Source organism: Bos indicus x Bos taurus, chromosome 11 (assembly GCF_003369695.1).
Source record: "Bos indicus x Bos taurus breed Angus x Brahman F1 hybrid chromosome 11, Bos_hybrid_MaternalHap_v2.0, whole genome shotgun sequence".
Classification (NCBI taxonomy): Eukaryota; Metazoa; Chordata; class Mammalia; order Artiodactyla; family Bovidae; genus Bos; species Bos indicus x Bos taurus.
The window spans coordinates 19241057-19376641 of record NC_040086.1 but is presented as its reverse complement, the minus strand read 5'-3'; the positions used below and the strand labels follow the sequence as shown (position 1 = coordinate 19376641).

Below are 135585 nucleotides of genomic sequence, written 5' to 3'. Positions count from 1 at the left end.
CTGTTTAGCACACTTTAAACACCAAGTTTTACCAGATGTGTAATGTAGACTGAACCTTTCTGAACGTTCCAAATACGTACCTTGTCATCACCTACTGCTGCTGCTGCTGCTGCTGCTAAGTCGCGTCAGTCGTGTCCGACTCTGTGCCACCCCATAGACGGCAGCCCACCAGGCTCCCCTGTCCCTGGGAGTCTCCAGGCAAGAACACTGGAGTGGGTTGCCATTTCCTTCTCCAGTGCATGAAAGTGAAAAGTGAAAGTGAAGTCGCTCAGTCGTGTCCGACTCTTCGCGACCCCATGGGCTGCAGCCTACCAGGCTCCTCCATCCATGGGATTTTCTAGGCAAGAGTACTGGAGTGGGGTGCCATCGCCTTCTCCGGTCATCACCTACTACCTCCTACTTATTCTCTCTCAGACCCTCACCAATTGGCAGCTGATGTAGTCTTGCCTTCCTCATGTAGTCTTTAGACCTCAGATAGGTGTGTTCTCTCATTTATTTTCTTACTGACTTTTACTTCTGCAAGGTTTTTTGTTTTTTCATTTTCTACCTGCTTTTTCAAAGCTATTCTGTTTGTTTTTTAGAGGTTTTTTGGTAACACTTTATTGAGATATTATTCACATACCATACAATTCACCCATATTAAATGTGTAATTCAGTAGTTTTTAGTGTGTTCACAGAGTAGTATAACCATCACCACAATGAATTGTCAACATTTTCATTATCCCAAAAAGAAATCTGACACCATTTAGCTATTGCCCCACAAGTTCTCTGCTTTCCCCGAGCTTACTTTCTATCAATTCTCATATTAAATATGAACATTTCATATAAATGAAATCGTACACTGTTTGTGACTGACTTCTTGACTTAACATTTTTAAGGTTCATGCATGTGGTAGCATGCATCAGTACTGCATCCTTTTTAATGGTTGAATACTGTTCCTTTCTGTTTATATTTTATTTATCCATTCATTAGTTGATGGGCGTTTGTGTTGTTTTCATTTTTTGTGTATTACAAATAGTGCTGCTGTAAACAATTGTATACAAGTATTTGTGTTGCTCTTGTTTTTCATTTCGCCTGGAATTGCTGCATTCGTGGAATTGCTGGCTCAGTGGGAACTCTGTGTTTAACTTTCTAAGAAACTGCCAGACTGTTTTCCAGTCTCCTTGTTTTTGTGCACATAACCCTTTCATTCATCTATTTATGAAGTATGTTTATCTCTCCCTTGGCTGTTTTCTGCTGGGCTTTGTACCTCCCAGGCTTTCCCCATCATTTCCTGCTTTGGGGAATATACTACATCATAAAGTAGCAATGATTCTCTCTCTTTTCCTTCTCTCCTTCCATCTTTATTTTTCTCCCTTTCCTCTCCCCAGTACATCTTTATACTTTCTCTCAACTCTTCTGAGCCACTGACAACTTAACCTCTAGTTTTCTATGATCATATCTATAAAAGGAAGATCTGTTTGATGAATTATATTTATTAATTTGTTTCACTGCCCAACTTATTTATTATGATATAAGAAAATATCTCTCATTTGTGAAATAGAAAAGTCCTTTAATCTTGTCTAATGAACATAAAAGCAGTCAGAGATCAAAGGAAAATCAATTTTATACATTATTGTAAGTTAATTTTAATTATAAAATTTGATTTATTAAATTTTGGGGAAAATTACCACAATTCACCACACAGGCCAAATCATTGTTGATATTTTAATCCATTCTCTTAAACATTTGTAATCCCCCGAGCTTACTTTCTATCAATTCTCATATTAAATATGAACATTTCATATAAATGAAATCGTACACTGTTTGTTTATTAAATTTTGGGGAAAATTACCACAATTCACCACACAGGCCAAATCATTGTTGATATTTTAATCCATTCTCTTCCACATTTGTAATCACGTCCTATAGGTAGGCTGTTGTATCCACTTATTTTATGTCATTTTTTTCATAGAATTACTCTAATAATAATATAGGATAGATTTAGTAACCATCTTTTAGATACCTACTAAATAATAAATGTACTGTTACTGACTTGGCCATCCTGTGCTATGGTACTTGGCTTCTAGTGTTTATATTAAAATAAGTAATGCTGCATTTGGCTTTTTAAAAATGAAAGTTTGTAGATTATTTCCTTGGTTTAGATTTCTTAAAGGGGTAAAGATATGACAGTTTTGAATTTTGATATGCATTGCTGAATCTTAGAAAGCTCTGCTTTTTGAAATAAGAGATGTGAAAATAAAACTGGGTTATTGTTTACCAGATTCCAAGAAAATGCCTTGGAGTGCACTTAAATCTCCCCAATATTTTGATATAGCTAAATGTTTTTTAAAATGGCATTTTAGTTAGCTGTAAATCATTACAAAGTGAGTAAGAAAGACCTAATGAAATTGCTGTATAGTAAAAATATACTTCTTAAAACAAAGAAATTGACAGTCCTGCCCTATACACTGTGGGCCTTCTGTGTGTATGCAGGGGGAGGCTGGACTGAGGGGGTTGAAGAATCACCTTCATGCGCCACATGTCAAGAGCAGTGACAGAATGGTGCGTATCCAAGCCAAGTGATACAGAGGAACTGAGGGTAAGAAAGAGCAACATGATCGTTAACCATCAGATAGGAGAGTCAGACCATGGACCACAGCAATAGGACAATGTTTCAAATAAGTGGCTTGGAATAGAACTTAAAAGAATTTTCTGAGAGAAATGATTGCCTGTTGAGAAATGATTGCCTTGTGATAGTGCATCCTTTGACACTGGACACACACGAAGAGGACTTGAATCCCTGTTAAAGATTTTGTAATAAGATTGTGTAATGTCTGTTGTTCATGCATTGCCCCATTCAGTTATTAATGGGATGCTACGATGTGGCAGGCATTGGAAATACAATAAAGAACAGTCAGGCAAAGAATCTACCATATGTTTACATTCTGCCTGGGGAGGGAGAGAAAATAATCTCAGGTTGTGATCATGAGGAAAGAAAGGTATGAAACAAGGTATAATAGAGGATAATAATCAAGGATTCCTTTGTAGGCTTGTCTGGAGCCTAGCCTGGCTTCTACTCTTCAGATTCCATATGTGACTATGTGACATTGGTTCTCAGAAACTCCTCAACTTAAAATTGGACTCTTTACCTCCTTACCTAAAACCTGCTTTTCAACTCATGATCTCCAGCTAACTCTTATACTGGAGTTATACTCCAACACAACTCTTATACTGATAAGTAAGCGGTTCATAAATTTTGGTATCATCTCTGACACGTCCCACGTTCTCCCTCACTATGCACCAAGTTTCCTAAATACCTCCATGTGTCTTTACTGCCATTATCACCATCTTAGTCCAACACCACGGTTGATTGCAATGTAGCAAAATGGGGGCTGTGGATGGTAGGGTCAGTCTGCCTGGATTGGAACCTGACTGTCACCTACAACCTGTGTGAACTTGAGCAAGTCACTTGTTTCTACATTTGTAAAATGAGAAAAATAATAATTATTTTATAGAGTAGCTGTAGGTTAAATGAGTCAGTACTTGCAAAGGGCCTTAAAATAGTGCCTGACCCTTAGAAAACGATTTAGAAATGTCAGCTAATATTGTATTTCTCATGCAGAAACTGAAATGATCTTTATATTTTCGAATCTGATGCCTTTCTGAAAACTCTTCCGCTGATTACTGTACCATAAAGACCAATTCCATAAAGTACTCTTAGGCCCCTTCATAATCTGACCCCTGCCTACTTCACCTCGCCCTTTTATTTCATCTGGTCTTATAACCATATGTGGTATGCCTACATGTCAGATGAAAATAATCTGTGTACTTCCACATAGGGACATTATAAGGATCAAGTTAATGCATATAAAATGCATTATTTTTCTTAAGTGCTTATTAAGTACCAGGTGTAAAAATAACAGTTATTAATTTCTGTTCTTTACATGTCAGCTATATAGGACTTCTTTCAGAATATCAGAGGCACCATAGTATTTTTTCCTCAGGTGTTTGAAATTTGCTGAAAGCTCCATTTCACCTTCTAACTAGTTTGTACTCTTCATGTTTTAATCTGGCTACATTCTCATAGAAATGTTGCAGCATTTATTTAGTTACTGTCATCTACTATACTAAACACTGTATTATTTAAATTGTCCTTTTCTCCTATAATGAAAATGTACGTATCGGCTCTTTAAGCTTGAATATAGTCAGCTCATGGGTAGTAAAGTTACACATTGTGAGTTCGTGTGAAACTGTCTATGAGCTGGTCCAAACCATCCCCTTGTTACTTCATGTCCTGCAGCTGGGGGGAAATCTGGGCCAGGAGATAACATAGATAATGGTAGAATTTTCCATCACAGGGAACAACTGCCAGTGCTAAAATTAACACGTATTGAACAACAGTAGCATATTGAGGGCCTACTAAGTAGAGGGAGAGAAATACAGTACATGCAATGTAAGTTACAGCTTTTTTGAAAACATTTAAGGGCACATAGTCTTGAAAAAACAAAAATACACTGAACCTCTTCAACCTCATTCATTTTTCTTATGTTTCTAGTACAGTGCCCAGATTTGTACCCCACATCATGTTTATAAGAAAACAACATATACTTGAATTCTTTAGAGAACTGACTTTATTGATGTTAATGGAATATCAGATGGGAGTTTGGGGTGGGAGGTGCTGTCCTGAGCAGTTCAAGCCTAAATGAAGATTGGCTTTCTGCTGAGAAAAGGCTCCACCTGGGAGACCAGTATGTTGAATAGCCAGCAGGAATAGCCAGTTTATAAAAATGTTAAAAATGTTCTTCTCTTCCTACCACACCTCGACCTGCTCTGCCACAGCTCTTTTTATAGTAATGAAGCTTACATTAATTGTTTGAAATTCAGTTGCTGCCTTAGAAACGGGGGCACCATAGTTATTTAAAAAGAAAAAGAAAAAAATCTGTTGAGTAGAGCTGTCATTTACTGGAAAATTAAAAAGAAAAAGGGTAGAGAAGAGAGGGATGAGTTGATGAGAAAGAATAGGAATGTGTTTGTTAAAAGTTTATCTTTGCTTAGAGAAATAGAATCTTAAGTTGATCACCATCTATATTCCAAGAGAAGTTTTACTACAGCTTCAGATCTGTAGTATCATTTTATTACCTTCCTGTGTTAAATACTTAGATTTGTTAAAGCAATCCTTATTTTAGATTTTAAGTGTTTATTTCTCTAAACATCAGCCACTTACAAATTTAAAATCAATTTAATTTAAAAATTAAATTTCATTCAATTAAATTATTAGAACTAAATAATATAAAGTTTAAATTTGAAATTGAAATTTAGTAGCTATTTTCAGCCAAAAGAAAATAATAGTGATGATAATAATAGTAAATAATAGAAGATATTTCCCTACCTATCAGAAGACTGGGATTTAGATTTAACTTCTGGAGTCAAGAAAAATCTCAGATAATGAAATTCCTTATGACCCAACTTGTGCAATTGGCTGTTTCCCCAACCCTGTCTTGACTAGACTTTAAATCTAGGGAGTAAAGTTTGGAGTCAGGAAAAGTGGAAGCAGGCATGGGCCACATGAATCAGACAGGAAAAAGAAGTGAGAGAAATTAGAGCAGGCAGATACTAGGAGAAACTGAAGTACAGGGGACTATTGCATGCTCCTCTTTCCCAAAGAACTCTTCATCCTAGCAGAGCCCTCTCTACAGTCAAGGGGTCTACTCTTTTTTTTTTTTTCTGACCAGAATTCAGAAAGAATCACCACCAAGTTCAGTTTGAAAACTTCTTTGAGCAGTTAAAAAGAGATCCGAATAACTGGTTATTTTGGATAGTTTTTTTTAATAGCCACTCATTTAAATAAAAACTTTTTTTAACATGAATTATTTGTCATTTTGCAGAATCATAATCCTTCAGTTCAGACGCTCAGACGTGTCCAACACTTTGTGATCGCATGGAATGCAGTGCACCAGGCCTCCCTGTCCATCACCAACTCCCAGAGTTCTCCCAAACTCATTTCCATTGAGTCGGTGATGCCATCCAACCATCTCATCCTCTGTCGTCCCTTTTTCTTCCTGCCCTCAGTCCTTCACAGCATGAGGGTCTTTTCAAATGAGTCAGCTCTTCACATCAGGTGGCCAAAGTATTGGAGTTTCAGCTTCAACATCAGTCCTTCCAGTGAACACTCAGGACTGATTTCCTTTAGGATGGATTGGTTGGATCTCCTTGCAGCCAAAGGGACTCTCAAGAGTCTTCTCCAACACCACAGTTCAGAAGCATCAATTCTTCAGCGCTCAGCTTTCTTTGTACTCTAACTCTCACATCCCTAATGACCACATGAAAAACCATAGCCTTGACTAGACAGACCTTTGTTGACAAAGTTATGTCTCTGCTTTTTAGTATGCTATCTAGGTTGGTCATAACTTTCCTTCCAAGGAGTAAGCGTCTTTTAATTTCATGGCTGCAGTCACCATCTGTAGTGATTTTGGAGCCCCAAAAAGTAAAGTCAGCCACTGTTTCCAATGTTTCCCCATCTATTTGCCATGAAGTGATGGGACCAGATGCCATGATCTTAGTTTTCTGGATGTTGAGCTTTAAGCCAGCTTTTTCACTTTCCTCTTTCACTCTTATCAAGAGGCTCTTTAGTTCTTCTTAACCTACTGCCATAAGAGTGGTGTCTGCATATCTGAGGTTACTGATATTTCTCCCAGCAATCTTGATTCCAGCTTGTGCTTCTTCCAGTCCAGCGTTTCTCATGATGTACTCTGCATATGAGTTAAATAAGCAGGGTGACAATATACAGCCTTGATGAACTCCTTTTCCTATTTGGAACCAGTCCAGTCTTCCATGTCCAGTTCTAACTGTTGCTTCCTGACCTGCATACAGATTTCTCAAGAGGGAAGTCACGTGGTATGGTATTCCCATCTCTTTCAGAATTTTGCACAGCCTGTTGTGATCTACACAGTCAAAGGCTTTGGCATAGTCAATAAAGCAGAAATTGATGTTTTTCTGGAACTCTCTTGCTTTTTCGATGATCTAGCAGATGTTGGCAATTTGATCTCTTGTTTCTCTGCCTTTTCTAAAACCAGCTTGAACATCTGGAAGTTCATGGTTCACGTATTGCTGAAGCCTGGCTTGGAGAGTTTTGAGCATTACTTTGCTAGCATGTGAGATGAGTGTAATTGTGCGGTAGTTTGAGCATTCTTTGGCATTGCCTTTCTTTGGGACTGGAATGAAAACTGACCTTTTCCAGTCCTGTGGCCACTGCTGAGTTTTCCAAATTGGCTGGCATATTGGGTGCAGCACTTTCACAGCAAATCTTTTAGTATTTGAAATAGCTCAACTGGAATTCCATCACCTCCACTACCTTTGTTCATAGTGATGCTTCCTAAGGCTCACTTGACTTCACATTTCAGGATGTCTGGCTCTAGGTGAGTGATCAAACCAACGTGATTATCTGGGTCATGAAGATCTGTTTTGTACAGTTCTTCTGTGTATTCTTGCGACCTCTTCTTAATATCTTCTGTTAGGTCCATACCATTTTTGTCCTTTATTGAGCCCATCTTTGCATGAAATGTTCCCTTGTTATCTCTAATTTTCTTGAAGAGATCTCTAGTCTTTCCCATTCTGTTGTTTTCCTTTATTTCCTTACATTGATTGCTGAGGAAGGCTTTCTGATATCTCCTTGCTATTCTTTGGAACTCTGCATTCAATTGGGTATATCTTTCCTTTCCTCCTTTGCTTTTTGCTTCTTTTCTTTTCACAGCTATTTGTAAGGCCTCCTCACACAGCCATTTTGCTCTTTTGCATCTCTTTTTCTTGGGGATGGTCTTGATCCCTGTCTCCTGTACAATGTCATGAACCTCCGTCCATAGTTCATCAGGCACTCTATCAGATCTAGTCCCTTAAATCTATTTCTCACTATAATCATATAATCATAAGGGATTTAATTTAGGTCATACTTGAATGCTCTAGTGGTTTTCCCCACTTTCTTCAATTTCAGTCTGAATTTGGCAATAAGGAGTTCATGATCTGAGCCACAGTCAGCTCCTGGTCTTGTTTTTGCTGCCTGTATAGAGCTTCTCCATCTTTGGCTGCAAAGAATATTGTCAGCCTGATTTTGGTGTTGACCATCTGGTGATGTCCATGTGAAGAGTCTTCTCTTGTGTTGCTGGAGGAGGGTGTTTGCTATGACCAGTGTGTTCTCTTGGCAAAACTCTATTAACCTTTGCCCTGCTTCATTCTGTACTCCAAGGCCAAATTTGAAAGTTACTCCAGGTGTTTCTTGACTTTTGCATTCCAGTCCCATATAATGAAAGGGACATCTTTTTTGGGTGTTAATTCTAAATGGTCTTGTAGGTCTTCATAGAACCATTCAGCTTCTTCAGCGTTACTGGTCAGGGCATAGACTTGGATTACTGTGATATTGAATAATTTGCCTTGGAAATGAACAGAGATCATTCTGTCGTTTTTGAGATTGCATCCAAGTACTGCATTTTGGACTCCTTTGTTGACCATGATGGCTACTCCATTTCTTCTATGGGATTCTTGCCCACAGTAGTAGATAAAATGGTCATCTGAATTAAATTCACTCATTCCAGTCCATTCTAGTTCACTGATTCCTAAAATGTCGATGTTCGCTTTTGCCATCTCTTGTTTGACCACTTCCAGTTTGCCTTGATTCATGGACCTAACATTCCAGGTTCCTATGCAATATTGCTCTTTACAGCATTGGACCTTGCTTCGATCACCAGTCACATCTACAACTGGGTATTATTTTTGCTTTGGCTCTGTCTCTTCATTCTTTCTGGAGTTAGTTCTTCACTGATCTCCAGTAGCATATTGGGCACCTATCGACCTGGGGGGTTCATCTTTCAGTGTCCTATCTTTTTGCCTTTTCATACTGTTCATGGGGTTCTCAAGGCAAGAATACTGAGGTGGTTTGCTGTTCCCTTCTCCTGTGGACCACATTTTGTCAGAACTCTCCACCATGACCCATCTGTCTTGAGTGGCCCTACACAGCATGGCTTAGTTTCATTGAGTTAGACAAGACTGTGGTCCATTTGATTAGATTGGTTAGTTTTCTAATAATCCTTACCCACCGTAAAGCACACACATATAAACCCAGGTGGTGTAGTGGTAAAGAACCTGCCTGTCAACACAGGAGACGTAAGAGACATGGGTTCGATCCCTGGGTCAGGGAGACCCCCTGAAGGAGAGCATGGTAGCCCACTCCAGCATTCTTGTCTGAAGAATCCAATGGACAGAGGAGCCTGGAGGGCTACAGTCCATAGGGTTGCAAAAAGTCAGACACGGCTGAAGTAACCTAGCATGTGAGCACATAAACCAAAAAATAACAAACAGTCCAATTATCTAAATAACCTTTTAGTATTTCATAATTTCTCTCTTTAAACTGATTATGCTGCTGCTGCTGCTAAGTCGCTTCAATCATGTCCGACTCTGTGCGACCCCATAGACGGCAGCCTACCAGGCTCCCCCGTCCCTGGGAGTCTCCAGGCAAGAACATTGGAGTGGGTTGCCATTTCCTTCTCCAATGCATGAAAGTGAAAAGTGAAAGTGAAGTCGCTCAGTTGTGTCCGATTCCTAGTGACCCCATGGACTGCAGCCTACCAGGCTCCTCTGCCCATGGGATTTTCCAGGCAAGAGTACTGGAGTGGGGTGCCATTGCCTTCTCCGTAAACTGATTATACTAATATATAAATCAACATCTTGGCAGGTGCTCTCTGTGCTTGGAAGGAAAACCCTATTTTTTTGTGTCACAGGCTTTATTAATCACAAAATGAAATGATTGGAAAACTATCAGCAACAACTTGAGATCTAAAGACCTTATGGTTTAACACAGACATTACTTTTTTAAAAATATTATTTTAACTGCTGAATTAAAGTTCTGAGTAGGGGATGAGAAAAGAGTGATTATTGAGCCCCTATAATCATGATTTTTACATGTATTATTTTAGTTAAGCTTATGAACTCTAATACAGTAAAAAGTATAATTATTCAGTATATATGTCAGGCATTATGGTAAGGGAATTACATTTTTTCTCTCGTTTAATATTCACAATTACCTTATAAGTTAAATACTATTCTCATATTAAAAATGAGAGAACTGCTAAAAAAAGTTAAATCATTTGTCCAAGATTTTCAATTTACAAAATTGTAAAATGAGGAATAAAATTTAGATTCAATTCATTACACATACCTTGTCCTTTCGTTATTAATGTTCTCAGGACATTTTTTTTGAAATTCGAAAACACTTTTTGCTGTCGTGTATGAAATGCACATCAAGAGAGGACTCTGGGATGCCTGCCATTTTCAGTTTCATGATGTTCATGGTAGTTACTAAACATGTAATTGTTCACTTTGTGAAAGTTCCTTTAGGTATTCACTTGGCACTTTTGAGGTTTTCTGTACTTATGTGATAAAACATGTACTTAAACAAATTCATGGAGAACAGAAAATGTGAAAGATACGGAGGAGAACAAATCATGGGTAAGCTCACACTCAAAAATTAACAATTTCAGGATTTGATTCAGTGAAGGATGAGAAGTGATGAGATTCATGGTCCTTATTTTCTTAAAGCAACATAGGACAAAAAAGTCTAAAGGAAGTTCTTTTTAAATTAATGTGTGTGTGTTTTTTTTGTTGTTGTTGTTAAATTAGAAAAGAAATATTACCAGATATTTTTGGGGAAAGAGAAAAGTAAATTTCTTCAGAATTCCACCTTAATATAACCACTCATAATAGTTTGATGTAACATTTTAGATCATAATGTTGTATAACATTGTAGATCATAAATACTATTTTGTGTATAAATAAAGTCCTTTAAAAGCATTATAAGATTAAACTGGGCGTCTCTTGTGGCTCAGCTGGTAAAGAATCCACCTGCAATGTGGGAGACCTGGGTTCGATCCCTGGGTTGGGAAGATCCCCTGGAGAAGGGAAAGGCTACCCACTCCAGTATTCTGACCTGGAGAATTCCATGGGCTGTATAGTCTATGGGGTCGCAAAGAGTCGGACACAACTGAGCGACCTCACTTCACTAAGGTTAAACTAAGAATTAAATCAGTGCTGTTGTATATATATGATAGTTCAAGCGATCTATAAATTCTTTCTTTTTCACCTTTTGACCCTTCTCATCCATTTCTCCTACCACTCACTTGTAGCAACCATGAATCTGTTCTTTGTATCTATGAGATTGTTTTTTTTTTGGCAGAGGTGGTGGGGGGGTGTGTGTGTGTGTGTTTTAAATAGATTCCCTGGAGAAGGAAATGGCAATCCACTCCAGTATTCTTGCCTGGGAAATTTCATGGAAAGAGGAGCCTGGTGTGCTACAGTCCATGAGGTTGCAACAGTTGGACATGACTGAGCAACTAAAGCACTATATATATATATATATATATATATGCATGCATGAATGTATGAGAGATCACATCATCATCTTTCTCTGTCTGACTTACTTCACTTAGTATTATGCCCTTGAGGTCTATTCATGTTGTTGTAAATGGCAAAATTTCATTCTTTTTTTTTTGGCTGAGTCATACTCCATTGCACTACTTATTATTTATCTGTTCATCCATTGATGGACAGTTTAGGTTGTTTCCATGTTGCGGGCATTGTAAGTAATGCTGTAATCAACATGGGAATGCAGATATCTCTTTGAGAAAGTGATTTCATTTCCTTCAGATAAATACCGAGAAGTGGAATTGCCATATTATATAGTAGTTTTAATGTTTTGAGGAAGCTCCATATTGTTTTCCATAGTGACTGCAGCAATTTATATTTCCATCAGTAGTTGCTTTTTCTTCATGTCCTTCCCAAAACTTATTTCTTGTCCTTATGATTATAGCCACAGGTGTGAGGTGATAACTCATTATGGTTTTTATTTACATTTCCCTGATGAGTAAGGATATTGAACATATTTTCACATGTCTGTTGGCCATGTATATGTCTTCTTTGGGAAAATGTCTATTCACATCTTCTTCTCATTTTCAAATCTGATTGTTTTTTACTGTTGAGTTGTATAAGTTCTTTGTATATTTTAGATACTAAGCCCTTATCAGATATAAAATTTGCAAATATTTCCTTCCATTTAGTACCAGACTTTTAATTTTTTTCATAATTTCCTTTAATGTGCAGAAGCTTTTTCCTTTGATATAGTCCCAACTTGTTGATTTTGCTTTACTTGCTTTTACTTTTGCTGGCAGATTTAAAAAATCGTCACCAAGAATTATATCAAGGAACTCATCACCTGTGTTTTCAGGTCTTCTGTCCAAGTCTTTTTGGAGAAGGAAATGGCAACCCACTCCAGTGTTCTTGCCTGGAGAATCCCAGGGACAGGGGAGCCTGGTGGGCTGCCGTCTATGGGGTCGCACAGAGTCGGACATGACTGAAGTGACTTAGCAGCAGCAGCAGCAGTCCAAGTCTTTAATCGACCTTGAGCTAATTTTTGTAATATATGATGTAAATTAGTGGCCCAGTTTCATTCTTCTGCATGTGGCTGTACAGTTTTCCCTGTATTCTCTATTAATCAAAGAGACAATCTTCCCCCGTTATATGTTCTTGACTCCTTTGTTATAAGTTAGTTGATCATGTATGTATGGGTTTATTTCTAGGCTCTCTATTTTATTGATTGATATGTGTATTTATGCCAGTACCATTCTAGTATAATTACTACAGTTTTGTAATAGAGTTTGAAATTGGGGAGCATAATGCTTCTAGCTTTGTTCTTGGGATTCCTTTGGCTATTTAAGTTCCTTTGTGGCGTCATACAAATTTTAGGAAAATTTGTTCTATTTTTGTGAAAAATGACACTAGAATTTTGATAGGGATTGCCTTGAATCTGTAGATTGCTTTGGGTGGTTTTTAACAATATTAGTTCTTCCAGTTCATGAGCATGGAATATCTTTCCATTTATTTGTGTGATCTTCAGTGTCTTTCCTTAATGTCTTATAGTTTTCAATGTACAGGTCTTACACTTCCGTGGTTAAATTTATTCCTATGTATCTTATTCTTTTTGATGCAAGTGTGAATGGGATTCCTAATTTCTCTTTTTGCTAGTTCATTGTTGGCATATAGAAATACAACCAATTTTTGTATATTTATTTTTTTTTAACCTGCAACAATAATGAATTTGTTTATTGTTACTGTACTAACTTTTTTGGTGGAGTCTTTAGGGTTTTCTATATATAGTATTATGGTGAGTGAATAAGCACACAAACTTGCATCTGCAAATAGTGACAGTTTTCCTTCTTCCTTTACAACTTGGATGCATTTTATTTCTTTTTCTCACCAAACTGCTCTGGCTAGCACCTCCAACACTATGTAAAATAAAAGTAGCAACAGTGATCATCCTTGTCTCGTTCCTGATCTTAGAGGAATGCTTTTAACTTTTCACTATTAGTATGATCTTAGCTGTGGGTTTGTCATAAGCGGCTTTTATTATGTTGAGGTACATTCCCTCAATACCTGCTTTGTTGAGAGCTTTTATCATAAATGGATCATATATTTTATCAAGTGCTTTTTCTGCATCTATTGAGATGATCATAGTTTTTATCCTTCATTTTGTCAATGTGATGTACCCACTTGATCACTGTAAATGATGCTTTTTAATGTATTATTGACCTTGATTTGCTAAATTTGTTGAGGAGTATTTGTACCTATGTTCATCAGGGATACTGGCCCATAATTTTCTTTTTTTGTGTGGCATTCTTGTCTGGGTTTGGCATCAGAATAATGCTAGCCTCATAAAATGAGTTTGGAAGAGTTCCTGCCTCTTCAGTTTTTTGGAAGAGTTTGAGAAGGATTGGTATTAATTCTTTTTTGTGTATTTGGTGGAATTCACCAGTGAAGTGCGACTTCCAGTGCAGGGGCTACAGGTTCTATCCCCGGTTGGGGAACTAAGATCCCACATGCTGTGTGGCCTGGCAAAAGAAAAAACCAAAAACCAAACAAAAAACTTCAGGGAAGTTTTCTGGTCCTGGACTTTTATTAGGTTTTTTGATCACTGATTCACTCTCCTTACTATTAAGAGTAATCGCTTGTTTCAAATTTTCTGTTTCATCCTGATTCAGCCTTAATACCTTGTATGTTTTAGGAAAGTGTTCATTTCTTCTAGGTTGTACAACTTGTTGACACATAATTGTTTCATTTCTGATTTTATTGAGTCTTCTCTTCTTGGTGAATCTAGCTAAAGGTGTTATGGATTCTTAAACAGCTAGCATTAAATGTAATCAATACCAATACAATATTGTAAAGTTAAAAAATAAAAATAAAATTTAAAAAAATGTAATCATGTTTTATAGTATGTTATAAATTTATTTAAAGGAATTGTCAGACATGTCTTTTATTAGGGGGAAAAGCTTTTAACATTCAAAACCTGTAAGATTACTTAAATCCTGCAGATGAAAAAATATGCCATTGTTCCATTACTGTCCCCTTGATAACTCTGATAGATCTGAGAAGTAAGAGAAGAGGCGGCCTGTTAATGGAAAGATTAGAGAACTAGCCATCAAGAATTCTGGTTTCTAGTTCTGACTGTGCCACTCACACAAAGCTTCACTGTGAACAAGTTCAACTTCTTTGGACTCAGTTTCCTAAACTGTAAAATGAAAGGATTGGGCAGTATCTCAAAAGACACAGCTAAAACAACTTACGACCCAGGGAATTTGGCCAGGCTTGGATCAAACTTTTATTCCAATAAAGGATGAATTCATAAAACAGAAACATTCTGTAACTGGAAGAAGAGAGCTAGCCATCTATTTGCTACCAGCGCAGATACAATGTGTTTCCTGTCCTTTCCACAAGTAGCAATGGGAAGAGGGGGAGGGGAGCACAGGAACAGGATGCCCTTCCCAGACTTGTCACTCACCAGCCTGTATCTTTACATTTTCTCATGGCCATAAGGTCTGTTATCCCAGAACTCCATCCCACAAAAGAACTACAAATGACTTGCAAAGGGGACAAAATAAGTGCTTAATCTTCATTTGTTAATATTTTTTTCAGGTGCCTTCCTTTCATTATCATTTAGTAGTGTGAATTTATAGTGACATAATTTCAAGGACTTGAGAGAAGGGTAACAGTTAGACACACTTGAAACGACTTCGGTGTGTCTTTCGTAGGGTAACAATAACGCCAGTTTGCAAGTGAACCATGGAAGAAACCGCGAACCGGACAAGTAAGTGAAAAGGGAGAAGCGTCTGAATACCTAAGGTAGCTCTAGGGCGGAGAAAGGGACTTTGTTCTTTCAGGTAGTTTCAGGCACTGTGAGAATTCATTGTACATTTCTCTTTTCTCTCTTTGCCAGTCTCTTTGATGACGGTAATTGTGTCATTTATCTTTATATTCCCAGTGATAGCACTTAAGAGTCAAACACTGAAATGAGTATAAACTGCTCGGGAATGAGGAAAAATGAGATCGAAATGACAGAGCCTTGGATATCCAAAACTTTTCACAGGATTTACTGCAAGATTAACTACCAAGGGTAAAGGACTTCAGCGGAGTAGTGTTTCAAATGAGGTATCAACAAAACAGAATTTGGAAGCAGCAGGAAGTTGCTGTGTAGAGTTCTGTGGAGAGATGATCAGAGTTCCTTCTCCCTGAGAACTGGTCAGGCAACAGGTTTGATTGAACCCTAAGAGAAAAAGAAAGGCAGGAAAGACAGCCGTACGGAAATGGACAGAACCGAGCCGTGTCTAGGGTCAGAGAATCACCGAAGTCTGAGCAGAAGGGGTCTGAGAGTGGTGGCTGGAGAACCCCGGTCCCGGGGTTGGACTGGCGAAGCTTGCTTTGAGCTTGTTTCTTATCAGAACTATCAGGAAGCTCCAAAAGATGTGCAGCTCGGGCTAACATTTCAACGCGCTAACTTCCGTCTGTGTGCGTGTGTGTGTGTGCAACAGCGAGCGCCACCCAAGAACTTCCGCGTGCGAGGGAGACCAGAGCACCGCCCACGGGTGCCCAGCCCCTTCAGTGAGGAAACCCGCGCATTCCGCCAGGGGGCGGCCCCCACCGCCGCGGGAAGGGGCGGGGCTGTAGGCGGGGCCGCGCTCGCGCCCCGTCCGAACGCAGCCCCACAGGCCGCCCGCGCCGCGCTCGTCGGCGCCCCGCCCCGCGACTACATTTCCCAGCAAGCCCCAGGCCTCCCGCGCGCCGCAGTTGACCCATTTCCCGGCCCGTCCCGGGCTCGGCCGGCCCCCGCGCCCAGGCGGCTGCTCCCTGCTGACTGGGGTGTGGGCGGGGAGCGGCGGAGGGAGGAGGAGGCGCTGCTGCCCGCCGCCGTTGCCTCCGCTCCTGGGCGCCTGGGCAGCTTCCCCGGTTCCTGCGGCCGCCATGGACGAGCAAGCGGGTCCCGGTGTCTTCTTCAGCAACAACCACCCGGCCGCCGGTGGTGCCAAGGGTCTCGGGCCTCTGGCGGAGGCTGCCGCGGCCGGCGATGGGGTGGCTGCGGCGGGGGCGGCCCGAGCCCAGTACAGCCTCCCGGGGATCCTGCACTTCCTGCAGCATGAGTGGGCCCGGTTCGAGGTCGAGAGAGCCCAGTGGGAAGTGGAGCGGGCGGAGCTGCAGGTAAAGACCCTCCCGGCCTGGCCCTCTTCATCCCGCCTCTTCGCTCCCTTCCGCCCCGCCCCAGACCCTTCCCCCTCCCCTGCTTAGCCGTCGCTCGTCCCCTCCCCCTTTGCTCCTGCCCATCCCACCCCGAACCTCGTCCCCCTCCTCCCTTCGCCTTTGCCTGTCGCAGACCCCACTTCCTCGACCCGGGTTCTCTCTCTCGCCCCTGATACGTTGTTTACCTTCCTCGCACCTCTTCATCTGCTCCTTTCCACTCTTAACTCTCAGGTTCATTTCAACTCTTTTGCCATTCCACGTCTTAGGTGTTCCCTTCAGTTTACTAATTGGGCTTACAGTAGTTTTGCGAGATAAGCAATCATCCCCTGTCCTGGGGAGTCCCATCCTGAGTCTAGAGATGGTCCCCGTAAAAGGTGTTGACAGTTGGCGCCTCTCTGTAAGGAAGGTGATCAAAGAAGACAACCAGAAATTGTGTCCGTGAGGCCTTGACTTTAAGCAAGAAGCTGCTGTTGGGCCAGAGTGTTACTAGGAGTATGAGCTCGCTTTTTTAAAATGTAAATGTTTCTTCTTTTCCTTCTCCCTCGCCCCCTCCGGCGTTTCTCTCAGGTATTTCAGATTCCTGGATTTTGAATGAAGGACCTAGATGAGCACTGCCAGATGATGGTTCAGAGATGATTTCCTCTTCTCAGAATCTAAAACTTCCCACGGGTTAATTTTCTGTTCAGGGTTTTGTGAGATTGACTTGTACTTTAACAGGAAACTAAAAGGAGCTTTAAAGTTGGTTACATTTCCTTGCATAATTTGCAAGATAAAGTGTATCCAGGGAGGAACTACTGTGGGCTCTTAGAAGGCTGAGAGTGAGACTGGTACTTTGCAGGCAGTTCTGAATTGGTAAGTAGGTTTCAGTGGCTGTTCTTAAAACTTCCAAGGCATTCACCAATTTCACAAAGAACTTAGAAAACTCTGAGTGTCTGTGCCTTTCTGTTTACTGGCTAATCCTGTATGCTTGTGAAATCTGAGTATAGTTTTGGTTGGTGAAATACTTAAAGTTAAAATACTACCCACTGTGCCACTGTTTTTGGTAGCATGTATTTTCTTTGGCACTTAAAAAAAGAAAAGAAATAGAATCGTGTTAAATGGAATCGTGTGATGGACCAGACTGCTTTGGTGGAGTGGAAGTGGTTGTGGAAAGAGCAAGTAGAAAGGGTTATGATACAGACTGTGTTTGCTGCCAGCTCTGTGACCTTGAGGAAATCCTTTAACAAACTCTCTGAACTTCGGTTTCATCCTATATTCAGCATCTTTATTAAGTGGTAACACTGTGCCTGTAGACTTGGGGGTTAACCAAACTGACAAAGCCTCTGTCCTCATAGAGCTTATGTTTTAGTTGGGAGGCAGCAAATGAAGCTATATAGTATGCTGATCCATAGTGGTAACTGCTCTGGGAAAAATACACCAGGATACAAGAGTAAAATGTGATCGTGCTCAGTCGTGTCTGAGTCTTTGCGACCCCATGGACTGTAGCCCACCAGGCTCCTCTCTGTCCATGGGATTTTTCCAGGCAGGAATAATGAAGTGGATTGCCATTTCCTCCTCCAGGGGATCTTCCCCACCCAGGGATCAAACTCCAGTCTCCTGAGCCTGCGTTGGCAGGGAGATGCTTTACCACTTAGCCACCTGGGAAAAGCCCCTTAGAGTATGATGGGGCAGCTGTTTTAGATAGAGTGGTCAGGGAAGGCCTCTGAGAAGTTGAATGAAGTGAGGGTGTGATCTATAGTTTCTGAGATTCTGCTTATTTATACAGTTACATGTTTATATTCTTTGGCAACTTTTTCATTGGTACCGTTTTGTTACCTAGTCTGTTGATATTTGTAATTTTTCTCATAATGAACCAGCAATGCATTCCATAACTGAGTTTGTGGATTTCAGACTTCAAGGAAGTATTAAAGGCAGGCTTTAACTTTAACCATTGTACAGTTGTGGATAATGATTTTTGTATGTAGCTGCTTAAATTTTTGGAGAAGGAAATGGCAACCCACTCCAGTGTTCTTGCCCGGAGAATCCCAGGGACAGGGGAGCCTGGTGGGCTGCTGTCTTTGGGGTCGCACAGAGTCAGACACGATGAAGCGACTTAGCAGCAGCAGCAGCAGCTTAAATTTTAACTTCTTATCCAGTTTAGGGAATGTAAGATAAGTCACACTAATTTGTTCAAAAACAAACAAAACAGTTCTTACCTTTCTACCTGGGAAGTCTGAAAATTTCCAACCTATCTTAACTTCTCTCCCTCCACCCCCATATTTAACTTTTAATTTCTCTGTAGCTGTAGTTACTCTTTAGTTGTGCCCTCTCTCCTCCAGCCCCCCAGAATATATACACACATACACACACTACTTAATTGGGTTATTTATGGCAAATGTTAAACTTTGGGTAGATTTCCTATTGGTGCTCATCATATTAAGAATACTACATGTTCACGCACTCTTTTGGTTTGAGCTCCAGTTAAAATTACGCATCCTTCGAAAATGTGCCGTGACTTTTAAACAGAACAAGTATATTCTGTTGGAAGGAGAGAATTTGTAGGAATCTGTGTTTTTTGATTCTCTTATTAGTGTAATTGAAAATATATTTTAAAAATCCTCTGTTTACATCAGAATCATTAAATTTTATTATATTCTTTTATTTTTCTTTTGCCTTTGGAATTTTTCTAGAAAAACAGTAGGAAATAAGAATTGAATGAATGATGATAATGAAATGTGTATTAGTTGGTATCCTCCTTTTATTTTTATATCTTTGCCTAAGTCAGACTAATACCAGACTCAACAGAAATACCTTTAAGATTAGGTCTAATTGTCCCTTGAGGAACCTGTCAGTCCTGCTCTTTCAAGTTGCCAGGGCCAGCTGTAAAAGGCAATCCAAGTTCTCATCTTCGTGGCCTGCCTACATGACTTCCTCCCTCCTTCAGATCTGGGGAGTAAGGAACTGGCTACCTTGTGCCAAAAATTTACTGGTCCTTTTTTGCCCCTTTGCCCATGTTGATTAGTATAAAATTCTCTTTTTAGTTGTGGAAATCCCCCTCTTGCCTCACCACCACCACCATTCATATGTAATTCATGGGAAAAGAATGGTCAACATTACTACTGAGCTTTGTATTTGTGAAAGAAATTGGAGATAGAATATGAATCTAATATTTGAGAGAATTTTCTGTGTATGACACATTATGTTAGATGATCTCAAAGACACATGCAGTCTAGTTGGAGTGATAGAACAAACAAAATACAGTAGAATCAGAATTTATCATTTTGGGGGTTTAACTTTTCTTAGAATAGTATAAGAGAGGAGAGCTAGCGGTTAATGAGGAGAAGAGCAGGAAGAAAGAACTAATGAGGTAATGAGAATCCAAGACTCAGTATTTGAAAATTACTGATTTCTGGGAAAGAAGCATGTAAGTAAAAAATAGTAATTATTGTGTCTAGATTTTGACCACATAAGATAGGTTGTATCTTATTTTGGCCACATAAGATAGGTTGTATGTGGTAGGGGAGGTTCTGCTGTCTACCTGGAAGTGCTGAATTGCACGAAAAAGGTGATACGATTGAGTATTAGGGCATGTGGTGTGGAGGCTCTGCGTGTGTCCTCAGTTGCTCAGTCATGTCTGACTCTGCGACCTCATGGACTGCAGCCTGCCAGGCCTCCCTGTCCATCACCAACTCCCGGAGCTTGCGCAAACTCATGTCCGTTGAGCCGGTGATGCCATCCAGCCATCTCATCCTCTGTTGTCCCATTCTCCTCCTGCCTTCAATCTTTCCCAGCCATCAGGGTCTTTTCCAGTGAGTCAGTTCTTTCCATCAGGTGGCCAAATAAATAAATGAATACATTGATAAAATGTTTGATGGTAGTAAGTGCCATGATAAAGTAGGATAAGGAGAATATGGAGTGCTTGAGAAGGTAGAGTGAGGAAGAAAGGCTTTACTGTTAAGGTGCTATTTAAGCAAAGACCTGAAAGGGTGAAATCTGAGGAAAGAATATTCTAATCAGGGGAACAGTAAGGGGAAGGGTAAATATGCTCGGAATGTTCGAGGAGTAATTAGGCAAGTGTGGCTGGAGTGCAGGAGGAGAATGGAAGAAATGATGTCAGAGGTATTGGGCCTTTCTCATTGTAAGGACTATAGTTCTATGTCAGCAAGATGGGCAGCTGTGGAAATGTTTGAACAGAATAGTGACACCATCTTTCAGTGGAACCCTTTGCAAGGATCCAGGATAGACTGGGAGGGGAGACAGATCAGAAAGTCTAGTTAGAGGCTATTTTCATCCTCTAAGCCAGAGATGAACTAGAGTGATAGTGACCAGATAACATACTCACATGTGATACATACTTAAAATATAATAGATTCAGAATACATTTTTGAAGGTAGGGCTAGCAAGATGTGTCGAAGGATAGGAAGTGAGATCTGAGGAAAAGGGGATTAAAGTTTGACTCAGCTTCATAGACTATTGTGAAGGTTTACTGAGCATTTAAATGGACAAAATAAACTCTTAAAACCTCACTTTATTTTTTGTTATTATAAGTGTTATTTACAATTACAATGAAAGACAACATGGCACAGACCTGGATTTAAATCTTTGCTTTAAGCTTTCTATTTTCTTTCATGCTAAATATGTTTACCATAATTCTGACCTTTCAGAAACTTAGTGTCCTCATGTGTTAAGGTGAGGCTGATAAACTACCTGATGAGAATTAAATGAGATATTTAAAAATACCTAGTAGAAGTCTAGTACATAACATAAAGTGCTGAGTAAATGAATGGTAGCAAGTGTGTGATGTTAAGTTTGTACTCTTATGTATCTCCTTGTCCCAGAAAAGCAGAATCTTCAGTTGTAACTCTTCTAAGGCTAGAGCAAGTAAGTGCCATCCTGGGACCATGCAGTCTAGTACTTTGGGTCTGATGATGGCGCTTGGACATTTAAGGAAGAGTGAATTATGGCCTTCAGTGTCAGCCTCAAAATACTGATTGCATACTTGAAATGTACTTGCTTTTCTTAGTAATCCAGTGTGTGTCTGTTGTTTTGGAACTTACCTAAATTTTTCTGAATATGTTTGTCTTAACCTTACATGACTTCTTGGATAACAAATTGTATACATTTACCAACCACGCTATAAAACTAATCTTTGATATCATTTGTCCCTTTAACCACTTCCTTTAAACTTGGACCCAGGTGAACCCTATTGTGGTATGGTATAATTTTGTAAACAGGTTCATTTTTCATTCTATTTATATTATTGATAACTTTATAATCTTTATATTTTGGAAAGATTACAGAGGTTTTACTCCTTTGAAACATAGCTTACTATTTGTCACTTTAGTTCAGTGTGTTTCAACTTTAGGTGAAATCTTAGAAACTTTAAAAAATACTCATTTCCTGACCTGTACGCCCCAGACCATTTAAATCAGAATCTTAAGAATCAGGGTCCATGGCTTTAGTACTCTTTTGAGTTTCCTAGTGGTTTCCAAGGTTTGAGAGCCACTGCTTTAGTTGTCCTTTTCTGTTTTTATGTATGTTGTTTTTGTTCAGTCACTAAGTTGTTCAGACTCCATGGACTGCAGCATGCCAGGCCTCCCTGTCCCTTACTATCTCCTGGAGTTTGCCCAAGTTTGTGTTTATGTTTGTAGTTTGGTGATTTCAACACTTGTGTTGATGTTCCAGATACAAATGGCTTTTTATAGAATTTAGGGTATAATTTCTGTTATGTTTCTATTATTCTTTTTGATGACATGTAGCATTTTATTTTTAGGCAGTAGAATATTATAGTTTGAATCACCTCTCTCTGAATAACTGATATAGTAGCTGGCATGGGACTTCCTTCATAGCTCAGTTGGTAAAAAGAATCTGACTGCAATGCAGGAGACCTGGGTTCAATTCCTGGGTCGGGAAGATCCCCTGGAGAAGGGAATGGCAACCCACTCCAGTATTCTTGCCTGGAGAATCCCATGGACAGCGGAATCTGGCAGGCTACAGTGATATAGTAATCTTTCAGCTGGCATGAACTTTGGAAGCTATCACCTACAACCGTCTTTTACAGGTAAAGTGAGGCCCAGAGAGGGGTTACATGACGAAGAATGAAATACATTTCAAACAAGCTCTGTCACTTAAATCTCCAGGTACCTTTATGGTTATTTTTTTTTTTTAACTTTTTAAAAACATCTTTGTTGGTCCTTAGAACCTTCGAAGGTAGAGTCACACTAATGTGACTTACCATTTTCCTTTTTATTTTGAAGCAATAGACATAGCAAATAGATGGGGAAAGAGTGGAAACAGTGGCAGACTTTATTTTTTAGGGCTCCCAAATCACTGCAGATGGTGACTGAAGCCATGAAATTAAAAGACGCTTACTCCTTGGAAGGAAAGTTATGACCAACCTAGACAGCATATTAAAAAGCAGAGACGTTACTTTGCCAACAAAGGTCCATCTAGTCAAGGCTATGGTTTTTCCAGTAGTCATGTATGGATATGAGAGTTGGACTACAAAGAAAGCTGAGTGCTGAAGAATTGATGCTTTTGAACTGTGGTGTTGGAGAAGACTCTTGAGAGTCCCTTGTACTGCAAGGACATACAACTAGTCCATCCTAAAGGAGATCAGTCCTGAGTGTTCATTGGAAGGACTGATGTTGAAGCTGAAACTCCAATAGATTTGGCCACCTGATGCGAAGAGCTGACTCATTTGAAAAGACCCTGATGCTGGGAAAGATTGAAGGCGGGAGGAGAAGGGGACGACAGAGGATGAGATGGTTGGATGGCTATACCGACTCAATGGACATGAATTTGAGTAAATTCCGGGAGTTGGTGATGGACAGGGAGGCCTGGCGTGCTGTGGTCCATGGAGCTGCAAAGTGTCAGACACGACCGAGTGACTGATCTGAACTGAGCTGAATAGACATGGAGATTTTACTATGTTCTATATATCTTCACAACCCAGATAATCACGATGGTGTGATCACTGACCTAGAGCCAGACATCCTGGAATGTGAAGTCAAGTGGGCCTTAGAAAGCATCACTACAAACAAAGCTAGTGGAGGTGATAGAATTCCAGTTGAGCTATTCCAAATCCTGAAAGATGATGCTGTGAAAGTGCTGCAGTCAATATGCCAGCAAATTTGGAAAACTCAGCAGTGGCCACAGGACTGGAAAAGTCCGTTTTCATTCCAATCCCAAAGAAAGGCAATGCCAAAGAATGCTCAAACTACCGCACAATTGCACTCATCTCACACGCTAGTAAAGTCATGCTCAAAATTCTCCAAGCCAGGCTTCAGCAATATGTGAACCGTGAACTTCCTGACGTTCAAGCTGGTTTTAGAAAAGGCAGAGGAACCAGAGATCAAATTGCCAACATCCGCTGGATCATGGAGAAAGCAAGAGAGTTCCAGAAAAACATCTATTTCTGCTGTATTGACTATGCCAAAGCCTTTGCCTGTGTGGATCACAATCAACTGTGGAAAATTCTGAAAGAGATGGGAATACCAGACCACCTGATCTGTCTCTTGAGAAATTTGTATGCAGGTCTGGAAGCAACAGTTAGAACTGGACATGGAACAACAGACTGGTTCCAAATAGGAAAAAGAGTACGTCAAGGCTGTATATTGTCACCCTGTTTATTTAACTTATATGCAGAGGACATCATGAGAAACGCTGGACTGGAAGAAGCACAAGCTGGAATCAAGATTGCTGGGAGAAATATCAATAACCTCAGATATGCAGATGACACCACCCTTATGGCAGAAAGTGAAGAGGAACTAAAAAGCCTCTTGATGAAAGTGAAAGTGGAGAGTGAAAAAGTTGGCTCAAATCTCAACATTCAGAAAATGAAGATCATGGCATCCTGTCCCATCACTTCATGGGAAATAGATGGGGAAACAGTGGAAACAGTGTCAGACTTTATTTTTCTGGGCTCCAAAATCACTACAGGTGGTGATTGCAGCCATGAAATTAAAAGACACTTACTCCTTGGAAGGAAAGTTATGACCAACCTAGATAGCATATTCAAAAGCAGAGACATTACTTTGCCAACAAAGGTCCGTCTAGTCAAGGCTATGGTTTTTCCCATGGTCATGTATGGATGTGAGAGTTGGACTGTGAAGAGAGCTGAGTGCCGAAGAATTGATGCTTTTAAACTGTGGTGTTGGAGAAGACTCTTGAGAGTCCCTTGGACTCCAAGGAGATCCAACCAGTCCATTCTGAAGGAGATCAGCCCTGGGATTTCTTTGGAAGGACTGATGCTAAAGCTGAAACTCCAGTACTCTGGCCACCTCATGTCAAGAGTTGACTCATTGGAAGAGACTCTGATGCTGGGAGGGATTGGGGGCAAGAGGAGAAGGGGACGCCAGAGGATGAGATGGCTGGATGGCATCACTGACTCGATGGACTTGAGTCTGAGTGAACTCTGGGAGTTGGTGATGGACAGGGAGGCCTGGCGTGCTGCGATTCATGGGGTCGCAAAGAGTTGGACACGACTGAGCGACTGATCTGATCTGATCTGATATATTGTTTTTTTTTTTTAATTTTATTTTTGATATATTGTTTTCAAGCTTATTTTATTAGCTACATTTAAGATTTCCTGTTGACTTTGGTGTTCTGAAATTTCATAATGTTGTATCAGAATATAGATTTTATTTTATTTTATTTGGGACTTTGTTAAGCTTGAGTCTCTAATTTGACATCTTATTAGTTCTGCAAAATTCTCAGTCATTATTTTTTTAGATTTCTCCTCTATCTTATCATCTTTTCCATTTGGGTCTCTGATTACATGTCTCTCAGCTTTCTTTATCTGCTTTAGATTTTCCATATTTTTATCACTACATGCATTGTTCTGGATAGTTTATTCTGATTTATTATCCAGTCCATTGTGCATATGTGCTAAGTCACTTCAGTCATGTCTGACTCTGCGACCCTATGTACTGTAGACCAGGCTCCCTCTAAAGTTGAAGCTACTTTTTTAAGGTTATCCAGTGGGTTTGTAATTTTGGTTATTGTTGAAGTTTAGTTTTGGTTCCATTTATAAGTCTTCTGCAAGAATCTGCCTGCATTTCAGGAGACCCAGGTTCAATCCCTGGGTCAAGAAGATCCCCTGGAGAACGGAATGGCTACCCACTCCAGTATTCTTGCTGGAGAATTCCATGGACAGAGGAGCCTCTGGTGGGCTATAGTCCATGAAGTTGCAAAGAGTCAAATACTACTGAGTAACTAACACACAGCTGCTGCGTCTCTTAGTAGTTTCCTGTTCCCTGCAGATCTTTTTGAGGTTGCCCTTTATTCTTTAAACCGAATAAGTACGGTTATTTCAAAGTTGATGTCTCTCTGCTTCGTATATGTGAGATCTGGTCGGGCCCTTTCTGTGGTCAGTTGCTTTTGCCAGTTCCTGCTCATGATGACTTGTTTCTTTGTATGCTTAGATATCTGTGTGCTGCTCACTGTCCTTGAGAAAGTATAAGACTAATCCGGTCTCAGATAAAGGTATCTCCTACAGAAAGTTTTTGCCTTTGTTTCTGCAGGCATTATATAGACTGAACCACTTTGAAATAAATTCCTTGCTTGGAGTTTTAGACCACCCAAGTAGTTGACACATATTTTGGTTGTGAAGTTTTGAGTGCCAATATACTTCTGCCTCAGGCTTCTCTCGTGGCTCAGATGGTAAAGAATCAGCCTGCAGTGCAGGAGATCCAGGTTTGATCCCTGAGTTGGGAATATCCCCTGGAGAAGGGAATGAATGGTAACCCACTCCAGTATTCTTGCCTGGAGAATTCCATGGACAAAGGAGTCTGGCAGTCCACGGGGTTGCAAAGAGTCGGACACAACTGAGCAACTATCACATCTGTCACTTCTGTGTCACCTTTGCCTTGAGAGTATAAACCCTTCAGGGTCTTAGGTAAATATATGTGCCTATTATGAAGCTGTTTACCTCAGACTCGGACTTGAATCCACGTGGCTGGGACTTGAACCCAGCTAAAACCATGGTACCTGGTTTTAGGACCTAATGAAGCTCAGGTTTTTGATGTCTCATTGCAGAAGGAATTCAGTGAGAGACAAAGTGATAGGTAAGAAGTGGATTTATTCAGATTCAGAGAGAAGCACACCCCACAGACAGAGTGTGGACCCTCGCAGAGGGTGAATGGGGCTGTGAGATGTGGCATGGTTAGTTTTTATAGACTGGGTAATTTCATATGCTAATGAGTAGGGGGTTATTCCAGCTACTTTTGGTAGGGGGTGGAGATCTCCAGGAATCGGACCACCACCCACTCCTTGGTCTTTTGACAGTCCTCAGAACTGTCATGGCACCTTTGGATGTGTCATTTAGCTGGTTGAGGATCAGGGTCTAATCAGAGTTGACTTGTTTGCCCCTCTTGGACCCATCTGATTCTAATCGGTTTATGTTGTGTCCCTGGGCTGTGTCATTCTTTCAAAACTTGTGCCCTGCCCCTTTCCCTTTTGCTACAGTTAAGACTTTGTATGCTAGATGGTTCTGGTCTTTACATTTTGTCTTTTGGATTCTGCAGAGCTGTCCAAACTATAGCTCAAATTTGTTCTGATTGGTCAGCACCCAGGGAAAAATGGCTTTTGTTCCCTTACCTCACTGGGTTCCCATTTTCCCTTCAGTTTTGGTCAAATAATTCCTTACGTTCTTACCAGCTTTGCTTATGGTGATTCTGGAAATATTTTATCTAGGAGAGCTGTTCCATGACATCATTACTAGCACTAAATTCTCATATATTACTTTCTAAAACTGACAGATAAAAAATGACCTTAATAATTATTTGTAGAGAAATATCACTGATAGTACTTCTTTATCAGGAGATGTGCCCATTTAGCCCTAAATATTACTTATTAACTAAATCTACTTTTCTTTGTATTTGGGGGGAAGGATACTTACTTCCTCAAACTTTGGTAATTTAAGCAGAATTTAAAGCAAACCCCTTTGCTAATCAGCCTTTGAAAGATGTTTGAAAACCCATGAAATTGGGACTGGTTTCCCTTTGTCAGCCTACTGTGTGCTTGATGTCAGCTACACTTTTTTTATATATACTTTTGATGGAGTTTCTTGGTTTGGTCAACATTTTGATAAAGTAGTCTATTGACCATCATAATTTGGCAGTGGGAAATATGTGCCTTTTAGTCAGACAGCTCCATAACTTCTGGTTTAAATTTTTCCAGACCTTGTTTTTATTCTTTTACTTTTATTTTTAAAATTTTTATTTATTTATTTTTTGGCCACATGGTTTTTGGGATCTTAATTACCCAACCAGGGATTGAACCCTGGTCCTCGGCAATGAAAGTGCAGAGTCTTAACCACTGGACCACCAGAGAATTCTTTGGACCTCATTTTTATTAGTAAATTATAGATAATATACCCACCAAGCAGAGTAGTTGTGTGGTTTTAAAAAGATAAAATATGCAAAGTATATGACCAATAGGTGTCCAATAAGTGGTTTCCTCTTCTTGGTTGAAATTTCTGTGGATAGAATGCATTTGATTGCATTGTTTAAAACATATTTTAGAAGCCAAGAACTAGTTTAAGTGATCCATTTGGCATAGTAACTGCTTACATTCTCTTTGCCCTGTTAGTAAGTGATTTAGGGACAATAAATTGATGGTAGATGAAATACGATGCAGCCAGAGATGGTAGTAGCAGGTGGTAATAACTTATAGGCATTGCAGACTAGAGATACAACAGAGAAAATTGTAGTTTGGGAGAGAAACCTGAGGCAGGAAAGAGAAGTTGGGAAGCTGGTAGAAAAGGATAGATAAAGGCTCAGAGGGGTTGAGGTGGGTATAGGCAGATAGGAGTCACAGACTTGAGCACACACATTCACCTGTTTTTAATTCCTAATGGATGTATTTTCTGTAGTCTTCATTTTAGCACTTAACTATTGTAGAACTTTAAGGCTGACCAGGATAGACAACTAATAATATTTTAACCTGCAAGGGACCTTAGAACGTATATAGTCTCATACTTTGTTCCATCTTTTAGAGCCTGTGAAACTGAAAGTCACTCAGTCGTGTCCGACTCTTTGCGACCCTATGGACTGTACAGTCCATGGAATTCTCCAGGCCAGAATGCTGCAGTGGGTAGCCTTTCCCTTCTCTAGGGGATCTTCCCAACCCAGGGATCGAACCCAGGTCTCTCACATTGCAGGCGGATTCTTTACTAGCTGAGCCAGAAGGGAAGCCCTGTGGAGCCAGAGGGAGGAAGTAAATAGAGCATTCTGTGAGTTCGTGTATATTTAGTTTAGAACTCAGGAGTCCCAGTACTCAAGCTGAGCCATTGTTCTCCATACCTCATTGTCTCCTTTTATTGATCCCTCTCCCTGAATAACTGCTTCTGATCTGAAGTAGACAAATGAATTATAATATTTACCTGATTAAGTATGCTTTGAATAGCTGTCATAATTTAAAGAAAATTATCATTTATTTCAATCTTTTCTTCAGGTAGTATAATGTAATGAAACAATTATATTGTAAGGGGTTCAGGAAAAGTCTTTAACAGTTTGTGTTCCTCGAATATGTTTAATAATGTATCACTGTATTTTCTTTTTAATATTTTTATTTATTTTTGTGTAGCAAATGTTGAAATACTGTGTTTATTTCTCTTTAAAAAATGCAAATTTGGATATTTTGCAGCTTGCTGTGAGAATAGCCTAATTAAGTTCTATGTATATATATTTATTAATGTAGTTTGTGTTTATTGATCATATATCATTTTTTGTGTAGTGCTTTACTTATTAGGTTATTCTTAGCTCATCTACTTTACATATGCTATATTTGAACAGAATAATATGTCAATCATGTATTTGCTCTTGTGCAGTAAAGTATTTGAGGAAATAAAAATCACTTTCTTTGGCAAACTTAAATGCTGATTAACGTTTATTATAAAAACACCCTATCTGAACAAGATGATGGATACTAGAAAATACTGATAGGTACGAGGCAAAATTTGTCATAGTGTTGGTTAGCAGTAGTATGGCAAAAGGCGAAATGAGTAGGTATTTTGTTTTGGAGATAAGATAGGGAGAAAAATAAGGGAGTAGAAGCCCTAGAATTCAGGTGAGCTTTGGGAAATATTGAATAAGGTTGGGTGGAATCGGTATTTTGGGTGTGGTGAATAGATTCTCGCGTAACTCCATTAGGGATCCAAAGAAAGTGCCAGGGGCGGGGGGGGGAGGGGGAAGGATGTTTCATTACCTCACACACATGTTTTATTAGCACTCATTTACATGTGACGGAAGTTGGATCCAATACCAGCATATCTAGTTAGGAGAAATAAACATGATGTCAAATTCCTAAAGGATGATACCAGTTTCACCTGATGGAAAATTACAGCCCAGTCTGGGACTTGTTCTCAATTTTTTTGTTTATACTTTCTAAATGAGAAAGTTAAGCAGTGAGCTAAGGAGCCGGAATTACAGGCACAAATAAAACCTGCTCCTGAGGAATGTGGATTCATACGCTAAAAGGAGGGAGCAGAAGGAGCCTGGGGACCTGGGTCAACTCCCTTACTGAACTGGAAAGAGTAGTCAGTCAGGGAGGAAGGTGCCCTGGTCCCAGTAATAGAACCCAGCACTGTATCTGCTCTTTGCTCTCTTTCTTTTCTTTACTCTCCAAAAATAATAATAGTTTTATTTATTGAGCACTTGCCCTATGCCAGGTACAGTGTTAAACACTTTATGTGTATAATTTTTATTAACCTTTGCAAAACTACCTGTGTAGATATTCATAATCATTCCGTAATTCATAGATGGTGAATTAACAACCCTGGTGGCTCAGTGGTACAGAATCTGCCTGCCAGTGCAGGAGACCCAGGAAACACGGTTTGGATCCCTGGGTTGGGAAGATGCCTTGGAGAAGGAAATGGCAACCCACTCCAGTATTCTTGCCTGGGAAATCCAATGGACAGAGGGAGCCTGGCTGGCTACATTCCTTAGGATTGCGAGAGAGTCATACATGACCTAGTGACTAAAGGACAGCAGTTCACAGATGAGAAGAGAGGTGAAATAAGGAATAACTTTGCCTGGGCATGGTAAGTAGAAAGAAATACAAACATAACGGTCATTTGTCCGTGTAAACAAGCGCACTGACCCTTCACTATTGTGTTTTAAAATGCTGATTGGAGTGCTGTGTTGTCAATCTTGAATAAGCTACAATTATAATGTATTAATGATTTCTGATTTTAGGGTTTTTTTGGCCTTTTGGCATGTGAGATCTTCGTTCCCTGACCAGGGATTGAACCTGTGCCCCCAGCAGGGAAAGTGCAGAGTCTCAATCACTGGACTGCCAGGGAAATCCATGGTTTTCTTTGAGTAAAGCACACTGAGTGCAAAACCATAGATTTTAAATGATTTTTTCCCCAGTCTTTGACAGTTCATCCAAATCTAATTGGACAAAACCTGGTGTTTTTTAGTAGGTTTCCTTTGTCTTGTCTTTCTGAAGCATTCAGTGTAGTCTTTCTCTTCATGCCTATATTTTGTTGGTTTATATGATACTTAATTGAATTACCTGATCAAAGTACCAAGTGGAACCGACATCAGCAGGTTTGGGAGAAAGTCCAGTTGGCTCTTGGTTGACCAACATGTATGAGTAAACTACAGACAACACCATACTTTAGCTTTGAACGTTTAGTATACCTTAGGCTTTGGGCAGTGTTTCACAAAGTTACTGGAGAATACTGCTTAATCCATAGGGTTGGTTGAGAGAGGATTAGTGGTGAAAACTTTGCTCTGTCTTGATTATACCACATATCTCATACTTTGCATATTTGTTTCCTCACTAGATTGTGAGTCACCTTAAGGGTGTTCTTATTTCCCTAAGTTCAGCAGAATGACTTGCACATAGCAGTTGCTTAATATATGGTTCTTAAATGAACGACTCATGTATTAGGTTACATTGTTATTTGAATATGTATTAAATAAATTTATCTATATATATGTGTGTGTGTGTGTATATATATATATATATATATATATATATGTATATGTATATCTTGTCTCCCAACTAAATTGTGTCCTTAAGGGCAAGTCTTGTGTCCTACACTTCTTTGATATGCACAGTGTTTGTCATTGTAATGTACTAAGGTTATCCTTTACTGTCTGTAAAGCACTGGTTCCAGGACCATTCCCCCTGCCTCCTCCCCTCTCCATGGGTACCAAAGTCCGAAGATGCTCATATAATATGGCGTAGTATAGTCAGCCCTCTGTATCCACTGCTTCTGCATCTTTATGTTGGTATATAGAGGAACAGTGTATCTGTCTCTTGCTTCTTGCTATGAGTTCCACTGGAAAGAGCCTTTTAGAGCAAGTTAGGTCTGTACTGGAGAAGGAAATGGCAACCCACTCCAGTGTTCTTGCCTGGAGAATCCCAGGGACGGGGGAGCCTGGTGGGCTGCCGTCTATGGGGTCGCACAGAGTCGGACACGACTGAAGTGACTTAGCAGCAGTAGCAGCAGCAAGTCTGTGTTCAGAGCATTGCCTGAGCCCTGCCATGTAATTCTGACAGAGCTTATTTCAAGGATGTTACTGGCCTCATAATAGCAGCCTGATGATAGCTGCAGCAAATGGTGCTAGAATTTTAGTTGTTTTGCTTATAGGTTTGTTTTCTTTTCTGTTTGTGTGTTAAACTCTGACTGGCATATACCAAGTGTCTTTGGCATCATGTCCTAAGAAGTCTTTACAATCATCAGGGTAATGTAACAATTTTTTTTTTAAGCCCATACCTTAACATTTTATGTACACTTCTTATTCCTTCTAAGTAGATAACAAATCAAGTATTTCTCCTGTGAAGGTAAATCTTATTTTAAGTAAAATATCTAGTCATCTTTGCTTTGCATTCTACTTTTTATTTATAGTTGCATTACCAATGTGTTATGATTGCAGACGTTTTTGAACTCTGCTTCTTTAATAAAATAGAAATGCTTCAGTTATCTAGAATGTAGCACAAAAGGTTTTGATTTCCTTATCACTAAACATGTTTCTTTCCTTCAAAAAATAAACTTCTTAGATTCTTATAGCTAACCAGCTAAGTGAGAATGAGCACAGAAAGACTGAAATATGAAATTACCAAGGTTGCCAATATCTCATAGAAAATTTGTTGTTGTGAATTGAAAAAAAAAAGTGTGCTTTTGCTTTCAAGACTTTGGGTTGAAACCTTAGGTACTTATTGAATACTTGGCATTCCTCCTAGGCACTGTGGAGAACAGGCAGATATGGGTTCAGCTCAGTCGCTCAGTCGTGTCTGACTCTTTGCGACCCCATGGACTGCAGCACGCCAGGCCTCCCTGTCCGTCACCAACTTGTGGAGTTCACTCAAACTAATGTCCATTGAGTCGGTGATGCCATCCGGCCATCTCATCCTCTGTCGTCTCTTTCTCCTCCTGCCCTCCATCTTTCCCAGCATCAGGGACTTTTCAAATGATTCAGTTCTTTGCATCAGGTGGCCAAAGTATTGGAGTTTCAACTTCAGCATCAGTCCTTCCAATGAATATTCAGGACTGATTGCAGCTCACATGGAGCTTATAAGCAATGATTCTTAATTTCAGGTAGACCTAAGTCCATTATACGTATGATAATATTCTTGCTAGCGCCATTTCATGTTTTCCCATTAAAAACCAACCAACCACTAGTAACAAAAGAAACCCCTTTCTCAGCTCTTATTCATTAATATGGTCATCCTATCCCTTATTCACTTTGATGTTTCTGTACAGGCCACATCTACTCTCTTCAGTTTTATACTAATCTCAGCTCTCTCTCTCTCTCTCTCAGCTTCTTTGTTCTCTTTCTCTTTTTGGATTATTCCTTTCTCAATCTCTTGTGATCTTACTTCTGTTCTCTGGTCAGATCATTGTTGCCCAGATTATACTTTTTTTTTTTCCCCGGTAGTTACACATTAAGCCCTCTCACTCCAGTTGATTCCTTTTATTTAATTATATCTCTAGTTAAGCCTGGTACTTTTCACAGTTAAAAGTCTTCATGTCTGCTGCTGCTGCTGCTAAGTCTCTTCAGTCACGTTCGACTCTGTGCGACCCCATAGACAGCAGCCCATTAGGCTCCTCTGTCCCTGGGATTCTCCAGGCAAGAACACTGGAGTGGGTTGCCATTTCCTTCTCCAATGCATGAAAGTAAAAAGTGAAAGTGAAGTCGCTCAGTCGTGTCCAACTCTTAGCGACCCCATGGACTGCAACCCACCAGGCTCCTCCATCCATGGATTTTCCAGGCAAGAGTACTGGAGTGGAGTGCCATTGCCTTCTCCGTCTTCATGTCTAATTTCTTGCTCATCTCTTTACCTGGGTGACCTATCACTCAGTCATCCTTCTCCTCCCAGACTGAGTCAACCTTCTTCTCTGTATCCAAACTCTGCTTTACATTGTCTAAAAATGTAGATTCACCTTTCATTGAATGTTTCACTCTTGTCTTCACTTTCCTAGCACACATCTGATTTCATAAATCCTGTGTAATGTTTTAAATCTATGTAAAATCATTTAATTCCTGATACTGTACTGTTGTTACCCTGGTTCAGACCTCCATCACCTCACCACCTCATGTTTGGGTGACTGCAGTAAGGGACTTTCCTAATAAATATTATACCTCTGGTCTCTCCTTTGACCAAAGCATTCTACATAGTATTGCTTCTGGCTTCTAAAAATATTGATTTGTTGGAGACATTCTCTTTTATTTTTCATTTTTGTGTGTAGTACATTTCAGATCTCTCCATTATCTCTCCATTAGGCTATTTATATTTCCTATCCATTTGATCTTTTTCAACCAAAATAGTGTACTCTTGCTTTGCACATAAGCCATATCTCTTATTTTCTTTGTCTCTCTCTTTTAAAAATCATTACTCAAAAAGGTTTGCATTCTGGAATGTCTTTCCAGCACCTCATGGTTTGTGTTACTCTTTCAGATTTATATGTTCTTTATTCAGATTTAGCTTAAGCCCCATTTCCAATATGAAGAGTGTTTAGAGAATATTTTTAGTACAGCTAATCCTTGAACAACACGAGTTTGAATTGTGCAGGTCTACGTAAACGCAGATTTTTTGCTGTAGTCAATACTACAGTATTTCACCATCCAAAGTTCGCTGAATCCGCTGCTGTGGAACCATGGATATGCAGGAACTACCAGGGTGGAGGGCCAGCTATACAAGGATTTTTGGCCGCCTAAAGGGTAGATGCCCCTAACCTCCTGTTGTTTCAGGGTCAGCTGTAGTTGCTTTATCGTTTGGCACTTAGGCTGTGTTACCTTGTACTCTACTTTTTATGAACCCGTTCACTTAATTGAATAGGTATTTATTGGATATCTGCTATGTGCAAGTGACCATTCTGGACCTTGGGGATATAGAAACCAATAGCGGAGCCAGTCCTTTCCATCTTGGAGCTTCAGCAACTGCCTCTGTACCCTATTAAAAAAAATTTTTTTTTTCCCTAGCACCTTTTCACAGTATATGTTAATAATGATGATGTTAAAATTGAGTTCAAATTTGCAAGGAACCCCTGGCCTAATACTGCAGCTCCCTCTTTCCTTCCTGCTACCTCTGCCTTACTGCTGACCAAGATCCACTGGTAACTTCAGAGGAGAGGATGATTGATCTGTAGGATGAGGATGTCTGTTGGGAGGTGGCTATTGTCATGGATTCAGTAATAAATTTAAAAAATTAGCCAAAGTAATACTGCCTAGGAAGATATTAGCTCAACTGTATACTGTCAGTCTCCCATGAAAAAGAAGACAGTAAATAGAACGCAAGCAAAAAGAAAATCTTTTTTAAAAATACTAGTCTTGGGATCAGTACTTATTCAGTTGTGTTTTTCATACACATCATCTTTGTCTGTAGAATCACAGGATGTTAAACTCTTTCATTTTATAGTTGAGGGTACTGAGGCTCCGAGAAGTTCAATAACTTTAATAAGATCACATAGGTTAGTGAGAGAACCAGGAGTAGGAATTTCCCAAATGACATCAAAGAACACTGAATTTTTGTATAATACAGTTCAGTAATTGATATGTATAGTTATGGCCCTGAGTTATCAAGAAAAATTAAGTGATGTTCACTGACTTTTTTGAAAAGTGAAAGCAGGAATTCATGGATCTTTTTGATTCAATATACTTCAAGGCTTAAATGATTCAATTTATATCCATTATTTTTTATATATGTTTTATGAATCTTTACTGTTTTTCCTACTTTGTGTTCCCTTTGTTTTCCTTTTAGACTGAGTAAAAATTTTTATTTTTGATATTTTGACCTAATTTTTTATATTAGTTTTTTTTTTTAAATCAGGAAGTGAGTGTGTTATGATGATTGAAAGTCAGGTAGTTACTGATAAAAGCTTTTTAAAATAAAACTTGACTTACCTAATTAAGGAATCTGTTAACATTGATTTTTTGACAATGTTTTTGTAAATTTGCCATAACATGAATTAGAGATTTAGAGCATAAAATTACTAGAAACCACTAATTTTTCTACAAAAAGAAACAACTTTAGTCCTTGTTTAGAATTCAGAGTTAAATTTAGAGTTTCTTTTTAGAAACTCTAAATTTCTTTTTAGAAACTCTAAATTTTATATTTATCAGTTTTAAAGAAAACCAGAGCTGGACGGTGGTTAAGATGGTAAAAGCAGATTTTAATCAGGAACCATTACAGTAGAAGGAAAGAGAGCTTTTAATATGAAACTGGGCTCAATCCCAAATACAACAAGGTAAGGTTGTAATAGAACGCCAATGAGGAGGGTATGTGGGTGTGTGGTGGGTGGAGGGGGTTGATGGAGACAAAGCATCAAGGATAAGAGGATGATTGTTATTCAGTTGCTAATTTGTGTCCAACTCCACCATCCCATGGACTGCAGCACTCCAGGCTTCCCTGTCCTTCACTATCTCCCAGAGTTTGCTCAGACTCATGTCCATTGAGTCGATGATGCCATCCAACCATCTCATCCTGTGTCGCCCCCTTCTCCTCCTGGCTTCAATCCTTCTCAGCATCAGGGTCTTTTCCGATGAATTGGCTCTTCATATCAGGTGGCCACAGTATTGGATTTTCAGCATCCGTCCTCCAATGAATATTCAAGGTTGATTTCCTTTAGGATTGACTAGTTGGATTTCCTTGCAGTCCAGGGGATTCTCAAGAGTCTTCTCCAGCACCACAATTCAAAAGCATCAATTCTTTGGTGCTCAGCCTTCTTTATGGTCCAACTCTCACATCCATACATGACTACTGGAAAAACCATATCTTTGACTAGATGGACTTTTGACAGGAAAGCTTTTTTTTTTTTTTTTTTTCCAGAAAAACATCTATTTCTGCTTTATTTTTTTTTTTTTTCTTTTTTCTCCAATTTTATTTTATTTTTAAACTTTACATAATTGTATTAGTTTTGCCAAATATCAACGTGAATCCGCCACAGGTATACATGTGTTCCCCATCCCAAACCCTCCTCCCTCCTCCCTCCCCATACCATCCCCCTGGGCCGTCCCAGTGCACCAGTCCCAAGCATCCAGCATCATGCATCGAACCTGGACTGGCAACTCGTTTCCCACATGATACTTTACATGTTTCATTGCCATTCTCCCAAATCTTCCCACCCTCTCCCTCTCCCACAGAGTCCATAAGACCGTTCTATACATCAGTGTCTCTTTTGCTGTCTCGTACACCGGGTTATTGTTACCATCTTTCTAAATTCCATATATATGCGTTAGTATACTGTATTTATGTTTTTCCTTCTGGCTTACTTCACTCTGTATAATAGGCTCCAGTTTCATCCACCTCATTAGAACTGATTCAAATGTATTCTTTTTAATGGCTGAGTAATACTCCATTGTGTATATGTACCACAGCTTTCTTATCCATTCATCTGCTGATGGACATCTAGGTTGCTTCCATGTCTTGGCTATTATAAACAGTGCTGCGATGAACATTGGGGTACACGTGTCTCTTTCTCTTCTGGTTTTCTCAGTGTGTATGCCCAGCAGTGGGGTTGCTGGATCATAAGGCAGTTCTATTTCCAGTTTTTTAAGGAATCTCCACACTGTTCTCCATAGTGGCTGTACTAGTTTGCATTCCCACCAACAGTGTAAGAGGGTTCCCTTTTCTCCACACCCTCTCCAGCATTTATTATTTGTAGACTTTTGGATCGCAGCCATTCTGACTGGTGTGAAATGGTACCTCATAGTGGTTTTGATTTGCATTTCTCTGATAATGAGTGATGTTGAGCATCTTTTCATGTGTTTGTTAGCCATCTGTATGTCTTTTTTGGAGAAATGTCTATTTAGTTCTTTGGCCCATTTTTTGATTGGGTCGTTTATTTTTCTGGAGTTGAGCTGTAGGAGTTGCTTGTATATTTTTGAGATTAGTTGTTTGTCGGTTGCTTCATTTGCTATTATTTTCTCCCATTCTGAAGGCTGTCTTTTCACCTTGCTAATAGTTTCCTTTGATGTGCAGAAGCTTTTAAGGTTAATTAGGTCCCATTTGTTTATTTTTGCTTTTATTTCCAATATTCTGGGAGGTGGGTCATAGAGGATCCTGCTGTGATGTATGTCGGAGAGTGTTTTGCCTATGTTCTCCTCTAGGAGTTTTATAGTTTCTGGTGTCTCTGCTTTTTAATATGCTGTCTAGGTTTGTCATAGCTTTTCTTCCAAGGAGCAAGTGTCTTTTAATTTCATTGCTACAGTCATTGTCCTCAGTGATTTTGAAGCCCAGGAAAATAAAATCTGTCACTGCTTCCATTTTTTCCCCTTCCATTTTCCATGAAGTAATGGGACCGGATGGCATGATCTTTGTTTTTTGAATGCTGAGTTTTAAGCCAGTTTTTTCACTCTCCTCTTTAGTTCCTCTTCACTTTCTGCCATTAGGGTGATATCATCTGCATATTTGAGATTGTTGATATTTCTCCTGGCAATGTTAATTCCAGCTTGATTCATCCAGCCCAGCATTTCGCATGATGTACTCTACATATGTTAAATAAACAGGGTGACAGCCTTGTTGTACTCCTTTCCCAATTTTGAACCAGTCAGTTGTTCGTGTAAGGTTCTAACTGTTGCTTCTTGACCCAAACATCAAGGATAAGGGATTCTTACTAAATTGACCTGACAGGATTCTTGCTGAGGGCAGGCTAGGGTGATCAGATATCACTCGAGGGATAGTGGGGATGAGGAATTTGATCGATATTGAGGATGATCAGATATTGAAGGTGGCTGGAGAAGGAAATGGCAACCTGCTCCAATATTCTTGCCTGGAAAGTCCATTGGACAGAGGAGCTCGGTGGGCTACAGTCCATGAGGTCTCGAAGAGTTGGAGATGACTGAGTGACTAAGCACGCACACACACACATTTTCAGATATTGAAGGTAGAAGATTCTTGCTAAACTGCCTTAGTAAAATTCTTGCTAAAATTGAATGATACAAAGATGGTCATGGAAATCCAAAGATTGGGTCTTAAAGAAGAAAGAACTCAGAGAAGGCTGACTAAAGTTTTGTCAAGAAGAGAATCTTTGTCAGAAGAAATGATTTATATAGAATAAGAATAATTGTATATACAAACCACAAGATATATACAAAAAATAGATTTGTATTTTTTGTATAACTCGCTCTCCCCAGTTCTTGGCCATAATCTGTTTAGGTGTAAATTCTGGTATCAATTTAGTGTGTATCCTCCCCGAATTTTAGTGTATACACATATAAACATACAGTTTTTTTTTTAATTGAACTTGTATTTGCCTTGACAATAATTGCATCTTTACATTTTAAGTTTTTCCAGTTAAGATTTCTCTCTTTCCTTAAGTAGAGACATCTTATACTTAAATACTTAGGAGTAAATTCAAGAATTTATAGGTTTTATTACTTTTGTGAGTGGGATTTTTCCACATTACTTTCCAACAGGTTATTTCCAGTATTTGGGAAAGCTGTGCTTTTGTGTGCGAAGTCATCTAGTTACCTTGCAGAAATACTTATTCTTTCTAATGTTTAGTTACTTTAGGTAGAAAAGCCAAGTGTAAATATTTCGTGTTTATTCCTTCTTTGTTTAGAATTGGCTATCAATCCCAGAACTTCATATTATGATAGTCATACTTACTGGAGGGTCTCCTTTTGTTCTTAAAAAAAGTTGTATGGAAATTGTGTAACTATTAAGTGTGATATTTGTTAATGGTTTCTAAAAACTACTATCTAGCATGTTAAGGAAGTTTCTTCTAAGTTTTCCAGGAGTTATTAACAGAAATAGATAATGAATTTTGTTAATTTTTTTTGATCTCCTAAAATAATATGTTATTTTTTTCCCTCATTTATCTTGCTAATGGCATAAATGTGGTTGTGGAGCGATTTTCTTTTGATACACTGATGTATTTGATTTGATTATATTTTATTTAGGATTTAGGATTTTTGCTTCAGTATTCTTAAAGTCATTGTTTTTGTTAATCTGAAGTCAGGTGAGAGGATTGAAATCTCCTGTTTTTCAGTCTGTGGCACATTATCATCTTGGTCTGCACACAGCCCCTCTCTTCTTTAATTTACTTATGCATTTTTGTCTTGTTTCCTCTCATATTGTCCTTCCAGATTTTTATATATCTTTGTAAAATATTTTTGTTTTTCCTATGCATGTATTTTTTTATTTACAAAAACTAAATTGTATAATTTTCACTTTTTAACAAGGCTCATCTGTGATATTTTCTGAATATTAAGACCATTACTTTTAGCTATTTGTGAATTTCTTTCACATATTAATGGGTAGAGAAATTGCTGGTTTGTAGGGTATATATAAACTTAAGTAATTTGCTGATTGGTTTCTAGAGTGATTACTCTTGTCTTTATTTCCACTAGCAGTGCATAATTGCACAGTGCTGTTTACACTTGGCATATTCTAGAGTTCTAATTTTTGCTAGTCTGATAAATGTGAAGCTGTATCTCCTATTTAAATTAATTTGAATTTTTCTGGTTATCACTGAGATGAAGCATCTCTTCCTAAATTTGTTAGCCTTTTGGGTTTCCTCTACTCTGATGTGCTTGTTTATATCCTTTGTAAGAGCATGGAGTGTTGGTCTCTGCATTTATTGAGATCATCTTCTATCTATATTCACAAGTAGGATTATTTTTCTTTTCCTATAATTTATTTTTGGCAATTTTTCAGGTTAGTGTTGCAGTTTTAATAGGAAACAGAAAGATAGTTTTATTTATTAAAGCTAAAAAAAATCTAATACTTGTAGAGTAGGTTAAGATGAAGTCATTGGATCTGTATTTATATTAGTAACATCACTTAAAATAATGGATATCATTTTATGTAATGGATTTAATTTTAAAAAGCCATATTTTCCGAATCTTATTTTTAAAAATTAATAAAAGGAAAAAAAATATATAGAAATACACGTGCATACACACACACATTTGTAGCTACTTTAATTGTATTAGAAATGTTAGAGGTTTGTGTGTATATGAAAACCAAGATTGCCAAATGTATTTCTAGTCTGAAAACTCTAGCCTTGTGTTACCTGCCTTGTAGATGGAATGCCCACATTTATAGTAAAATCAGCTACGTATAAACTTATTATTTCAGTCTTATCCTCCCTCCTTACAAGCTCTTTTCGTTATATCCTTATTACCTTTATATATTATTTACACGTAAGGCAGCTTATCTTAATAAAAGTCTGACGGTAGCGTCTTAGTTTTCTTTAGATCTCTGTTAGTGTAAACATCTATGATTTAAATATGATGCTTGTACATAGTTATTTTAACTATTTTATTTTTCTTTTTGTCTGTGTGACAATGATATGAGTTAATAAAACACTTATTCAGAGCGGTGAAACATAGGAGGAGCTCAATAAAAGTTAACTATTAATTTTGTATATTTTCGTTGTGCATGTGTGCTCAGTCATGTCTGACTCTTTGTGGCCCCATGGACTGTAGCCCACCAGGCTCCTCTGTCCATGTAATTTTCTAGCCAAGAATACTGTTGCCATTTCCTACTCCAGGGGATCTTCCAGACCCAGGGATCAAACTTACATTTTATGTGTCTTTGGCATTGGCAGGCAGATTCTTTACCACTGTGCCACCTGGAAAGCTAGGACTTATACATATAAGTCCTTGTACTTATTTTTAGTAATTATGTAACCAAAGCAGATGTTAGTTTTGCCTTTTTTCCTGTCTGTTTCTGGATATAGGAAAGTTCAGAAGGGACTTCTGCAAATTGTTCACATTGGTAACCTCTTAGTAATGGAATGGGGGTAAAGGAGTGGATCTCTTGGTTCTTCCTTTATATCTTTATATAAAGTTTGGATTTTTCCCCATTTTTCAGCATTTCTAGTGAGGAAGAAGAATATTTTTAAAAAGCAGCCAAGATGTAGCTTATTGAACTGATCTCTTTATGAGCATTTGGATGGCTTTGTTATAAGACAATGGTCAACATGTGGCAAAATAGTTCATATTAGTAATTATCATCAAAGAAATGCACATTAACACAATGAGGTGTCCTTTTCTGTCTATGAATTTTTTAAATCAATGAGAACACTTAATGCTAGGGAAGATGATTAACAATACCTATGAGGAAACTGTTATACTTTGACCTAGTAATTCTACTTGTCATAGTCTATCCCAGAGAAATAAACAAAATTGCTAAAAGTGTATATGCATGAAGATCATCATTGGCAGTTTATTTTGTACTAGTGAAAAATTACAGTACAAATGTTAAACTATAGTGAAACTAGTGTCATTTAGGAATGCTTTTGGCTGCAGGTAAACCCTATTAACAGAGACATAACATATAAAGTTCATATTTCTCTTAAGTCTGGTGGTGGGCAGTCTTTTTATCTCACATAACTGGTATAGTTGGTCAGTGAGGACATAAAGAAACTTTCTGTTCTCCTCTACTGTCTTTCACCCCCAGTGTGCTGGCTTATTTTCTTTCTTTTTGTTACATTATGATTCCAAGATTACTATGGTTAGAGACATCAGGACCACACTAAAAAGCAACGAAAAGTTTGTTTGAGGTTTTCTGTTTGTTTTGAAGTGAATCTCCTTTACCAGTGAGTGATAAACTTTCTCCAGAATTATCTTCTCTCCATCTTCAGCACACGTCTCATTGGTTACTTGGTTACATGTAACTGTAAGAGAATCTAACCAGGAAAGCATTTGGCTTTCCAGATTCTATAGTGGGAAGTTTCAGGGTTGGTAAAAGCGGGTTGGGAATGTACCATTTGTAAATAGGGACTAGTGCAATTTCGATGCATGAAGGAGGGCACCCAAAGCCAGTGCTCTGGGATAACGCAGAGGGAGGGAGTTGGTGGGGGTTTTCAGGATGAGGGGGCACACACATATACCTGTGACTGGTTCATGTTGATGTATGGCAAAAACCATCACAATATTGTAAAGTAATTATCCTCCAATTAAATAAAAAAGAAAGTACCGTGATGAAAATACATTTAATACATCTAACCTACTGAACGTGATACCTTTAGCCTGGCCTACCTTAAATGTGTTCAGAACACTTATATTATCCTGCAAGTTGGGCAAAATCATCCAATACAAAGCCTATTTTATCATAAAGGTTGAATACTTCATGTAATTTATTGAGTACTGAAAGGAAAAAACAGTGGTTGTCTTGAGCTTCGAATGGTTGTTAGTGTATTCGTCGTTTCTCCTTGTGATCGCGTGACTTACTGAGAGCTTTGACTGCTGTTGCTGTCCAGTATCATGAGAGTATTGCTAGCCTGGGGAAAGATCAGAATTCAAAATGTGAAGTACGGTTTCTATTAAATACATATTGCTTTCCCACCATTGTAATGCTGAACCTTCATAAGTCAGGGACTGTCTGTAGTACTAATGGGAAAACCAGGTTCCCTAATAAGGCATTCTCTCCCTCCAAATACAACTCTGCAGAATCAACCATTTTAAAAAACTCTTTAACTTTCCTTTTTGTTATTTATTCCTGTTTTAAAACAACATTCTTAAACTACTCTCTCTTTATCTGTTTTAAATAATATCTATAGACTTCATGTATGGTAAATTAAAACTTAGCTATGTCATCCCCTTTCACTTATCCACTCTATTTTCACTTTACTTTCTTCAGTATGTCTCAGTATTTATAGTTAATGTTTATATTATTATGTGAATGTACATATAATATCCACTTCTGAACCAGCCAGATTGTGTACTGTGATTTTTTCTTTTCCTATGAAGGTTTTTGGCTTTCTTGGAGTTAATGATTAACTCGTTTTCCCCCATGGTTTAATTTTTTTGAGTGTTGCTGTATTCACAAACTTCAGTAGCTTTTAGATACAAATTTACATGTGATCACACTTACCAGGTAATTTCTCTGGCCCTCTTCCCCCATTTGTAATATTTTTTTATGTGGTTGTGCTGAGTCTTCGTTGCTGCACAGGCTTTTCTCGAGTTACAGGGAGCAGGAGCTACTCTCTAGTTGCAGTGCACAGGCTTCTCATCGTCACACCTTCTCTTGTTGCAGAGCACAGGCTCTAGAGTGTTCAGGCTTCAGTAGATGCGATTTGTGGGCTCAGCAGTTGTGGCTCTCAGGCTCTAGAGTACAGGCTCAGTAGTTGTGTTGTGCACACGGGCTTAGTTGTCCTGCAGCATTGTGGGATCTTCCCAGACCAAGGATCGAACCTGGTCTTCTGCATTGACAGTTGGATTCTTTATCATTGAGCCACCAGGGGAGCCTCCTGTCCCCCTTGTTTTTAAAAAAAACTCTTGACCTTATACCTGGAGTTTTCTGTCTTGCTCTAATGTGGGCTACTTGCTCTTTAGGCCTGCAAATCAGCTTTTATCCTGGAACTCATTGCTTCCCTCCATTGTTAGAACTCCTCTGTTTTCTGAAGACTTTGTCTTCTTTTTAGTTTATCCTTTCATTTTAATGGTATCATTAGTCTCTTGAGGAAGGATGTATGGGAAAGAACTGTTTAGAAAATTTATATGTCTGAAAATGATTGACTGATGGTTGAAAAGAATGTGAATATATTGTTTCATTTCATTGTAGCCTCAATATTATTCTGATTCTTGTCTGTTTGTATTTGTCCTATTTTTTTGTCTTGGAAGATTATCCCTGGTTGTCTTAAGTTTTATGATAGGTTTTGGTGTAAGTGGTGAATTTGCATTTATTGTGTTGGTAGTAGGTTTGTTTCTGTCCTTCAGTTCTAGAAAAAAAATTTTTTTGAATGATTTGCTTGATATCCTTTTCTGAATTTTCTCTAGTCTCTCATATCAGATCAGATCAGATCAGTTGCTCAGTCGTGTCCAGTCTCTCTTATAGGAACTACTTATTAGAGTGTTAGGCCTTTTGATTGATCTTTTTACTTTCTTATCTTTGTCTATCTGTTTTCCATTTCTTTGCCTTTTTTGTTTTGTGAGAGAATCCTTCACTGTATCTCTTGATATTTTATTTTCCTATTTTGACTTTCATCTTTTCCATTTCAAAGAGTTTTGTTTTCCAAAAGGTACTTCCAGTTATAAGATAAATGAGCACTAGGGATGTAATGTACAACACGTTAAATATAATTTACATGCTATATGTTACATAAAAGAGAGCAAATCTTAAGAGTTCTCATTATAAGGAAAATATTTTCTTCTTTAATTTTATATCTATATGAGATGATAGATATTCACTAGACTTATTGTGAAATCATTTTGTGATGTATATAAGTCAAATCATTATGCCACATACCTTAAACTTATATAGTGCTCAATGTCAATTTTATCTGAATAAAACTGGAAGAAGAAAAAAACCAAACTGTTCAAGTAATCTATTAGGTAAGATTAGGGCCCATATGATGAGACAGCATTACTGAGGATTACTAATTTTAGTCCATCTAACCCCAAAATATTTATCAAAAAATCTAATATAATTTACTACACAAATAAAGTAAAATAGTCTTAACTGCAAAAAAAAAAAGTTCTGATCTCTAAACATTTTGATAGCATCCTTTTATTTTGTGGAGGCAGTATCATCTCTTGTTTCAGCAAAGCATTGTATATTTGTTAAGAAGTTTAGCTCTGGAACCAGGTCTGAATCCTGTTCATGCTTATTAACCCTGGACAAACTAATCTCTATGTGTCATATTGTTCTCTATCAGTTAAACAGGGATGATAATAACATTTCATGGGAGTCCATGAAAATTAAGTGCATTAATTACCTATAATATGAAGTACCCAGTTAGTGTTGGCTATATTTCTCTGAGACCATTGGAGATCTTTTGAAAACTTGTTTTGTGTCTGTATTGTCTTTTTTTCTTTGTGTTCCTTTTAATCCTTATGTTTTTGTCTATATTTTATTGGATAGAGACTTTTCTCAAATGTCCGGATGGCCCATGTTTAGGAATGTAGCCTCATAAACTGCTGCGGAGTCCTCTGTTTCTAGACCAGGTGTCTCACATGGAGCCTTCAGTACAGTATGATCAGGCCTTCACTGAAGGGTAATCTGATTCAGGTGAAATGGCTTTTTTGTTGTTGAAAGACCCCTGAATGCCATACTTAAATGACAGTAATTCTTTTTTTCTTCTGAGTTTTCTTCTGTTTTTTTTTTTTTTTTTAGCAAATGGTAGTCTAATCACCTGCCTTGGATAGAGAGCCTAACTGCAGAGGTAGATGGAACCTGGATAGGAAGTAGATTACAGGTTTTACCTTTAAAGCTTTCACTTAGTCATCTTGGTTGTTTTTTTTTTTTTTCGGTCACTGCCCCATTCTTGCCCTCTCCTGTACCTGGTGTTCTGAGTCAGGACCTCTGTGTTTACATTTCTTCAGAGACTAAATGTCTAGTATCTTGGGTGGTGGGCTAGAAATAGTTGCTTTCTTGCATGGAGTAGGGATGGACTCCAATAGGTTTGACTGCATTTCATATACTTTTAACTTCCACCTTTTTTAAGCCCTGTAACACACCTGTTCATCTGTGTATCTCATACCTCTTAATTTCTGAACTGTTCAAGGTATTTTGGGGGAGATCTACTAGCTTCTCATTGAATTCCCTCTGTAGGTACTTAGGTTTCTGAGCTGCTAAGTAAGTACACTTTCTTCATCTGTTTTCTCTCACCCCTTGATACCTGTGGCTTCTTTATATTATCTTTGATCTTGTGGGTTTATGTCTTTAAAAAATTATTTAATTCTCCTTGGAAAGGAGCTATTCTGTCTTATGTTTTAAAATTTAGTGTGTGTTTGCCTCATGACTATGCTGAAATATATGGAGGTTTTTTCCTTCTAATTTCCTTTATTATTCCTATTTTCACATTCCTGAGAATTTTGCCATATGTCTATCAAGTTCTGTGAATTATCCCAAGGGGGTTTTTAATACTTTGTCTTTAAATCTATACATTTACTTAGATATTAGTGCTATCTTAGTTAAATTATTTCTCCAGTCAGGAACATGAGTAGTGCTTTTATTTATTAATCTTTCTGGAACCTCATTGTATCAGACAGCACGGAGAGAGAAATGTCCATCTCTTCAGAAAGTTCAGGTGGGCAGCTCTGTTCTTGAGTGCTTTACAGTTTTCTGTAAATATTTATTTTTTTCTTTATATATTTATCCTTCTTTAAGTGAACACATTGTATTATTATTCATTTGTTATTGTTACTGTTACTGTCTTTTCAGTGTGTACTGTTAATACATAGTGTTAACATGAAAGAGAGATGCCCTAGAGCAACATGGACAGGGTGCGCATGGGAGAAGGGCAGCCGTTATCCTAACGTTTGGTCTTCTGCTCTATAAGGTTCAAACCCTTTATTATTGCATCGTAAGTACTTCAGATTCTTGGGAAACTGAGACCTAGTAACTAAGTACACAAGAGATGAAATTCTGTTTTAAATTTGAGTGGTTATTGCCCTTCTGGTGACAAGAAGACTTATAACGTCTATCCAGGCACTGCTGTAGAGAACCTGGGGAATCAAATTAGTATTCAAAAAATTGTTTCTGGTGAGCTTGAATTGGAGCAAAGGAAGCAAAGGCTTGAGGCCATGTAGAAAACTTCATATGGAAAAGCCTGGTGAACTATCTTTCGATTTTATTTTTGTTACTTTTGGAGGGTAACTATTTGTTGCCCTTTATTTGTAAAAGGAAATAATGGAGTGCTGCTGGTTTTATGGATTTATTTTATATACTGCCACTTAGCTAAATTCATCTGTGATCTTTTAATTTTTCTAGTTTCCTTGGGTGTTCTAGGTACACATCATTCCCTTTGGGAAAAAAACCAGTACTTTTTCCTTTCCTTTAATTATTTCTTTTTTTCTTCTTGAATAGTTCAAATACACATTTGTCCAAGCAATTTTTTTTTTTATTACTATATTAATGTTATTGGTGGTGGGGCCATTTTGAATCACCTTTGCTTCTTTTTTACATGTAGTTCTCTTTTTTTTAACTTGGTTTTTGTAGGAAATAAATAGGCCCTTTGAAAGGTGCCAAAATGTGCTAGACCCTTTCATAAACATTACGTAGTTTAAACTTTACAGTAACATTCTGAGTTTGGGGATATTATCAGCATTTTTACTAATGAAATGAAAACTTAGGTCAAATGATTTGCCATTATTAAGTGACAAATGAACTTTAGAAACACTAGATATTGAATGCTTTTTTTGGAATCTTTGATTCCTGGATCATATTAAACCTGTGAAGAACTATAATAGGATACATACTAAGATAGGTATGTGAAAGTGCTTTGTAAGCCATAGTGGAAAAGCTGAATATTATCATTGCCTCTCCTTAGCTTATCAGGGATAAGGTATGGGGTATGATGTGTTAGGTATTTGATCTACAAAAGCACCAGGAGGTCCCTAAGTGGCGACAGAAAAGGAATGTGTTCCTGTGTGATACTTACATTATTTAAAAAAAGACAGCAACAGCTCTGGTATACTTAGAAAATAAAAAATTTTGCTGTTTTCTTTTTATTTTAGAAAAATGAAGAATTTTTTTAGTTTAAATTTTTCTTGCAGGAACAAAATAGATTAAATTTAATAGATATTCAGCATTATCTTCTGGAATTAAATTTGAATCAGCAGACATGGAGGTTAATAAACTTGATAAGCAATAGATAAATAAAGATGATATGAAAAAGAGTTAAGGTAGCAATGAGTCCATAAAAACTGATAATAGAGGACACCAAACTTTCTCAAATATATTTTTTATAGTTATCTGTTTTTTACTGGTTTCATCAGCATATTGGAAAATTGCTTATTAATCATTCACAAATGCATAGTTTTCTAAGTCCTATTCAATATGTATAAGTATTTTATGTGTGTGTGTAATATCAATTATTTATAGGATGGTTCTATTAATAGTTAGGCCAAATTGCTAGTTCAATCACTTAGTGACTATTAATGTTTCACCAAATATGTGTTTCATGATCATGAATTTCTTTATTCTCACATAATTTTCTTGCAATTATGTGCTATTTGTCATTATAAAAAAAGATTATATATAATTTATTGTTGTGGTGGGGGGAGAAACAATCCAATCCATAAACTTGGGTTCTGTTATTACTAGAATAATGATAGCATATTTTTACTATCAGAAGACAGTAAAAGATAAAAAACTGTCTTGGACAACTGGTTGCTTATATTCTTTTCAGAGGTAAAATAGTAATGTTAAGTAAACAGGAAGATTTTGCCTACATGTGAAACATAAGAGAAAAGCTTAAACGTGTTCAATCAAGGGATTAGGCATCCTAAGTTTTTTTAAGAAATTGATTCTATTATATTTTCTGTCTGCCTTGGTCATTTTTCTTTTGCCTGAATATTTAATATTTATAATTTTCATATATTAATATCAAAACCTTTTGTTTTAATGATAGAAGTTGCAGTTCACATTTCATAGTGACAGTGTGGTAGATGAAAGAACTAAGAATTGAAAAAGTTATCAAAGCTATGTGGAAAACAATTTGTGGCTTATACTAATTTTTTATACTTCTAGTTTATTATTATCTTTGTCATTTACTATGACTAAACTTTTATCTTTTTAATCAGATAACATTGAATAACTAAGGTACTTGGGGACAGAACAGTTTTTTCTAATTGTTTAGTAGGTACTGTTTTCAGTAGAGTTATAATTTAGTAGAATGCAGGAATCCTGCCTTTACATCCTAATACAAGTCAAGTGGGAGGCACATACATTGAAGGCATTAAGTGAATAATTGTTGAATGCATGAATGGGGGCTTCTGTCTTCAAGGGGATTATAATCTGGTTGGAAATGAGATAAATCATAAACACTTAAAAAATTTAATGATAAAAGAAAATATTTTAATTGTTTGATAGTCCCAGTTAAATGAGATTAGCTACATACTGTGTTTAGCAGAGTGGTGAAAAACAAAAAATCCACCCCATTTTTCTTGAAATGTTAGGTAAATAAAAATAATGGCACAGAAACTTTATGAGGAAAATTTGAAGGAACTCACAGTTTGTTAAAAGATAAAGCTAGCTGTAGAGTTAATATCAGATTAAAATACAGTTTTTGCATTATACATCAGTTTTGTACTTGACTCCAGAATTAATAGGCATCTCACTGTATTTTATTTGTGTTTATTTTTTATATTTACTGCTTTTACTTGTAAGAGTTTCTGATTCTAGTTGCATACAGCACATGCTCTTCAGCATACATGTTTCAGCCACTGAACTGTGAGCTCTGTTTTACTTGTTTCGTCACTACCGTAGCCCTAGTGCCAGTAACTGTCCTGGTACAAATAAAAATGGTTAGATAGCATCACTGACTCAACGAACATTAGTTTGAGCGAACTCCGGGAGATAGTGAAGGACAGGGAAGCCTGGTGTGCTGCAGTTTATGGGGTCACAAAGAGTCAGAGATGTCTTAGCAACTGAACAACAACAACAATAAAGTAAATGCTCAGTTAATATTGTCAGATGAATAAATGTGAATATTTGAGTCAAATCCCCAGTTGTTAGTAGCCTCCAATGTTTCATCTTATGAATATATATGGATATATGTATGTGTATATTATATATATATTTGTTGGTTTATATATGTGTGTACTGGTATTGTACCCACACTGAATTGAAAGTGCACTATGAGTAGCAACTTGGTTTATTTGTCTTTCCTATATTCTCCTTTATGGCAGTTTGAACTTTTATGGGTGGTAGATATTCCGCAAAAATGTTATTAAACTGAATGAAAATTGTTGATTTTATTTTCTGATAAGGAGACTGCTAGAAATACAGTCATACACAAGGAATTTGGAAGAGAATTAAAAAGCTAGTGTGTACCTGTTTGTCAGCCTGAGGACATTTATAAGACTTCATCATTCTCTGTAAAGAGCTGGGGTTCTGGGACAGCTCAGTTATTTGCTCTTTAGCAGCCTATTTGCTTTATTTTTGGCCTTCTAACTATGTCACAGATGGTGTAGGTCAGTGGTTCTCCAAGTATTGTCCCAGAATAGCAGCATCAGCATCACCTGGTAATGTGTGATACTTAATAACAATGCATGTTCTAGGCCCCACTCCAGACCTGTTGAATCAGAAATGAGGAAGGGGCCAGCCCAAGCAATGTGTGTTTCAACACGTCCTCTAGGTGATTCTGAGGCTAAAGTTAGATGCTGCCAAGTGACGGCACTGTCTTTAGGAGAGAGGGCCAGCTAGAGATGATGGTTGTATGCCTAGAGAAAAACACCTAGCAGCCTAGATGCACGAGAATAATGTAGTCCAAAGCGTCTCAGAGGAAATAGGTATAATTTATAGAAGACATGAAGATGTCAGTATAGAGCAGATTGTTGAAATTTCACTATGTGCTCTTCTTTAGCTTAAGTAAACTATTTTATTAACTTTTACTTTTCATGTATTTCCCTTGTTATTTGTGAGTTTGTGCTCTGTTGACAGAAACTTGTATTAGTTGTCTTTTGGCACTTTATTTTAGATTTTTGTAAAAGTGAATATTCTTTCTTTCCCATAGCATATAACAGAAAAACAATTGAAAAATAGCCAACCGAAACTAATATTTTATGTACATTTCTTTTTGAATATACTTTTCATTGATTTCAGTTTTAAATTTTAACCCTGTAGCATTTTAGAGTACAAGATAATTTAAATGGTCTCAAAAACTATTTAAAATAATTTAGTTATTAGGTACTCCCATGTGTGCAGGTAAGCCTACTTAGATATAGCAGATTTATATTCCTTATATGTATCCTTTTGACAAATTAGAATTGAAAATAATAAAAACAAGTTTCCTATTTATCATGTAGACTTAAGTTGTAAAATATCTAGTTACTGTTTTTTTTTGTTGTTGTTTCTAACGGTTAGGAAATGAGAGGCCTGTTTTTAGGTATACAGTATAAAAAACTTATGTAATTTTTAAATATTTATTGTCCTTGAAGATAATTCCAAAATTTTCTCTTGAAAAATAGTGCCATTACTATTAGTTTTACTTGTACTACAAATATTTTATTTGTAACACTTAAAAGCTATATTCATACCTTATCTACTTGTTCAGATTGTCCACAGTAGTGGTGAACCTGATTTAACACTATCACAGTCAACATACAGTTGCATTTTCCAAACATATTATCTAATTATTGAACTTTATTAAGCTGATGAAAAGGAGAAATATGACTATAATTTTAATTGACATTTCTCTTTTGAGACTGAACATCTTTTTAATATGTTTGAGCTTTTGTATTTCCTTTCTATCAACATGTTCTTTTTGTTTTTTCCTGTTGAGTTCTTGATGTTTTTCTTATTAATTTGTAGGTGCTCTTTATATATAAGGAAAAACAAACTCTTGTGATTTGTGGCATTACTACTTCTCTGATTTTGTTTTGACATTTTGTCAAAAAGAAATGGTCTTATTTGTTATAGTTTTTCAGCAACTTTTAAATTACCATATATAAATTTTGTTTTTGAGGTGAAATTTATTAGTTTCTTATGACTTTGGGTTTTGTCTTATTTTCAAAAAGACATTCCATGAGATTATTAGAACAAAACAAACTCTACCTTTTCTTTTAATACTTTTGGGTTCCTTTAAGTTTTTGATCCTTTTGGCAATTTGTTTTGATATGAGAAATAATTTCCAGATGGCTGCCATCAACATTTATTGAATAATTTACATTTTCCCTAATGATGTACAGTGTCACCTTTAATTTATACTAAATTCCTGTATGTATTTGGGTTTGTTTTTGGATTGTCTGTACCATAGGTATGTCTTTTTGTGCATCATTACCACTTTTTAAGTGACTGTAAATGATGATATGTTTTAAAATATTTCAGAGCTTTGGAATTTTTTTTATTCTTGCTTATTTATTTTTCCATATGTACTTTAGGCTCATGTGTGATGTTTTTAAAAACGTTGTATTTGTATTTTAATTGGGCTTGCATAATTTTATAAGATTAATTTAGGAAAAAATAAAATTGTAATACTGAGTCTTCTTGTTTAAGAACACGATTTTGCTTCTCATTTGTTCATGTCATTTTTTTATGCTCTTCAGTAGCATTTAAAGTAATCTTTGTGTACCTCTTATTTTTTTCTTGTAAGATTTATTCTAATCTTATCACTTTGTTATTATAAATGGAATTGTTTTCATTCATTATATCATCTAACAGGTTGTTTTTATAGAAGCCCATGGGTTTCACTTTACTGAAATTCCCATATTTTTATAATAGTTTATAGTCTATTTTTTCTTGGATTTTCCAGGTATCCAGTCAAATCATTTGGAAATGATATGATTTTATTTCCTTTTTTAATTTATAAACTTATTTTTTATTAATTGAAGTATAGTTGATTTACAGTATTATATTATTTTTAGATGCACAACATAGTGGTTCAATATTTTATAGATTTTACTCCATTGACGTTATTACAAGATAATGACTGTAATTCCTGTACTATACAATATAGTCTTGTTTATCTCTGTAAATCCTATTCTCCTGATTTGTCCCTCCCCACTTACCTCTCTCTCCCCTTTGGTAACCACAGGTTTGTTTTCGATATCTGTGAGTCTGTTCTGTTTTGCATATTCATTCATTTGTACTATTTTTTAAATTTCACATACAAGTGATACCATACAGTACTTGTCGTTCTCTGACTTAGTTTCCTAAGCATAATATTTTCCAGGTTCATCTCTATTACTGCAAATGGCAGAATGTCATTCTTATGGCAAGGTAGTATTCCAGTGTATCATACATATATATAGGGAATACTGCTCTGTCTGTACATATATGTATATGTACACCATATCTTCTTTATCCATTTATTTGTTGATGGGCACTGAGTTCTTTCCATGTCTTGACTGTTGTGAGCAGTGTTGTTATGAACATTGGGTTGCATGCATCTTTTTAAATTAATTTTCATTTTTTCCAAACTTACTTCTTTCTGGACTAATGACAGTGGCCACCACCAGAGCAATGTTAAATATTTGTGGTAAGAAATTGTTTTGTTTTGTTCCTGATGGTCGTTACTTCTTAGGTTTCTCTATTACACATGGTACTGGCTTTTGAATTTAATTGTTTGTGTCTTATCATATTAAGGAAGTTGGCATAGTGTTTGTTTCAAAAACAGAAATCTCCTGTTGACAGAAAAGTTGGAAGGGCAGTACAAATAAGTTTTTTTTCTGAACCATTTGAGGGCAAGGTGCCAGGCAACCTGATGACCTATTGCCATCTACCAAATACTTCAGTGTTTGTTTTCTGTAGACAAGTACTATCCTGTGTAACCACACATAGCCATCAAGATGTAGAAATTAACACTGATGTATTACTACCATTTGATTATCCCATTCATATTTTGCCAGTTTTCCTAATAATGTCCTTTTATAGCCAAATCTAGAACAGAATCATGGATTCCATTTGGTTTTCAGGTCTTTTTAATCTCCTTCAATCTGAAACAGTTTTTCTTTGACTTTTATGACCTGACGCTTTTGAAGATTATAAGAATGTTAACATAAAATGCCCCTCAACTTGAGTTTGCTTGATGTTTCCGTATGATTGATTTCAGGTTTTGCATCTGTGGCAGAAATGTCACAGAGATATTCTTTGATCACTAGGAACTATCACAATATTCCTATTATTCTTGTTTGTTTTGCCTTTTCCAGGCACCTCCATCTTCTTTGTAATCTTTCTTTTCAACAATTCTGGGTCTTTTAGTATTAAATATTTAAATAATCCAGTATGTGAATTGATAGGAGGATGGGGAAACAAGTGTCCTGGAAATATAAGAAGTAGTTGGTGGGTTGGGGAATGAGTCACAGTAAAGATTTTTGAGCATTAGAGGCTGCAGTGTCAGAATCACCCAGGACAGAATGGTGGCAGAAATACAGAACTAGTCAAATGGGATAGAAAGGAAGAAATTGGTAATTTTTAAAAATTATTTTGATTATTTGATTATACTGGTTAAATTATTATTATTTTTATTAAAGCCACTTTGAAGACTGTCTTCTAGGCCAAAGCACTATTTGACCAAATAAGTTGGACTGTCATATCCTTTTGAAGGACATTCACTTTTGTCACTTTTTAATGCATATATTATTACTCTGCTTATATAAAATAATCTCATTGTAGAACAAATAATTTCAAAAAGTTTTATAATTGTTTAGTGTAGATATTACAGATATTTGATACATTTTCCTCTTTGTGTACAATTGAATCATCTTTAGCCTATTTTTATGTATTTCAATAAGATAAAAATAATCCTTCTAGTAACTGCAATATAAATTTTAAGAGTTTGTTGAAATGACAACAAAAACATGACAGTACCTACATTCTCAAAGTTGTAAGAAGCTCAGTGAGTTGGATTTCATGTTTATTATGGTACTGAAAAGAGAAAAATGGGTGTCGTTTAGACTAAGAAGTTTGATGTTCATTCACTAAACCTTTAGTTGGATCATCCACAATTTCTTAGGGATATTGTAAGGTCCATCATTAAATGTAATTTCTTGCTTACTTAAATGGAAAGCACTGTGGATATATAAATAACATTATCTGAGTTAATATAATACAAATGAGAGGGGAAAGAATGTGAGAATAGTGAACCTGATAGCTGTCTTTGAGGGCCTTTAAGTAGATAGATCTCCTGCCACTCTCCTAGTGGTGTTATGAGTTACCTTAACAGATTAGTACTTGCAAGATAGTTTTTAATTCCGTAAGTTGAAGGTATTATTTCAGTTCTAAATGTATTTTTTAGTTATTCTGAACGACTGTTCTTTGCTCTCCCCTTTTGTCTGACTGAAGATGAGAGTATTACAACTTATTCATGTTAAAATGTAGGAGTTTTTTTTTCTTTCTTTCTTTAGTAATACTTGGGTGGGGCCAGGAAATTATGGAGGGCCACTGGCTCTGATTTTCCTTTTCCCACCTTTCATTTTCTTTACCCCTGCATATTCGAATCTAAATGGGGGTGGGGTTAAAGGTGGGGATTGAGAAAAGGCAGTTATTCCTTATTTGTAGATGTCCAGGATAGTCTCTGGAGACAAAGAATCCATCATAAAATTTAAGTAGATGGTGAAGCTCTGAGAACTCTTACTTTACAAGGCTTGTTATAAGAACTCATGATTTTGCTTTACCCACTTTCCTCATCTTCACTCTGAAAATAAATTGTGTAAGTTTCAAGTGTACAGCATTATAGTTCAGTATTTGTAAATGCTGCAAAATGATCACTGCCACAAGTCCAGTTACCATCAATTACCACCGTACAGTTCACCCGTTATACTCACGTTGCCTGTCCCCCAACCCTTTTCACCTCTTGTAACCACAGGTCTCTTCTTTGTATTTATGTATTTGTTCTTGTTTTGTTTGTTCACCTTTTATTTTTTGTAAGATTCCACATGTGAGTGAAATCACACAGTTTCTTTCTCTACCTGACTTACTTTGCTTAGCATAATATCCTTGCGGTTCATCTATATTATTGCAAATGACAAGATTTTATTTTTTTATGGCTGAGTAATATTCAGTTGGAGATCAGCCCTGGGATTTCTTTGGAAGGAATGATGCTAAAGCTGAAACTCCAGTACTTGGCCACCTCATGCAAAGAGTTGACTCATTGGAAAAGACTCTGATGCTGGGAGGGATTGGGGGCAGGAGGAGAAGGGGATGACAGAGGATGAGATGGCTGGATGGCATCACTGACTCGATGGACATGAGTCTGAGTGAACTCCGGGAGTTGGTGATGGACAGGGAGGCCTGGCGTGCTGCGATTCATGGGCTCGCAAAGAGTCAGACACGACTGAGCGACTGAACTGAACTGAACTGAAAACATACGTATGCATATCTTCAGTAGCCATCTGTCAGTGGACACTTAGTTTCCATATCTTGGCTATTTATTATAAATAATGCTGCAGTGAACATGGGGATGCTTATTAGTGTTTTGAATTAGTGTTTTTATTTTCTTCAGATAGATACCTAAAAGCGGAATAGTACGACTTGTGGTAGTTCTCTGTCTTCGTTTTTTATAAAGGAGAACACCCTCAGTGCCTTAAAAGACAAACTCTTGAGCAAACTGTACTGTATTTTGCATATGTCTGCACTTATGTTTGGAGAAGGCAGTGGCACCCCACTCCAGTACTCTTGCCTGGAAAATCCCATGGACGGAAGAGTCTGGTAGGCTGCAGTCCATGGGGTTGCTGAGGGTTGGACGCGACTGAGCGACTTCACTTTCACTTTTCACTTTCATGCATTGGGGAAGGAAATGGCAACCCACTCCAGTGTTCTTGCCTGGAGAATCCCAGGGACGGGGGAGCCTGGTGGGCTGCCGTCTATGGGGTCGCACAGAGTCAGACACGACTGAAGCGACTTAGCAGCAGCAGCACTTACGTTGGTTGTCTTAACATCTGTAGTCTGAAGTAAAATGCATATAGGTGTCCTTTAAAAAAAAAAAGTTAAGCTTTCCACCCCTTGCAGTCAGTGCCTTTCTGTTTACTTTGTGACAGATATGTAAAAAGAAATGTTTATATGTTTAATTGTTTTATCTTCCAAAGATTCTTCAGCTGAGTTTTTAAAAGTTTATTTCATCTAAACTGCATTTTGTCTTTCTTTTCCTTACTCAGGCTCAGATTGCCTTTCTTCAGGGGGAAAGGAAAGGTCAAGAAAACTTGAAGAAGGATCTTGTGAGAAGAATCAAAATGCTGGAATATGCTCTTAAACAGGAAAGGTAATTCAGTAAAATGGAAGGTAGTATTCTTTTACTGGAATAATTTTTCTGTTACTCCTAAAACAGGTTCAAATTTTAATGTGTTCTGTTTGAATTCAGGAACTAGTATTTGTAATAAACATTTAGAAATGGTTGCTATATGTTAATTTGGTGATGAATGTTTAGTAATAATATGACCAAAAACTGATGTATATGGTTTTAAAAATTTTAACAACTTTTTTCCCTACTCTGTCCTTTCTGAAGAAATATGTATACTTCCTGAACTGTCAATATCCATTTCTTTATAGAATTAAAGTAGTTTTTGAATTGTAAAGGAAGTTTCTATAATACTTACTCCCTCTTCCTATCATCTGGTATTGTTCAGTTTCATGTATTTTCCATGGAAAAAACCTGCTCTGGCAGACTATGTTGAGAATCTTTCTTTTTGATATTTTTAGCCTTTGCTATCACCTATTCATATCTCTCCAGAAGTGGATCTTACCTTTCTGTTCTGCTAAGTGTCTAAAATACTCAAGACTTAATCTTGGCTTGCAAGTAAAGGACAATAGGTCATGGATGCGAATTTTGGAAGTTTTCATATGAATTAAGTATTTGCTTTAGCAGATGGTCTTTAGAATTTTTGTCAGCAGCATGAGACAGTTCTTTGTTTTAGATTACTGAGTACTTGAAAGGTGATATTGAAATTCTGTATTTTGCTTTGTTTTTGATCACATGGCCTTTTCATTTTTTTTTGAAATTGATGAATGGCTTGTTTGAAAAACTACCATAAAATAACATTTAGCAGATGATATTTATGAATATCAAGAGAGATAAAGCTTTATTAGTTGTGTTTACCTTCATGTGGGATTTTAAATGGCACAAGAGACTGAAAACAGATTGACCTCTTAGTGAAAAATTGGTGGTTCTTTTCATTCCTTGAGAGGTTGATTGGAAGCTGTTTTGGGGAGGTGGGCGGAGAACACTTTTAAAAGTGTGTAATTTGGGAATATCTGAGATTTTAAGCAATCTAAATGATAGGCATAATCAAAGAGAGCATAATAACATTAATAATAACTACTTATTAACTACTATGTATTAGACCTTGAGGCTTAAAAACTAAATAACTTAGAGTTATAGAGTTACAGTAGAGCTATGATTCAGATCCCTCTGGTTTGTCTGCTTCTGAAGCTTGTACTCTACCAGTACATTATACTATCTTATAAGTCAGAAAAAATATACAAATACTAAACTAACCAAGGACATGGATATGGTATGTATGTGTGTGCATGTGTGTGTGTTTCCCTTCTTAATAACATATTCATTAATCTATCCATCCAATTTAAGTACTGTGCTGGAATTGGGAACAAGCAAGTCACAGTTCTTGTCCTTCACAGCTTAGAGTAGCAGGAAGCAGAGTCATAAATCACAAAAGTGCAGTGCAGTAAGTGAGATGCTATGGGAGAAGTCAGCACAGGGTACAGTGGTACCCAGGGTACAAAGAAGGGAGTGGTTATTTGGATCTGCAGTCTGTGGAAGTAGAAAGGAGGGTGTAATTAGAGGAGGTGAGACATGAACAGCATCATAAAAAATAAGCTGTTTGCCAAGGTTCAGGACGTGGAGATGGTATATTTGACATGAGACAAAGCAGTATGATATGTTTAGAAATTTGCGATTACTGTGTATGGAAGGTAGGGGTGTCAGTTGTAATTTATAAGCTGTAATGGTAGAGGTGGGCAAAAGCCCGATCATGAAGAGCCTAACTAAGGAGTTGAAACTCCTGTCTTACATTGGAAATTTTTAAAAAATATTTTATTCTAAAATAACCTCAAACTAATTGAAGTTGAACAAACTGTATACTGTACCCAGATTTCACCAGTTGAGAACATTTTGCTGTATGTACTTGGATCATGTTCTCTCTGTATACTCATGGCCTTCCCCCCACCCCCCCCCGCTCCCCCACCCCTCCCCCAGAGTCGTTTGCTACTTGTTTGTAGACTTATGCCCCTTTGTCCCTAAATACTTAAGAGAGTATCTTCTAAGAACAAGGACTTTCCCTTAAATAAATATAGTTCATTATTAAGGAAATTTAGTGTTAACATAGTTCTGTTATGTAATATAGCCCATATTCATATATTTCAGTGATGACCTTACTTGATCTTAGAGGCCCAGAAGCAATCCAGTGATGATCTTTATAGCATTTTTTTCCTACCAAATGTGCCAGTAATAATCTTTGTAGTATTTTTTTTTTCCTGGTCCAGGGTCTAGTCTAGGAATATATATTGCATTTATTTGTTGTACTGTTGAAAGGTTTAAGCATAGAATAGTGTTAAATAGATTTTAGAAAATCACTCTGACCTTAGTTTGGGGGATGAACTGAAAAGATCTGTTAATAGAGGCTGGAAAATTGTAATAGTTTAGGATGAGAAATGATATATTAACTGCTGGAATAGAGGAGTCACCAACTATGAAACATTTTATTTTTTACTTCTAATATTATATTTTTTGGCTGCAGTATGTGGTTTGCAGAATCTTAGTTCCCTGATCAGGGGTCGAACCTGGGCCCCTGGCAGTAAAAGCCCAATCCTAACCACTAATCACCAAGGAATTCCCTATGAAACCTTCTAACTAGAAAGAATCCATAAAATTTGGAGGTGACTTGGTATTGGGGATGACGAAGAAAGATAATTCAAGAATGATTTCCAGGTTTCTGGCTTGAGAGAGAAGTTTGAAAATTATAAAGTGAGTTAGAAATAAAAAGGGTAGTAAAGCAGATATAGAAGAGGATTCATGAATAGAGATGTGTACTTGGGAATCATCAATACTGTGGGTAAAATTATAAGAACTTTGAAACGAACAGAACTAGCGTGGAACAAGAAGAGGCAGGAGCCAGTTGCAGGAGTGGTTTGAGGAAAAGACAGAGAAAGAAGCTGTAACCAAAGAGTAGTGGGGAAGGAAGGAGAAAGCCGTGACTGGGAAGCAAGCTAGAGAAGGTGGGAGTTTGACAGTTGCAGATGCCAAACAAATCACAAGTTGTATACTGAAAATAGTTCTGGACTTGCCAGTTAGGTGCTTGTTGGTATCCTTGCCAGAACAGCTTTAGTGAAGTAGCAGGAACATAAACCAGATCACAGGGGATTGAGAGGTGAGAAGGATGGATAGAGTGGAGACAGATAGAGTTGTTTATTCTTTCAAGTAGTTTGACTTTGGAGAACATAAAAGATAAACAGCTAGTGGCTGAGTCTAGGGAAGATTGTTCTTTGTTTTTTAATTTAAAGGGATTCTCCTGGAAAAGTATCCCTGATTTCATATCTTTTAAAGTTCATGGAACTTTGTGCCATTACATTGGGAATAATCTCCTAATGTATGGCACCACTGAAGTGTATAATAAATTAAGAAATTAAAAAAATGCTTTGTGAATTAGAGCTCTTAAACATTTAAGTTCTCTTCACTGTGAAATTATTTTTATAATGCCTAGTAATTTTTTTAAAAAATTAGAGCTATAAAGCATTTCAGTTCTTTTCATTTTAAAATTATTTTTTCTAATGCCTTAAGCCAGTTTTTGTTTTTTTTTTTTAACTGCGGAAAATTTGAAACACAGACATACAGAGACTAATATCCTTTATATACACCTCCAAGCCTCAACAGTTAACATTTTTGTCAGTCTTGCCTTATCTCAAATCTATTTTAGAGCAAATTCTAGGCATCTTGTCATTTAACCTGTAAAAACCCAAGTAAGGATCATGGTTTTGAGTTGCTGGTTATAGATTTTCTAACTAGTCCCACTTAAAAAGGTCCACAGTTAAGTAAAACTGAATCTTTAACATTACAGAAAGATTACTCACCTAGTGTGGGTTTAACAGAGCATTCCTGAAAGGGTGATAAAATTTACAAAATGAAAAAATTACATATAATTTTCCAAGAACACACTGGGTATAACCTCAGGTTTTTTCAGGAAGTTCTATACTGAAGAATCTCAAGCACTATATAAAATATAATTCTAAAACATTTCTTCCATTTGCTCCGCATCTCTTGTGTCTGCTCCAATGTAAAAACCCAGCTATCATCCTTGCCTCTAATACATTTTCTTATTCTAATCTTTATTTTCCACATCCACAGGATTCATTTTCTAAATCACAAATGTTATATCCTTGCATAAAAATATCTAGCTAATTTCAGAATTTTGAGTAAAGCCGTTTACATCCAGGCCTCTTTCTAGTCCTGTACATATGCACACACACACGCACACACACTGTGCTTTTCCACACCCCTCCCCCACTCTTAAGATGTTCCTTCTGACCAAAATACCTTCTTCAGCAATCCATTTGTCTGATTGTAAAACTGATTGCAGGTTTTGAGGTTTCTTTTTGATAGCTGTCCTTGACTACTGTCAGGACCTTTGACAGAATTAGACAATCCCTTATCTGAATTTGTGTAACATTTGGTATAACTCATAGTTCTTATCCACAGTGTTATTTATTTACATTTCTGTCTCTTCTTCATCTCCTTACCTCTACCCTTAAGCAACTATAAGCTGCACATTATTCCCAGCAGCCAGTAAGTGCAGTATCTGTCATAATAATTTAATAACAGTTTGTTGGATTTAATCAAATTATTTTTGTCAACATTTGAAGGGTGGTTGGAATGCTGTGTTATATTCCAAGCATATCATATGTAATAATTGACTTTGAAACAAAACCATAATGGGATGTCATTAATATCTTTAATATATTGTAATTATATGATTTTCATGCAGTTTTATCCAGTAAAGGGCAGTTGGGAGGCGTAGCTATGTATCAAATGTAGAGTTCTTAGGCATGAGATTTACTGTTTAACGTGGAGTCAGATATAGATAGAAAAAGATTAGGGAACAAGAAAATTGTTGACAGTGAGATGAAGGGTTAAAACAATGGGAAATGATATAAGTGGAAAGGTATTTTAGCATATTGACTTCAAAAGAAATGTTACTAAATTGAGTTCTGTGAGTAAATTGTTTTTCAGTGAATTGAACAATTCAGTAAGGAGACCCTGATTTATGGGAACATGGCTTGTAGCAAACACAGCAGTTCTTTATTTTGTCTTTATCTAATTTTTTTGGAAATGTTATTCATAGTGTTTTGTTATATACATTGTATAGAATATTTTCTATTCCTTTTTTTGTAAACTCTGTTGTAGTTTTTCCCAAGACCACTAGGATGCACTATAGTGCAGCATTTTGGGTTTGAAATTTTTTTTCATATGTGTTTATATATGTATCTGTGTGTATATAAATATATATATATAGAACAAAAATATGTAAGTTAACTCCATAAAACTTCATTACTGCTTTAATTCTGTCTTCAGGCCAATTACTTTTAATTGCTATTTTGACTAATAGGAGGTATTGTTACTCATCTTATGGTAGATGAAGTACATGTCTGAAAAATCTAAAGATTGACCGTTACATTTAAAAACCATAACACACACATATAAAACACACAGAAATGTATGCACACACATACACACATACAATATTATGTGCCTTATTATTATTTTTTTTTTTTACTTAAGTCTAAAGCTCAATCCCATATTTGTACACAAAGATGTTCTTTTTTCTTTTTAGTGAGTATATATTATCACAAAACTTTTAATATACAAAACATATAAAGATTAATATAAAAAAATACTAATTACCCACCACCTACCTTAAGAAATAGAACATCAGTTATCTGTAATTTTCAGAGATTTTCTTAACATTCCCCTCTGTATAAAATTTTCATTTTTTTCCTGCTATGACTGAAAAATAATTAATTCAAAATAGGATGAAGAATTCCAATATTTTACACATTTGAGCAAATTATTTTCATTTTATTTATCCTTTTCTTGAAATATAAAAATTTTAAACGAACTGCTCAGTTAGTCTTTTTTTTTTTTCAGTTATTTTATAAAGAAAAAAATAACTTACAAATTTGGCTCTTTGGTTGCCCTTACGTGCATGAGTGCATGCTAACTCTATTCCATTGTGTGTGCTAAGTCTCTTCCAACTCTCTGCGACCTTATGGACTGTAGCCTACCAGTCTCCTCTGTCCATAGGATTCTCCAGGCAAGGATACTAGAAATGGGTTGTCATGCCCTCCTTCAGGGGATCTTCTTGACCCAGGGATCAAACCCACGTCTGTTATGTCTCCTGCATTGGCAGGCATATTCTTTACTATTAGCAACACATGGGAAGCCCTTATTCCTTCTTTATTATTTGTTTTTTCAAATTATTATTGTTGTTGCTTTTATCTCAGTCTTATTATATTGAATATTATAATAGCCTCAATATTTGGGGGAAGCAAGCAAGTAAAAATATACAACCTTAAGTATGGTTCATTTTTAGTTTACCTTTTAATTTTGTACCTTATTTGGATTATTTTTCTCATCTTAGATGGTTTAATCTGAGATGGTTAAATCACATGAATCAGAGATGATAACATCTAGTTAACTTTTAAGAGAAAATATTCCTGTTCACAGTTCTTCCTGACTTCATCTTAAAAAGGCAGAAGATACCTTGACTGTTAAAAAATATGTTTATTTCTTCGAGAATGTCTTATTCAACACTGATAATTCAAGCTGATTCCTCCTCCCTCTTTTGGATTGTTCACTCTAATGCATACTTAGCAAAGCATAATTGCCTGACAATGCAGAGTATTATGGGTGACCTTTTTTTTCTTAAAGATAAAAAAGCTCAATTTTGAGAAAGATTAGTCTTTTTCAAGTTTATTTCACAATCCAAACTTATCTATTGCTTTTGATAGAATTGTACTCTGGCAGTCCTCAAGAAAATCTGAATACTGCAGAAACTAGAATGTTACAGGGTTCATTCATAATTATAGAAACAAGATTTATCATTCTCAGTGTTATTACTTTTTTGTTGTAACAGAACTTGATGGTATAACAGCAAAATGATAATGGGAAGCACTTTTACATTAAGACTTTGATACTGTGGAAGGCTTTGAACAGTTAAAAGTTAGTCAGGACTACTGCATACTGATAACTACTCCTATTACATATCTTAAGGTTCATGTAACTGTGTTTTAAGATGGTTTGTATTTTCTTATTTCTTTGTTAGAGCCAAATACCACAAGTTGAAATATGGGACAGAATTGAATCAGGGAGATATGAAGCCTCCAAGCTATGATTCTGGTAAGCTAATTTTCAAGGAAGTTTAAGTAAGTAAAAAGAAATTAATATCCAGTATTTTGTAGCAACAGTATTTATAACTGCAAGTTAGTTTCTAATTATTTGCATATTAGTTATTTTTTCTGACCTGCATATCTTTGGGCACTAATCTCTTAGTGTCATTTAGATCATTTTCCACCACGTTCCTTCCTTTCCCCTCGTCCCCTTTCTTGCAGTTCCCCATTTTCTGCTTATGTTCTGCACTTACTGGAAGGATCAGAATTCATGGGGTAACATGCACCAACATAACTGTGTCTTGCTGGGTCCCCACAATTTTAATGGGAACTTTGAGATGTGTAATACAAAGTACATCATGCCCTTGAAATCCTGAGAGAAAGAGTATAAGCCGTGGAGGTAAGAGATTTCTTCTTTCAGTACAAGAGAATTACTCATCCTTTAAGTCTAATCTCTCAATTTCAGGTGCAAAATTGTTTTGGACTTTTTTACCCACGGGACATTGTGTAACCAGGACAGTGTTTTTAACAGCTGAAGCATTTATTATCTTTTTGTGTTATTTCTTCCTTTTTCTTTCTCCTGTCTTCCTCATCACCCCATCAAATAATAAAACAGTAGTACTTGTAAAGATATTAAGGAATATAATTGACTAATATGTTAGTAGGTGTTAGGGGAAAGCAAGAAAAATTGTTGAAAAGCCATCACCACGTTTCAGATTAGTATGTTTTTGACATGATGTCAGGTTAAATTCCTGGATCAAACATCTGATATAACTATCATATGCTGGGCTTTATATACATTAACTTTAATTCTTAATGTAATTATTCAATAAAAGTAATATTATTTTCATTTTACTTGTATGAAATTTAAACTCAGAGAAGTGCAGAAATTTCCCCAGGGGTTACACGGCTATTAATGGGAATATGGATCTGAATGGGAATATAATCTTCTGACTCCAAAACTCAAATTCTCCCCATTTGACCACACTATTTCTATGTTTGACAGTATCTGAAGGAACAGAATAATTCCTAATGCACTGCCAATTTTGTAGTTCACTTTAATGTAGTAGTGTTATTAACATGTTTCCACAGCTGAATATTGAATCCTTGAGATTTAGAGCAATACCAGTTGATCACTGACATTTTTTTGTTGTTATTTTTTGGTGATCAGATTTTCTCTCAGATCATGCTGTCAGCAGTAAGGAAAGATGGGTTCAGTTAAGTTCAGTCGTGTCCGACTCTTTGCAACCCCATGGACCGCAGCACAAACTCATGTCCATTGCGTTGGTGATGCCATGCAACCATCTCATCTTCTGTCATCCCCTTCTCCTCCTGCCTTCAGTCTTTCCCAGTATCAGGGTCTTTTCCAGTGAGTCAGTTCTTCACATCAGGTGGCCAAAGTGTTGGAGTTTCAGCTTCAGCATCAGTCCTTTCAATGAATATTCAGGACTGATCTCCTTTAGGATGGACTAGTTGGATCTTGCAGTCCAAGGGACTCTCAACAGTCTTCTCCAACACCACAGTTCAAAGGCATCAATTCTTCAGTGCTCAGCCTTCTTTATGGTCCAGCTCTCACATCCGTACATGACTACTGGAAAGATGGGTTAGAGAGGAGAAAAATGGAGATGGGGAGACTGGTTAGAGGACTTTACAACCTCCTGGGCAAATGAGGAAGGTTACCTTGACAAATGTACCAACAATGGAGTTGAAGAGAAGTGATTGTGTTCAGGAAATACTTAGGAAGTAAAATCTGCAGGATATTAGTTCTTGTTTAGATGGAGGGTTTTTTAAAAAAAGGGAGATGCAAAGATGACTTCCACACTTCTAGTATAAAAAACTAGACCAAAACTGTGTTTGGAAGATGCTGGGTGCACGTTTGGATTTATTTGTTAGGCCATCAAATGAAAATAGCTGGTATACAGTTGGACAGGTGAGTCTGGAGCTCCAGCCAAATATAGGGGTTTAATATGTAGATTCGGAGAAGGCAATGGCAACCCACTCCAGTACCCTTGCCTGGAAAATCCTATGGACAGAGGTGCCTGGTAGGCTGCAGTCCATGGGATTGCGAAGAGTCGGACACGACTAAGCGACTTCACTTTCACTTTTCACTTTCATGCATTGGAGAAGGAAATGGCAACCCACTCCAGTGTTCTTGCCTGGAGAATCCCAGGGAAGGCAGAGCCTGGTGGGCTGCCGTCTCTGGGGTCGCACAGAGTCGGACACGACTCACGCGACTTAGCAGCAGCAGCAGCAGCAATATGTAGATTTCAGAGCATAAGCAGTACTAAATTACACTCAACACCAGTGGGGTGGAAGAGCTCAGCCAGGGATCTTAGGCAGAGTAAGAAGAGGACCTGAATGGAGCCTTGAGGAATGGTGGCATTTAGAAAACTGGTAGAACAATAGAAACTTGAAAAGGAAACTGCTGAGGATTATTTTACTAGGATTTGGAAAATCAGGAGAGTGGAAATCAAGAGAAGAGAGGATTTCTGGAAGGAAGGATCCTTCAGTATTATAGATTAATGCCTTGGGGTCTGAAGAGTATCTCTGGGATTTAGTGACACACAGGTCACTGGAAACTTTATTGTGAACAGCTTTGGGAGAGAGTTGAGGGCAGAAATGGAGACTGTGGAAAGTGAAGACTAAGTGTGGTAAACTTTTAGGAAGCTGAGGTTGTGGAGGTGAAGGCAAGGTATAAGCGGAAATGGCTGAAGGGACCAGTGGGGTCAATGAAGAGACAGAGTGTGTGTGTGTGTGTGTGTGTGTGTGTGTGTGTGTGTAAGTGACATGTTTCTTAGAGGAGGAACTAATCAAAGGGAGAGAGAATAGCGATACTTAAAATATGAAAGTATCTGTAGAAATAATAGAAATTCTGATCATAGCTGGAGAATAGCAGGAGAAGCGTGCATGCCTTTTATTGTTACCAAGAGAGAATGTAGGAAGTTAGGTGATGGGTCTACAGGTTTGGGTTTTGGTCTAGTGGTGGGTATTTAACATAATAGCTGTATGTATGAGACAGGATTACCTGCGTGGCTGAGTGGCACTCCGTAGGTCCCCACTACAGGCAGCTTATCCTCCCTGCTCCCTCTTCCTCCTTGCGTTCCTCTTGCCTGTTTAGGCCTCACACAGGTTCCCTGGTAGTGCTCAGGGCTTGGGACTACATGCTCCTGCCCTTCTTTCCCCTCTTCACAGTCTGCCAGGGTCTGCCCCGAGAGGTAGACCAAAGACCCAGGACTTTTCTTAGTAGCCAATCCCACCCTCCTCTAATTGTCTTTTTATCAAGTTGAAGAGAAGATTTCAGCAATCCCCAGCATTTGAGCTACTCAAATGTTAGGGGCCAGAAGGGACAGTGTGTTTAAAACCACCCTTAAAAGGCTCTGGCCTTAGACCTGTGGCTCCCCCAGTTCCAGGGACCCCACATCTTTCTGGCAGAAATGTGGGGAGGGGGCTCCAACCTGAGCACAGGAATCAAAGGGAAAACATGCAAACTGCCCCCAAATCTACCAGCCATCTCCAGGGGCTCTGTGACACAGCCCTGGCCTTCTGAAATGTGACACTTACGAAAAGTGTCTCCAAAGGGAAGAGGAGACCTGGCTGTCCCTGGCGATCCTTTGGAGGCTGGGGGAGGAACTTCCAGAGGAGTCCCTTCTTGCTCAGAGCCATTTTGGGAGGAAGTGGGAACCAACAGCCTTTGGGGGTAAGGCCTGGTGCCACTCAGCACACCCAAGCATCAGGTCAGGTCCTTGTAGTAAAAAAATGTGAAGTTTAGATTCAGCTTTTGGGGGAGCAGGATAAACTACCACCCTACCACGTGTGTGACTTCTCAATTTCCCACTGCAATTTCCATTTTTTTAAATAGGAATTTTCAAACCCCTGTGCTTGTCTAATGTCTGCTCGGAACAATTCGAGACCCTGTTACTGTTTTGAGATGCATACATGTTAGAAGATGAATCTCCAACCCGGGGAAAAAAATAAAACTCAAAAAAACTTTGTGTTAAAAAAAAAAAATGCATTAGAGGTTTAAGAAAAGTAGAGAAGGTTTAAAATAATAATGAACAGGAGGACAAACTTACTAAGGAATAGTAGGATTGAGAAAAGTTAAGGGTTCAATTGAGTTGTATAATCAGAGTTTATATAGAAGTGCTGCTTTGTACAATTGGAGCCTAGGTAAAAGATAATAGAATGAAAATAGTGAACAGCTGGATTCAGGGAGAGATAAAGGGACAAGAAAATTGGAGACATTATCAAAAGAATGATTGAATTGATAGACCCTGAACTAAGACTGGCAAGGAAAGAAAGTGAAGACAGAAGGAAGCTAATGGATCAAAGCAAGTAGATAGGCTACAATCTAGGGCAGGTCAGCAAACTCTTTTGTAAAGGACCAGATAGTAATATGTAGGCCATTTGTTCCCTGTTGCAACTACTCAACTCGGCTGTTGTTAACTTGAAAGCAGCCACAACACATAAATGATTAAGTGTGGCAGGCTGGGTTTGAAAAGTGAAAGTTAAGTAGCTCAGTCGTGTCCAACTCTTTGCAACCCCATGGACTATAGCCTACCAGACTCCTCCGTCCATGCGATTTTCCAGGCAAGAGTACTGGAGTGGGTTGCCATTTCCTTCTCCAGGGGATCTTCCCAACCCAGGGATTGAACCCTGGTCTCCCGCACTGTAGACAGATGCTTTATCATCTGAGCCACCAGGGAAGCCCAAACAGGCTGGGTTTGATCTGCAGGCTAATGTTTGCTGACCCCTGATCTAAGGTTCCACCTAAAGTCAAAGTGCCTAGTGAATTGGAAGTATTGAGCCTGAAGGATATGCTCAGAAAGTGAGTTTGCATCAGTGACAGTTCTTCATAATGACAAGGTCTAAGGCATGACAGCTAAGAGAGGGTGGTGGTTGTGCAGAAGCTGAAGTGAACCACCCACATGAATATTAACTTCACTCAAGATGATGTAAAAGTTTGGTTGCAGAGGAAGCATGTGAGCCTAACTTAGAGCATTACCAAGGGGTTTGTAAATTAAGTGATAAGGACAGTGACTAGGAGAAGGTATAGAAGGTGGGGTATCCAAATTAAAGAAAAGAAGCAGGGATTTTTCCTTCTTCATTATTTTATCCATTTATTGTATTTTCCTAAAATTGACAATCCAGATGTTTTCTGAAATATTCTTCACAAAAATTAGTTTCCTTTCTTTTTTTTTCTATTTTGTTCCACTTGCAAACCCTTACCGTTTCTATTTCATAACTTACGTTATGTTAAAATCTATTTATTTTTCATACGTCAGTTTCTTCTGCTTAATATTAAAAGCCATATACTTATTTAAAATAGAATGTCTTTATCCAAAGTAACAAATTCTGCCTTCTAACTGAGATGTTCAGACCTTTCACTGGCTTCCCAGGTGGCTCAGTGTAAAGAATCCACTTGCCAATGCAGGAGATATGGGTTCAATCCCTGGGTTGACCCAGGTTGACCCTACATTATTATTTTTGTTTCAGTAATTCTCTTTCAAAGAGATTTAAATAACGTAAAAAACATAGATATCCAGTGCCTATCTTTCCTTTGTGTGCATCCGTATCTTCCAATATCATTTTCCTTCGGTCTTGAGGACTTTAACACATGTGCTGCTGATAATGCCTTCTTTCAGCTTTTGTGTGTCTGAAAGTCTTTATGTTGTTGCTTTTATCGTTTCTGACGTGGTATCTTCTGTCATCCATACATTTCTCTGTGTATTTGTTGTTATTCAGTCCCTCAGTCGTGTCTGACTCTTTGCAACCCCATGGACTGCAGCACGCCAGGTTTCCCTGTCCTCACTGTTGCCCAAAGTTTGCTCAAACCCATGTCCATTGAGTTGGTGATGCCGTCCAACCATCCATCCTCTGCCGCCCCCTTCTCCTCTCTATATGTGACCTTTTTCTCTGTCTGCTTTTAAGATTTATCTCTTTCTCATTTGTTTTAAGCGATTTTATCATAATGTGCCTTGGTATAGTTACCTCCTCTCCTCTCCCCAGTATTTCTTGTGCTTGGGATTTGTTGGGTTTCTTGGATCTATGGGTTTATAGTTTTCATGAAATTTGGAACTTCTCAGCCATTATATCTTCATTTTTCTTTTGGTTTCTCCTCCTTATGCTATGATCAGGAAACTGTCAGGGCAATAAACTGGAACAATCATAGGGCTCACCTGTTTGCTTCCTTTTTCTCAGAATTGCTATCCTTCATTGTCTGATGTTCAGTGTCTTAACCATCGTATCTCTATTTTGTTTTATAGTTGCTTCAGGCAGGAGGGTAACTTGGGTCCTTGTTACTCCAACTTGAAATGCCAGTCAAATACTTTTAATATTACCCAGAAATTGAAATCCTACCCACTTTAAAATCCTCACTTTTATATAATGTCACTTTTTTTTACATGATAAGGTAAGAATGAATCTGATAGTTGGTGAGTACTTACTAACCATTGAGAGAACTAAATGTTTAGCCTGGATAAGGAAGTGTTGGGAAAATCAAGTCCACATGTGACCCAGAGAGTCAGGTTTTTTTAAAAAACAGAGAAAGGAAAATTCACTTCTGAGAAATTTATTCAAAATCAGTATTTCTGTCTTTATAATTATTTGCAGGTGTTGAAACTTACTGCTCTATAGACAGCTATACCATTGATTATTTCTCTGCGTCAATGGAAAATAGATTTGGTAATGTTGAGTAAAGAGCCTGTCTTATGTTTGTTTGGTTAAGGTCTTGATCACAGACATGGCCTTAGATCATTAATTCATACATTAATCTAATAAAAGAACTAAGGTAAGCAGTTTCCTCAAATCCATTGCCAAGGAGATAAGGACTCTTCAAGCTCTGTAGGTCTTTGACAGTCTTCATTCTTACTGATTGTTGTGACTGGTTATATTATATACTGGTGATTATATATATAAGGTTTCATTTATTCCCTTGCAGTCATCTGGAGCCTAGTCATGATCCAGTGTGGAATGATATAATAATGAGCAGTTCATAACCTTACTGTTTTTGTCACAGAGCTGGGTTAACTGAGACAAGTTAGTCCTTTCTTTTTTTCTTTAAAGTATAATTATATTAGTCTCAGGTATACAACATGGTGGTTTGATATTTTAATATATTATAAAATGACCACTCAGGGATCAGATTTTATTGCAATACAAGAATACAGTTTTTAAAAGAGGGTAAGGATGCATTCTTATTTGATTTGGCTTTATTTTTTATTAAGGTATAATTTATTTACAGTAAAATTCACCTTTCTAGCTACCAAAGTAGACAAAGGCAGTTGAGTGTATGTGAGGATGGTATAGAAAGGATTTAGGCATATTTTGATGGGAAATTAGATGATCTCAAAAGTTCTTTCACATCTGAAATTTTTGGTCTTTTGAAATGTCAGTATAGATATTCTTACTTGGCAAGTACAGGCTACTCACTTGACCTAAGAAGTGGAAGAACATATTATGTTATACACACAGTTCCTGAATGTGTCAGTCAGTGGAAACAATGTATTATTTTTCCTTACTATTTAGACATTGTTTTTCTTTCCTTTTTTCTTTTTCAAGTAAATGTTCTTTGAAGTCATCCCAAAGTAATCTTTCTTTGTGAGTTAATCTCCACCCCACACCCCTGCCCGCCCACTCCCACCCCCCCCCACTTTCCTGCTCTCTCTCTGGTATGTCCCAGAACTTGGTCTGGTTATTTTAAGAGAATAATGAAAATGCAAGATCTAATTCTTATTTTCATTTACATGTTTCTCTAATCTCTTCCCATTGTAACGAGAGCATATGGAGAAAAACGTGAGCTCTGGAGTCACGCAGTCATGATTTCAATACTCACAGCTGTATTTTTAACTTAGAAACCTTACAATTAATCTGCAAAACATCTCTCTCATCTTTAAAATGGGGATAGTAATAATACCTGTCTTTGGAGGTTGTAAAGATTAAAAGAATAGTGTATATGTTTTTAGCACAGCATCTGGAACACATTAAATGTTTTATATCAAGTATCATAAAAGAAAATTCCCCAATCTCTCTTATAGCTCCACTTGAATAAAAATCCTATGAAGACCACAGTTTCTTATAGTTTAATCAAGGGCTAATGGAGGGTGTGAACTTTTTTTTATGTTTTTAAAGTTGAGCTATCCTGTAGTTTGGAAATTCTTTATTCCAGACTTATCAAGGAGAAAGCTCTTTTTGTTTTATCTTCTTCTTGAAAGATTTGGCTTCTACCATATGATGAATTTTAAGCTCTCTGGGACCTAGGAAGTTTCCATCTGAAGAATGTCTTAAGGAAAGAATGCTTGAGGTTTTCATTTAATAACTAGTGAAGGAAATAGGCTTGGTTTGGGAATATTTTTTATCTATCTGTTCTTTACCAGACAGGCTTTTTTTTCCCCCTTCCTTCTAAACAGTCATTCCTGGGCATTTAGTTCTCATTCTGATGTGGTGCTTCATAATACTTTTATTTAATTTTTGTGTGACTTCATTTGTCCTAGAGGAAAATTCTCAGGTTACCTAAAAATTGGGGGAAAGGCCCTTATTTTTAGTTCTGAAACTCTCAGGGAAATTTAGTAGCAATAATGAATTTATTTTAGAGTTTCCTTGTAGAAATTAAGGGGTTTCACAGGCACCAGTGGTATTAAAAAAAAAAAAAAAAACCCACCTGCCAGTGCAGGAGACATAAGACACACAGGTTCAATCCCTGGGTCAGGAAGATCCCTGGAGGAGGGCATGGCAGTTGACTCCAGTATTCTTGCCTGGAGAATCTCATGGACAAAGGAGCCTGGCAGTCTGCGGTGCAGAGAGTCAGACATGACTGAAGCAACTTAGCACACATGCACATAGAAATTAAAACTTAAATTGTCCTAAAACGTACCTAGAAAACTGCATGGACAGAGGAGTCTGGCAGGCTACAGTTCATGGGATTGGAAAGAGTTGGAATGACTGAGCACAGCATGCACTCAAAACATCCTTTACAGTGAAGTGTTCTTAATCTTATAAATTTTTATTGGATGTTTCTAATGAGTTGAGTTGTCCTCTAATGTATATTACATCAGTTTTTTTATGTTTTAATGTTTTCCAGATGAAGGTAATGAAACAGAGGTACAGCCACAACAAAACAGCCAGTTAATGTGGAAGCAAGGTCGGCAACTACTCAGACAGTAAGTATCTCATGAAAGTATCTGCTATGAAAAAACTTCATTGAATTACTAATCCTTTTTCATTTTAAACACGTTTTCCCCTATGGAGGAATTTATTTTTCAATAACTATTAACTCGGATTATCAAGAATAGATTTGCTTTCCATAGCAAATAATCCATAGATTATCTTTATCTATCCATAGATTAGCTTTATCTATCCATAGATTAGCTTTATCAAAAAGTACAGTTTAGAGCTTCTAATTTATTATATGCTTAAATGTATGGTCTGAAGAATTCTGTACCCTTAAAGTTACTTTTTTCTTTGCACTTTTTTTACATGAATATACATATGCTTTAATATGAGTCTACTCATGATATCTTTAAGTTATGTTTTTAACCTTTATTTTAAATAGATGGAAGAACTTACTGGATTTCCCAAATTTGTATATATTATGCTAACATATAGTCGCTCCTATAAAATGTGAATTTGAGAGTATAAAGAGGGACCAGAGCTGGTTTGAGATTCAGATGTCAAGCAGTGGGGCTAGACCCACTCATCAGCTCAGTGCCTAACCCTTGCATGTTATATTTGAAATTGGTATTTTGATTTGTGTCTCAGTAAAATGAGATTTGCTACCTGGTTTATTCTTTTGGGTTTGCTTGTGAATAGTCTAAACCTGTTGTTTCCAAAGTGGATTGCATGCCAGTCATTCTTTTGATAATGGGGAGAGGATAGTAAAGTTTCTCCTTACCTCTATTTTTTTTAATCTCCTCAAAGTTAGAAGAAAATGAGACTTCATTAGTATTTAATAAGTGGGCTTTCACTTTGGTCTTAAAAGTGGTTTGTGTGTTTTCCTTTTATAAATAAATAAGTGTTCTTAAAGTGCTGATTTTGTTTGTCTTTTTTTTTTTTTAATGACAGTGGTTATGATGGCAATCCAAGAAGTATTTTTAAAAGACTCAACTGCCTCTCAGAGATGACATTTTATTAGGTTCATGCGGGCCTAATTGTGATCTCAGATCATGAATTTTAAATCATTATAACTAGACTCAAACATATCTCTATTAATAAAAATAGGAACCATTAACATCAACACATTTTTACCAATGAAAAACAAGATTGTTTATTCTTGTAGGATAAAAGTCCATGCCTCGAGATTTGATGAACTCTTGGAAAGCATTTTCTGTCTCTTTCTGGTTGAGGAAGCATTTCCCCTGCAAAAAGTTGTTGAGTTGCTTGAAGAAGTGGTAGTTGGTTGGCGAGAGGTCAGATGAATATGGCCAGTTGTCCTATAAAATCCACTTTTCATTGCACATCACAATCCGATCAAGCAATGGTTTGTTGTTGTTTCCTAGAATAAGAGATGATAACACTTCAAAATGACAATTTATTTTTCTTTTTCTGTTCTGAGGCACCCATTTATCAAGCTTTTTCACCTTTCCAATTTGCTTCAAATGCCAAATGACCATAGAATGGTTGACGTTGAGTTCTTTGGCAGCTTCTCCTGTAGTTGTAAGAGGATCAGCTTTGATGTTGCTCTCAGTTGGTTGTTGTTAACTTCTGATGGCCGGCCACTGTGCTCCTCATCTTCAAGGCTCTCCTCTCCTTTGCAAAACTTCTTGAACCACCACTGCACTGTACATTTGTTAGCAGTCCTGGGACAAATGCATTGTTGATGTTGTGAGTTGTCTCTGCTGCTTTACAACCCATTTTGAACTTAAAAAAATTGCTTGAATTTGCTTTTTGTCTAACATCATTTCCATAGTCTAAAATACATATAAAATAAGCAGGAAGTACCAAGTCATTAAAGCAAAAAAACATAAAGTGAGAAATGCACATTAAAATGATGTATAACATAGCCACATTTATTTAAGAATGTATTTCTGTATCAAATGGCAAAGTTCAACAGTGCAAAACCACAATTACTTTTGCACCAACCTAAATATTAGTGGAAAATTCTGAAAGAGATGGGAATACCAGACCGCCTGACCTGCCTCTTGAGAAACCTATATGCAGGTCAGGAAGCAACAGTTAGAACTGGACATGGAACAACAGACTGGTTCCAAATAGGAAAAGGAGTACATCAAGGCTGTATATTGTCATCCTGCTTATTTAACTTATATGCAGAGTACACCATGAGAAACGCTGGGCTGGAAGAAGCACAAGCTGGAATCAAGATTGCCGGGAGAAATATCAATAACTTCAGATATGCAGATGACACCACCCTTATGGCAGAAAGTGAAGAGGAACTACAAAGCCTCTTGATGAAAGTGAAAGAGGAGAGTGAAAAAGTTGGCTTAAAGCTCACCATTCAGAAAACGAAGATCATGGCATCTGGTCCCATCACTTCATGGGAAATAGATGGGGAAACAGTGTCAGACTTTATTTTTTGGGGCTCCAGAATCACTGCAGATGGTGATTGCAGCCATGAAATTAAAAGATGCTTACTCCTTGGAAGGAAAGTTATGACCAACCTAGATAGCATATTCAAAAGCAGAGACATTACTTTGCCAACAAAGGTCCGTCTAGTCAAGGCTATGGTTTTTCCAGTAGTCTTGTATGGATGTGAGGGTTGGACTGTGAAGAAAGCTAAGCGCCGAAGAATTGATGCTTTTGAACCGTGGTGTTGGAGAAGACTCTTGGGAGTCCCTTGGACTGCAAGGAGATCCAACCAGTCCATTCTAAAGGAGATCAGTCCTGGTTGTTCTTTGGAAGGAATGGTGCTAAAGCTGAAACTCCAGTACTTTGGCCACCTCATGCGAAGAGTTGACTCATTGGAAAAGACCCTGATGCTGGGAGGGATTGGGGGCAGGAGGAGAAGGGGATGACAGAGGATGAGATGGCTGGATGGCATCACTGACTCGATGGACACGAGTTTAAGTGAACTCTGGGAGTTGGTGATGGACAGGGAGGCCTGGTGTGCTGCAGTTCATGGGGTCGCAAAGAGTCAGACACAACTGAGCGGCTGAACTGAACTGAACTGAAATATTAATGAATGAGAAAGTAGCTATTTAGTAAACCAGTTTATTTATGGAATGAGAGTTTTTGAAACAGTATTTGTAATGTGATTTTGTTCCTAAAGTGAGTTATGTATCAAATATTACTTGTTAAAAATAGAAAACATAATTCTTTTGTATTTGTTTGTAAGAATCAACTGATTACTAATTTTAATCAAAACCTTTCTATAGATATTGGCTAGGATTGAAAATGAATACCTTGACTTGATAGGATAACTTACTCCACTTTGGTTACATGTCTTTTTGTGAGATGTCTCTTTGAGCAATAATAACTCTTAATACCAGATCTTAGACTGCTTATCTTTTTGATCTTTGTTTTATCTTTCATTTCATAGACTTGATATTTACATATAATCTAATGTCTGATATTGTCTGTTACACTTATTAATGACTTTATTATTAACATTTGCCTTTTTTGTGTTCCTACCACTGCCACTTTTGATCGTTTTTGGTCATCTTTTGTTGTTAATAGATACTGAGCACCTTTTGTATGCCAGGCACTGCACTCTTTTTTTTTTTTAAGAGAAAGAAAGCTAAAGTTCAGAAGAATTAATGCTACACAAGAAAAAAGTGGAAGAAATGGTCTTTGAACCCATGTTTAACTCTCCATACAAAACCTATTCTTTCTTTTCTGTGCTGCTCCTTTCTGCAGCGCACACACACCTGTACACCCACTCTTCCCACATCCTACAATTGAACTGTGGTTTATTTTTATTGCAGAGTTGTCTCAGGATAAGAGCTTCCCTTCTGTAGAAGTGACTTGTTCGGAATATCCCGTGGTTTTGTATGTCATGTAGGAAGCTATATATGCTAGAAACATTCTCTCTAGATCACAGTTGATCCAGTGATGCTGTAACATCAAAAGTGTAAAAACACTACTGGTTATTCTCATTACTATTATGAAATAGTAATTCAGTAGCCTCTGAGAGTGAGCCTACTCCAGCCCTGCCTAGAAGAAAGAATGTGCTATTAGATATATTAAGGAATAGCTTCTTCTTAAGATAAATGAATGGTGTATTGTATAGTTCTTTGGTTTTTCTCAGTGACCATAGAGGCTGGTACTGCAAGAGACAGCTCCATCTGCAGCTGGAAGATTATTTATTAGCGAGTCCTACTAGCATAGTACTGTGCTGTCCAGTCTTATGCAGACAGTAAATTTAAAGAAATGTTTTTATTTAGATATCCAGTAGTAGAGTACTGATTCCAGTATGTCTGAATTGTAAAGATCCTCTTCACACACAGGTATCTACAGGAGGTGGGTTACACAGATACTATTCTAGATGTGAAATCCAAACGAGTGCGAGCTTTGTTGGGCTTTTCAAGTGATGTCACTGACAGGGAAGATGACAAAAATCAGGACTCAGTTATAAATGGCACAGAAGCCGAAGTTAAAGAGACAGCAATGATTGGGTAAGTATTTTGTCTGGAAAGTGGCTTGGCTGTAGTTTTAGTTCTTAGTAATATTTTTGGCTTATTGGTGACACGTGTGATACTTGCACTTCTAGGTACTGCTGCACAAGTAATTCAATGATAAAGTTTAATAAAAAGTTTAAATTTTTATACACAGGGATTAGAGTTATCATTTATGACTTTTAAGAATATTTTTATTTAAGGTATTTTTATTTGCTTGAAATTTATGCATTTAATATAAATTTTAATACATTGAGGCTCAGTCATCTCTTACTATTATAACTTCATAAATGATCTTATTTGGAAATTCACTTCAAGTCTGTAAGAGTGAACTTTCATTCTTGGTGACCCAGAAATCATATAATACTTAATTCTTTTGATGTAAACCTTTTCTTAGCCATTTTCATTTATCTAATAATGCTGTAACTCCTCTTCATTTTAGAAAATTATCTATTTCAAGTGTGTGTGTATATATGTGTGTGTATATATATATATATATATATATATATTCTACTTGATAGAATAAGTGAAAAATTCAGTAGCAGGAACATTTCATTTTGATTTTTGGATCAGGATCTTCTCAACCCAGGGATTAAACCCAGGTCTTCTGCATTGCAGGCAGATTCTTTACTGTCTGAGCCACCAGAAAAGCCCATATACCATACAATTATATTGAATTCTGCTTAAAATGAAGGCGAACAGTTTAATAAGGAGATTCTTCTTTATTGAAAAAAAATTTGGCATAATTCTTAAATTAAAAAGTCAAAGATTCTTTGAAATTTAAATATGTTACTTTATTTTAACTCATGTTTAGGCTGGAAGAATGGTTTTAGTTGAGCTCTGTACATTTTCTAGTAAGAACATAGTTTCTGTTATTTGGGACATAAACTAAAATTATGGGGTTTAGGTAAAGGTTTAAACATATGTCTTGTAAACAAATGTCATTGGAGCATTCTTAAATGTGCTCATTAATAGTTAAGATTACATAACTTGTTTTCATAAATGTAAGATGTAGATTGTTTCTCTTTGTAGACATAGATAGTGTGGGCATTAATCCTGGTTATATTTTCACCTATTGAATTAGTTTAAATTATTATAAAGATGCTTAAGAAAGTCCACTCTAGTCTTTTGAAACTGATAAAGGTATTATCCTGAATCTTACTTCTATAGGGATGGAGAGTAGGTTAGAAAAGAACAAAAACATAGCTGTCAGCAGATTTGAAATTTAAGATTTATCTGTTTTGAGAATTTTGTTCATAGTTATGGCTAAATGCTTTTCAGGAAAATGTCTTGTTATCTAAAACATTTCCTAATGAACTGGAGAGCAGTCATTCTATAGTTATGGCTAAATGCTTTTCAGGAAAATGTCTTGTTATCTAAAACATTTCCTAATGAACTGGAGAGCAGTCATTCTATTCTGGTCGTTAGGAAATTGATGAATTTCTTTAGAGAGAGCTAAATTAAAATCTCACATATTTGAAAAGTTAATCATTTCCAAAGATTAAGGGTTTATTCATCAACAGGATCGTTTTGTAATAGTATATTAGTTTAACTAAAATACTGTTTTTAGTAAGCTTCATATACACATTTGCTTTTTTCAACTTTTTAGCTGTTTAGAAATATGAGATTGCATCAGAGAAAATTCTGTATTTACTGGTTATTTTCTTAGTTATGGAAGAGGAAGAGTTGAAGAAAGAAAAAAGGATAGAGAAAAACAGAGGCAGAGATAATAAAAATATTTCAAAAAGAAGTGCATTGTTTGGCTTAAGAATCAAAATAATACTAAATCAGAAGGAGGAGTTCTTTGTATTAGATTGCCATAAGTAGTAGTTATGATTGAAAAGTACTTTTAAAAGAGTAACCAGTTTCTTCCTATATTGCTTTTCCAGTTAAAATCCATGGAAGTGTAATAGATAAGAATCAGTGCAGATCCTAGTGTGATTTTGGTGGGGGGGTGGTTATAATTCAATATAAACAGAAGTCAGAATATATAATATATTCAGATAATATAAACAGAATTAGTCATGGATTCTTACACTGAGTTTAAAAAATTAACTGAGCAAGATGTATATGTTTTAAACCAGAAAATCTGAGTTAACAGATTCTGCCTCCGTGCTGGAGAATTTTAAATTCCTTGAAAGTGCAGCTGCAGATTTCAGTGATGAAGATGAAGATGATGACATTGATGGAAGAGAGAAAAGCATCATTGATACTTCAACGGTGAGTTGAATAACTCAGATATAAATATTTTTAGGGGCTATTATACATACTTTAAAAATCCATGTCCTTCAACTTAAACCTTTAACTTTTATTTTTCCTTAAATTTGGGGAAATTTAATCTGAAAGTTTTTGTTTTGACTTCAAGAACATTTTTAGTATAGCAGTTTTCTCCTCAAGGCCCTCATTCTTTAGCTTTTTGTTAATTCATTGAAGATTTCAACATTTTTATAGGGTTTGTGCATATGGTAAATGTGTGTCATAACAATGCATTGTTCTCGGTGCTATAAGACAATAGAACTGACAGACCCGTTATGGTGCCTGATGGTGACTGGCGTCAGCTCTAAACGGTGCAGTTTTTGTTTGTCGTGTCAGGGTTGCTTTGGTAGGCAAGGACTCCACATTTTCAGACCTCTCCCATTAGATTTCTCCAAACATGTTTAGGGTTCTTCTGTGGTTTTGTTCAGATTTTTGTAAGTTTATTGACTTTCCCATGGTAGAGTCCTGGAATAAGATGTACATCTAAATTTTGCTTCTCCCTTCTCGTCCCTTCTTTATTCTGTCCCCTTCTTTTTAACATCTCTCCTCCCCCTTTTTTAAAAAAATTTATTTAATTGAAGGATAATTGCTTTACAGAATTTTTTCTGTTTTCTGTCAAACCTCAACATGAATCAGCCGTAGTTATACATATATCCCCTCCCTTTTGAAACTCCCTCCCATCTCCCTCCCCATCCCACCACTCTAGGTTGATACAGAGCCCCTGTTTGAGTTTACTGAGCCATACAGCAAATTCCTTTTGGCTATCTATTTTATATATGGTAATGTAAGTTTCCATGTTACTCTTTCCATACATCTCACCCTCTCCCCCTCTCTCCCTATGTCCATGAGTCTAGACTCTGTCTGTTTCTCCATTGTTGACCTGTAAATAAATTCTTCAGTACCATTTTTCTAGATTCCATATACATGTGTTAGAATATGGTATTCATCTTCCTCTTTCTGACTCACTTCACTGTGTATAATAGGTTCTAGGTTCATTCACCTCATTAGAACTGACTTAAATGTGTTCCTTTTATAGCTGAGTGATATTCCATTGTGTATATGTACCGCAGCTTCTTTATCCATTCATCTGTTGATGCACATCTAGGTTGCTTCCACGTTCTAGCTATTGTAAGTAGTGCTGCAATGAACAATGGAATACATGTGTCTTTTTCAATTTTGGTTTCCTCAAGGTATAGGTCTAGGAGTGGGATTTCTGGGTCATATAGTGATTTTATTCCTAGCTTTTTAAGGAATCTCCATATCGTCTTCCATAGTGGCTATATTGATTTACATTCCCATCAACAGTGCAAGAGTGTTCCCTTTTTCTCCACATCCTCTCCAGCATTTATTGTTTGTAGACTTTTTGATCATGGCCACTCTGACCGGAGTGAGGTGATATCTCATTGTAGTTTTGATTTGCATTTCTCTAATAATGAGCGATGTTGAGCATCTTTTCATGTGTTTGTGAGCCATCTCTATGTCTTTTTTGGAGAAGTGTGTGTTTACGTCTTTTTCCCGCTTTTTGATTGGGTTGTTTGTTTTTCTGGCATTGAGTTGTATGAGCTGCTTGTATATTTTGGAAATTAATCTTTGGTCAGTTGTTTCATTTGCTGTTATTTTCTCCCACTCTGAGGGTTGTCTTTTCACCTTGCTTATAGTTTCCTTTGCTGTGAAAAAGCTTTAAATTTAATCAAGTCCCACTTGTTTACTTTTGTTTTTATTTCCGTTACTCTAGGAGGTGGGTCATGCAGGATCTTGCTTTGATTTATGTCATTGAGTGTTCTCCCTATGTTTTCCTCTAAGAGTTTTGTAGTTTCTGATCTTACATTTAGGTCTTTAATCCATTCGAGTCTTTGTGTATAGTGTTAGGAATGTTCTATTTTCATTCTTTTACATGTAACTGTCCAGTTTTCCCAGCACCATTTATTGAAGGGGCTGTCTTTATCCCATTGTATATTCTTGTCTCCTTTGTCAAAAATAAGGTACCCATAGGTGCATGGGTTTATTTCTGGGCTTTCTATCTTCTGTTGGTCTATATTTCTGTTTTCATGCCAGTCTCTCTCCCCGTTTTTAACCTCTCTCCTCTCTTCTCTCTCTTTCCCTCTTCTCCTTCTCTTTCTTCTTCTTCCTCCTCCTGCTTTATTTAAAGTAGGAGATGAAGGCATGCTTTGCTTTTAGGAGAGTGTTCACATTTCCTCCTTCACGTTTATTTAAGAAGAGGGAGGAGGAAAGGAAGGAAGGATAAATAAAGCAGACTGGACCTAGACTCTAGGCCTGGAGCTAAAGTCTCAGTTCTGTCACTAATTATCTGTGCTTTTTAATCCTTCAGGCTTAGTTTTTTAGTTTGTAAAATTGGGCTTATAACAAGTACCCATCTTATCCCCAGAGAATTTTGTGAGGAATAAATGAGACACTACTTTTGAAAATGATAGGTTTAACTATAAAGTTCTTTCTCTCTAAGTGTAACTTCTCTTTTCTGTTTGAATCCTCTGCTTCCATCAGAGACTCTCAACTTACTATTTCCAGATTAATCCCCAGGCCACTATTCGGTAGTGTTGTGCTTGCTAATACAGCCCTGCCATGGATGTTATTTGAACTTGAAGAAGTTACTCCCTCTTTTTATTATTCAAACAAGTAGTAATCACATGTGTTTAAACTGACTGTAGTAAAATAAAATGCCAAAACTTGTATAATAACTTTTCTCTGTCCTAATCATTTGGAAATTTTATGCTGAGTTGTGATTTCTATGGGATGATTGGACTGAGATACTATTTTTCTGTCAAAGTACTTTACTTGTAGCTCAGTGGTTAAATAATAACTATAATGCTTTAAGTTTTATTGTTAGTCATTATGTTAGTTAAATATTAAAAAATCTATAAACTGTTTATTATTCCTATCAAGTATGGTCTTAATAGAAATTCCTAACTGTAAACTGATTTCTTTTTAAATAATCAATTTCATAAATATCCAGACTTCCAGTTAGTGCTGATTATGGCAATTCTGTGACCAAGCCATGAAGGCACAGCTAATGTAAACATATTTAATTCTATTTAAATGCTGGACCCAAAGATTCTTCTAGTTCTCTTTTAGAAAAATATTTCTAAATAAATAATTAGTTTCTTTATAGTAGTTTTGTATTAGTTTTGATAATTTTTATGATGCATTAATTTTCACAGCTGCAGTTTAATAACTCTATGCCAAAAGACTTAAAAAATCTAACTATGTAGCAGTGTGTAAGCAGGACTTAAAAGATTGATTGCAGTGCTATATATAGAGAGAGAGAATGGCTGAAAAGTATCCTATTAAAATGTTTAGTAGAACAAACAGGTTTTTTAAATGTCACTTTATTCCCTTAATTAAAAATAGTTAAATAGATTCAACTAAGAAAATAACAGAAGCACAAAGCTCTTAATAGCTGATGGTTGTGTTCAGGCTATTAATAGTGCATTTTGTTAGAAAAGACACATAGGTTCATTGTCCTTTCTGGCTCTTTGTCCTATATTGAAGTTTGATTATTCTTTGCATTATAGTCTGGATAATTTTCCTCCTTTCTGTCTCCTTCTCTTTTCTCATGATTAACTTTCACCTTATGATTCCAGAGATATTTCTAAATGTATAAAAATGAGACGTAATGGTCCTTGTTAGATTTGTTATTAAATCTAAGTTATGTATATCTCTGAAAGATCAATATTTTAAGAAAAATTTGAATATATAGACAGTTATTAGAGGAAATTGGTGGAAGCTTGGGACGGTGGAAATAATAATGGGAAGAGTTCTCCCTCCCCAACTCCCTCCAACGGAATACCTTCTCAATGTTGTGGCATGCATTTCTGAGTTTGTGGTTTTTGTGATTTTACATTTTGTGAGGGAATAATGTACTAGACTTAAAATTTATCATGGTTATATTCTGAAAAATTCTTGCAGTGTTTTATGAAGTGTTTCTTCTTTGGTTAGATTAGAATATCTGCACATTGTACAGATTGCATTCCAGAAATGTAAGATTTGATTGTGGTTCTCATAATACAGTATGTCAAGGACATTTTTCATCTGCTATAATATAAATTCATATGTTATATTCCAATGTTTTCAATATGTGATTCCATTTGTTTATTTAAAAGAAGCCATCATTGAACAAAGTTTAAATTACTGCTTTAAAATGTTTAATATATATAAAATCTTAAAATGATATCTGTGTTTTCTACTGAATTGTATAGGTTTGATACAGCAAAGATGTATTTTCTGAAGAAAATAATGATTGGGTTTTCTCATTGAGGAGTAAAGGGATATTGTCTTCTTTATTTAAATTAATTCCATGATATATTCCAATATTTTAATTGAGCATGCTTTTTATCATTAGATTGTTAGGAAGAAAGTATTGCCCGATAGCAGTGAAGATCGAGATACAAAAGAAGCTCTAAAGGAGTTTGACTTCTTGGTTACATCAGAAGAAGGAGACAATGACTCCAGAAGTGCAGGCGATGGAACAGACTGGGGTAAGGAGGAATGCTGTATCCAACAAGAGATGTTATATAAATGAACAAAACTAATATTTTACTAGGAAAGCAGCATCTTGAAGAACACTTGAAATATTGAAATCTTGGACATTCTATGGACTTTTTACTATCATGACCTTTTTTCCAGGATGTGTGTCTGTTTAAAGAAGGTTGTACAGCTATTTACCTTCCTCATCTTTTTTTTTATTTTAACATAAGTGGTAGAGTATGAAAATAATTTGAATTTATAGAATGTTTCTGCCTAAACAGTAGAACTTGCAAATCTAGATTTTGTGGAAATTGAGTATGAGAACATTGTAGAAGATCTCATTATTTTTTCTTTTCTTTCTTAGTTTTTTTTGGCCATGCCACATGGCATGTGGGATCTTAGTTCCCTGGCCAGGTATCAAACCTGTGTTCCTTGTAGTAGAAGTACAAAGTCTTAACACTGGCCTGCCAGGGAAGTCCTTGTAAAGGACTTAGAAATCTCATCTCTGGCATCTTCTGGTTTACCACAGTTCTCCTATGATCTTATGTTACTGTTGTTATCAGTATGGTGTTAAGAGGGTGATATAGCTAAATTTTTACTTTAAAAAGCTGAAGGCATTCTAGGATCTAAAATCTAACTCAGTTTAATTTATTATTAAGATGTAATTGATGAAAATCTACATTTTTGATTGTTAGATTTTTCTGAAAAAAGGAGACTTTCTATTATTGATAGTAGAATAAAAATGTTGAGTTTTTAAGTTCAGAGACCCAGTGATCTGTTTTTTAAACTGTGGACTGAAACTTGTTAAAAATAGATTTCTGATTATTCTGGTTCATTTTGGCTTATTTCAGTCATTCAACAAATACTGATTATGTGCCTTCTTTGTGCCAAGTCTTTTAGATGAAGATCCCTACCCCTGTGGGCCTACATTCTACTAAGAGGATGTAGGCAGTAAGAGATAAACATGATAAATGATGTTTATCATGTAAGTCAGAATGTGATAAATGCAATGGGAAATTTAAAAAGTAGAACAGAGTAAGTAGGATGGAGAGTGCTGGGGACAGGGTAGGGTGAAGTGGATTGGTTACAATATAAGATAGAGTGATCATGGAAGGTGCATTGAGAGGGTAACATTTGAATGAGAGACAGCATGGATGAGAGAGTTAGCCACATGGTATCCAGGGAAAGAGTGTTCAAGAAGAAGAAAACTAGAACATATGCCCTAAGATAATTGTAATCCAAGTATGTTTGAGGAATTCAAGGAAGCTAGGGTGGCTGGAGCAGAATGATAATGAGGGGAATGTAGTAAGAAGTGACCGAATCAAGTGGAGCTGTGTAGACCACTGGTGAGATGGAGAACCATGGGACTGTTGAGCCAGAAGGGTGAGGGACATGATCCAACTTTTGTTTGAAAGCATCACTTTGGCTGTGTGTTGAGAATAGACTACCCAGGGCGATTAGTGTTGGCAGTAGACATGAAGTACATAAGGGAAAACACTTGTTGTAATTCTAGCAAGAAACAGAGGTCAGAGAAGGGTGGATATGCTGAGGAGTCGTCAGATTCTGGATGTGTTTTAAAGGTAGAGAAACAATATTTCCTGAAATAGTTGTTGTGGGGTTTGGGAAAAAAGGGAGGTTTTTGGTCTGATCAAATGAAAGTATAGTTCAGTTCAGTTCAGTCGCTCAGTTGTGTCCGACTCACTGCGACCCCATGAACTGCAGCACGCCAGGCCTCCCTGTCCATCACCAGCTCCCAGAGTTTACCCAAACTCATGTCCATTGAGTTGGTGATGCCATCTAACTATCTCATCCTCTGTCATCCCCTTCTCCTCCCGCCTTCAATCTTTCCCAACATTAGGGTCTTTTCGAATGAGTCAGCTCTTTGCATTAGGTGGCCAGAGTATTGGAGTTTCAGCTTCAGCATCAATCCTTCCAGAGAACACCCAGGACTGATTTCCTTTACGATGGACTGGTTGGATCTCCTTGGAGTCCAAGGGACTCTCAAGAGTCTTCTCCAACACCACAGTTCAAAAGCATCAATTCTTCAGTGCTCAGCTTTCTTTATAGTCCAACTCACATCCATACATCACTACTGGAAAAACCATAGCCTTGACTAGACGGACCTTTGTTGACAAAGCAATGTCTCTGCTTTTTAATATTCTGTTTAGGTTGGTCATAACTTTCCTTCCAAGGAGTAAGTGTCTTTTAATTTTGTGGCTGCAATCACCATCTGCAGTGATTTTGGAGCCCCCCAAAAATAAATCAGTCACTGTTTCCACCATCTATTTCCCATGAAGTGATGGGAACAGATGCTACGATCTTAGTTTTGTGAATGTTGAGCTTTAAGCCAGATTTTTCACTCTCCTCTTTCACTTTCATTAAGAGGCTCTTTAGTTCTTCTTCACTTTCTGCCATAAGGGTGGTGTCATCTTCATATCTGAGGTTATTGATAGGGCCTTCAAATAAGTTGGGGAACCCTGTAGATGGAAGAGATTGGATGAGAAAGATTGGGAGTTTGGTTTTGTGTGTTTGGTTTTGATTAGTTTTCTAATGGAAATGCAGAGTAAGCAAGTGGATATATGTCTTGAGTTCAGGTGAGAGTTCTGAGCTAACACTTACATAATGTTATATGTATACAGTAATTCATTTTATAGTAAGTATAAAATACGTAACATATTTGCTTTTTAAATTTTGTACTCCTGAAATAGTGAAAATTAATGGTGGCATTTCTTTTTTCTTAGAAGCTCAGTTTCCAGCTTTAAATATTTATAAATTAATGGGTCACTTAAATCATTTTAAGTGTTGAATGCCAGATTGATTAATAAGTTTGCAAGGTGCTATTTATAAAGCCTATAAAATAAAAGTGGTCTTTTGCTGATAAACACATGCCAGAAATATAGTTTTTGAAAAGATCATTGAAGACTATTTAGTACAAATGCTTAATAGTCTTCTTTCATTACATAAATTAGTAAGAAATTTTTTTTGTGAGTCAATCCTAATCACAGTCTGAAAATGAGGGTTTCTTGATGGTGGACTTTTGAGGCTTAATTTACTAAAAGTCACTCAAATGTTGCAGTTTTTTTTTTTTTCCCCCTATGTGTGTTTCAAGGGAAATTTAATATTATTACCAAGGAAATAGAATTGACCACTGTTTCTTGGATATTATATTTCTTGTGACATGTATCTAATGAATAAATAATAACTTTAAAATTGGTAATACTATGAAGAAGATGGTTGTTATGTCATTCATTGACATAACAGTGAATTGACTTTGAATGTTCAATATCTTATTGAAAAAGGCTGTTTCATTTGTTTCACTCTGTTTAGAAAAGGAAGACCAGTGTCTCATGCCTGAAGCTTGGAATGTGGACCAGGGAGTAATTACCAAACTCAAGGAACAATACAAAAAGGAGAGAAAGGGGAAAAAGGGGGTGAAGAGTAAGTGGAAAACATTGTATCTGTCAATCATAAATCTTACCTCTTTCATATCCCCCAATTTTTTTTTCCAATGTTTTCCTAAAACTTACTTACTCTTTTTTTTTTCCTTCTCCTGACCTCTTTCCTTTTCACTTGCTCTTTAGGGGTGGAAATTAAATGGTTAGATATTTGGTCATGAACTTTGAAAAAGAAAAAAGCTGTGAATATAATTATGCAACCATAATGTATCCCAATAATAAATCTAGAGCATCATGAGTGTATGGGACTGTGTTTTCAAACATAGCAATAATTTGATTTTTCAAATTATATGTGCTTAATTACAGTAATGATTTTTTACTATTGATAGTTTAAATCTCATCTAGTGTGACCTTCTGGCAAGCCACCAAAATAATTGCTTACAATTTTAGGTCTTGGTCACAGAAAGAAGGTTAATTTCTACCCCTGAATATCCTGGCTGTTCATAACACATGGTTCATTTGCTCTCATCACTATGTGTTATACAGGTCACAGAATCAGACACAGCTTTTTTAAAGTACTTATTTTTCTAATTTAAAATTTTGGCCAATGTCATTTATAATATTACCAATTAGGTTTTTTCTTTTCCCAACAAAATGTGTTCCACATCAAAAATGGAAACTAAAATGAAATTTCTAGCGCTGTGCATCATATATATATATTATCTTATTCAAGTTATTAGTAAGGTTTAACAGTAGATCTAGTTAGGTATATAAAATAGAAATACAAAAGCTTTCACACATCCCTGGAAACCATCTTAACCACCTTTTTAGGAGAGCAAGGTTAAATTACCTCCTTGTGCTACCACTCTCATTGACAGTATGGACATGGGTCTCCCTTGTACGGCAATAGGAATTTCATCCTTTGGGATATTAGTGTACAGTGGGATTAAAATCCAACTTGAGTGAGGCATGTATTTAAAATTGCGAAAGACTGGAGGGATATGCTTTTTCTTTTTCTCTTTTTTGTAGTGATGCTCAGGATTATCAAAAATTAGTCATTCATTTATAACCTAGTAGTTACTCATAAGTATTTAAATCTTTATTTAAAATATCTTAGAACTTGCAAGTATTTCACTTTAATGGATAGAAAATCAGTGGCCTTTATTGATATTAGCATTGTACCAACTATTATGTAACAGAGAGAGAACGTCATTTAATGCCTTCTCAGTATTAATTAATCACAATGAGAAAGGTTAATATTAAAACATAAGAACATTTTCTACTTTTTATTAAAAATACTGATACAATTTAATTTTAATAAGCAATAGTGAGACATGGTTTGTTATGACTTTTCATAGCCATGATAAAATCATTTAAGCTGAAATTTTAAGGAATATTTGTCATATGCAAGAAACAAGGAGAATGTTTTATTTATCAGATTGACTTAAAGTTAATATATATGTCATTATGCTACAATAATAAATGTCTTAAAATGTAAAAGACCTTTTAATTGAAAGGGTATCAAGAACTTATGTAGAATTCATCTATTATTTATTATTTGGTTCTTATCAAATATCAAGGCTTCGCTGTAGTTGGAGTTTAGCATTTAAGGTCTCAAGCTGCACTATTTGATCGAAATAGTATTCCTGCTAACAGAAGCTAGTGGATTTCCTGAGCCTGAAGATTGTGATCATTGTTTCAGGCATATGGTACATAGCTTTTTAGTATGGTGAGAGAAAATGATTCTTTAGGAGGAGAAAGGCTAATGTTGTTCATGAAGAGAGAAGGACTGAAGAGTTCAGGACATTTTATCATCATCAGTTTAGGTTATCTTGATAAAATGATAGTCTGGGAGCAAGAGGAGACATGATAAAAACAGAACTGAAAGATGTAAAATGAAAACAGAACTGAAGGAAAGCATTAATTTATAAAGCATAATAGGTATCTTTTTAAATTGAGCTGTTTCTCATTGCAAGAGGTTGTGTCTTTATAATATGGGCTAGTAGAAATATTTTCAGTCAAATTGTGTTCTCTAATCACACTATCTTAGAATATATTTCTAGGCAATAGTTAAAATTGCTTAAAAATAGGAAAAAGCCATAATGGACTATGGGTAAGATTTTCCCATTCTTAATTAAACTTATAACAGGAAAAACAACCGAAGATCTGTTTCAGCCTCTATCCTATATAAAACAGTCAAAACAGGGATGTGGGAGAATGAAGCATCAAAGTACAGGTAAGTAATTGGTAGAGTGTGAAACTTAACCTTGGGTACCATATTTTCAGGATGTAAAGCAATGAATGCAGCTTAATTTAAACAAACAGAAAAGAATGTGATTGTTTAGTTTAGCACACAGTAGCTTCACAGTCTGTGGTATCTGTGTTTAGAGTTGTATATAAGGATTCTAGAATAATATTTTTAATGATCCAAATTGCACAGGAACATTTTTTCATGCAAATAATGACATTATTCCATTAGCTTAATTTAAAAAATATATGTAAAACATAATTTTTCAAGAGTAGTATACCTTTTTAAAAGTCTTAAAAACTTAGAAAATAAATTACTCTTTAATATAGTATGGTAGTTTTAAAGGTGAATATTGGCAGATGTAAATAAGGTTTATGGCACCATTTTGATGCAGTTGGATAATTCTGTTTTCTCTTTTTTGTTCTCTCCCTCCCTTTTCGGGGCTAGGGCCCAACAGGTCAAAACTACAAGATATGCTTGCTAATTTGAGAGATGTTGATGAACTTTCCTCCTTGCAGCCATCTGTGGGTTCACCCTCTAGACCCAGCAGCTCCAGGCTTCCTGAACATGAAATAAATAGGGCAGATGAAGGCAAGTACTTGTGACACACTAGAGCACAAAAAGCACTTGGATGTACTTACTAAATTCAGTTAGTAGAGAGCTCTCTAAGAGAAGAGTTTTACTCTACACATGTTTAAACTATGTATGTAGTACTCCACATTGTAAGCTTTCTTATATTCAAGGGGGTTTGATTATAGCTATAGTCTTGTAAGACTTGAAAAAGGATGCATAAACTTAAAACCAAGTCTAAATTGTAGTTTAGAACATCCCCCTGCAGCTTCACAGAAGCCATGTAGTTGATGTGCATACATGTAGTTCTAATACCATCCCAACAATGAGAAAACTGAGTATATACATAGTTAGTAAATGTTTACTTTGAGACTCACATAAATGTTTTCATGCTGCTGCTGCTGCTAAGTCGTTTCAGTCGTGTCCGACTCTGTGCGACCCCAGAGACGGCAGCTCTGGCGTCCCTGGGATTCTCCAGGGAAGAACACTGGAGTGGGTTGCCATTTCCTTCTCCAGTGCATGAAAGTGGAAAGTGAAAGTGAAGTCGCTCAGTCATGTCTGACTCTTAGCGACCCCATGGACTGCAGCCCACCAGGCTCCTCCATCCATGGGATTTTCCAGGCAAGAGTACTGGAGTGGGGTGCCATCACCTTCTCCGTTGTTTAAGCAATTTATCATTGACAAAAAGAGAAAAAAGGCACCTGAAAGTCTAGTCACATTTCCTTGTTCTCTCTCAGTCCTTGTCTATGTGCATATACTTTTTACAGTTATAGTCACCATGTAGAAGAATTCAGTTGTATTTATATATATAAAATCATAAATTCATGATTATAATTTTAAGATTTAAAATTTTAAATTAAATATTCTATTTTAGACTTGATACCTAACCATTCCCCTTTTGGATATTTAGATTATTCCCAGTTTTTTATAGTATAATCTTGTGTTATATAAATGCAGTTTTCCATCTCTTAGATAGAAGTTCCGATATTCCTATTTATAAATTATAAAATGCTTATATGTGGAAATTGATTATAAAATATATATTTACATTAGCTGAAAGTCATGAGTGACATAAAATTAATCTTCATGATTAATGAATATATTTTGAAATTTATTTTTGAAAATTGCCTTGAATTTAAATATTACAATTATTTGCAGTGGGTATGTCTCTTCAAATTATTATTTATTGAATAAAACCACCAAAGTCACAGAGGAAACATGTATTATTATTCTTTCTTGGTTTTAAATTTGGTTGTTTTTTAGAGAAATGTAAATTGACAGACTCTTGATGGATAGATTTTTGTGTTTGGAATACTTTTTCAATAAATTGTTTGATCATTGCACAGCTAATTTATTAGTATTAATTATAGTATACTGGGAATTCGTTTTCCATACATTAAATAATGAAGAACCACATATGATACCTTTACATTCTAGATGAACAATTTATTTGACGTAGGTACGTATCTTTTAAATTAAGATGTGAATCATGGGGCCTCAACAGGTATGTTTGTAACTCACTAGGAGATTCATTCAGCTGATACTATAGATGTGAGAATTTTAATCAACTTCCTTTATTCTAAGATCAGGTCTGGATAAGAAGGAAAGTTAGTTTTTCCTCTTATTCTGATAATCTCAAAAGAATTTTATCAGAAATTTCATCTTATAGAATTCTTTTTTCTTAATTGAAAGATAATTGGTTTACAGTGTTATGTTGGTTTCTGCCATGTAATCCACTTATAATAATAGAGGCAGAATATGTTCTAAATGACATATATGCAGAAAAGAATGTATAAACCACAGAAAATGCCCCTAATTAAAAAAAAGTTAAGAACCTTTAGAACAGAAGTGTTGAATGTCTAACTTATGATCTGTAGTATTGGTCCTACGTCTGCTTCCACAGTACAGAATTTTCACAAGTAGAAAAGGCATTTAAGAAATAGGTTGTAGATTTAATTGCCTGTGACTGATGCTTTCCAGTCTCCAGTCCAGTTTCAGAAGAAGTTTCCATAGCTTGTATGTGCTATGTAAGTTTATTGCTATATTTTTATTATAATTATTCAGAAGGCAGTGAGTGCTGCACTTGAGGCATATTTAAATTATTTTGTAAAAGCTGATTAGAGCCTGTAATATTTAGTTACTAATAGAAATGTGACCTCTAATCGAAAGTTCTAAGGACTCTTAGAGGGCAGTCAGTTCATGGTTTGCCCATTGGAGCTCTCTCTTTGGCCCTTAGGTCTGCTGGTTTAGCCACTGGTATGTGTGGAAGCAGTGCTTGGTTGCCTTTCTTTGTTTTCAGATTTTACTTGGCCATTCCTAGAACAGTTAGTTAAATTAGTTCATGCAGTGTGAGTGACCAAATCACAAATCTTAGTTTTTTGGGGGACGTGGAGAGGAACCATTTTCACTTCATATCTGAACTGAGTTTTCTGGCAATATTAGGCGTGAAAACAAAAGAACACCTGGCTGAAGCTCTAACCTCCTAGTCTCATGTGAATCATTTGGTTGAAATTTTGGCATGAAAATTGCTGTTCTAAATGAAACAATTCCTGCTCTTTATTAGTAAATGTTTAGAGTTGTTCAGACCCCTTATAAGACATGTGGTATGTTTGTATAAAACCCATTTTTATTATTGCAGCTTTATTGTGTGGTGGTTTGAAAATGTCTTATCAATTTATACTCTATTTTGTTCTTGTAACGATTTTGAGTAGAGTTCCTGCCACTAGTATTTTTAAAAGTTCATAGCTGTTCTTTTCATTTCTTCAATATTTATGATTGAATCTAAAATTATATTATTGAATGTGAAACTGAAAAACATCTCATAAATCAATTCTCTGCATACATTGATTAGTACAGTTGACTTGTTTCTTAAAAAAAAAAAGTTCAGTTCAGTCGCTCAGTTGTGTCCGACTCTTTAACTTCTTCAGCAGCCAAAGTTAAACTACTAAATTCATCTAATCAACTCATAAATGTTTGTCATCAATAAAGTCACTACCTTGAGAAAACTACTTAAAGAATAATCTCTGATGGCTTGTCAGAATGATTGGCATTTATAAGTGTTCCAGTAGACACTTTAATAAAAAACTTCTTTGAAATGAGTATTTTTAAATGAAATATAATATATCTACAGTAAACTGCTAAGTCATAGGGATGAGCTCAGTGAGTTATCTCTAAGCAAAACCAGTCGTGTCACCACTGCCTAGGTCAGGAAGCAGAATGTCACCAGGGCCTAGAAGTCCTGATGGTGCTGCCTTCAAACACTGCCCCTTCCCTCTTCTCCAGCGGTAGTCTTGAGTTCTGACAACACAAATTAGCTTTGCCTTATATACGCGTTTTTTACTAATACAATTATGACCCATTTTCATTTGCGATTTCTCTTATTTAAGTTATAGAATTAACCAATTTTATTTTGAATGCAGCCAGCAATGTTCAAAATCACTATACATGTTTTAATGTACATTACCATATGTAAAATAGATGACCAGTGCAAGTTCAACACATGAAGCAGAGCACCCAAAGCCAGTGCTCTGGGACAACCCAGAGGGATGGGGTGGGGAGGGAGTTGGGAGGGGGGTTCAGGATGGGGAGACACATGTTTACCCATGGCTGATTCATGTCGATGTATGGCAAAAATCATCACAATATTGTAAAGTAATTATCCTTCAATTAAATTAATTAAAAAGATTAAATCACTTACTGTACATATTTTAATAATTGATAGAAATCACTTGGGTAATTAGCATGAAATATCAAATGAGAAAAATCTACTTTTATACGTTTATAAATTTTTTTCTATAGTGAAAAAGGGTTTGTTTCATGTTGTACTTTTCTAATTAGATGATACCTTTAAATGGTTAAAATATGGAAAAGAGCAAGCACTTCTTCAGGATTTTCTGTGTACTGAATTTTACTGTGTTTGAAAGCATTTATAAATAATCAAATGTAGATATGCCCTTATGAAATTAATTGTTGACTACTTAGAAGTGTTTTTTTTTAATGTTTCTTTTGTCTTCCCCCTTCAGTGGAAGCGCTGACGTTTCCTCCTTCTTCTGGGAAGTCATTCATCATGGGAGCAGATGAAGCACTTGAAAGTGAACTGGGACTGGGAGAATTGGCAGGCCTTACAGTGGCCAACGAAGCAGATTCATTAACTTATGATGTGAGTAGCAGTTTTATTTTTGTTGTTTTAATTTATTTTTTAAAAAATAGAAAGTTCATTTTATAGAAAAAGATGACAATTGTGAGACTTCTTCACAAGTGTGGAATTTCAGTTTTAATCACAAACTTTGAAAATATGAGCATAACAATACTTTTCACATCATGCAGATTAAAATTATAGGTTTTACCTAAATCTGTAAGTCAGTAGAGCTTATTCATTGGTTTTAGATAAGGGAAAGAATTCCTTTTTCTATCACCAAGATTGGGTGTGTCTTATGTTTTGAGGTACCATGTCTGCCTAATGGCAACATTTGTCTTGCTTATTTAATACATTGTGAATAAGACAACAACTGAGAAACTAGTTTTAGCTGTTGTTAGACAAGGTGTATGCAAGATACTTTGCAGATGCTAAGGTTGACCTATCAGTGATTTGGACCAAAACTGGAATCTTTATACCTTTATGCACACATCCATTTAGTTAATCTCAAACACAGTTCTTTTATAATTGTTCATTGTCATCAAGTATCAGAAAAACAGTTGCTTATTTCATAAAGTATTTACAGCCTACCTTATCTCTTCATTAAAATCCTTTCAGTTTTATACTTCATCGTCTTCGCTGGGGAATACAGTGCAGCTGCAGCCACGTAGAGGATGTAGTATGGATCCCTAAGTGAACCTTGGAAGTATTCCAAAGAGGAGCCTCACCACTCACTCCTCTTCCCTTAGATCAAAACTCTCCCCTCTATGCTAAGCCCTTTAGTAAGTCTTTCGGGTTCTACCGCCAACAACTGAAATCCATATAGTACATCTTTTTTCTTCCCCTCCTGGTCCATTTTTCTTCATCTGGATCTACCACAATAACTTAACCTAAACAGGCTCCTTGCACTCCATTCTCCGATACAGATTTTGGAAAACAAAACAAAACAAAACTCTGTTTTAAGTGTTTTTATATCCTTATAATTTATGTCTTTTAAAAACACCGTTTAGCTGGCTTTTATTTTTTAACCTTTGACAACCTTGTAAAATTAGGAAGCATTTAGTCTGTTTCTTTTTAAAATAATTAATAATATTTGTACTTAATCCTGCCATTTTTTGTGCCGCCTATTCTGTGTTTTTCTATTTTTGCCTAAATTGGGATTGCTTATTTTTTATCATTCACCCCTCTCCATTATTTGAAGCTTATGCACTCTTTCATTACTTTGTACATTACAGATTACTACACATATTCTTATCAAAATTTTATATACAAGGATCTTTAGAACACTTTATTTAAAAAACTCCCACCCAATGTACATGTCATTCCTGTTATATATTTTATTTCTGTGTACATTAATCTTCTACCAGCTTCTGTTTTGTATACTCAGTAGTCAGAATTATCTGTTTTACATTAACTGTCTTGTCTTTTTCCATTCTCCCCTGCATATTTGACTGCCCATCTGGGTTCATTTTTCTTTTACTCTAAGAATACAGTATATCTGTTTAATGAAGATCTATTGGTGCCTAACTCTCTTAGTTTTTAATTTTCTTGAATTGTCTTTACTTGTCTCTTTTTTTGCCCGACTAGGCTATTATCTCTGATTTCAAATTTCACTTTGCAAAAAATTTTTAAGTGCTGTTTGTTTCCTTTATTTATTTTTAATTGAAGGATATTTACAAAAATTGTATTGGTTTTTGTCACACTTTTTTTAGTGCTTTAAATATATTTCATTTTTTTGTTGTTTTCTCTTAAAATCAACTGTCATTTCTGTTTTTGGTTATTCAGTAGTGGACAGTTTTTCCTGTGACTGATATTTCTCTATGCCTTGATTGTCATAAAAGATTTCGTGGTTTTTTAAAATTTAATTAATATGTTTCCTTGAGTTCTATAATGTTCTCAGCCATTCTCTTTAGATACTGCTTTTACACCTCTCTCCCTCCCTCTTTTCTTCTTCTAGAACTGTTTTATATTGTTAGATCCTCTTTCTATATTCTCTGTTTCTGATTCTCTTTCTTCTGTTTTCCATCTTTTTTTTTTCTGTACTTCAGTCTAGATTTTTTTAACGACTCATCTTCCAGTTAGCTAATTCTCTCTTCAGTTATATGTGATCTGTAATTAAACTCATCTAATGAAATCTTATATCTTTTCTTCTAGGGTTACTTTTTAAAAATTATTTACAGATTTCTTCCAGAATTTTCAGTCTTTTATCTTCTTGAACATAGTAAGCATGATTACTTTAAACTTTGAATCAGAGACTCAGTAGTAGTTCTGTTACTAATTATGTGTTATTTCTGTTTGTTTTCATTTATGCTGTTGTATCTCATATGGGTATGGTTATTCTATACTATGTCCAAATAGCTATATTTGAAAAATTGTCTCTAGAAATAATTTCAGGCCTAAGTTTACATCTTTCCACAAAGAGTATATTTTCATTTTCTTCTCTCAGATGTCGCAGCCACTAGAAATCTGGATCACATGCTTCATTTTTAGTTTTTGAGATGGTCTAAAGCTCATCTACAATCTTTTAAAGGCTTTTGTTCTTCTAGTTCACTCTTATGTGTAGGATACAGCCTTCTGAAATCAAAACCTAAAGCCAGGTAGTCTACTAAGCCCTACTTTCTTGGCAGGCCCTGGACATCAATCTATATCTCTCGGCATTGCAAAGTCATCAGAAACACAGCTCAACCTCTCACCCATCTCTTTTGAAATCAGTAAACACTCTCTGGGGAAAACAGTTCCAGATATCAGGCTCACTTCCGTAGGCCTCTGTCTTCACCTAGATCCTAGGTTTTTTCCCACCATTTTGTTAGTTCTAGACTTTTTATTCTTAGCTTTGCTATTCTACTTGTCCTCAGTACACAGTTGGTCCTAATGATCTAGTCCATCATGACCAGAAGCAGAAATTCCCATTAGATGCTTTTGTTCCTACAAAGAGTTTGTCTAATACATAAAGGAATTCAGTCCTCTCTCTGGAGAAAGCTCATCCTATTTTCATAACTCTTAATTGTTAGAAAACTTAAGTCTTTCTCAGTTTCTAAATGTAGTTCCTGATTTTATTAAGCATATTAGAAATCTATTGCTGCATAACAACTTATACCACATTTAACAGCTTAAAAGAACAAACATTTATGTCTCACAGCTTCCATGGGTCAGCAGTCTGGGGACAGCTTAATTATGTGACTCTGGCTGTTTGTATAGTTGTAATCAAGACATTGACAAGGGCTGCAGTCTTACCTAGACTTGACTTGGGGAAAATCTGCTTCCAGGCTCACTCATGTAGTTGTTTGAAGGCCTTGGTTTCTTGCTGACTGTTGTCTGGGGACCAGTTCCTCACCACATGGACCTCTCTGTAGGCTCCTCAACAGAGCAGCTGGCTTTTCCCAATGTGAGTGCACCTGAAAAGATAGCAGAAACACTCAGGATGAAAGGTTTTATAACCTAATTTTGGAAGTAATTTGTTCCAACTTCTGCTGTGTGCTGTTGATCACAGAGCATCCTATAACGTAGAAGTGTGAAAGTGTTAGTTGCTCAGTTGTGTCCAACTCTTTATGCCCCATGGACTGTATGTAGCCTGCCAGGCTTCTCTGTCCATGGGATACTCCAGGCAAGTATACTGGAGTGGGTAGCCATTTCCTTCTCCAGGGGATGAACCTGCATCTCCCACATTCCAGGGAAATTCTTTACCATCGGAGCCACCAGGGAAGGGGACTACCAAAAGGTAAAAATAGGTGAGGCTGATTGGGAACTTAGTGGCTGCCTACCACATCAAGATAATCAAAGGAATTTAAGTACTCTTCCACATGAAAACCTTTTAGCTCTTTAATAAGAATAACAGAGGTCAGCTCATTTGCCCTTGTCGTCTTAACCTTCCTGCCAGCCCTGCCTACCCCCAAAATAATCAGCCCCACTCTTAGAGTAGTTCCTCTTCACTTACTGCTTCCCAGGTGGCGCTAATGGTAAAGAACCTGCCTGCCAATGCAGGAGACAAAAGAGACTCGGGTTTGATCCCTGGGTCCAGAAGATCCCCTGGAGGAGGGCATGGCAACCCACTTAAGTATTCTTGCCTGGAGAACCCCATGGACAGAGAACCTAATGGGGTATGGTTCATTGGGTTGCAAATAATCAGACACAACTGGAGCAACTTAGCACGCATGCATTGCCCCGGTTGTGACGTGTCCTGTCCAAATTTCTCTGCAGATTTTTAAATTTCTGGGTTCTAAATTACAGTTTAATAGTATAGCCTCTGAAACCAGATTGCTTGATTTTGAATCCTGACTCCTCCATTTACTAGATGGCAAGTCACTTAACTTCTCTTTCCCTAAAATGGATAGTCTATAAAGTGGGGATAGTGTTAATTCCTACATCATAGAGTTGTGAGGATTAAGTGAGTTAATGCTTTTTAAGTCTTTTGAATAATGTAGAAAATAATGAATGCTGCTTAGAATACCAGTTGTTGTTTCATTGATAATTTTTGTAACTGTGAGTATGGTAACATTTCTCTGCTGCTGCTAAGTCGCTTCAGTTATGTCCAACTCTGTGTGACCCCATAGACGGCAGCCCACCAGGCTCCCCAGTCCCTGGGATTCTCCAGGCAAGAACACTGGAGTGGGTTGCCATTTCCTTCTCCAATGCATGAAAGTGAAAAGTGAAAGTGAAGTCGCTCAGTCGTGTCCGACTCCTAGCAACCCCATGGACTGCAGCCTACCAGGCTCCTCCGTCCATGGGATTTTCCAGGCAAGAGTACTGGAGTGGGTGCCATTGCCTTCTCCAAACATTTCTCTAGTATATTACAGATACTTGCTTACATCTACCATGATTGTTAGCCTTGGAGTATGAAGTTCATCCATGGTGCTTGTGTAAAGTCAAACACTATCCTCTTTAGCTTTTCTATTAGTTGGAATGAAAAAACAATGCAATATTTTTTCAGTTATTGAGATTGAGATTCTGTGGAGAAAGTGAAAGTCACTCAGTCGAGTCCGACTCTTTGTGACCCTGTGGACCATAATCTACCAGGCTCCTCTGTCCATGGGGATTTTTCAGGCAAGAGTACTGGAGTAGGTTGCTGTTCCCTTCTCCAGGGAATCTTCCTAACCCAGAGATCGAACCCAGGTCTCCTGTGTTGCAGGCAGATTCTTTACCATCTGAGCTACCAGGGAAGCCCTTTGTGGAGAAAAGGAACATAATAAATATATAATTATGTTTGTAATATTTGATTGTCTCTTCCAATTTTAACATTTTGTTGCCAGTGTATAAACTTCATTACCAATTTGAAGAAAATTTAGCTCTTGTCTGAAACCATTGAAAATTTTGAAAGTATCATCATATTCTGTAATGTTAACATGTTTAAAGATAATTTAGTTTTTCAACTCTTACCCAAAATTGCTTTCTATTCTATAATTCAGGTTTAAATCACTTGTCTTTTTAAAAAGCATCCTAGTGAAATTTTGTTTTTTGTTACTAAGTTATTTGATCCTTCTTCTATACTGAATTATGTTATGTATTTTCTTATTATAGCATTCATATTTCTTCAAAGAAAACCATTGTTGACATATTGCTAATTTTGCCTATTGATTTGGTTATCTGCTTAAAAATTATATTATTTTGAAAGCTGCAAAATAATGATAGTTTAATGATGAAACAGTAAGAATTAATGCTGAAATACAGTTTCCCCCCCCATTCTGAACTAAGTATATTGGTATCTTTTGTTTCTTTAATAGATAGCAAACAATAAAGATGCATTGAGGAAGACATGGAACCCCAAGTTTACATTAAGAAGTCACTTTGATGGCATTAGAGCCCTCGCTTTCCATCCCACTGAGCCTGTTTTGATAACAGCATCAGAGGATCACACATTAAAAATGTGGAATTTGCAGAAAACAGCCCCAGCCAAAAAGTGAGAATATTCTACTTCAACTGTATTTGAATAATTTAATTAATATTTTTTTCAGCAGAGAAAGCCTTACTTTATTATTTGCTGTTAAATTCCCCAAATAATTTCTTCTAAAACTGACCCTTAGGGAGAAATGGTTTGTGAATGCTGATTATAATCTTTATTTGGTATTTTAAATAATGTTACATTTCAGGAACCCTCTGTCTGTACTGGAGGTTTCTGTTGTTGTAAGCAGCATGCTGATGCTGCTCAGTCACTTCAGTCGTGTCCAACTCTGTGCGACCCCACAGACAGCAGCCCACCAGGCTCTGCTGTCCCTGGGATTCTCTAGGCAGAAACACTGGAGTGGGTTGCCATTTCCTTCTCCAATGTAGTCATGTTTAAAATCGTCAAATCCCAACTCCAATCCTTCCCCACTGTTTACTAGGTTTGGACTTAGGCTGGAGCAGGTCCGGGCAAGAGACCTCTTTGATCTTTTCTTTTGATCTTGACCAAAATGTCTAGACTGAAGGGCACTGTTGCTGCTCTCACTTATATGCTAATACTTGCCTTGGCCCCTTGGTTCCTCTGTAAGCATGGACAGACATGAATTGGTATAAACCCCTTTTATCAGTCACCAAGCTAGTCCTGATCCCATTTGGTACTTTCTCTTTCTTCCTTGGATTACATGGTCCAGAACCCAGAATCTACCAGCAAGGGCCCTTCTATAGTGATGGATACCTCTTTTTATTAAAGAGTAGAAATGAACATCAAATAGAGGAGAGGATGGAAGTTTTACTACTGACAGAGAATATCTCCTGCCCAATTTGAAAGCAATCAGTGACATTCTAGCTGTCATACATAGACGTTCATCAGACAGCTCAACTGCTGCTGCTAAGTCACTTCAGTCGTGTCCGACTCTGTACGACCCCATAGACAGCAGCCCACCAGGCTCCCCCGTCCCTGGGATTCTCCAGGCAAGAACACTGGAGTGGGTTGCCATTTCCTTCTCCAGTGCATGAAAGTGAAAAGTGAGAGTGAAGTAGCTCAGTCGTGTCTGACTCTTCGCTACCCCATGGATTGCAGCCTACTAGGCGCCTCCATCCATGGGATTTTCTAGGCAAGAGTACTGGAGTGGGGTGCCAGTGCTTTCTCCGACAGCTCAACTGGATCTTGCTAAAATCAAGTGAATCTTCATGTAGATCAGGTGTCTTTAACAGAGAAAAGGTATTTCCTGTTTACAAACTGTGCCTTTTGTTCTTCAAGTTCTTTAGTTCACAGTGGGCATCATATTAGATGAGAGAATGTGAGTATCTCATTATATATTCTTGACTATAACTTTGAAATATATTGAAATTTCTTGCTGGTGGTAGCTTAGTAATAACACCATCACAAGCAAGTAACAATAGCCTTTGTTTACCTTTGAATTTAAAACTTTGGAAATGAGGAGAGCTATCATATGCCTAATTAAAAAAAAATCTGTAATACAATCCAATTTTAAATCCAGTTTCTGTTCTCAGTTATGGCCAGTATTAGCCGTGTAGAGTATTCATACACTCAGTATTCTGAGTAATGAATAATTATTCTGATGTCCAAATCTAATGTGGACAGTTTCTGCAGGTATTAAGGGTAGACATTGTTAATCTTTATGGAAATGCAAGGAAATTGAAGTACCTTTGATTGAAATTCTGTTCTGTCCTAGGCTGTTTTACCTTGAAGAATCTGATTTAATCTTCTAAATATTGGCTGTTATCCCTGTTTTTCTATTTTATATTAAACATAGAAGAATCTAAAGTTTCAAAAGATTAAATAATTTGCCTAAAGTTAGCCGATTAGATACAGAACTGGAAATTAAATCCAGAAGTTTATCTCTTCAAAACCCATGTGTTTTCTCCACGAGTGAGGCTCTCTCTCCCTTTAATCAAATAGATTAGGACAGTGCTAAAAGTGCTATAACAGTTACTAAAGAATTTTGTTTCTTGAAGTCACAGAAATACATGATTGCTGTTAAGTAAGCTTTATTGTGTCCTGGGGTTGAGAATTGTATATTACCATAGTGTTGATATTTCTAGGCGTGTTTTTATGACACATTCAGTCATACTGTTTACTACTGACTTTTAGAATGATAAAAAATCCTCCTTTCTCTCTGATTTAGGAGCACGTCTCTTGATGTGGAGCCTATCTATACATTCAGAGCTCATAAGTAAGTATGTGCTTTTTCTTTGTGTTAATCAACATCATTGTAAATCAGCCTGATTAGTATATTTTATTTTCTTTCACGTATGTATTTGTCATATGTGTTTTTTTTTGTATTTGGTAGCGTTTTTTTTTTTTGTAAATGTAAAAGAAAGTGGCAGATAATGTAATGTTAGCAACAAGTATATCGCTACCAAATAGGGATCCTTGCTGAAATTAGGTATTATTTGCATGATATTTAAATGATGTGTATATCTGTCTCTTAAAATGAAGTTGAGGCAGTTAAAATTAACTATTAGAAATCCTGCTCTTTTTTTCCTTAAAGATAACCCGGTAAAAATACCTGAGACATTTAAAAAATTGTGGTCACATTTCATGCTTTTCCTTTTTCCATTTAAGTTTAAGAAATGTACCTGTTCACTCGATTTAGCACAGAGGTTGGCATACATTAAGGGTCAGATTGTAAATGCTTTTCAGGCTGCATATTTAATGTTGCATATTCTTGCTTTTAGTTTAGTTTTGTATTACAACATTTTAAAAAGGTAAAAACTGTAAGTGCTTTAGGATTGTACAAAAACAGTTCACTGGTTGGATTTGATCCGTAGGCCATAGATCACACTAACCACTGGTTTAGCAGAGGAAGAAAAATGAATAGTGCTTTGATAATTTTTTTTATTTGTTGTACAAAATAGAAAAAGACAAAGCCACTTGAAAAACTAAGCATTCTTATTTCTAACTCATTCTAATATCAAATAGACTTTCTGAGGATGGAAATTGGTTTTTTCTCGCAGAGGCCCAGTGCTTTGTGTGGTGATGAGCAGCAGTGGTGAGCAGTGCTACAGTGGTGGTGCTGATGGGCTGATCCAGAGCTGGAACACCACCAACCCCAACATCGATCCCTATGACTCCTACGGTATGTGACTCCCCAAATATGGAGGGATGAAATATTTTCTTTTTATGTATTTTATATTGCATATATATGGATAAAATGAGATGTTTTTGAAAATAAATTTATTTTGTTAAAAAGGGTTTCTGTATTTGGGAATCAGTTTGATATATATATAATGCTAAAAAAAAGAGGGAAAATAATGTATTTTTCCTGAGAAAAGAGTTCCCACCCCCAAGTCTTACTGATTGAAAATGCTGGCTTGATTGACAGTTGTTTTCTTCATTTGTAGGCACGTGTACAGTACTTGATACATTATTATTAATCTATAATCGTACTTTGTCACTGTTCTTGACAAATAATTTTGAAGGAAAATGAATGTTGGCATCGTCTTCTTGATCACTTATTACAGAGTGTAGAGGCTAATGATTTTCAGAGTGTATAACACCAAAAATTTAAAAGACTTTTAAAAATTAAGAAGTACCCTTTGGATTTGGAAACAGCACCATGAATCAAAAACTGTATAATCTATCACTAGATATTATCATAAATTCTCTTTCAATTATTTTGATTTTCTCTTTAAATTCTCCATAAATTATAGAATGGTATGAAGTGTCGTATTTTTCATAAAACCATAGTTTATTTTTATTACCATTTTAGATTAATTTCACCACTAAACCTAAGATAAGAAATTCAGTAACTAAAATATTCTCCCAACATTTATTTAGTAATCATTTAACATATATTTTGTGAAAGATAACACCCTGTCTCCTGCTGCAGTTCTTTTCTGGATTTATCTGTTTCATACTTTTCATCACTTCCTTTATCCCTCTTTCAGAGATTCAGTTCAGTTCAGTCGCTCAGTCGTGTCCGACTCTTTGCGACCCCATGAATCGCAGCATGCCAGGCCTCCCTGTCTATCACCAACTCCCGGAGTTCACCCAGACTCATGTCCATCGAGTCAGTGATGCCATCCAGCCATCTCATCCTCTCTTGATTAGTTGACCTCATTCTCCCAAGCCAACCCTTTCCGTTTCGCTGTTGACCTTCTCTTGTTTCCTTTGAGACTGCACTGTCTTTCGTTTTTGCTGCCTCTCTCTTTTGCACTCATCTGAAGGCTTACCCTTTTTGCTCTCTTTCCATCCCCTGCTGCTGCTGCTAAGTCACTTCAGTCGTATCCGACTCTGTGTGACCCCATAGACGGCAGCCCACTAGGCTCCCCTGTCCCTGGGATTCTCCAGGCAAGAACACTGGAGGGGGTTGCCATTTCCTTCTCCAGTGCATGAAAGTGAAAAGTGAAAGTGAAGTCGCTCAGTCGTGTCCAACTCTTGAACAAATAGTAAATTCAGGTTTCTCCCATCTCGGGCAAGAAGAAGCCTTTTGTGACTCCATTTCCCTCTCTGGTTCTTTTTTTTTTTTTAATTTATTTAAATTGGAGGCTAATTACTTTACAGTATTGTAGTGGTTTTTGCCATATATTGATATGAATCAGCCATGGGTGTACATGTGTCCCCCATCCTGAACCCACCTCCCTCTCCACCCCACCCCTCAGGGTCATCCCCAGCCCTGAGCACCCTGTCTCATGCATCGAACCTGGACTGGTGATCTGTTTCACATATTATAATATACATGTTTCAAGGCTATTCTCTCAGATCATCCCACCCTTGCCTTCTCCCACAGAGTCCAAAAGACTGTTCTATACATCTGTGTCTTTTTTGCTGTCTCGCATATAGGGTCTTCGTTACCATCTGTCTAACCTCTCTTCCTTCCCGTGTCTCTTTGGTCTAGAAAACACAATTATTAGTTATTGATTCCATGTTCTTTCACTGTACATCATTCCTCTTCATTCTGTCTTGTGGCTGTGCCACTTAAATACAAAAAAGTATCAATAACTATCTAACTGGCTGATCCAAGGGATATTTTATAATTCTTATTTTACTTGATGTACTGGCTATCTGAAACTGTGGACCACTCTATCCTTTTTGAAATCTTTTCACTATAGGCTTTTTTGACACAACTCTATGACAGTTTCTATTCCCTATCCGTCATAAACTCCTTTTACTTTCTCACCTAAAAATATTGACATTTTTCGAGGCTAGACCCTAACTCATTTTTTGCATTGTACACATATTCTTTGGTAGACTGAATCCACTTTGTGGTTTTATATATTGTTGACTCATCAATCTCTTTTTTAAGCCAGAGGCTACCTACACAGCATTTCAAAATGGCCGTCTTATTGTCCATAAATCTCTACAAGCACTGTTTCTTCTTCCATATATTCTTAATTTTTTTGGCCACAGCATGCAGCTTGGGGGAATCTTAGTTCCCCAATCAGGGATTGAACCCGTGGCCCTGGCAGTGAGAGCACCAAGTCCTAACCACTAGACTATTAGGGAAGTCTGTTTTCAAATATTCTTTGTGTATTCTTTATCAGGTGGTAGCACTACCAAACTTATCCAAACTAGAAACCCAAGAGTTATCCTTGATTCTTTATACTATTTCACTATCCATCACTTACTAATTACTATACCTTTTTGTTAATACCCCCTAAATATTTATTGAATTTACTCCTTTTCTGCCCCTTTTATCACTGTCCTCGCTTTGATTTTCATCTTCACTCTCCCAGTCTTCTGAAACTTGCCTTCATCTTGTTTCTTTCCAATCTCTGCTACACTGTAATCAGAGTTACCATATTAAATACTGGCTTCACACTGCTGCTTCTGGGAAACCTTTCAGTGTTTCTCTGTTGCTTTTAGGGTAATTTCCTGAGTATGTCACAGGCATCCCACCATAAACTGACCACTCTCATCTCATCCACTTCTTGCCTCAAATTTCACAGTCCAGTAATACTGAATTTCTTATAAATGTCCTGATGTAGTGTTCTATTTTTCCTTCTGTGAGTTTGTAGGAGCTACCTCCTTTGCCAGGAGCGCCTTCCCTCTGCCCTTTGACAAGCCAACATCTGTACGCTCTAGGTGTAATTCTTTCCAAGAAGTGTCCAGTCTCTCTCTTCAGTAACTGGTACCTGCCACCGTTATTGTACTTAACCCACATTACTTTTTGAAGACAGGGTTGGTATTGTGTCTAATCATCTGCATGACCCCTGCATCTAGCATAGTGCCAAATACACAGTGTATCTTCAATAAATATTTTATGGTGTAACTAAAGAGGATATCGGAGAAGGCAATGGCAACCCACTCCAGTACTCTAGCCTGGAAAATCCCATGGACGGAGGAGTCTGGTAGGCTGCAGTCCATGGGGTCGCAAAGAGTCGGACACGACTGAGCGACTTCACTTTCACTTTTCACTTTCATGCATTGGAGAAGGAAATGGCAACTCACTCCAGTGTTCTTGCCTGGAGAATCCCAGGGACGGGGGAGCCTGGTGGGCTGCTGTCTATGGGGTCGTACAGAGTCGGACACGACTGAAGCAACTTAGCAGCAGCAGCAGCAGCAGCAAAGAGGATATAGAACAAATAACACCAGTGACATTTTAAACTTAACATCTCTGAACTATCTTGAAAGTACAACTTCTAGAGTCATTGTAAGAGTTAATAAGTAAAATTTCCAATTTGGCTTTTATCATGAAACACTCCTTCCTGGCTCCTCCCCCTTTCCCTCGCCACATGCGTATCATCCGTGTGTCTTGTTTGAGAATTTGGGGATTTCTGTAGGTCTCAGTTCATGTCCATTAAGAATGTCAGAGGCCTGTTGCTCCCAAGAGCTTTGATGGTAGTCATACCATCATAGCACAGGTGACCTGAAGGGTGTGTGCCAGGTGCTGAAGGACATCACTTCCTCAGGGAATGTGAGTTGTGGTTTCTCTGCAAGTAGATTAAATCCTAATGGTTTGTGTTAACATGCTTTAAAAAAAAAAAAATCAAGACAAATGGGAAGGAAAAAAGGGAGGGAGAAAGAAATGGCTGATTTTTTTAAGGAGAAAAATATGTACTTTAAAATTTTAATTTAGACATTTTAAACCCTATATTTGCATTGTTTCCAGTCCTGTTCTTGCTACATTTCAAAAGAATAATAGAAACTAGGAAGTATATTTTATACTGTGTATCTTCTAGTTTCCATTGGACTCTCTCAGTACCTTTATGATTTGTGCTTTTCCCCTGCATTCTTGCTGTTGTCGTAGATCCTTCTGTCTTAAGAGGCCCTCTCCTGGGCCACACGGACGCAGTCTGGGGCTTGGCCTACAGTGCAGCACACCAGCGTTTGTTGTCCTGTTCAGCAGATGGCACTCTCCGGTTGTGGAATACAACGGAGGTTGCTCCAGCCCTGAGTGTGTTTAATGATAATCAAGGTACATACCTTTTTCTCCTTTTTCTTACAGAGTCTTTTGTAAAATGTCTTATTCTAAAAGAAACAAATAGATGATTCTACAGACTCTTACTGTTCTAAATTTAATTTGAAGGTTTTTTTTTTTTTAAGCACTGAAAATATATTTGGTTGAGTTTCCAACTTAGTATGTATAATTTTAAAAAGCATACTATTTGGTGAAGTAGCAGGCATTTGTTTTGAATTTTTAAAAATTGAAATAATTTATATACAATCAAAAACAGATATTAAGGATACATTTTCATGAGTTTGACAAATACATGAAACTTTTGCTTCTATCAAGATAGAGAATGTTTCCTTCAGTGCCCAAAAGTTTCTCTGTGTTATTCACAGTCATCTCCTCCCCTCATTCCCAACCAGAGGTACCCACTGTTGTGGTTTCTTTCATTATAAATTAGTTTTGTCTATTCTAAAATTTCATATAAATGAAGTCATACAATGTATACTCTTTTTATATCTGACATTTTACTCTTACTGTAATGTTCTTGTTGCTTATCCATGTGGTAATAAATGTTAATAATTTAATTTTATTGTTTGTAGTTATTTCTTTAAACCACTGTGTTTATAATTTACCTCTTGATGAGCATTTGGCTTGTTTCTAGATTTTTCCTATTATGAACAAAACTCCTATGAACATTTGTATTTTTTTTTTTAATCACAGGCAGGTAAAGACCTGTAAATAGAATTTTGGGTCTTTAGAAGTAGATTTATGTATTTAACTGTTTAACTTTATGTGGCATCGCCAAACTTTCTTTGAAAGCGGTTGTGCCATGTTGTACCACTTATTGCGATGTGTGAGAATTCCAGGAGCCCTACATCCTTAATTACAAACATTTGTTGTTGATAGTGTAATTAATTTTAGCCATTTTGATGGGTGTGTGCAATAGTATTTCATTGTCTTTTTAAGCTGTATTTCTTTGGTGGCTATTTTGAGCACTTTTTTTGTATGCTCATTGTCCATTAATGTATCTTCTTCTGGAAGATACACGTTTTTGAACTGCTGGTTTACTTAGATTTTGAACCAGATTTTAAAAATCAGATTATGATCACGTATACATAGAATTTCACTTTTAATATTTATAAATAAGTTCCAGATTTTAACCAAGTTTTACCCTATTCTAAATGATAAATAAAATTGTCTTCTTTATTCATGAGCTGCCATAATTTGTGCCTAGGTTTTGACGAGTTGCCTGCATTTGATATTTGTATGACTCTACCAATAAATAACAATTTGAAATTTTACTTCTTGAATTCCATATTTTTAGTGAATTAGAATTCCTAGTAACTCACTAAAGTTAGATGGGCTTTTAAAATGAAGAATTCCCGTGATGCCACTCTACACCTCAGGTTGATTTGAGATGGAAGTAGAAAAACTTGTAGTCCATATGTTTTCCATTTATTCCTAAATAAAGGCTTGGATTCAATAAATACAGTGGCTGAGTGACTGGTGGAAGATGTGGTAAACAAGTAAGGATAGTAAAACAAACTAGGACTAAAAGAGCGAATTCTTACTCTAGCATTGAGCTTGGTTTTCTTCTTACACTGCAGCTTGTTTTGCTGTATTTGAAGCATATTGTAAAGTATACCCTAACTGACATTCTCTTCTAATATGTTTTGACTTATAGAATTGGGAGTCCCTGCCTCTGTGGATCTGGTAAGCAGTGACCCAAGCCATATGGTAGCATCATTCAGCAAAGGATACACAAGCATCTTTAACATGGAAACACAACAACGCATTCTCACTTTAGAATCCAATCTAGATTCAAGTATGTATACCAATTTTAAGTAGTATATGTTTGGATCAATTTTTTAGTGTTATCAAAATTAGAATTACTAGAGTCAACAATGAAAAATACTTGTCATTATAAAGTGTTCTGCCTCAAGATCATATAACACAGTTATATGTGAAGGATATAATGATTTACAGTTGATTTTAAGTCTTTAGGTTAAGTTTTATAACTCTACTGGTTGAAGCAGCATTTGATCTATTCTAAAGAGAAGCCGTTTAATTTTATACCAAATGTTTAGTTTTCAATTCTATTTGAAGAAAATAACATTTATTCTAAATACAGGCATATCTTGGAGTTATTGCAGGTTCAGTTTCAGACCTGCGAAATAAAGCACATACATATCACAATAGAGTTAGTCACACGAAGCTTTTGTTTTTCCAATGCATATTAAAGTTATGTTTACACTGCACTAGAGACTGTTAAGTGGGCACATACCTTAATTTAGAAATATTTTGTTGCTGAAAAATGCTATCATCTTAGCCTTCAGTGAGTCACAGTCTTTTTGCCTGGGGGAGGGTCCTGCCACGATGCTCATGGGTGACTGATCAGAGTGGTGGTTGCTGAAGGTTGGGGTGACTGTGGCAGTTTCTTAAAGAAGACATCAGTGAAGTTTGCTGCATCGATTGACTCTTCCTCTCACAAACAACTTCTCTGTAACATGCGTGGATGTTTGATAGCATTCTGCTTATAGTAGAACTCCTTTCAAAATGGGAGTAAGTCTTTTCAAACCCTGCCACTGCTTGATCAACAAGATTTATAATTATGTGACCTTTGTTGTCATTTCAACAATCTTCCCAGCATCCTCCCCAAGAATACATTCCTTCCCAAGAAACCACTTTCTTTGCTCATCCATAAGAAGCATTTCCTCATCCATCATGGGTTTTCTCATGAGATTGCAGCAATTCAGTCATATCATCAGGCTTCACTTCTAATTCTAGTTCTCTTGCTATTTCCACCATGCCCAAAACTTCCTTCACTGAAGTCTTGAACCCTTCATAGTCATCCATGAGGGTTGGAACTAACATTTTCCAAACTCCTGTTTGTGTTGACATTTTGACTGCTTCTCATGAATCACAAATACTTTTAATGGCATCTAGAATGGTAAATCCTTTCCAGAAGGTTTTCAATTGACTTTGCTTGGATCCATCAGAGAAATCACTATCTATGGCAGCTGTAGCCTCAAGAAATGTATTCCTTAAATAATAAGACTTGAAGGTCAAAATCACTCCTTGATCCATGGGCTGTATGTAGAATGAAGGTTTTGTTAGGAGGCATGAAAAAGCATGAATCTTGTATGTCTCTATCAGAGCTCTTGGGTGACGTTGTCATTGAACAATAATATTTGGAAAGGAATCTTCTTTTCTGAGCAGTAGTTCTCAAGAGTAGGCTTAAAATATTCAGTAAACCATGTTGTAAGCATATATGCTGTCATCCAGGCTTTGTTGTTCCCTTTATAAAGCAAAGGCAGAGTAGATTATTATAATTCTTAAGGATCATAGAATTTTCAGAATGTTAAATGAGCATTGGATTCACCATTAAGTCACCAGCTACATTAACCCCTCACAAGGGAGTCAGCCTGTTGAGGCTTTGAAGCAGGTGTTGACTTCCCTCTAGCTATGAAAGTCCTAGGTAGCAATTTCTTCAAATAGAAGGCTGTTTTGTCTACGTGGATCTGTTATTTAGTGTAGCCACCTTTATTCATTATCTCAGCTAGATCTGGATAAATTGCTGCAGCTGCCACATCAGCACTTGCTACTTCACTTTGCACTTTATGTGATAGAGACAGCTGCTTTCCTTAAACTTCATGAACGTACTTCTTCTAGCTTCAGACTTCTTCTGCAGCTTTCTCACCTCTTTCAGCCTTTGTAGAATTAAAGAGAGTTAGGACCTTACTCTAGATTAGGCTTTGGCTTAAGGGAATGTTGTGGCTGATTTGATCTTTTATCCAGACCACTAAAACTTTCTCCACATTGTTTTGCATTCTTATCATCTATATTTTTACTGGAGTAGCATTTTCAGTTTTCTTCAAGAACTTTTTTTCTTTGCAGTCAAAACTTGGCTAACTGGAGCAAGAGACCTAGCTTTCAGCCTATCATTTCGGCATGTCTTCCTCACTAAACTTAACCATTTCTGGCTTTTGATTTAAAGTGAGAAGTGTGTATAAATCTTCCTTCATTTGAACACTTGGTCATTGTAGGGTTATTGATTGGTCTAATTATAATATTTTTGTGCTTCAGAGACTTAGGAAGGCTCCCCTGAGAGGGAGAGACGTGGGGTTTTACAGCTGGTCAGTGGAACAACCGACCAGTGTTTGTCAAGTTCACCATCTCATATGGGTGCAGTTCATAGCATGCCAAAACAATTAAAATATCAAGGATTAGAAACCACAGATCACCATAACAAATAGTAACAATTAATTAATACTATTGTTAATAATAAGATATAAAAGTTTGAAATATTGCAAGATTTACCAAAATGTGACATAGACACAAAGTGAACAGATTTCTATTGAAAAAATGGAACCAATAGACTTGCGAAGTACAGAGTTGCCACAGACTTTCAATTTGTAAAACAACACGGTATTAGCAAAGCACAACAAAATATTTTATACAGTGCCTGTATAAAATAAATCTATTTTTTGTAATGTTATATTTTTAATTATAGTTTCTATACAATATTATATGTTACAGGTATACAGTATTAGTTCAGTTAAGTTGCTCAGTCGTGTCTGACTCTTTGCAACCCCATGAATCACAGCATGCCAGGCCTCCCTGTCCATCACCAACTTCTGGAGTTCAGTCAAACTCATGTTCATCGAGTCGGTGATGCCATCCATCCATCTCATCCTCTGTCGTCTCCTTCTCCTCCTGCCCCCAATCCCTCCCGGCATCAGGGTCTTCTCCAATGAGTCAACTCTTCGCACGAGGTGGCCAGAGTATTGGAGTTTCAGCTTCAGCATCAGTCCTTCCAATGAACACCCAGGACTGATCTCCTTTAGGATGGACTGGTCCGATCTCCTTGCAGTCCAAGGGACACTCAAGAGTCTTCTCCAATACCACAGTTCAAAAGCATCAATTCTTTGTCGCTCAGCTTTCTTCACAGTCCAACACTCACATCCATACATGACTACTGGAAAAATCATAGCCTTGACTAGACGGACCTTTGTTGGCAAAGTAATATCTCTGCTTTTCAATATACTATCTAGGTTGGTCATAACTTTCCTTCCAAGGAGTAAGCGTCTTTTAATTTCATGGCTGCAATCACCATCTGCAGTGATTTTGGAGCCCCCCAAAATAAAGTCTGACACTGTTTCCACTGTTCCCCGATCTATTTCCATTGAAGTGATGGGACCGGGTGCCATGGTCTTCGTTTTCTGAATGTTGAGCTTTAAGCCAACTTTTTCACTCTCCTCTTTCACTTTCATCAAGAGGCTGTTTAGTTCCTCTTCATTTTCTGCCATAAGGGTGGTGTCATCTGCATATCTGAGGTTATTGATATTTCTCCCAGCAGTCTTGATTCCAGCTTGTGCTTCATCCAGCCCAGTGTTTCTCATGATGTACTCTGCATATAAGTTAAATAAACAGGGTGACAATATACAGCCTTGACGTACTCCTTTTCCTATTTGGAACCAGTCTGTTGTTCCATGTCCATTCTAGCTATTGCTTCCTGACCTGCATATAGGTTTCTCAAGAGGAAGGTCAGGTGGTCTGGTATTCCCATCTCTTTCAGAATTTTCCACAGTTGATTGTGATCCACACAGTCAAAGGCTTTGGCATAGTCAATAAAGCAGAAATAGATGTTTTTCTGGAACTCTCTTGCTTTTTCGATGATCCAGTGGATGTTGGCAATTTGATCTCTGGTTCTTCTGCCTTTTCTAAAACCAGCTTTAACATCTGGAAGTTCACAGTTCACATACTGCTGAAGCCTGGCCTGGAGAATTTTGAGTATTATTTTACTGGCATGTGAGATGAGTGCAATTGTGCGGTAGTTTGAGCATTCTTTGGCAATGCCTTTCTTTGGGATTGGAATGAAAACTGACCTTTTCCAGTCCTGTGGCCACTGCTGAGTTTTCCAAATTTGCTGGCATATTGAGTGCAGCACTTTGACAGCATCATCTTTCAGGATTTGAAATAGCTCAACTGGAATTCCATCACCTCCACTAGCTTTGTTCACAGTGATGCTTTCTAAGGGCCACTTGACTTCACATTCCAGGGTGTCTGGCTCTAGGTCAGTGATCACACCATTGTAATTATCTGGGTTATGAAGCTCTTTTTTGTACAGTTCTCCTGTGTATTATTGCCAGCTCTTCTTAATACCTTCTGCTTCTATTAGGTCCATACCATTTCTGTCCTTTATCGACCCCATCTTTGCGTGAAATGTTCCCTTGGTATCTCTCATTTTCTTGAAGAGATCCCTGGTCTTTCCCATTCTGTTGTTTTCCTCTATTTCTTTGCATTGATTGCTGAGGAAGGCTTTCTTATCTCTTCTTGCTATTCTTTGGAACTCTGCATTCAGATGCTTATATCTTTCCTTTTCTCCTTTGCTTTTCGCTTCTCTTCTTTTCACAGCTATTTGTAAGGCCTCCTCAGATAGCCATTTTGCTTTTTTGCATTTCTTTTCCATGGGGATGGTCTTGATCCCTGTCTCCTGTACAGTGTCACAAACCTCCGTCCATAGTTCATCAGGCACTCTGTCTATGAGATCTAGTCCCTTAAATCTATTTCTCACTTCCACTGTATAGTCATAAGATTTGTTTAGATCATACCTGAATGTTCTGGTGGTTTTCCCCACTTTCTTCAATTTAAGTCTCAATTTGGCAATAAGGAGTTCATGATCTGAGCCACAGTCAGCTCCAGGTCTTGTTTTTGCTGACTGTATAGAGCTTCTCCATCTTTGGCTGCAAAGAATATAATCAATCTGATTTCAGTGTTGACCATCTGGTGATGTCCATGTGTGGAGTCTTCTCTTGTGTTGTTGGAAGAGAGTGTTTGTTATGTATGACCAATGTGTTCTCTTGGCAAAACTCGATTAGCCTTTGCCCTGCTTCATTTCGTATTCCAAGGCCAAATTTGCCTGTTACTCCAGGTGTTTCTTGACTTCCTACTTTGCATTCCAGTCCCCTATAATGAAAAAGACATCTTTTTTGGGTGTTAGTTCTAGAACGTCTTGTAGGTCTTCATAGAACTGTTCAACTTCAGCTTCTTCAGCGTTACTGGTTGGGGCATAGCCTTGGCTTACCGTGATATTGAATGGTTTGCCTTGGAAATGAACAGAGATCATCCTGTCGTTTTTGAGATTGCATCCAAATAATACATTTCTGACTCTTTTGTTGACCATGATAGCTACTCCATTTCTTCTACGGGATTCCTGCCCACAGTAGTAGATATAATGGTCATCTGAGTTAAATTCACCCATTCCAGTCCATTTCAGTTTGCTGCTTCCTGGAATGTTGACGTTCACTCTTGCCATCTCCTGTTTGACCACGTCCAATTTGCCTTGATTCATGGACCTGACATTCCAGGTTCCTGTGCAGTATTGCTCTTTACAGCATCGGACCTTGCTTCTATCACCAGTGACATCCACAACTGGATATTGTTTTTGCTTTGGCTCCATCACTTCATTCTTTCTGGAGTTATTTCTCCACTGATCTCCAGCAGCATATTGGGCACCTACCGATCCAGGTGTACAGTATAGTGATTCACAATTTTTAAAAGTTATTCTCCATTTATAATTATTATAAAATATTGGTTCTACTCCTTGTGTTGTCCAGTATATCATTGTAGCTTATTTTATACCTAATAGTTTGTACCTTGTACTTCCCTACCCCTGTATTGCCCTTATCCCCTCATAATTTTATCTTTAAAACGAGCTTCTTTTCATAAATGACACAGTTCAGTACTGATTAGAAAATAGATCAAGTTGTGCCTGTCAGAATCCCAAATCTGAATCTTCTTATTGGATACAGGAAACCAGGAAATAATGACTCAGATTGTGAAGAAGATAATACAGAATCCTTTGGAGTTTTGCCTTTTATAACCATTACTTTCTGCCTTTAGTCTTCAAACAAACAGTAAGTTTAGGCTGCAGTTGATAAAGCTACATACATGTACAGTGTTGTTTGAATCTGAGAACTAGCTTTAAAAATGATTGCCATGATGTGTTCATGTGTGTGAATATGTATGACTCTGTCTCCTCTCCTTTTTACCTTTTTCTCTCGAAAAATTCCTTCATTCCATTTTGCTTGTCTTCATTTTCTGTTTCCAATCTGTTGTTCGTTGTTTTCTCCTGGTATCCTATAAGAATTATTTAGGGGGGTAGGTTTGAATGGAGCTTTGAACTATTTGGATGTAAAAGAGACAAAAAAGTAAAAATTGAGATTATGGAGTAGGAAAATGAATTTTTTCTTTTGCCAAGAAATACATTTTAGACTTGCAGTAAATTTCAAATAGTGCTTAGATATATGACCTAAAGCTGCTATAGTAAGATGAAAAACCAGTATGAAATTAAGGTTGTAAACATTTAAAAAATTTCCTTCAGAGGTTATCATCAGTTCTTTGAATGTTCTTAGCATAAACGTTGACTTTAATGACTGCTACAAATTAATAAGATCTCAAGTCTAGGGTTTCCGTGGTGGCTCAGATAAAGAATCTGCCTGCAGTGCAGGAGACCAGGTTTGATCCCTGAGCTGGGAAGATCTCCTGGAGAAGGAAATGGCAACCCACTCTGTTATTCTTGCCTGGAGAATTCCATGGACAAAGGAGCCTGGCAGGCTATAGCCCATGGCATCAAAAAGAGTAGGACGGACTGAGAGAGCTAACACTTTCACTTTTTTGTCACTTTCAAGTCCAATGAGTGAGATGAATAAACTGAGCTAGAAAATTCCATTTTCCTCCAAGATGTTTAACTGTAAAGTCATATGACTTTTTTGCCTGGTCAGTTCAGTTCAGAGCTAACACTTTCACTTTTTTGTCACTTTCAAGTCCAATGAGTGAGATGAATAAACTGAGCTAGAAAATTCCATTTTCCTCCAAGATGTTTAACTGTAAAGTCATATGACTTTTTTGCCTGGTCAGTTCAGTTCAGAGCTAACACTTTCACTTTTTTGTCACTTTCAAGTCCAATGAGTGAGATGAATAAACTGAGCTAGAAAATTCCATTTTCCTCCAAGATGTTTAACTGTAAAGTCATATGACTTTTTTGCCTGGTCAGTTCAGTTCAGTCACTCAGTCGTATCCGATTCTTTTCAAGCCCATGGACTGCAGCACATCAGGCTTCCCTGTCCATCACCACTTGCTCAAACTAATGGCCATCAAGTCAATGATACCATCCCACCATCTCATCCTCTGTTGTCCCCTTCTCCTCCTCCCTCAATCTTTACCAGCATCAGGGTCTTTTCAGTGAGTCAATTCTTCCCATCAGGTGGCCAAAGTATTGGAGCTTCAGCTTTAGTATCAGTCCTTCCAGTGAAGATTCAGGACTGATTTCCTTAGGATTGACTGGTTTGATCTCCTTGCAGTCCAAGGGACTCATGAGAGCCTTCTCCAACACCACAATTCAAAAGCATCAGTTCTTCGGCACTCAGCTTTCTTTATGGTCCAACTCTCACATTCATACAGGATTACTGGAAAAACCACAGCTTTGACTAGACGGACCTTTGTCAGCAAAGTAATGTCTCTGCTTTTTAATATGCTGCCTAGTTTAGTCATAGCTTTTCTTCCAAGGAGCAAGCGTCTTTTAATTTCATGGCTGTAGTCACCATCTCCAGTGATTTTGGAGCCCAAGAAAATGAAGTTGCTTATTGTTTCCCTGTCTATTTGCTGTGAAGTGATGGGATCAGATGCCATGATCTTAGTTTTCTGAATGTTGAATTTTAAGCCAGCCTTTTCACTCTCCTCTTAAACTTTCATCAAGGGGCTCTTTAGTTCCTCTTCGATTTCTTCGATTTCTTCCCTGAGGGTAGTGTCATCTGCATCTCTGTGGTTATTGTTATTTCTCCTGGCAGTCTTGATTCCAGCTTGTGCTTTATCCAGCCCAGCATTTCACACGATGTACTCTGCATTTAAGTTAAATAAGCAGGGTGACAATATACAGCCTTGACATACTCCTTTCCCAATTTCCAACCAGTCCATTGTTCCATGTCCAGTTCTAACTGTTGCTTCTTGACCTGCATACAGATTTCTTACCTCTATGTCCATCAACGTGGTGGACTGGTATTCCCAGTAAGGAGGTCTGGTATTCGCATCTCTTTAAAAATTTTCTACACTTTGTTGTGATCCACACAGTCAAAGCCTTTAGCGTAGTTAGTTAATAAAGCAGATGTTTTTCTGGCATTCTCTTGCTTTTTCTGTGATCCAGCAGATATTGGCAATTTGATCTCTGGTTCCTCTGCCTTTTCTAAATCCAGCTTGAACATTTGGAAGTTCTTGGTTCACGTACATTTGAAGCCTAGGTTGGAGAATTTTGAGCATTACTTTGCTAGTGTGTGAGATGAGTGCAATTGTGTGATAGTTCGAACATTCTTTGGCATTGCCTTTCTTTGGAATTGGAATGAAACTAGAAGCCTTTTCAGAAGAAGACTCCCAAGAACGTTTTGAAAAAAGGCATCATTAATGGAATAAGTGATAACTCTTTTAGATTATGATGATACGTCCTGACATTTCCTAAATTAATGATTTGATTACTTTAGAGTTATATGAAACAAACTTATTGCTGTCTACTGTGACAACTGTAGTCCCTTAGCTGTTTATGTTTGACTATTTTATTGTATTATGGAATTTAGTAGGTGTTTTTTAAATTGAAGTTCAGACTAAACATGTTTTAAGCTAAAAGAGAATTTTGTATAATTTAGACGGATGAAAGATGTTTGTTCTTAGAATCGGAATAAATTACCTGCCTTCTTGCCAGTGGTAATTGGGCTTGATTAAGTCAAAGGTAGTTGAAAGAGGTAACTGAGTATTTGTGAATCCATTTCTCAGTCACAAGCTGAATATAAATAAATATTTGGAGGATTGTTTTAGGTTCATTGTTAGAATAATGGCTGGTAGATCTTTATTTCTAGTGTTCTTTGTAGTTGCTGACTTTTACTTATCTGACTTACCATCAAGTGGAGAAACTTCCTTAAAAAGTATTACTAAATAAGAACTTTATTTTGCCTGATTTCTATCATACTCATTTTCTAGATCTCAAAGTAATTGAAGCTCTTCTTAGAAACCTCTCTCTCAAAATATATGGGACATTTTACTTAAAGTATTTTTGTTGTTATTCTCCTGATAGACTTTACAGAGGATATTGCTCAATGGTGTGTTATTTCTGTCAGAAAAAGCATCCATAGAATGAATTTTGAATCTAAATTCTTTGTCTAGGACCATTTAAAATGAGTGTAACCAACCCAGAGTTCATTCCACGTGGTCAGGTGACTTTTATTGTGCACATAGATAACAGACTGGGTGGTTACCTGCTGTCAGCATTGGAAAAGACTTCTCAGCTTTTAAGAGGTCATGTTTCTAGGTACCATATGAAAATCCTGTAGAGTAGACTAATATTGGAGCTATTTTTAACTGTACATAGTTTTATTTTCTGTTGTGAGTATAACTTCATGATACTTATTCTGAGATTTAAAAAATGTTAAGAACGCTTTATTTTTGAAGTTTTAAGTTTAAAGAAAAGTTTCAAAAATAATATAAGAACTTCTGGCTACACTTCACTCAAATTCACTAGTTTTTAAAACTTTTGCCATATTAGTCACATTTACTTTGTCATTATCTGTATGTGTGTGTACTTTAAAATTCTGAGCCACTTAGGAGACAGTATACCCCTATACCCCTAGGTCCTTTAGTATGTAATTCCTAAGAACAAGGGCATTCTCTGACAGCATATTACATTATCAAAATCAAGGAATTTTCAATGACACTATGCTATTGTATGAGTTATTGTTTACACTCAAATTTGCTGGTTGCCCCACTTATACTCTGTAAGGACATCCCTTCTTCTTCCAAGACCCTGATATTAATATAATAATTATTTTAACTTTGATATATCTTAAATTAGTGTTATTTTTATGTAGATTTTTCCTTATCAAAATTATGGTAACAAAAATCACTAAACATAAGTTCTTCATAATTGATTTCCATTTGAATAAAGACTTTCAGGAGACACTTTGTGATAGTTTAGATACTTGTTTTGACAGTTGCCTGATTTGCATGAGTCATCTAGTTTGGATAGAGCAGGCATTGGAATAGGTACTGGCTTTGTTACCATGATTTTAGGGGCTATAACAGCTGTTTTCTGGACCTTACTTCATTCACTAGGTTAAGGACCTAATGACAATTGGCCCGCCCATCTCAGTGTGCATGTACAATTAAGATCTCTTTGAAGATTATTAAATAGTGTACAAAAAGTACTGTTACGATGCTGTTTTCAGATTCCATACATGGTAGATTATCGATAGATGACAATTTCTATTTTGATGAGAAGAAAAAGACTAAAGAGTTAAGACGCTCCCTTTGTCATGTTTATCTTTAGATAATGACCATGTGATAAAGAGCTCTGTGTCTAGACAGAGCTGAGATTTGAATGTGGAAATTATCCACATGAAATAATGATGGGGTTTTCTGCAAGTGGTAGAGGTATCATAGACCACCATCAAATGAGAGATGCCCATGGCTCTGGGCTACTTTCTCGGGGCATCCCTACAGAGCAGGTGGTGGAAAGGAAATTCTAATTCCCAAGTACTTCTAGATTTGTCAGTAGAGTGTTTCTCAGACGAGTCTCATTTCCTAACATCGCAGTTACAAACACAGTTGCAGAATAAATGAACTAAAGACAAATTAAAAGTCCATCTCCTACTTTTCCAGGCTCTTATGTGAATGTTCTTTTTTGTGTGAAGAAATGGTAGCTTTGACAAATTTGTGTTGCTCTTTAATTTTTTCTTTTTAGCAGCCAACTCTTCCTGCCAAATAAATAGAGTCATCAGTCACCCCACTCTTCCCATCAGCATCACTGCCCATGAAGATAGACACATCAAATTCTATGATAACAATACAGGTAAGAATGTATTTAAATTGATTATTATTGAAAAAAGAAATCACAACTGTAATTTTGGTGTCTGTTGGTGGCTTTATGTTCAGGGAATAGGCACTGAAACACAGATTCTCAGATCATTTGTTTTTACTTCATCTAATCTGCAAAGAATCAGTGTTCATGATAGCATATGGGATCATCTTGGTTTATTTAATAGTAAATAGGTGCTATATATTGACCCTAGACCAAGGTTATTACTCAGAACATAATGAAAAATTCATTCAGATACCAATAAAATGTTAATATATTGTGGAAAAGTAGAAACATGTTGGAAGTACGGGCATATATATGATCATTATGTTTTGTTTAAAATTGTTTAGTTTTTTAAGATTCTTAGTGTTACAGATGGAAAACCCCTGAGTCAATACTGATTATTTAGTCCTGATGGATTTGCATTGGGGTATGGAAGCTTTCCCAATTTTTATTAGGTTAGTTTTCACTAGTCTAAAGGAAACATGAAGAGCTGACTGGGAGAAAAACTCACTGTATTAGTAGCCATATTTACTTGAGAATCTGCTATCGACTTTTGTTAACTTTGTTTAGCTGCAATTGATGAATAATTTAGTATTTTTAATATCTTTCCATATACTCTTTCCACCAAAATTGTGGCCAGATTTTCTGTTCCTTTGTCTTTGTCACAGTCTCTTCTTCTCTTTCCACAACCTATAATTTGCTTGTAGCTAAAGGATCCAAAGTTAGTGATTAATAATGTCTGAATTTTAGTTAATGAACATGGCTTAAAGGAATATTTGTGTACAAATTACTGACTTCCATATTGTGAAAGACAAAAATATAATCTGAAAGTTGACCTTTTGTTTCTCATCATCACCATGGCTAGAGCAAGGAGGGAGACATGCATTGTTTTAGCAGTTGGGAAAGTCTTTGATGCAGAGACTACACAGAGAGGGCTGGTTGGTGGAGCCAGTACAGTGTGGTAGCTGGCTGGTATTCAGGATGAGAAAAACTATTACTAAAGAGTAACAATCTCTTTTTCCAAAGGCAAACTGATCCACTCGATGGTAGCCCACCTAGAAGCCGTTACAAGTTTAGCAGTTGATCCAAATGGCCTGTACTTAATGTCTGGCAGTAAGTACAGCTTTGAATTATTTATTTGTTCTTACAGTTTTCACATTTAATGTAATTTTTCTCTTAATTTCTTTTCTTTTAATATAGGTCATGACTGTTCAATACGTTTATGGAACCTAGAAAGTAAGACGTGTATCCAAGAGTTCACAGCTCATCGGAAAAAGTTTGAAGAATCAATTCATGATGTAGCTTTCCACCCATCCAAATGCTATATAGCCAGTGCTGGGGCGGATGCACTGGCTAAAGTCTTTGTATGACACAATGCATCATCTTCACCTTCTAGCTCTTTATAAGTAATCAACTGCACAAAAGAGATACAGAAGACCAGGGCAAGAGTCAACCCATCCAGCCCTTTTGTTCTGCTGAAGGAGCACAGAGAACATTTGTTAAAGTATAGTTTTGCAATTCGTACACTGTTTTCTAAAACTAAGGTTTGTTCAGGTTGCTGCAAGCTCAGCCGAATCTGTGAGCCTGAAAACTTTAAAATTTTTCCCCAAACAGGAGCTTTTGTTTCTGAGGTTGTTCTAATTCGCTAGGCAGGCCTGAGCGAAGAACAAACATAGGTTTAGCTTGTCCCTATTGAATAATAGGGCATATTATAAGGGATAATTAAAAAGCTTGATTACTGGGAATGAATAGAGGAAGAATGGCAATTTAGACCTAGTTCTCCCCTGAGAAATCTTGTTAAACATATTAGATAGTTAAAACGGTAATCTTTATCACATCTACTGTACTAACCCCTATGTGCATAATGACCAAACAGTGTTAAAATGAGTTTTTAATTTAGCTCTCCTTTCAACTGTTCTCATAAAGCACCTGGCAAAACATTTTACTTATTAGAGGGAAAAAAATGCAATAATATGTTAAATATATTATTATTCAGAAATGCTAAACAAATATTTAGTTTGTAAGCAGATTTCTATATTGTATTAACATTTTTGAAAATAGATTTGGTACCATTCTAAAGTTTAGCTGTCAAAAATACTCACCATTATGAAGAATAGTTGATACGAGTCTGCTTTTACTAAAGAATTTAACTTATTCAGGTTGAAGATTCTGTTTATTTTTAATGGCAAGCAGGGCATATCTTTATAATGATTTCTGTTAATTTTAAATTTCACTTTATTCGTGTGATATTTATAGTATCAGAGTGATTATTTCATATTGATGAAATCGTATCTTGTAGTGATTGAAAAGCTGAAGTTACTTGCAAGTACTCACTAGAACCCACATAACCATGCTTCACATGATCTCTTTCTTTGTCTCTGATATTAAAATTATCTGACACCTACCAAAAATAGTTCATAATTATTATGTTTTAATGGTCCAAAGGGTATGGTTAACCTCAGGCAGCTGTCTTTGCAGAATTACTAAATAAAGCAAATGTTTGTGCCCCAGAAGTTCCATTATTAATATCTCCAAGAAGTAAAACCTCTTGGAAATCTGGATGGAATAGTTTGGTGTATAATATTGCCTAGAGGGTTCTCTCTTTCTTTCCCTTGCCCTACCCCACCTCCAGTGTTTCATTGGAATACATAGCATGTTTTAATGGGCAGTGAGTCAGTATTGTTTCTGAGGAAAACCATGTCTTGAAGGCCTGGGGTTCTCTGAGCTCACCTTACCAATGACCCACATAGGGTTAGCTCTTGGGATTTATGTGACCCCACTGTCTGGAGATGGTATGTAGACCTTATCCCTGCAGCTGTCTCCGCTCTTCCTCATGCACTTTCTTATTTGCCCAATATGGCAGAGACCAATCTGGAAATCAGAAATTTTACTAATTATCAAATTTTCAGTAAAATGTACTTTGGCTCTCAGATGTAATTTCTACATTCCTATGCCACATATTCCATTATCATAGCAATGGCACTTCTAATACGTACATTTACTCCCTGAAGAAGTATTAACATGATAGTGTGGATATTAATTGACAATTTTTCTTTAAAATTTCTGCTTGTCTGCCTCTAGAATTCTGCAGTATACAGGCAGATTTTCTTTAAGGACCTTTGTTAAATTTTCCTGGTTGATACACAGATATGCTTTATTTTGACACGGCTACCTTGTCATTTTATATGTGCTTAACAATGGGCTCAAGGGACTGCTTTGTACATTCAAATGAATTGACCTGGACATGAGCTACCAGGTAAATGTTTATATTCCTGTGCGGGTATAGAATTCCACGTTGTGTTTGGTGAATTCCTTTTTGGCTTCTTCACAAAGTAAATAAATTATGTCACTGACCTAACATTTGTAGAAGGATACTGGAAAATTTCAGTCAGGTGCTCTTAATTGGCATATTTGTGATGGATGATTACAAGCTATTGTTCTACCAATTATTGCTTTAATTACCTTCCAGGGTGTTCAGTGCCTGCTTTACTTCTGTCAACTGGAATTCTCAAAACTAAGACACTCTCTTCACCTGCATTTTAGGTCTCATGGTTGAAATTTTTCTATTAGTAAGTGGAAAATAACCATGAGATATGTAGACTGTAGTGCAAATGATGGAACTGTTGAAAGTTCCTTAGAAAGCCAATGCTGTGCTCTTGGAGGTTGTACCAGAAACAGGGATTTCTTCTCCACTAGCACTATTACGATCTCAGCCTAGAAATGAGCCAAAGCTGTCTTCCAACCAGATAGAAGCATATATATGTGTGTGTGTTTGTCTGACTTTTCCATCAGCCTGTCAAAACTTCAATGAAAATTGACAGAATGAACAAATCCCAGATTTGAACAATGATTGAAATGCTTTCAGAGTGCTTTATTTGTAAATATTTTGAGTGAAATGTATTGGAAGAGTATGAAAATCAGCAGATGAGGTGGGTCCCTGCCTTATTTTCATATGCTATGGGTACATCCCTGGGAGCTTGCAGCACCCTTCTTGAAACTCCTCTGTCATATGGAGCTCATTTGCTACTCAAACCATAGACAGATATTTAACATAAGTGATATAATGACCTTCAGTATTTTTCTATTGAACACATTTAGCAGTTTTTGCCATTAAACAGATTAATTAGTTATGCAAAGTATTTAGCTTTTATAATCATTTTAGTTATGACTAAAAGGGGGGAAATTGAGCTGTATCACTGATAATGAACTTTGTGAGAAATTTTTTGTTTATCTGAGTTTCATTCCTTCAGTGTTCTTGCTATAAGTTTCTTTTGGAGATAATGACAAAAATTTATTTGAAAATGTCTAAAATGTATGTATATTTTATAAATATATATTATATATATTGTAGGGATATATATAATATATATAGACTATATATTATATATATATATATAAAACCATAGGTGCATTTTACTGTTTTGTATTTTCATTTTTGGAGGTAGTGTCCACAGCAGGTAATGATGAGTATGATGAGTGTTGTGCTGTTTGCTTTGCAGTATAATATATAGTTCTAAATGTTTAAATTACTGTATATACGATATTCATTATAGGCTAGCATGCTTGTTTTAAAGACTGTCATTCTAGTTTATTAAAATCTGAATGTAAGAAAACCTGGCTATTCAAATGTGAATTGAAAAATGTTCCATTCTCAGTACTGAACTATTTCCATTGAGCATTCAGGATTTTTGACAAAACCGATATCATCAAGAAGGCAATAGCTAGAGAAAGAGAGGTGCCTTTAAAAAAAAAAAAAATACAAATTCAGCCTTACAGTGAGGATGAGGATTGAGTTGTTTTGTGGGGAAGAGGTATGAGAGAGTGTGTGAGTGAGTGAGTGAGTGAGTGTGTGTGTGTGTGTGTGTGTGTGTGTGTGTCGTGATGTTTGAATGTTTGCCCATCTGTGAAGGTCCTGATTTGTGACCATCAGTGTCTTTTTAATGTGTCTGTAAAACTTCTAGGACTTCAGGGGACATTTCATGCGCTGTCTTCGTGCTCTTCTGAGCACCAAAAGTACTTTCCAAGAATTCTGAATGTGAATTCCTAGAAATTTCAGTAGAGAAGAAAATAACTATTATTTCATTATAAATCAAGTTCAGGTAAAAGGAGATATTACTGATTCATCAAAATTACAGGCTCTCATTAATGTTAGCTAAGTAAATGTAATTTTTAAAGGCTCATTTTTTTTTTTAGTACTTCATTTATTTCCCCTTTACACAAGAGCATGTCATGCAATTCTTATATGATGAAGATTCAACTAGTAAAAATTGTTTTTAAATTAAACACCTGAACTAGTTAAAATTCCACCTAAGAATAGTATTTAAATGGCATCTTTCATATCTACCTCTTTGTCATTGCTGCCATTTTTGACTCAAGCAAATCTTTATGACATCGAAAATAATGGTTGGATGCAATTTAAAAAATCTGTGTTGGTGCTTTTCTCAGGCTATGTCATTTAAGTTATATTGAACAAAGGTGTCACAAATCAGATTGAAAGGCTTCGAATTAATTTTGATTTTCTTTTGAAAGAACTGCTTAAAATTTGTCATCCATGTTGATAGTGAGCTGGAGATAATCTCTGGTTAGTATATGTCTATGTGATGTTTTCAACCAAGAGCCGAGTTGTTATTGATTTACATGGGAAAGGAGCTCTGATTTCCTTCAACTTACTTTATTCTTTGAAAGCTGTTTCAAGGCTATTCAGTACATAATCACTCATTTTATTTGCTCAGAAGTTGTCTCTGTTACTGTGTTACTTGTTTAGTTATTTATATAATTGCAGTATTTTGTTTTAACACTGGGATTCAGGTTGTACAAAAGTAGTAGCTGACAGAAATTGTATGTATATTTTTCTGAAATGTATCAATTCCTTAAATTCATTTTAGAGGAAGGTCCAGAAAACTAACATATCCGTGTTTAAAAACAAAGGTCAGGTCCTTTGTAGATGATTTGAACCATTTGACTTTTGCTCCTGAAAGTTTTTTAATTGGCCATATATCCATCATCCAGCTGGATCTCAGTGTCATTCCTCGGGACACCAGGTTCACAAAGTCTGTTCACAAACAGACTGTATCTTTTTTTTTTTTTTAATCCAAAAAAAGCAAATATAAAGCCAAACAGAGATCTCTAGATCCCACTTACTTATTCTAGCAGTATTCCTGAAGTGGTGCTTAAGGGTCAGAATTTCCTGGATCTTTGCTAGTCAAGCTTTAGATTTGATTTAACTGGGACCACATGCGTGTCATCCCTCTGATGCAAATTAGAAAGTTGATTTTATTTCAGATTAACTCTGATGTCTGCCTGGGTTTTTCGCAGGCCGTGAACCAGTGAGTGCCTTGTTAATGCAGAATGGTTTTTCCCTGGTTGTGTGTTAGCTCCTCTCTGAAAATTTCTCAGAGGACGGTATTTTAGTTGGCTTGTAGAGAGCTGCTAGATTTGGTATTATCAGCAATCAGAAAGCCTTCAGTCTACCGCATTCCACCCTCCCTACTTTGTTCTCATTGTTTGGCTGAAATTTACCTCTTGTGAGAAATAAATGCAACCCCCTTCTCATAACTTTTTTCCAATCCAGATTAAGAGATACCCTTTATACCTATCCCAACTATATAATCTAATACCTGTTTTTTGTTTTTAGGAAGAACCACTTCTTTGTAATCCTGTAATCCACTGCTTGTTTTATGTTTCTCAAGTTCAGTTTACTAGAGCTGACCTCAGGGCATCAGTTCAGATTCCTAAACAGCTCCTTTTCTCCACACCCCTTCACCCCTCTAACTGGTGAGCCCTGAGCCAGATGGTTTGATCTTCAGGTATTTTAAAATTTAAATATAATATCAATTAATGTAAATTAATCCAAATGCTAATTTTTGTGGTGCAAGAAGTTTCTCTTGTAAATTCAGGATATGGATAAGCTAATTAAGATATCCTTTTTTGGTGGCTCTAAGTGTATTATTTGTTTTTAAATAAAGTGTACAAATATAGATAAGGTGTCTCATGAATTGAAATATTTGTCAGAATGGAATCTAGTGGATTTGCAGTTAAAATACTTTAATACAACTTGATTTTGTTTGGGGGGGAGGTGGTAAAGGGGTGCAGAGAAATAAAAGTGTATTAGGTAAAGTAGATGTGAATCCACAGAGATGAACCAATCTTAATTATTGATTGTAAGGAAGATGGAGACATTTATTGTTATAGAAACTTTGGACCTTTGGAAAGCCAGTAAAATTAAAATACCCCACACAATTGGATCATGATATTTTTAGGGACATACATATATATTTTTCCTAAAATATTCAGTTACATAATTTTAAAAATCCTATACACACATACACATATAAATTTAATGTGCTTTTACTTATTTTTTTATTTGGCTACTTAAAAAGCATAAGCCTTCTGCCCCTTGCACCTTCAAATCAACAGTATTTTTCAAGGGCTCCCCCTGCCCAGAGCTTGACAATCTCTTTGTTCCAATCTGGAGTCACAATACTATACAGAATCTAAAAAGCACCTCTTCTGGTGTCCTTGAAACTATCCACTGTTCTGTGATGTTTTGTATGCTGCTGTAGCGTTCTATTTGGTATGTACACGTGCTTCAGTATTATCAGAAATGTCTCTTTTGTCCCTTGTAATGAGAACTGAGCCGTGATTTGCTGGAGTTACTGTAGAGTAATCTAGCTCAGAAGGTCAAGATGGCTCCAGAAGTGTTTCATGGATTGTTGGACCCACTGGGGTCAGCCCAGGTTCACCGTGGTATTTTAACCTCCATTGGGTTTCCCAAAGGCACCACTAAGATTTTAAGGAATCCTAGGTTGTCCTGGCACCAGAGTATTCCCCCAGGAACACCTGGAAGTCTGGTAGCACCACTTCAAACACTATAACCATAATGCATCACTTCACTTGTTACTTCTCAGTTATAACTATTGCTTATGATGATGGGACGCTTGAGTTCTATGGAGAAGCACTGGCATGCAACTCTTAAAATTAGATTCCATATTTTCCAAAACACAAACTTCAGTATATTTTGTATACTTTTCAAAACAAAACAGCATCCAAAACCTGCCTAACAGAAAATTACTTAAAGTTTCACTAAGATCTTACAGAACCCTGAGCCCTTTTTTATTACTTAGTTGATACTATATTAAAGGTAATGGTGGTTTTGGTCAGACTTGGAGGAATAAAATCTGCAGTATCTTTCCCATCAGAAGGGTATATTTCATAGAAAATTCTCTTGTCCCTGGTTTTTTAGCCAGTCACCTTATAGGATGACTGGTCTAGATGCTTAAAGAGATAATTAATCCAGTGGGCTAGCCTGGTGGCTCAGACGGTGAAGAATCTGCCTGCAATGCCGGCAATCTAGGTTTGATCCCCAGGGAGGGAAGATGCCCTGGAGAAGGGAATGGCAACCGACTCCAGTATTCTTGCCTGCAGAATTCCATGGACAGAGGAATCTGGTGGGCTATAGTCCATGGGGTTGCAAAGAATCAGACACGGCTGAGCAGCTCACACACACACACACACACACACACACACACACACACACACACACACTCTCAGCAAAACATCTGTTAAATAGCACTTAGAGTACTAGAGTTAGTATTGTTAATTCATGTGCCAAAGTTTTTCATGCCCTCATAAGATCTAGGGTGTGTATCAGGTTCCCAATCTATAACCTCAAACCAAAGATATTTTTTAATTACCTCATATAATAGCACCATCAAAATAAGGGTAATGGTAGGGAAGCCCATCATCATTCACAAATGAGAATTCGCAAACTGAAGAACTTTGATTTTTAAAAAATGCATTCATGGAAAGCAAAATTCAGTGTTAGGCATAAGCATGTATTAAGAAAATAAGCAGCTTGTGGTTTACATAAAGTGTTGAAACATTAATGTATACTGACATCCACCTACTCTTTCCTTACAGAAGGGAATCAAGGCAGTTCAGTTGCTAAGTCATGTCCAACTCTGCGACCGCATGGACTGCAGCATGTCAGATTTCCCTGTCCTTCACCATCTCCTTGAATTTGCTCAAGCTCATGTCCGTTGAGTCGGTGATGCCATCCAACCATCTCGTTCTCTGTCACCCTTTTCTCCTTTTGCCCTGTCTTTCCAAGATTTGGAAGCTCATTGGGTCTTTTCCAATGAGTCAGTTCTTCGTATCAGGTGGCCAGAGTATTGGAGCTTCAGCTTCAGCATCAGTCCTTCCGGTGAATATTCAGGAATCAAGGCAATAGTTTTTCATAAGTAAATAAGGTTAACTTACATTAGAGCAAAAGAAATTCATCAGAAAGTTTGTTCTGGGTGTCGGATAATTTGAGAGCATAGGGGAAGATGAGCCTCTGATCTGAATGCATCACCCATTGTTTTCCTTTCTCTTTAGATGGCCTGGAAAGACGGCCTCTAAGGTCCTTTCGGTCTCTCAAAGTGAATGGTTCCAGTTCTGGTTTGTTTATCATTGATTCCTGTTGTATAAATTAACAATTTTTAGGAAATACATCAGAATATCCTGGAGTTCCCTGGTTAAACAAACTGTCAGGTGACATAACTTTTTATTATATTGTAGGAAGCTATATTAAGAGAGGCCCAGGTACACCGTGTCATCTGCATAAGTCAGAAGGAAGACCAGACACGTAAGAAATGTCCTAATTGGACCAAGTAGTAATCTCATGAAAAGATAGAATCATTTTAATAGGATGAGTTCTATTTTGTATGATTCTGACTGTGCTTTTGGAATCATTAAAAAAAATATTTTTATCTTTTTCTACAGACTTTGAGCCCACATGTTTCAGAATATCCTATTGATGGAGTTATTTCACTCAGTGTATATTTTAGAAAAAGAACAGAGTGGTCTCATATGTCTTTCTGACAGTCATTTATGGATAACACTCCTGATCCTCACTCCCCACCAATACCCAAGTGCCATGTAGGAATTCTTCCATATGTTATAAATATCTCAGCATTTTGCTGACTGGAAAAGCAGTATTTTTATACATAGCTTGCAGGTAAACCATGGAGCCTTGTGCATTTGACGCGTGTTAAAATGCATGGAGCATTAAAATAGAGCATGTGTAGCACATAAATAATGTTAATTGTGTCCCTTCAGAGTGAACGAGGTCCAGATTAGATCCTGCCATTCACAGATTTTGAAAATACGCATGTTTAGCCAAAATCAGTTCGTTTAAGTGGACACTTTGTTTTTCAATGAAATAGTGCCTGTTCAATTTCCTTGTGTGTCTCAGAGTCAGAAGAAATGAGGCTTTCTCTCAGCTCTAGAACATTTCAGACTTCCTCTTATTCCTTTGATAGCCTTTTAAACAAGCAGGACAATAAGTTAGTTAGTTCTCATTGTTGTGAGATACCTTGAAATATATATGTATTGATGCAATTTAAAAAAATAAAGCTTGCAAGCAGACCTTTTTTCTCTTTCGAAACACCATTGCTTTCTGGAGGCAGAAATAATTTTACTTTCGAACTTTAAGATTATAGATCCAGGCAGTTTTATACCCTCAATGTATGCAAGTTGCATATAGTTTGCCTCTACAGATAATCATGTTTTATTTTTGTGTGAATTTTAGAAATTGTTTTCAGGGTACAAAGATTCGCAAGGAAGATACAGTAAGTCTGATTTACACATATTATCTTTCAAAATCTTGTGGATTTTTTTGAGGCATGGAGAACAGGCAGTGATGAGTTTTATTCTGAATGCCTTGATTCTAAACTCATTCTCAACTCGGATTTTACCTATTAGTTATTGCTCATTTGTCACCTAAAAATAAGAGGTGATGACTCTTTGTTGTCTCTGTAAGCTCCTTGAGGCAGGGACCATGTTTTTTTTTTCTTATATTCCCTTTAACACCTCTCCTGGTGCCTCACCATGTAGAAAGTACCCTATAAATATTTATTGGTTGAGTGACTGGAGAACACTTATTAAAACTCTAAATCTATCCAGAACATCAAAGACAAAGGTGAGATCGGGGGAAGTGTCCCTGCCAGTCCCTAGGTGATCTCAGGTGTATTTAGGTATGTGGAGCTGATGCTCAGATTAGGTCTGCACCTTCCTTGGGAAAAATTCGGACCTCACCTGGAAGGTGACAACAGAATGCCCAAGAAGCTCCCTCTTCTACTGTCCGTTTCCAATTTTGCCTTCTTTGAACCTCAGCGAACCATGTAGGGAAGTAGGTGGTCTCTACAAGCCCTGTTGTGTCCCTTCTGTCCCCTCAACCTTGTGAACACTAACCCACTGGCCTCTGATGCCTTGAGAGGGGACTCTCCAACCTGGAAGCTGACCCTGCCTTGGCCAGCTTGGGCCCAGACTGTACGCACTACTCTTCCCCTGTGACCCGCAGATAGTCCTGCTCTGCCTGTCTTTTTTTTCTCTCCAAAGAGGTAGGAAGCTTCCTCTAGTAGAACGTTGTCAGGAAAGGCATTCCTCTGGGGAGTGTAGAACAAAATCCCTCAGGATGCTCTTAGTGCTGTTTTTGTCTTGAAGATTTGATGCAATTATCTAAATGTTTATTCCAACTACTAGGAACAGTTGTGTTGTCTTGATTTGTAGCTGCCACTCCATCAGGGCCCAGGAGGCTTGAGGTATTGAGCTGAACAGCTTAATTGCTGTAGGAATAGAAGAGTCAACTAATTAGACATAGGGTAGGGTATTTGTATTTAACAATCAAATGACTTTCAAATCATTAATAGAATTATTGAAGAGTAGTAAATTATGTGACTGTGAATTTATCCAACTAAATAAGCCTCAAAATGATATTAAACCTATGTATTAGGTGAGAACTATTGTGTCCTTTTTAATTATTAAAATATGATTCCTTTACGATCAGTATAGGAAAGAACAAGATTTTGGCCTGGATACAGGACATTTGTTGTCATGAAACTTTAGATAAGCTAATCTGAGTTGGTTTGTCATCTATGAAATGGGTATCATAGATCTGCCTACTTAGATAACCCCTGATAAAATGTCAGACAGTAATAAGCATCCAAGAAATAACTATTATTCACTGTTTGATTTCAGTCTTCTTAGCATGTTAATTCGGGCTTCCCTGGTGGCTCAGAGGGTTAATCATCTGACTGTAATGTGAGAGACCTGGGTTCAATCCCTGGGTCGGGAAGATCCGCTGGAGAAGGAAATGGCAACCCACTCCAGTACTCTTGCCTGGAGAATTCCATGGGCAGAAGAGCCCAGTAGGCTACTATGTAATTCTGTCACAGTCCTGATAGCTTCTGAAATACCAGGTTTTTAGGAGAAATAAGGTTAAAAGGAACGTCAAGAGGAGCCCTAAAGAAGTTACACATAAAATATTACTTTCCTCAACAATTGAGTGCCTGCTTTGTGCCAGACAGTTCTAGGTGCTGACACTCAGCAGTGAACAGACAAAACCCTTTACCTGATGGAGCTGACATTACAGTTGGGGGAAACAATATAAGTAAAAGACATAGAATATTAGTGATAACTGTTGAGAAAAAATAGAGGAAGGGTAATGATTTGGTGTTTTTCAGATTAAAAGAGTGATACAGATTAATAATACTATGGGTGTACTAAGTCGCTTCAGTCGTGTCTATTGTGTGGCCCTGTGAACTGTAGCCCGCCAGGTTCCTCTGTCCATGAGCTTCTCCAGGCAATAGTACTATAAAATATTACCATTAAAAGAACATCACAAATGAGCAATAGATGAACTAATAAAGATGCATAATGACAAAACTAATCATATTCCACCATATCATTTCACTCTCCCCTCCCTTGTAGCAGCCTGATATATCTGTCTTTATTCACACAGATATGTGTACCCAAATATTACAGGGTTTTGTCTTTTTCTGCAGCTTTCCAAAATGTGATGTGTATTGTGAGCCCCTTACAAGTCTGGACATATATACATCTCTTAAATTCCTTAATATACATTCACAGCTTTATATAAATGAGATTTTTTTAGTGCGTCAGTTTGCTTTAAATGGGATCGTGTATATCCTCAGCATCTTTTCTCGTACAATAATGGATGATGAAAATCCCTCCAGGTCTGTCTTACAGCTCTTACTCTTTTTAATGCTGGGTAATACTTTATGATGATGAAGACATTATTAAACCTCTTCCACGTTGATGGGCGTTTACTTTGTGAGCAGATTGTAGCTGTTACAGCCATTGTGCCTGCGTGCATATTCATGACCGTGATATTTCACTTCTATGGAATAGATTCCCTGGAGTAGGATTACTGGGCCAAGGGAATATGTAGATACAAAATTTTTAAATAGATATTGACAGGTTGTTTCCCAAAATGCCTGGACAATTTATATTTCCATAAGTAAATGTATGAAAATACTCTTATCCTTTATACCCATTAGCAATTTTTTAAAAAGGAAAGGAAAAATAAAAGCCTGGTGGTGGGTATAGTGATTTCTCAGTGTTATTTTATTTGCATTTTCAATACTACTGTAAATCTGGACAATTTTCCATATGTTCTTTGGTGATTTGGATTTCACTCATAATTAAATGACCTATTATATTAGTTTTCTATTGCTGCATAACAAATTACCACAAATCTAGCAGCTTAAAACAGCACCCACTGATTATCTCATACTTCTGTGGGTTTGAACTTCTTTCAAAGCAGGCTTTGATTGGGCTCTCTATTTGGTTCTCAATAAGGCTGAAATAAAGGTTTGTGCCAGGCTGGGCTTTTAACTGATGGCTCTGGGGGAGAATACATTTCAAAGCTCATTGATGTTGGTGGAATTCTGTTCTTTGGAGTTGTAGTATGGTGTAGGATGGAGGTCAAGTGTTGTTACCAGCTCCTAGAAGCTTCCCTCCAGCCCTTGCACATAGTCCCCTCTATCTGCAAAGCTAGCAAGGATTCATCAAATCCTCCTGCTTTGACTCTCTTTGTTTTCTGCTACCAGTCATAGAAGACGACTCTTTTAAAGGACTCATGTGACTAAGTTAGGTTCACCCAGAAAATGTATATTAAAAAATATATATAAAGTATATATTTAAAATCTATGTTAAAATGACCTTTCTGTATGTTAAGGTCAACTTGTTAGTATCCTTAGTTATATCTGC

At 36.9% G+C, this 135585-nt stretch overlaps 1 protein-coding gene across 2 annotated transcripts; it reads left to right on the top strand.

Annotated features, from left to right (window-relative positions):
• The first annotated feature begins 16134 nt into the window (after positions 1 to 16134).
• STRN (striatin) lies at positions 16135 to 128510 on the top strand. Of its 2 annotated transcripts, XM_027555003.1 has the most exons (19): positions 16162 to 16545; positions 57513 to 57616; positions 64686 to 64759; positions 73826 to 73904; positions 78144 to 78311; positions 80396 to 80531; positions 84925 to 85060; positions 88377 to 88487; positions 90594 to 90680; positions 91140 to 91283; positions 95285 to 95421; positions 101115 to 101290; positions 103422 to 103469; positions 104254 to 104375; positions 108489 to 108656; positions 110317 to 110457; positions 121417 to 121524; positions 122560 to 122646; positions 122734 to 128510. In XM_027555003.1, the coding sequence occupies exons 1-19, from the start codon at positions 16312 to 16314 to the stop codon at positions 122901 to 122903; spliced, it is 2430 nt and encodes an 809-aa protein (XP_027410804.1). In that variant the 5' UTR covers positions 16162 to 16311; the 3' UTR covers positions 122904 to 128510. The 2 variants fall into 2 exon arrangements, with proteins under 2 accessions (XP_027410805.1, XP_027410804.1); XM_027555004.1 differs by lacking the exon at positions 90594 to 90680 and having other exon boundaries at positions 16135 to 16545; positions 122734 to 125755.
• Positions 128511 to 135585: the final 7075 nt, after the last annotated feature.

Excerpts from the sequence above, each read along its gene's own strand:
- STRN (XM_027555003.1), top strand. The coding sequence starts at position 16,312 with ATGGACGAGCAAGCGGGTCCCGGTGTCTTCTTCAGCAACAACCACCCG. Across the intron at positions 57,617-64,685 it reads TATGCTCTTAAACAGGAAAG|AGCCAAATACCACAAGTTGA; the intron begins GTAATTCAGTAA and ends TTTCTTTGTTAG. Across the intron at positions 73,905-78,143 it reads GGTCGGCAACTACTCAGACA|GTATCTACAGGAGGTGGGTT; the intron begins GTAAGTATCTCA and ends CTTCACACACAG.